At 44.5% G+C, this 129,581-nt stretch overlaps 9 protein-coding genes and 5 pseudogenes across 9 annotated transcripts; 6 read left to right on the forward strand and 8 right to left on the reverse strand.

The window, feature by feature from the left end:
* Positions 1 to 11,223: 11,223 nt before the first annotated feature.
* On the reverse strand, positions 11,224 to 11,803 carry LOC138093107 (RNA polymerase II subunit A C-terminal domain phosphatase SSU72 like protein 6-like; annotated as a pseudogene).
* A 4,629-nt stretch (positions 11,804 to 16,432) lies between these two features.
* LOC138092967 (RNA polymerase II subunit A C-terminal domain phosphatase SSU72 like protein 3-like) lies at positions 16,433 to 17,018 on the reverse strand (annotated as a pseudogene).
* Positions 17,019 to 23,076: 6,058 nt separating this feature from the next.
* Positions 23,077 to 23,661, forward strand: LOC138093022 (RNA polymerase II subunit A C-terminal domain phosphatase SSU72 like protein 3-like). Its single transcript, XM_068989108.1, has one exon. The coding sequence runs from the start codon at positions 23,077 to 23,079 to the stop codon at positions 23,659 to 23,661; it is 585 nt and encodes a 194-aa protein (XP_068845209.1).
* A 2,056-nt stretch (positions 23,662 to 25,717) lies between these two features.
* LOC138092992 (RNA polymerase II subunit A C-terminal domain phosphatase SSU72 like protein 3-like) lies at positions 25,718 to 26,296 on the forward strand. The gene has a single exon (XM_068989076.1). It carries the CDS (start codon positions 25,718 to 25,720, stop codon positions 26,294 to 26,296), a length of 579 nt encoding a protein of 192 aa, XP_068845177.1.
* Positions 26,297 to 33,381: 7,085 nt separating this feature from the next.
* On the reverse strand, positions 33,382 to 35,165 carry LOC138092202 (RNA polymerase II subunit A C-terminal domain phosphatase SSU72 like protein 5-like; annotated as a pseudogene).
* A 3,600-nt stretch (positions 35,166 to 38,765) lies between these two features.
* On the forward strand, positions 38,766 to 39,710 carry LOC138093161 (olfactory receptor 52B4-like). Its single transcript, XM_068989274.1, has one exon. The coding sequence runs from the start codon at positions 38,766 to 38,768 to the stop codon at positions 39,708 to 39,710; it is 945 nt and encodes a 314-aa protein (XP_068845375.1).
* Positions 39,711 to 59,396: 19,686 nt separating this feature from the next.
* Positions 59,397 to 60,470, forward strand: LOC138092203 (olfactory receptor 52B4-like; annotated as a pseudogene).
* A 4,386-nt stretch (positions 60,471 to 64,856) lies between these two features.
* LOC138092976 (RNA polymerase II subunit A C-terminal domain phosphatase SSU72 like protein 3-like) lies at positions 64,857 to 65,441 on the reverse strand. The gene has a single exon (XM_068989059.1). It carries the CDS (start codon positions 65,439 to 65,441, stop codon positions 64,857 to 64,859), a length of 585 nt encoding a protein of 194 aa, XP_068845160.1.
* A 5,184-nt stretch (positions 65,442 to 70,625) lies between these two features.
* On the reverse strand, positions 70,626 to 71,210 carry LOC138093043 (RNA polymerase II subunit A C-terminal domain phosphatase SSU72 like protein 3-like). The gene has a single exon (XM_068989131.1). The coding sequence runs from the start codon at positions 71,208 to 71,210 to the stop codon at positions 70,626 to 70,628; it is 585 nt and encodes a 194-aa protein (XP_068845232.1).
* A 2,058-nt stretch (positions 71,211 to 73,268) lies between these two features.
* On the reverse strand, positions 73,269 to 73,853 carry LOC138093042 (RNA polymerase II subunit A C-terminal domain phosphatase SSU72 like protein 3-like). The gene has a single exon (XM_068989129.1). It carries the CDS (start codon positions 73,851 to 73,853, stop codon positions 73,269 to 73,271), a length of 585 nt encoding a protein of 194 aa, XP_068845230.1.
* Positions 73,854 to 75,911: 2,058 nt separating this feature from the next.
* Positions 75,912 to 76,496, reverse strand: LOC138093041 (RNA polymerase II subunit A C-terminal domain phosphatase SSU72 like protein 3-like). The gene has a single exon (XM_068989128.1). The coding sequence runs from the start codon at positions 76,494 to 76,496 to the stop codon at positions 75,912 to 75,914; it is 585 nt and encodes a 194-aa protein (XP_068845229.1).
* Positions 76,497 to 78,554: 2,058 nt separating this feature from the next.
* LOC138093040 (RNA polymerase II subunit A C-terminal domain phosphatase SSU72 like protein 3-like) lies at positions 78,555 to 79,139 on the reverse strand. The gene has a single exon (XM_068989127.1). The coding sequence runs from the start codon at positions 79,137 to 79,139 to the stop codon at positions 78,555 to 78,557; it is 585 nt and encodes a 194-aa protein (XP_068845228.1).
* A 32,013-nt stretch (positions 79,140 to 111,152) lies between these two features.
* Positions 111,153 to 112,157, forward strand: LOC138092204 (olfactory receptor 52K1-like; annotated as a pseudogene).
* Positions 112,158 to 126,778: 14,621 nt separating this feature from the next.
* Positions 126,779 to 127,798, forward strand: LOC138092205 (olfactory receptor 52Z1P-like). The gene has a single exon (XM_068988036.1). The coding sequence runs from the start codon at positions 126,779 to 126,781 to the stop codon at positions 127,796 to 127,798; it is 1,020 nt and encodes a 339-aa protein (XP_068844137.1).
* Positions 127,799 to 129,581: the final 1,783 nt, after the last annotated feature.

The following is a 129,581-nucleotide window of genomic DNA, read 5'->3' on the forward strand; positions in this document are numbered from 1 at the left end:
TAGGACATAACACCTGCCCAGTCCTTACCTCGATCCTTAAACCATCTCTACCTGTAGATGTCTAATCACTCCCTAGCCTTAGAATGAGTCCTCAGAAACAGAAGTTCAGTTGGATATATAAGTCAGCTAGTTGCATGGCAGGATTCGGGCTGTTTATTCTCCTTGATGTGAGCCCTTGAGATCAGCACTTATCCCAGGACTCCAGGGACAGAACTGTCTCCACCAGCCTCACCCTCTTCCCAAATGTGCTGTCTCTAAGACACCTTCACATCTTCTTCACTTCCTCCTGCTCCTTTTCTCTCTCTTACTTCTTTCAGATGCTCTGATTTTTAAAAAATGGTTTATCACCTAAGCTAGTTTTTAAAAAAAAAAATCAAGGGCATATAAATTTAATGTAATAAATGCTGTTTTGACGAACTGAAATGAGGCTGTCAGTGTGAGTCTAGTGCTAAACCCTGTAGCTCAGATTCTTTTGAGTTTAGCAAGTCTCATCAACTCTGTCCCCTATGGTAACTCATCACCACTTTTCTATATTCTTATTACTGTAAAAGTAGGATGTCATTTTGTCCTTTATCTTACACTGGACATCATTTACATGTGAATTCTTCCTGTATTCTCTTCTCCTTTGAAAATTTCAAGTAAAATAATAATTGCTACTTGGCTCAACAGTGTTCATAAACACAAATGATAACCCTGAGTTTGCCTACTAATGAAAATTACCCTTAAGCTTATCTTTATTTGGTGCATTTTTTAAAAACAATATAAAGTTTTTATTTTGTATTGGGGTATAGTGGATTAACAGTTTTGTGATAGTTTCAGGTGAACAGTGAAGGGATTGTGTTCAATCTATTTTCAGTAAAAATATGAAGCTTATAATTAATATGTACCAACAATTTTTGACATTTCTTCTTCACTAAATAGCTTGAAATTGAAAATGTTAGTTGCTCAGTCATGTTGGGCTCTTTCCAACCCCATCAACTATAGCTCGCCAGGCTCCACTGTCCGTGGAATTCTCCAGGCAAGAATACTGGAGAAGCTAGCCCTTCCCCTCTCTAGGGGGTCTTCCCAACTCAGGAATTGAACCTAGGTCTCCTGAATGCAGGCAGACTTGGTATTTACCACTTGAGCCACCAGGGAAGCCCAAGAAATAGTTTACACTAAAGTTATACCCATCCTCAGTTTTTCCATGAGTTTCAAATTTCAGAAACATGAATAATGATGATTTTGCCTAATTATATGCACTTAGTGCTTAACAGACCACATGTAAATCAAAATAATTTTGACATGCTCATATTTGCCTGCCTCCTTTGGCTACACTCAAGATTTTCCTCTCTATCTTGCTTTTTTTTTTAATTTAAATTTGTTTATTTTAATTGGAGGCTAATTGCATGCTGCAATTCATGGGGTCGCAAAGAGTCGGACATGACTGAGCAACTGAACTGAACTGAATTACGTTAAAATATTGTACTGATTTTGCCATACATCAACATGAATCCACCACGGGTGTACACGTGTTCCCCATCCTGAACCCCCCTCCCACCACCCTCCTCATATCATCTCTCTGGGTCATCCCAGTGCACCAGCCCCAAGCATCCTGTATCCTGTATCGAACATAGACTGGCGATTCGTTTCTTACATGATAGTATACATGTTTTAATGCCATTCTCCCAAATCATCCCAACCTCTCCCTCTCCCACAGAGTCCAAAAGTCTGTTCTATACATCTGTGTCTCCTTTGCTGTCTTGCATACAGGGTTATCATTACCATCTTTCTATATTCCATATATATATATATGTTAGTATACTGTATTGGTGTTTTTCTTTCTGGCTTACTTCACTCTGTATAATCGGCTCCAGTTTCATCCACCTCACTAGAGCTGATTCAAATGTATTCTTTTTAATGGCTGAGTAATACTCCATTGTGTTTATGTACCACAGCTTTCTTATCCATTCGTCTGCTGATGGACATCTAGGTTGCTTCCATGTCCTGGCTATTATAAACAGTGCTGTGATGAACATTGTGGTACATGTGTCTCTTTCAATTCTGTGTGTATGCCCAGCAGTGGGATTGCTGGGTCATAAGGCAGTTCTATTTCCAGTTTTTTAAGGAATCTCCACACTGTTCTCCATAGTGCCTCACTGTTCTCCATAGTGGCTGTACTAGTTTGCATTCCCACCAACAGTGGAAGAGGGTTCCCTTTTCTCTGCACCCTCTCCAGCATTTATTGCTTGTAGACTTTTGGATAGCAGCCATTCTGACTGGCATGAAATGGTACCTCATTGTAGTTTTGATTTGCATTTCTCTGATAATGAATGATGTTGAGCATCTTTTCATGTGCTTGTTAGCCATCTGTATGTCTTCTTTGGAGAAATGTCTATTTAGTTCTTTGGCCCACTTTTTGATTGGGTCGTTCATTTTTCTGGAATTGAGCTGCAGGTGTTGCTTGTATATTTTTGAGATTAGTTGTTTGTCAGTTGCTTCATTTGCTATTATTTTCTCACATTCTGAAGGCTGTCTTTTCACCTTGCTTTTCACCTATGTTGTGCAGAAGCTTTTAAGTTTAATTAGGTCCCATTTGTTTATTTTTGCTTTTATTTCCAGTATTCTGGGAGATGGGTTTTTCCAGTAGTCATGTATGGATGTGAGAGTTGGACTGTGAAGAAGGCTGAGCACCGAAGAATTGATGCTTTTGAACTGTGGTGTTGGAGAAGACTCTTGAGAGTCCCTTGGACTGCAAGGAGATCCAACCAGTCCATTCTGAAGGAGATCAACCCTGGGATTTCTTTGGAGGAAATAATGCTAAAGCTGAAACTCCAGTACTTTGGCCACCTCATGTGAAGAGTTGACTCATTGGAAAAGACTCTGATGCTGGGAGGGATTGGGGGCAGGAGGAGAAGGGGACGACAGAGGATGAGATGGCTGGATGGCATCACTGACTCGATGGACGTGAGTCTGAGTGAACTCTGGGAGTTGGTGATGGACAGGGAGGCCTGGCGTGCTGTGATTCATGGGGTCGCAAAGAGTCGAACACAACTGAGTGACTGAACTCAACTGAACTGAAATGGGAGGTGGGTCATAGAGGACCCTGCTGTGATTTATGTTGGAGAGTGTTTTGCCTATGTTCTCCTCTAGGAGTTTTATAGTTTCTGGTCTTACGTTTAGATCTTTAATCTATTTTGAGTTTATTTTTGTGTGTGGTGTTAGAAACTGTTCTAGTTTCATTCTTTTACAAGTGGTTGACCAGTTTTCCCATCACCACTTGTTAAAGAGATTGTCTTTAATCCATTGTATATTTGTGCCTCCTTTGTCAAAGATATGGTGTCCATAGGTGCGTGGATTTATCTCTGGGCTTTCTATTTTGTTTCATTGATCTATATTTCGTCTGTGTGCCAGTACCATACTCTCTTGATGACTGTGGCTTTGTAGTAAAGCCTGAAGTCAGGCAGGTTGATTTCTCCAGTTCCATTCTTCTTTCTCAAGATTGCTTTTGCTATTTGAGGTTTTTTTGTATTTCCATACAAATTGTGAAATTATTTGTTCTAGCTCTGTGGAAAATTCCTGTGGTAGCTTGATAAGGATTGCACTGAATCTATAAATTGCTTTGGGTAGTATACACATTTTCACTATATTGATTCTTCTGATCCATGAACATGGTCTATTTCTCCATCTATTAGTGTCCTCTTTGATTTCTTTCACCAGTGTTTTATAGTTTTCTATATATAGGTCTTTAGTTTCTTTAGGTAGATATATTCCTAAGTATTTTATTCTTTTTGTTACAATGGTGAATGGAATTGTTTCCTTAATTTCTCTTTCTATTTTCTCATTATTAGCATATAAGAATGCAAGGGGTTCTGTGTGTTGATTTTATATCCTGCAACTTTATGATATTCATTAATTAGCTCTAGTAATTTTCTGGTGGAGTCTTTAGGGTTTTCTATGTAGAGGATCATGTCATCTGCAAACAGTGAGAGTTTTACTTCTTCTTTTCCAACTTGGATTCCTTTTATTTCTTTTTCTGCTCTGATTGCTGTGGCCAAAACTTCCAGAACTATGTTGAATAGTAGTTGTGAAAGTGGGCACCCTTGTCTTATTCCTGACTTTAGGGGAAATGCTTTCAATTTTTCACCATTGAGGATAATGTTTGCTGTGGGTTTGTCATATATAGCTTTTATTATGTTGAGGTATGTTCCTTCTACTCCTGCTTTCTGGAGAGTTTTTATCATAAATGGATGTTGAATTTTGTCAAAGGCTTTCTCTGCATCTATTGAGATAATCATATGGCTTTTATTTTTCAATTTGTTAATGTGGTGTATTACATTGATTGATTTGTGGATATTGAAGAATCCTTGCATCCCTGGGATAAAGCCCACTTGGTCATGATGTATGATCTTTGTAATATATTGTTGTATTCTGTTTGCTAGAATTTTGTTAAGGATTTTTGCATCTATGTTCATCAGTGATATTGGCCTGTAGTTTTCTTTTTTTGTGGCATCTTTGTCAGGTTTTGGTATTAGGGTGATGGTGGCCTCATAGAATGAATTTGGAAGTTTATCTTCCTCTGCAATTTTCTGGAAGAGTTTGAGTAGGATAGGTGTTAGCTCTTCTCTAAATTTTTGGTAGAATTCAGCTGTGAAGCCATCTGGACCTGGGCTTTTGTTTGCTGGAAGATTTCTGATTACAGTTTCAATTTCCATGCTTGTGATGGGTCTGTTAAGATTTTCTATTTCTTTCTGGTTCAGTTTTGGAAAGTTGTACTTTTCTAAGAATTTGTCCATTTCTTCCAAGTTGTCCATTTTATTGGCATATAATTGCTGATAGTAGTCTCTTATGATCCTTTGTATTTCTGTATTGTCTGTTGCGATCTCTCCATTTTCATCTCTAATTTTGTTGATTTGATTTTTCTCCCTTTGTTTCTTGATGAGTCTGGCTAATGGTTTGTCAATTTTATTGATCCTTTCAAAGAACCAGCTTTTGGCTTTCTTGATTTTTGCTATGGTCTCTTTTGTTTCTTTTGCATTTATTTCTGCCCTAATTTTTAAGATTTCTTTCCTTCTACTAACCCTGGGATTCTTCATTTCTTCCTTTTCTAGTTGCTTGAGGTGTAGAGTTAGGTTATTTATTTGACTTTTTTCTTGTTTCTTGAGGTATGCCTGTATTGCTATGAACTTTCTCCTTAGCACTGCTTTGACAGTGTCCCACGGTTTTGGGTTGTTGTGTTTTCATTTTCATTCATTTCTATGGATATTTTGATTTCTTTTTTTATTTCTTCTGTGATTTATTGGTTATTCAGCACCATATTGTTCAGCCTCCTTATGTTGGAATTTTTAATACGTTTTCTCCTGTAATTGACATCTAATCTTAATGCATTGTGGTCAGAAAAGATGCTTGGAATATTTTAATTTTTTTTGAATTTTCCAAGGCTAGACTGATGGCCCAGGATGTGATGTATCCTGGAGAAGGTTCCGTGTGCACTTGAGAAAATGGTGAAATTCATTGTTTTGGGGTAAATTGTCCTATAGATATCAATTAGGTCTAACTGATCTATTGTATCATTTAAAGTCTGTGTTTCCTTGTTAATTTTCTGTTTGGTTGATCTATCCATAGATGTGAATGGAGTATTAAATTCTCCCACTATTGTTGTGTTATTGTTAATTTCCCCTTTCATACTTGTTAGGATTTGTCTTACATATTGTGGTGCTCCTATGTTGGGTGCATATATATTTTAATTGTTATATCTTCTTCTTGGATTGAGCCTTTGATCATTATGTAGTGGCCTTCTTTGTCTCTTTTTTGCAGCCTTTGTTTTAAAGTCTATGTTATCTGATATGAGTATTACTACCCCTGCTTTCTTTTGGTCTCTATTTGCATGGAATATCTTTTTCCAGCCCTTCACTTTCAGTCTGTATGTGTCCCCTGTTCTGAGGTGGATCTCTTGTAGACAACATATATACGGGTCTTGTTTTTGTATCCATTCAGCCAGGCTTTGTCTTTTGGTTGGGGCATTCAACTCATTTACGTTTAAGGTAATTATTGATAAGTATGATCCCGTTGCCATTTACTTTATTGTTTTGGGTTCGGGTTTATACACCCTTTTTGTGTTTCCTGTCTAGAGCATATCCTTTAGCATTTGTTGGAGAGCTGAATTGGTGGTGCTGAATTCTCTCAGCTTTTGCTTGTCTATAAAGCTTTGGATTTCTCCTTCACATTTGAATGAGATCCTTGCTGGGTACAGGAATCTGGGCTGTAGGTTATTTTCTTTCATCATTTTAAGTATGTCTTGCCATTCCCTCCTGGCCTGAAGAGTTTCTATTGAAAGATCAGCTGTTATCCTTATGGGAATCCCCATGTGTGTTATTTGTTGTTTTTCCCTTGCTGCTTTTAATATTTGTTCTTTGTGTTTGATCTTTGTTAATTTGATTAATATGTATCTTGGGGTGTTTCGCCTTGGGGTTATCCTGTTTGGGACTCTCTGGGTTTCTTGGACTTGGGTGATTATTTCCTTCCCCATTTTAGGGAATTTTTCAACTATTATCTCCTCAAGTATTTTCTTGTGGTCTTTCTTTTTGTCTTCTTCTTCTGGGACTCCTATGATTCGAATGTTGGGGGTTTTAATATTGTCCTGGAGGTCTCTGAGATTGTCCTCATTTCTTTTAATTCATTTTTCTTTTTTCCTCTCTGATTCATTTATTTCTACCATTTTATCTTCTACTTCACTAATCCTATATTCTGCCTCCATTATTCTACTATTTGTTCCCTCCAGAGTGTTTTTTAACTCATCTATTGCATTATTCATTATATATTGACTCTTTTTTATTTCTTCTAGGTCCTTGTTAAACTTTTCTTACATCTTCTCAATCCTTGTCTGCAGGCTATTTATCTGATTCCATTTTGATTTCAAGATTTTGGATCATTTTCACTATCATTATTTGGAATTCTTTATCAGGTAGATTCCCTGTCTCTTCCTCTTTTGTTTGGTTTGGTGGGCATTTATCCTGTTCCTTTACCTGCTGGATATTCCTCTGTCTCTTCATTTTGTTTATATTGCTGAGTTTTGGGGTGGCCTTTCTGTATTCTGGCAGTTTGTGGAGTTCTCTTTATTGTGGAGTTTCCTCACTGCGGGTCGGGTTGTATGGGTGGCTTGTCAAGGTTTCTTGGTTAGGGAAGCTTGTGTCAGTGTTCTGGTGGGTGGAGCTGGATTTCTTCTCTCTGGAGTCCAGTGAAATGTCCAATAATGAGTTATGAGATGTCAGTGGGTTTGGAGTGACTTTGGGCAGCCTGTATATTGAAGCTCAGGGCTGTCTTCCTGTGTTGCTGGAGAATTTGCATGGTATATCTTGCTCTGGAATTTGTTGGCCCTTGGGTGGTGCTTGGTTTCAGTGTAGGTATGGAGGCATTTGATGAGCTCCTGTCAGATTAATGTTCCATGGAGTCAGGAGTTCCCTGGTATTCTCAGGATTTGGACTTAAGCCTCCTGCTTCTGGTTTTCAGTCTTATTTTTACAGTAGCCTCAAGACTTCTCCTTCTATACAGCACCATTGATAAAACATCTAGGTTAAAGATGAAAAGTTTCTCCACAGTGAGGGACATCCAGAGAGGTTCACAGAGTTACATGGAGAAGAGAAGAAGGAAGAGGGAGTAACAGGTGACCCGAGTGAGATGAAGTGGAATCAAAAGAGGAGAGAGCAAGTTAGCCAGTAATCACTTCCTTATGTGTGCTCCACAGTCTGGACCACTCAGAGATTTTCTCAGAGTTATACAGAGAAGAGAAGAGGAAAGAAGGAGACAGAGGTGGCCAGGAGGATAAAAGGGGGGAATCAAATGGAGAGACAGAGATCCAGCCAGTAATCAGTTCCCTAAGTGTTCTCCACAGCCTGGAACACACAAAGAGATTCACAGAGTTGGGTAGAGAGAGAAGGGGAGGGAGGAGACAGAGGCACCTGGTGGAGAAAAAGGAGAGTCCAAAAGGGAAGAGAGCAGTCAAGCCAGTAATCTCGCTTGCAAGTAAAAATGGATACTGAATATTGGGTTCTTCAAGACACAAAATTGATAACAAATACCAAAAAGCAAAGATTAAAAATCTAGAGTAGAGGTTGGGTTTTCAAAAATACAATATTAAAGAAAAGAAGGGAAAAAAAAAACAAAGTCACAAAAAATATAATTTGTACATATGAAATTTGCTTTAAAAAAATAGGGTCTTTTTTTGCAAACTAGGTTATAAAAATGAAAATTAAAGGAGTAATAGAGGACTTAACATTTTTAAAAAAAATTTTTTAAAGAATGATCATAAAAATAGTAAAAATATATCTAGGACTTTCTCTGGTGTTGTGGGCAGTGTGGGATCAGTTCATTTTCAGATAGTTCCTTGGTCCAGCTTATATTTCTCAAGATCTATAGGCCCCTTCCTATGTAGTCGGTACTTACTACAGGGTTTTAATCTATTGCACCTGTCACTTTTAAGGCGGTTCCCCCTGTTTTAGCTTCTTCTGTTTGCTGGTCTCTTCAGTGTCTGATTTCCACCCTGACACGAGGTGGGCGGTGGTGGACACCTTTTTTAGGCTCACTTGTTCAGTCACGCTGTGGGGAGGGAGGGACCCTACAAACAAATAACACTGGCGTGTGCTCACAGTGTCTCAGCCACACTGGGCCTACCCCTGCTTACGGAGAGTGTGCCCTCCCTGCCCACACTGCTCAGGCTCTAGGTTGCTCCGCTGGGAACCGTCCAAGGCCTGCCCTGGGCTGCATGCACCTCCCAGGTCTAAGCAGCTCAGGTTCAGGCACTTGGGTAGTTCTCAGAGGCACAGACTCAGTTGGCCTGTTTTGTGCCCTTCCCAGGTCTGAGGAGCTCAGGTGGTGAGGTGTTTGGCGAATGTGGTCACTGCAACTTATCGCCTCCCCCATCCCTGCTGCTAGGTTTTCTGAGTGTACAACCGGCACACTCAAGTGAATGTTGGCCGTCCAGAACCTCAAGAGGTCTTAGTTAGCAAAGAAGCCTGCTTGCAGTTTAGTAGATAATGTCTCTCTGGGGCTGTGATTGCCCCCTTCCAGCTCTGGCTGCCTGTCACCAGAGGGGGATGGTCTGCAGCTGGCTAGTTCTGTTCAGTCCTTTGTTCTGTGAGCAGGCCTGGTGGTGTCTTAGGTTAGGGTTTTCGCGTGGTAGCTATCCCACAGTCTGGTTTGCTAGCCCAAGCTAGTTCACTCAGATTGCCCTCGGAGAATTCAGGCCCGGTCCTTACACTAAGCAATGTAGCCCGTGCCTCCCTGCCCAGCCCCCACTTGCTAGTGGCGGGTGGAGGCATCTGCGCTGCTTCTCCCCTGAGGTTGTATTGTTGGGCTTGTAATCTGTGGGGTTTAATTATTTATTTATTTTTCCTCCCTGTTGTGTTGCCCTCTGTGCTTCCAAGGCTCGCCACAGACTCAGCAGTGAGAGTGTTTCCTGGTGATTGGAAACTTCTCTCTTTTTAAGACTCCCTTCCTGGGATGGAGCTTCGTTCCTACCTCTTTTGTCTCTTTTTTTGTCTTTTATACTTTTTCCTAGCTCCTTTCAAAGACAATGGGCTGCTTTTCTGGGTGCCTGATGTCCTCTGCTGGCATTCAGAAGTTGTTTTGTGGAATTTACTCCGCGTTTAAATGTTCTTTTGATGAATTTGTGGGGGAGAAAGTGGTCTCCCCATCCTATTCCTCCACCATCTTAGGACCGCCCCACTCAATCTTGCTTTTTAGATTGATATTCATGGGCCTAAGCATAGCTTCTTGTTTTTATGCTCCTTGAGGTTGGCTGAATCTTCGGATCTGTAAATATTTTTTAATGAGTTTGGAAATGTTCACAATTGTTTCTCCAGAAATTATTTTCAGTCCCATTCTTTCTCTTATTTTATTTGAAACCCCAGCTCCACATTAGATATTTTGACATTTTTCCCTCAGTAGAAGGGGAAGAGGGTGACAGAGGATGAGATGGTTGTGTGGCATCACCAATTCAATGAACATGAACTTGGGCAAACTCTGGGAGATGGTGAGGGACAGGGAGGCCCGGTGTGTTGCAGTTCCTGGAGTCACAAAGGGTTGGACATGACTCAGTGACTGAACAACAACAACAGCAAAGTCACCCAGGACTTGGTGCCATTGTTCATCAGAACCAAGAATATTTCACTACACAGTAGTAAGGAACTACTTTTTACAGAAGCACAGTACTCAACAAATGAATGTTTTTAGCATGAAGAAAGTTCTCATTAGGGAAAAATGCTTTTCTCCATGGAAGTAATTTGTATTCAACAATAAGAAGCCAAGGCACTCACTTTCTAATAGATTTCCCTGGTGGCTCAGACAGTAAAGAATCTGCCTGCAATGCAGGAAACCCATATTCGATCCCTGGGTCTGTAAGATTCCCTGGAGGAGGAAATGGCAGCCCACTCCAGTATTCTAGCCTGGGGAATTCCATGGACAGAGGAGCCTGACAAGCCAACTTCCATGGGGTAGCAAAGAGCCAGACACGACCTAGCAACTTTCACTTTCACTTTGTAATATGCATTCCTTACCACGAATGAGATGACACTTTTCTTTAAATTTGAAGGTTTATTTCATTTCATTACATTTAATGAGCTATTTGATTGAACAAATCATGCCAGAATTTTAGTAATAAATACAATTCATTATGCACCCTGAGTTTCTATTAAAGTTCGCACTAGGAAAGGACATCTGATCTAAAAATAAAAATATTTTGAAGTTCAAACATTCGATACAAACCTAGTTCACTTAAAAAAAAAAAAATCACATTTATACACATGCCAGAAAAGCAAAGGATTGTTAACACTATAAATGGATAAAATAGACATTATTTTTCATCTTCTGAAATATCTTTCAACACTTCACTTGTCCAGCAACCCATTATGAGCCTTGGTTTGTTGATCATTAAAATGGAGTCATTGAGGTTGACTTCTTTGCAAAGACGTGTGAACACTGAATTATTCCTTTGAAGGCAAGTCTCCACACTATTCAAACTCAAATTGAAAGGACTTTGATGCCTACTTACAGTTTGTGTTCTGTTTGCCATGAAACCTTTTTATCCTCCACTTCTTGCCTGAGTGGGATGCACCTGGAAAAAAAAATCATACAGACAGCTTTTAATATAAAAGAACCTTGAAGACCCTTCTCAGAGAAAATTCCACTAGCCCAAAAGTCTATACTAAAATTCTTACTGACAAGGGAGCTGAAAACCACCTAAGATCTTCAATAGAAGCAGACTGTATGCAGAAAGCTCATTCTGTTTTCTGCTTTGCTGCCTGGAGCAGCTCAGCCAGACTGCTTTGCAAGTCATCAGCCTGCTGGAGACCCTGGCAGAGCTCACAGATGATTGAAGCACCAAGGCTGGCTGCCTTCAGTGTGTCCTTTATATCCAAGTTGATCACATGCACAGGCTGCCAGGTCTTCTGTTCTCTAGCACACAGATCTTTCACCACCATTTTATACACTCTCTCAGCACAGGTGAAGATGACATCAAAGGGATCTGTGCACTCTTGAAATCGTTCTGGACAAGGCTTAATTATCTCATTTGTCCCCAGTGTGTGAAACACCTCACTGCTGCTATAGCATACCTGGTCTTTGAGGAGAAGGTCTTTGCACATCTACTCATATGTGGTGGAGAAATCATAGACTACAGGGAGGGTGCCAGTCCTGGGAGAGTCATACAGGATCCCACTCCAAAAGACCTGACATTGAATCCTTTCTTCTTGAGGATATTGTGGGCTTTCATGCTTCTGTTCATGTTGCTCATATAGACTATAGCCATGCTGATTGGGGAAGAGGGCATGATGGTGGCCATTTGAGACTCCAGCTGCATGGGCGGGCTTCAGGGTCCAAGGGAACTCTGAAACCAGGGAGATGAGCACCTGGGTCTAGCTCTCGTAACTAGTATAGTGTCAAAGAACAGAGATCAGGTTTATATGCAGTCATCACTCTGAAATGGGTAGAGAACTCTTGATTTATGAGTGCGTTAACTCTTGAATGATTGGGTTTGGATAGTGGATTTGGACTAGAGAACTAGATTCAGTCATCTGAACAATCTGGTATTAAATTATCTTTAACAACTAATTCTGGGCAAAGGTGTCACTATCCTGTGGCTGTTCTGAAATATCCACTTATGATAGAAATGAAAAGGCAAAATGGTTGTCTGAGGAGGCCTTACAAATAGCTGTGAAAAGAAGAGAAGCAAAAGGCAAAGGAGAAAAGGAAAGATATACCCATTTGAGTGCAGAGTTCCAAAGAATAGCAAGGAGAGATAAGAAAGCCTTCCTCAGTGACCAATGCAAAGAAATAGAGGAAAACAATAGAATGAGAAAGACTAGAGATCTCTTCAAGAAAACTAGAGATACCAAAGGAACATTTCATGCAAAGATGGGCACAATAAAGGACAGAAATGGTATGGACCTAACAGAAGCAGAAGATATTCAGAAGAGGTGGCAAGAATACACAGAAGAGCTATACAAATAAAGATCTTCATGACCCAGATAATCACAATGGTGTGATCACTCACCTAGAGCCAGACATCCTGGAATGTGAAGTCATCCTGGAATGTGGGCCTTAGGAAGCATCACTACAAACAGAGCTAGTGGAGGTGATGGAATTTCAGTTGCGCTATTTCAAATCCTAAAAGATGATGCTGTGAAAGTGCTACACTCACTATGCCAACAAATTTGGAAAACTCAGCAGTGGCCACAGGACTGGAAAATGTCCATTTTCATTCCAATCCCAAAGAAAGGCAATGCCAAACAATGCTCAAACTACCACACAATTGCACTCATTTCACACACTAGCAAAGTAATGCTCAAAATTCTCCAAGCCAGGCTTCAGCAATACATGAACTGTGAACTTGCAGATGTTCAAGCTGGATTTAGAAAAGGCAGAGGAACCAGAGATCAGATTGCCAACATCTGTTGGATCATGGAAAAAGCAAGAGAGTTCCAGGAAAACATCTACTTCTGCTTTATTGACTATGCCAAAGCCTTTGACTGTGTGGATCACAATAAACTGTGGAAAATTCTGAAAGAGAAGGGAATACCAGACCACCTGACCTGCCTCTTGAGAAATCTGTATGCAGGTCAGGAAGCAACAGTTAGAACTGGACATGGAACAACAGACTGGTTCCAAATAGGAAAAGGAGTACGTCAAGGCTGTATACTGTCACCCTGCTTATTTAACTTCTATGCAGAGTACATCATGAGAAACGCTGGACTGGAAGAAACACAAGCTGGAATCAAGATTGCTGGGAGAAATATCAATAACCTCAGATATGCAGATGACACCACCCTTCTGGCAGAAAGTGAAGAGGTGCTAAAAAGCCTCTTGATGAAAGTGAAAGAGGAGAGGGATAAAGTTGGCTTAAAGCTCAACATTCAAAAAACTAAGATCAGAGCATCTGGTCCCATCACTTCATGGCAAGCAGATGGGGAAACAATGGAAACAATGAATACTTTATTTTGGGGGGCTCCAAAATCACTGCAGATGGTGACTGCAGTCATGAAATTAAGACACTTGCTCCTTGTAAGAAAAGTTATTACCAATCTAGACAGCATATTTTAAAATATAGACATTAATTTGCCAACAAAGGTCTAGTCAAAGCTATGGTTTATCCAGTATTCATGTATGGATGTGAGAGTGGGACTATAAAGAAAGCTGAGCACCAAAGAATTGATGCTTTTGAATTGTAGTATTGGAGAAGACTCTTGAGAATCCCTTGGACAGCAAGGAGATCCAACCAGTCCATCCTAAAGGAAATCAGTCCTGAATATTCATTGGAAGGACTGAGGCTGAAGCTGAAACTCCAATATTTTGACCACCTGATGTGAAGAACTGACCCATTGGAAAAGACCCTGATGCTGGGAAAGATTGAAGGTGGGTGGAGAAAGGGATGACAGAGGTTGAGATGGTTGGATGGCATCACCAACTCAATGGACATGAGTTTGAGTAAACTCCAGGAGTTGGTGATGGACAGGGAGGCCTGGGGTGCTGCAGTCCATGGGATTGCAAAGAGTTAGACATGACTGAGTGACTGAACTGAACTGAACTTATGATATTAGGCAAAATGCCCAGACTATTCCCAAGCTTGTCATCAGCCCTTCCAGTGACCTGAGAACATGCATATGAAGAACATGTTTGAAATTTCCAAGCTTACACTTCATTCAATTACAAGAATTGTTCCATTTTTGTCCTACAATTGTTGATTTAGAATTGTAATTGTGTTAAATCACAGGAAGATACACATAGTTTTGCCCATAAAGTAATAAAATTATTCACCTGTGTAAAAAGGGAACTCCTGGAAAACACCCTGCAGATAATATTTCAGGAGTTCCAAGAATACCACCTACCCTCCATTTGATTTTCTTGAATTCATGATGATTCTCCAGGGACAGGAGCAGCCACCACTAACTTTCTCATGTCTTCAAGGAGACAGCTGTCTGACCATTCTATACTAAAATATAGTCATTTTTAGTTCCATTCCTTTGTTAGTTTGCAGAATTAACAGAGCAAAGGATATTGATCTAAAAATTATGAACAAGACATCAAATAAGGACAGTCCTGTTCCTTCAAAATGGTGCAAGAGAAACATTTTACTTAGTACATCACAGATTTTATGTCCCTGTGCCTCCAACAGTTAGAGTGATTGTCATATTCATAGTCCTACCTTAGAAAACACACTTGGTCTTCTCAAAGTGTGAATCTCAGACCCAGGGGATTAACATCAACCTGGAATGTGTGAGAAAGGCAAGTTTGGATCCCAGACCACCAAATCAGAAACTCGGAGTGGAGACCAGAGGTCTGTCATGTACAAAGCCCTTCAGATGATTGCGATGTACACCATGACTTGAGAGCAACTGCCTCAAAGCAGGAGTTTCTGAGCCTTGACTGGAACTTGGAAGTCCCTGGGAATTTGTACAAAGAATGGCTTCAAGAACACAAGGGAAGCAGAACATTTGTAAGAGAAAAGTCTTACAAACACCAGGCATAAATGGAAAAGTAGTCACAACTTAAATATAGTGTGAAATGTTATTACAGTCAGTGACCCAGACTTGAAGGGATCCTATAAGTCATGAAGAACTAGATATTGGGTGTGAACTGAATAGACCGAATGGAAATGGATCAGGGCCTTATGGGCCTTCCCCGCCAGGTTCTCAGTCAGCCTTTGTGAAAACAACTTTAGTTAAAAAATAACCTCGGGAACTTCCCTGGTAGTTCAGTGGTTAAGAGTCTCTCTGCCTGTGCATGGGGCACAGGTTTGATCCCTGGTCCAGGAAGATTCAACATGCCACAGGACAATATAACCCATTGGCCACAACTACTAAGCTGGCCCACTGCAACTACTGAAGCCTGCCCACCTAGAGCTGGTGCCTCAAACCAAGAGAAACCTGCACACTGCAATGAAGAAAATCCACACAGAGCATGGAAGACCCAGCACATTCAAAAATAAAGAAAAAGAATAAGCTTATTCACAGAAGTGAGAAAAGGCAGAAACAAAGGAAAAACAGTCTCACAAAACTAAATAATAGTTTAGTCATTAAGGATAGTTAAGTATCTTTAGTTCTCCCTTAAGTGCTGTAGATAATATTTTGAGACATAGCCTGTGAGCTATCTTGTAGATACTGAAACACCTGCCCTGTGGGTTAACTACACAATGACTATGCATTTGCCATGACATTTGCTGTTTTCGTTGTTTAGTCGCTAAGTCACTAAGACTCTTTTGCGACTTTGTGGACAGTAGCTGCCAGGCTTCTCTGTCCATGAGATTTTTCAGGCAAGAGTACTGGAATGGGTTGCCATTTCTTTCTCCAGGGTATCTGCCTGACCCAGGGAATGAACCTGTGTCTCTTGCATTGCAGGCAGATTCTTTACCACTGAGCCACCAGACTGGCCCCATCCATGAGATAAGCTTCCACAATTTTGAAATTGCTCGTAAGGAAAGAGGAACAAACCAACCATAGAACTGAAGATTAACTGGACTTAAAAAATCAAGATGACACAGATCAAATCAGCTCATGACCAATATCAAGATGACTATCATAGCTGTTTCTGCATGTAGCCCCCTCCCTCTGTCTATAAAAATGCTTGCCCACTGATTGTCAGAGGGGCAGAGTCAGTCTTTGAAGAGGAGTCTGTCCTTCTCCCTGAACTACCACTCCCCTGCCCTCTCCACCTGATTGCCAGGATGCAAAATAAACTTTCCTTTCCACTAAACTTGCCTCTTTATTGGCTTTTGAGCAGTGAGAATCCAGAACCCACTTACAGTTAGAAAACTCTAATCAAAATCAGAGGGGAGGAGTATGTTTCTAAAGGAGTTAGGAAATACTTTAAACCAACCTTGAAGACTAGCGCACAAACTGGTGCCATATAATGTGACCAAAGTAAAGGAAGGAGTCCGAGAGTCGGCCATGGCTTGCTCTCTTCTTCAGTAGAAGCAGACCGTGTGCAGAAAGCTCCTTCCTGTTTTCCTCTCCACTGCCAGGAGCAGCTCAGCCAGACTGCCTTCCATGTCTTCTGCCTGCTGGAGGCGTTTGCAGAGCTCACAGATGATAAAAGACCCAAGCGTGGCGTCCTCCGTGTTGTCGTCCATGTCCACGTTGATCACGTGCACAGGCTGGCAGGTCTCCTGCTCTCGGACCCACAGCTCTTCTATCACCCGGTCATAGACGCTCTCCTCGCAGGTGAAGATGACATCAAAGCGATCTCTGCACTCTTGAAATCTTTCCGGGCGAGGCTTGATTCTCTCGTTTCTTCCCAAGATGTGCAAGATGCCGTTGCTGGTATAGCGTTCTCGGTCTATGCACACAAGGTCCTTGCGCATCTGTTCATACGTGGTGGAGAAATCATAAACCACAGGGAGGTTGCACGCAGTTCCTGGGAGCCTGACTCGGGATCCAGCTCCAAAAGACCCTGACACTGAAACCTTTCTTCCTGAGAATGCTGTGGGCCTCCATGCTCCTGTTCATGTTGCTCATGCAGACCACAGCCACCTTGAGGGAGAACAAGCACATGGCGGGAGCCACCTGGGACTCCAAGCAGATAAGTGGAATTCAGAGGCTGAGGGGACTCTGAAACTTGGGAGAGGATGGCCTGGGCCCAGCTCTTCCAGAGTATTCCTGTCAAAAAACAGAGAACGTTTTTATAGGGAGGCGCTAGCCCTAGATGAGTGGAGATCTCTTCATTGGTGATTGGGTTAAATCTTGAGTGACTGGGGTTTTGTTTTCTTTTTCTGGTATAAAGTTTATTGAATTGTGCTTACATATGTACACATATCCATAAGGAACATATGCACAGAAACTCAAGAGCCCCCTCAGGCCACCTTTTAGCTTGAGTGATTGGGTTTGGATAGTGGATGCTGAACAGAGAACGCAATCCAATCACCAGAACAATCCAGTGATTAAATCACCCAACTTCTACCTCAAACTTGTGCCTACCCCCAACAGCCTACCCCCAACTGCAATCTCCAGTTAACCCCTTCATTGCTTATGCATATAGTGCTAGTTTTGTACTTAGGCAAAGTCAATACGCTACTCACAGACTCGAAATTTTCAAGCCTATACCTAATTTAATGACACAAAACATCACTATGGCTATTCTATATCTTTTTCTCATATTGTTGATAACTTCGGAAGTGTAACTGTGTTAAGTTGTAGGAGGATATCCATATTTCTGCTCCTAAATTTATAAGATTATTCACCAGAGTCAAATCAACCTCTGGAAACATTTCTACCGATAGTTTTTCACAAGTTCAGCTCAGGTCAGTTCAGTTGCTCAGTCATGTCCAACTCTTTGTGACCCCATGAATCGCAGCACGCCAGGCCTCCCTGTCCATCACCAACTCCCGGAGTTCACTCAAACTCACGTCCATTGAGTTGGTGTTGCCATCCAACCACCTCATCCTCTGTCATCCCCTTCTCCCCCTGCCCTCAATCTTTCCCAGAATCAGGGTCTTTTCAAATGAGTCAGTTTTTTGCATCAGGTTTTACTCAGGTACTATTTTCATTCTTAGCAACTCCAGCAACCAACACATTTCCCACTCAGTGTCCACAATGTTCAGGGTTTGATGTTTTCCTAAGATTTTTTTGATGTGGAACATTTTTTTAAGTCTACTGAATTTGTTTCAATATTGCTTCTTCTTCTTTTTTTTTTTTTTTTTTTTTGGCTTTTTGGCTTTGAGGGATGTGGGATCTTAGCTCCTTAGGCAGGGCTGAAACCTGTACCCCTTACATTAGGAGGTGAAGTCCCAACCACTGGACAACCAGAGAAGTCCCTCAATTGCTTTTTTCTAACTCTACAATAGACATCAACTTCTACAGTTCCATTAAGAAATATGCCACTAGATCAAAATATAAACAATAAATTCACCACCATTAAAGTTCTAACTTTCCAATCTTTTTTTTAATTTAAATTTATTCATGTTGATGTATGCCAATCTTTTTTATATTTTTATAACCTATAGGGCTTCCGTGGTGGCTCAGCAGTAAAATACCCACCTGCCAATGCAGGAAATGTGGGTTTGACACCTGGATTGGGAAGATTCCCTGGAGAAGGAATGGCAACCCACTCCAGTATTCTTGCCTGGGAAATCCCATGGAGAGAGGAACCTGGCCAACTGCAGTACACAGGGTTGCAAAAGAGTAACAAACAACTTAGCGACTAAACAACAGAGAGGACTCTTAAACGATGTTCCAAAACCTTTTTAATTCAGTACCATTCTTTTTAATTTATTCAAGTACATTTTATATTTTTAAGTAAATAAATTCTATTTTTAATTTATTTTACACTACAAAAGAATACAATGTTGTATTAGCTTCTACTGTACAACAAACTAAATCAGTTATACATATATATGTGTGTGTATATATATATATATATATATATATATATATATATATATATACGTTTTTAGGATTCTTTTCCCATATAGGTCATTAGAGACTTTCAGAGAGTTCCTTGTGCTAGAGTAAGTCCTTATTAGTTAACTATTTTATGCACTTTATATTTTGTAATTCATCACTATAATCTCTCCATCTAAGTACCTGCAGCATTTTAATCCTCTGTCACATTTGCCCTGCCTGTCTGAACAAAGAGGAACTCAGAAACATATTACATTTTCCTCAAAATGGTGAAAATAATATCAGCTGGATAACACATTTCTATCTTCAGAAGAACATCCTGCTGCTGCTGCTGCTAAGTCAATTCAGTCGTGTCTGACTCTGTGCAACCCCAGAGACAGCAGCCCACCAGGCTCCTCTGTCCCTGGGACTCTCCTTGCAAGAACACTGGAGTGGGTTGCCATTTCCTTCTCCAATGCAGGAAAGTGAAAAGTGAAAGTGAAGTCACTCAGTCATGTCCGACTCTTCGAGACCCCATGGACTGCAGCCTACCAGGCTCCTCTGCCCATGGGGTTTTCCAGGCAAGAGTACTGGAGTGGGTTGCCACTGCCTTCTCCAAAGAACATTCAACACTACCTAAAAACCTAGCTCAGTTTGGTGTTCCCATCACATGAAATGATAGCCTCAACAGATTATCCCCTCCAGTCACCAATCCTGACACTGAGTACCCACCAGCAGCAGAAAGACTAATGATAAAGCCCAAGGAATCTACCAGGGAAGAAACCCTCATGTTCCTACCACCAGCACTGCCACATGCAGATATATACACATAATCACCTGTGGTGAAAGAAAATTGAGTGTTTCTAAATTACTACCCTCTCTCCTCTTCAGCAAGTCCTCTTATTTCACTTCAACATCTCTCTTGATTCCACATCTACTCCACCTGTCCAGAGCCACAACCCTACTCCTGGGTCCACTCTTTACCTCAGGAATTACTGTACTAGCTGGTATATCTCCAGGTCCACCCTTCACTCCAATATGCCTACAATGTGTAGAGAAAGTCATCTACTTGGTGACACAGCAAATAACCTAATTCAACCATGCCAACTCCCTCTCCTTTATTTTCTCCTTTAAGATACACAGGTCTTGGTGTTACTGCTGATCACAACCAAGAATAAATCATTTCCCAATAGTGAGGATGCACTTTTAGAGGAGCATAATACTCAAAACAATGAATGTTAAGCATGAACAAAATTCTCTTGAGGAAAGAATGCTTTTCTCCCTGGAATTTATATCAGTTCAGTTTAGTTCAGTAACACAGTCATATCCGACTTTTTGCAACCCCATGGTGTGCAACACACCTTGTGCAGGACTTCCTTGTCCATCACCAACTCCCAGAGCTTACTCAAAATCATGTCCATTGACTTGGTGATGCCATCCAACCATCTCAATCTTCTGTCGTCCCCATCTCCTCCCACCTTCAATCTTTCCCAGCTTCAGGATCTTTTCAAATGATTCAGTTCTTTGCATCAGAAGGCCAAAGAATTGGAGTTTCATCTTTAGCATCACTCCTTCCAATGAATATCCAGGACTTATTTCCTTCAGAATTGGCTGGTTGTATCTCCTTGCAGTCCAAGGGACTCTCAAGAGTCTTCAACACCACAGTTAAAAAGAATCAATTCTTCAGCACTCAGCCATCTTTATGGTCCAACTCTCACATCCATACATGACTACTGGCAAAACCATAGCTTTGAGTAGATGGACCTTTGTTGGCAAAGTAATGTCTCTGCTTTTTTGATATGCTGTCTAAGTTTTTCAATTTTTTTTCCCAAGGAGCAAGCATCTTTTAATTTCATGGCTGCAGTCACCATCTGCAGTGATTTTGGAGACCAAGAAAATAAAGGCTCTCACTGTTTCCATTGTTTCCCCATCTGTTTGCCATGGAGTGATCGAACCAGATGCCATAATCATAGTTTTTGGAATGCTGAATAGTAAGCCAGCTTTCTCACTCTCCTCTTTCACCTTCATCAAGAGGCTCTTCAATTCCTCTTTGCTTTCTGCCATAAGGATGCTGTAATCAGCCTATCTGAGGGTATTGATATTTCTCAATGCAATCTTGATTCCAGTTTGTGTTTCATCCAGGTTGGCATTTCGCATGATGTACTCTTCATAGAAGCTAAATAAGCAGGGTGACAATATACAGTCTTGACATACTCCTTTCCCAATTTGGAACCAGTCTGCTGTCCCACGTCTGGTTCTAGCTGTTGCTTCTTGACCTGCACACAGGTTTCTCTGGAGGCAGTAATGGTGCCTGATATTCCCATCTCCTGAAGAATTTTCCAGAGTTTGTTGTGATCCACACAGTCAAAGGCTTTACTGTACTGTAGTCAATGAAGCAGAAGTAGATGTTTGATACTTAATTATTAAACTATTATTATTTAGTCTTGTTAGATGGACTGCTCTCCTTTATTTCTGCATTCTCTCACTTCACTGATTAAGCTTATCCTTTAGCTAATTTTTTTCACAGACAAAAGCAGGCAGAGGACATAGTTGAGAAAGACCATAGGGTCCTGTTCTGTTTCACTTTGAGCCCAAGATCTTGCTGTACAATGTTTGTTAGACCCCTTCAGGTTTGGGTCACTACTCTAATAAAATTTCATGCTGTATGTAGCTTCTGACTACCTTTTCATTTATGCCTGGTGTTTCTTTTACAAGATCTTTATCTTTTGAATATCCTGCTTCCCTTGTATTCTTGATGTCTCGTTTTGAACAAACTCTCACAGCTTCCAAGAATCGATCGAGGCTCAGAAACTCCTGCTTTGAGTCAGTTGCTCTCAAACCTTGCTGTACATTGCAATTATCTGAAGAACTTTGTACATCCCAGATCTCTGGGCTCCACTCCCAGATTTCCCAATTTGGTGGCCTGGGATCCAAAGTTACCTTACCCCACATTCTGGGTCAATGTTAATGTCCTAGCTTTGGGACTCATATTTGGAGAAGATCAAATATGTTCACTGAGGTAGGATTCCTTCAATGTGACAATCACTACAATTGACAGAGGCACAGAGCCATAAAATCTGTGAGTTTCTAAATGGATGCTTCTTCTGAACGATTTTGAAGAGACAAGACTGTGTCTCCTTTCTGTTTGGTGTACAGTTCATAATTTTTAGTCTATAACCTTGGTAGCTCACCTCTGCAAACTGACAAAAGAAACGGAATTTAAAACTACTATATTTCAGTATAGACTGTTCAGAGAGAGCTGTACTTGAAAGCATGGGGAAGCCATGGAGGTGGCTCCAGTCCCTGGAGAAACATCATGAAATCAAGAAAATCAAATGGAGGATGTGCGTGTTTTTAAACTCTGGCAATATTAACAGGAGGGATGTTTTCCAAACAATTGCTTGTACACTGGTGAATCGTGCTATTATTTATGGGCAAAATTATGTGCTTCTCCGATAATGTAACAAAATTATAATTCTAGATTATCAATTGGAGGAAATAAATATGAAACAACTATTTTGCAGTTATACATATAATGAATTAATTATAACTTTGAAAACTTCAAACACACTTTTCACATGCATGTTCTCCAGTCAGTAGAGAGAATGATGACAAGCTTGGAAGTAGCCTGGACACATTGTCTTATATGTACAGTAGAATCTTCTAAATGTGGCCCAGAGGATGAAGTGGAGACTAGAAAACACTCCCACCAGGGAGCCAGACGAGGGTAGAGACTAGACGTGCAGATAATTGAATTAACAAACTTAGCTTCACTTCAGTATTCTTCCCTGGAGAATCCCGTGGACAGAGGAGCCAGGTGGGCTGCTGTCCATGGGGTCGCACAGAGTTGGACAGCACTGAAGTGACTTGGCAATCTTAGCCTCACACACACAGGCACGTACAGGGTTAACTGTACCTGGCAAAGGACTCTGGGATGGCAAGGGAACTGGATGGGCACCTCCTGGCAGTCGAACTGGGTGATTGGATCACCGGGTTGTTCTGGTCACCCCATTGGGTCCACTGTCTACATCCAATCACTCAAGAGTTAAGCCAATATCCAATCAAGAGGTCTCCTCCCACCTTGGGCCCATGCCTCCACGTGAAGGCTTTCTTTCCTCTCTGATTCAAATGCTCATTACAAAAGTGGACACAGCCGGTCATCTCCCTGGCCTTCAGAGTCCCCCTCGGACCCTGAAGCCCTCCTGTCCAGCTGGAGTCCCAAGAGGCTGCCGCCATGCCCTCCTCCCCGCTCAGGGTGGCCGTGGTCTGCATGAGCAATGTCAACAGGAGCATGGAAGCCCACCGCGTCCTCAGGAAGAACGGGTTCCATGTCAGGTCTTTTGGAGCCGGATCCCACGTGAGGCTCCCAGGAGGGCCACGCAAGCCACCCGTGCTCTACGACTTCTCCACGCCCTATAAGAAGATGCACAGCGACCTCTCCTCTAAAGACCAAAAGCACTACCAAAGGAATGGAGTCTTATGCATCCTGAGAAGAAATGAGAGAATCAAGCCTGGCCCAGAAAGGTTTCAAGAGTGCCCAGATCCCTTTGACGTCATCTTCACCTGTGGGCAGAGGGCCTATAACCGGGTGGTGGCCGACCTGTGCGCCAGGGACCAGGAGACCTGGCAGCCTGTGCTGGTCGTCAACGTGGACATAGATGACACCCTGGAGGCAGCCAGCCTTGGAGCCTCGATCATCTGTGAGCTGTGCCAGGGTCTCCAGCAGGCAGACGACATGCAAAGTCGTCTGACCGAACTGCTCCAGGCAGCCAAGGAGAAAACAGGAAGGAGCTTTCTGCACACGGTCTGCTTCTACTGAGGAAACATCTTGGCTGGTTTCAGCTCCTTGGTCGGTAAGAACTCGTGCCCAGACCCTTGAGCTGCTGGGTATTTTCTGAGGGAGGCTTCTTCACAGCCGTTTCTGCTAAAGGCTGTCTGTATATGATTTGTTGTATGGTACACCGCAGCCAGTGAAGGAGGTGGAGGAGGAGAGCAAGGCATCGCACCACTCGAGGAATGCGGAACACCAGTGGACATGCCAGCCCTTCCGATGCGGGGAACGATGGTGCGGAAATGGACCTGGAAGGAAGAACTCAGTGCTCACAGGGTTCTGCAAGGAGGTTAATCTCGAGGACTCTCTTTTCTGGATGGACATTCAAGGCTGATCACAGAGCCCGGGACAAGCAATGCATTGAAGGATATGCTGAGAAAAAGGAACAGTGTCTCTTTGACTGATCTATATGGATACTAATTTCCTTTTGTCCTTTTGGCGTGGTGTGTTGATACGACAGCTTGCTTTTTCTTAAGTGGGATGAGAATACATTGAGTGGAAATGACATGGAATTGGAAATATTTTTGCTTTTAGATCATATGCCTTTGATGAATGCCTGCTTTATTAGAAACTCAGGGTAGGTCATGTGTGGCTAAAATGCCAGCATGATCTATTCCATCAAATAGCCTATGTATTTGAAATAAAGCAAAATTATTTAATTTAAAGAATGGATGTGTTCTCATTTGTGGTAGGGGAGGCATCAAAGCAACTGAGCCCTAGGTGTCTTATTGTTCGAGACAAAGGAATGCCAGGGACAAGAGCATTCCAGAAGTCTGCGCTGCACTCCCAGGGATTCGGTAGTTGGAAGCCCACTCCTCGAGTTAAAGAAGCTGACATTCTGTCCATGCCCATGCTTGGGGAGCTGGGCGGGTTATGCTTTGAGTACACTTCGGGTGTTTACTAATTTAAACTCTTTGCAATGTTAGAGTCACCACACTCCAATGTATAGATTGATTGGAACATTCAGTCCATGGCTCTATGAAGAGATCTTTGCCCCCATGTCCCCTGACATTTTGAAGTGACAGCATGTAGTCTCGTTAGCAGTCAGTGTCCCAATCCCAGTTTTGAACCGTGTATCAGTTGCTTTGGCAATGAGGTAAGTGGAGATAGGTAGTGAGAAACCTTCTGTTCTGACTCTGGAGTGCTCAGACCCAGCCGCTTTTGGAGACAAGGGAGGCAGAGTCGGCCTGGATCCCTGGAGATTCCTGATGAAATGAAGAAAAGGCAATGGAGAAAATGTGGTGTTCCTTCAACTTGTGAAACCTGATGGGAGCAGGCAGGCATTATTTCCAGAGGTTGTTTTTGCCACAGGTGAATCCTTTTACCCATTGATTGGGAGAATCATGAATGTCTTCCTAGGATTTGACAGAAGTGCATTCCTGGAGTATCAGTGCTAATGTGAAAATCTTTGGAGCAACCAGTGTGATTGATTGTACCATTGGATCAGAAGACCTGGGAATTTCACAGACCTTTTCCCTTTGCATGTCTTCAGGACACTGGAGGGGCAAGTGAGAAGCTGAAGAGTCATCTAGTTGTTTTGTCTAATACCAATCTCAGCTTCTGGAGAAGGAAATGGCAACCCAGTTCAGTATCGTCGCCTGGAGAATCCCGTAGACAGAGGAGCCAGGTGGGCTGCTGTCCATGGGGTTGCACAGAGTTGGACAGGACTGAAGTGACTTGGCAATCTTAGCCTCACACACACAGGCATGTACAGGGTTAACTGTACCTGGCAAAGGACTCTGGGGTGGCAAGGAAACTGGATGGGCACCTTCTGGCAGTCGAACTGGGTGATTGGATCACCGGGTTGTTCTGGTCACCCCATTGGGTCCACTGTCTACATCCAATCACTCAAGAGTTAAGCCAATATCCAATCAAGAGGTCTCCGCCCACCTTGGGCCCATGCCTCCACGTGAAGGCTTTCTCTCCTCTCTGATTCAAATGCTCATTACAAAAGTGGACACAGCCGGTCATCTCCCTGGCCTTCAGAGTCCCCCTCGGACCCTGAAGCCCTCCTGTCCAGCTGGAGTCCCGAGAGGCTGCCGCCATGCCCTCCTCCCCGCTCAGGGTGGCCGTGGTCTGCATGAGCAATGTCAACAGGAGCATGGAAGCCCACCGCGTCCTCAGGAAGAACGGGTTCCATGTCAGGTCTTTTGGAGCCGGATCCCACGTGAGGCTCCCAGGAGGGCCATGCAAGCCACCCGTGCTCTACGACTTCACGCCCTATAAGAAGATGCACAGCGACCTCTCCTCTAAAGACCAAAAGCACTACCAAAGGAATGGAGTCTTACGCATCCTGAGAAGAAATGAGAGAATCAAGCCTGGCCCAGAAAGATTTCAAGAGTGTCCAGATCCCTTTGACGTCATCTTCACCTGTGGGCAGAGGGCCTATAACCGGGTGGTGGCCGACCTGTGCGCCAGGGACCAGGAGACCTGGCAGCCTGTGCCGGTCGTCAACATGGACATAGACGACACCCTGGAGGCAGCCAGCCTTGGAGCCTCGAACATCTGTGAGCTCTGCCAGGGTCTTCAGCAGGCAGACGACATGCAAAGTCTGACTGAACTGCTCCAGGCAGCCAAGGAGAAAACAGGAAGGAGCTTTCTGCACACGGTCTGCTTCTACTGAGGAAGCATCTTGGCTGGTTTCAGCTCCTTGGCGCTAAGAACTCATGCCTGGACTCTTGAGCTGCTGGGTATTTTCTGAGGGAGGCTTCTTCACAGCCGTTTCTGCTAAAGGAAGAGTTAATTCACAACAGTGTTCTCAGAGTGATGGGTGCCAGGAACTGAGCTTTTATGCATTTGCCTGAAAGCCTCAGAGGCAGCTATCACCCTAGGGAGACCAGATTTCGAGTTGCCTTTGCAACAACATCTCTCTATCCCACATATGTGGATCATGTCTTTAGGTCTCTTTAAGTCTTCGTTTTCCACTATTTTTCTCTATACATCCCTTGATCAGATGTGCTCACATACTTATTTCTAATAAATCAATTGTTAGTATTACTACTCCAAATATTTCTGTTTCTATATGGAAATTAATAAATATCAATTCTGTTTTCAAACAGCACAATTTAAAGATTTACATGTTAATTATTTTAAAAACACATTACACAAAAACATTTCTTTGTAATTTAAACAGACTCAAATTAAATTTGTACTGTTTTTCGTGGCCAAGATGATGGAATAGGAAGATCCATAGCTCACCACCTGATGGACATGGGTTTGGGTGGACTCGGAAGTTGGTGATAGACAGGGAGGCCTGGTGTGCTGCAGTTCATGGGGTTGCAAAGGGTCGGACACAACTGACCGACTGAACTGAACTGAAAAACGGAAGTAATTGGTGAACTGGAAGACACAGTAATGGAAAGCACTTAAGATGAAATTTAAAAAAGCATTAACTAAAATGAAGTTTTAAGTGACCTCTAGGACAATCTCAAGTACACTTTTGCATTATAGGAGAATGCAAAATTATATCAGAATCAGGAGAGAGATAATGATGGGAAATAACTTATCTGAAGATATAAAAGCTGAAAATTTTCCTAACCTAGGGAAGGAAACAAACATCCACGTCCCTGAAGCAGAGAGTCCCAAACAAGATGCACCCAAAGATGTCCACATCCACACACACTTTAATTAAAATGGAAAAAATTAAAGATAAACAGAGAGTCTTAAAAGCAGCAAGATAAAGACAGCTATTCATAGCTACATACAAGGGAACTCCCATGACACCATCAGGTGACTCTTCAGCAGAACCTTTGCAGGTCAGAAGAGAGTGTGGCATAAGAATATTCAAAGTAATGAATGCAAAAAAACAAAATACTGTACCTGGAAGGCTATTTTCAGATTTGAAGATGAGATAAAGAGTTTTACAAACAAGCAAATACTAAAGAGGTTCAGCTCCAGCAAATCAGCTTTATAATAAAAGTTAAAAGGACTTCCTTAAGTAGAAAAGAAAATATTGCAATTAGAAATGTGAAAATTACAAAAGGAAAAATCTCAATGGGACATCAAATACAAAGGTAAGGTAGTATATCAACAATTTATAAAGCTAACAGGTACACCCATGGTGGATTCATGTTGATGTATGGCAAAACCAATACAATATTGTAAAGTAATTAGCCTGCAATTAAAATAAATAAATTTATATTTAAAACAAACAAACAGAAAAGCTAACAGGAAGGTTACAAAGAGAAAAGGAGAGACTTCCCTGCTGGTCCAGTGGTTGTGAATCTGCCCACCAATGCAGGGACAGAGAGTGGATCCTTGGTCTGGGAAAATACCTCATGTTGCAGGGCAATTAAACCTGTGAGCCACTAACTACTGGAGCCACCATGCCCTAGAGCGCATGCTCTATAGCAAGAGAAGCCACAGCAATGAGAAGTCCTAATACTAAAATGAAGAGTAGCCCCTGATCTCCACAACTAGGGAAAGTCCATGAGCAGCAACTAAGACCCAGTGCAACCAAGGAAAATAAAAGACTAGAGGAGTAAAATTTTGTATATCCAAATAACTTGTTAGGGAATAAATAAAACAAAAAGATGTAACATATGATGTCATATAGTAAATGAATATGTGTGTGGCGGGGGGTGGGGGGGATGCAGAGTTATTAAAATAGACTGGAATTTAAGATTGCTGTTGTTATTCAATCGCTAAGTCATGTCCAACACTTTGCGGTCCATGGACCACACCATTGCAGGCTTCCCTATCCTTCACTATTTCCTGGAGTTTGCTTAAATCATGTCCATTGTGTCGGTGATGCCATCCAACCATCTCATCCTCTGTGGTCCCCTTCTCCTCCTGTCCTCCATTCTCCCCAGCATCAGAGTCTTTGCCAATGAGTCAGCTCTTCAGATCAAGTGGCCAAAGTATTGGAGCTTCAGCTTCAACATCAGTCCTTCCACGAATATTCAGGGTTGATTTCTTTTAGGATTGACTGATTTCCTTGCTGTTCAAGGGACACTAAAGTGTCTTCTCGGCACCACAGTTCAAAAGCATCACTTCTTTGAAGCTCAGCCTTCTTTATGGTCCCACTCTGCCATCCGTACATGACTACCGGAAAAACCATACAACTCAGTAGGTTTTGTAAATATTCTGTTAGGAATCCCTGAGACTCATTGACAGGCTGCAGAAGTACCCCACATCTATTAACACTTCCCAGTGCTTTTAGGGTCATTAGAATTTTTGCTCTTTCAAACCTGCTCTGCTCAGTTGACCACCCTTCCAACTGGACCATGCCCCTTTTCTTGACCACATACAGCTATTAACTTGTATAAGTTTTGGGGTAATTTATCATGTCTACCTTTTAAAATGACTTTACTAGAATATATTTGTTTTTAAAATTTTTTATTTTTTTAAATTATGAAAGTATGATAACACAATTACAGGAGACTTGGGAAATACATGTAGTTCCTCTATATACTGTAATTATTTCTTTAAGTAGGTAAATTAAGATTTTAGTTGGTGTTTCAATATCAAACTCTTAAAAATTAATAGAATGAATATACAGAGAAGGAGAAGGATATAGTAGACCTGAAAGGCACTGTGAACCAATTCAACATATTTGAAATTTATACAATTTTCACACATCAGTAGCATACAAATTCTATTCAAGTCCCTATAGACTGTAAATTAGGAGGTCCTGGAATATATCTAGGGACATAAAGCAAGGTGCAAAACTTTTATGTTCTAAAGGTATTGAAATCATACAGAATCTGTTCTTTTATCACTGTGAAATTATTTTAGAAGTCAATATTAAAATATATTTGAAAATAACCCACACATTTTCAAGTGCAATGTGACATTTACCAAGAGAAATTTTGAACTTAGCCTTCAAAAGCCTCAATAAGTTAGACTGAGAAAAGCACCAAGGGTGATTGCAAGGAAGCATTTAAATGAGAAATTATAATCAAAATGAGAAATTAATATTAAAGATACCTTAAATAAAATCCTTTGTATTTAGAAATTAAATGTCCACTTTTAAATGATGGGTGTATCTAAGAGGGCCATAACTAGGAAAATTAGAAATTATCTGTAATAGAATAAAAGTGAAAACAGAATTTGACAGAATTTGTTTCATGAGGCTGAAGCTTCTCAGTGCAATTCAATACAATATGGGGTCTTGAATAAGGTATGAAAACAAATAATGGACAGTATCATAAAATTTTGTGAAATTTGAACCAAATCTGTGGTGGTGGTGGTGGTTTAGTCGCTAAGTCATGTCCGACTCTTGCGACCCCGTGGACTGTAGCCTGCCAGGCTCCTCTGTCAATGGAATTTTCCAGGCAAGAACACTGGAGTGGGTTGCCATTTCCTTCTCCAGAGGATCTTCTCAATCCAGAAATTGAACCCAGGTCTCCTACATTGCAGGCAGAATCTTTACCGACCAAGCTGTGAGGGAAGAGGTACAAAATTTGATGAACAAAATCTGTACTTCAGTTAATAATACTGTATCACTTGTGAATTTCCTGTTTTTTTTTAATAGCAAAGTATTTCTTTATATTCTCAAAATTGGATTAGAAGTTTGAAGCCTCATTCAAGTTTTTTTTTTAATCGCTAACATAATAAATTTCCTAGAATGTTAACAGTAATGCTACTGTTGTTGCTGCTGCTAAGTCGCTTCAGTCGTGTCCGACCCTGTGCGACCCCATAGACAGCAGCCCACCAGGCTCCCTCATCCCTGGGATTCTCCAGGCAAGAATACTGAAGTGGGTTGTCATTTCTTTCTCCAATGCAAGAAAGTGAAAAGTGAAAGTGAAGTCGCTCAGTGGTATCCAACTTCTAGCGACCCCACGGACTGCAGCCAACCAGGCTCCTCCGTTCATGGGATTTTCCAGGCAAGAGTACTGGAGTGGGTTGCCATTGCCCTCTCTGGTTAACAGTAATACTAGACCAAAATACATGGAACTATAAAGGTTTGAACGAACATAAATCACAAATCTAATATTCTATTCATACTAAGTGGAACAAGTAGAATCGAAATGTCATACACTTTTTAGCTAGGCAAAATTCATAAATTTTCTAAAATATGTATATTGTATATGCTATATGAATCGCAGCTTGCCAGGCCTCCCTGTCCATCACGATCTTCTGGAGTTCACTCAGACTCACGTCCATCAAGTCCGTGATGCCATGCAGCTATCTCATCCTCGGTCGTCCCCTTCTCCTCCTGCCCCCAATCCCTCCCAGCATCAGAGTCTTTTCCAATGAGTCAACTCTTCACATGAGGTGGCCAAAGTACTGGAGTTTCAACTTTAGAATCATTCCTTCCAAAGAAATCCCAGGGCTGATCTTTAGAATGGACTGGTTGGAACTCCTTGCAGTCCAAGGAACTGTCAAGAGTCTTCTCCAACACCACAGTTCAAAAGCATCAATTCTTCGGCGCTCAGCCTTCTTCACAGTCCAACTCTCATATCCATACATGACCACAGGAAAAACCATAGCGTTGCTTGACAGACCTTAGTCTGCAAAGTAATGTCTCTGCTTTTGAATATACTATCTAAGTTGGTCATAACTTTTCTTCCAAGGAATAAGCGTCTTTTAATTTCATGGCTGCAGTCACCATCTGCAGTGATTTTCGAGCCCAAAAAAATAAAGTCTGACACTCTTTCTACTTTTTCCCCATCTATTTCCCATGAAGTGATGGGACCAGATGCCATGATCTTCGTTTTCTGAATGTTGAGCTTGAAGCCAACTTTTTCACTCTCTTCTTTCACTTTCATCAAGAGGCTTTTTAGCTCCTCTTCACTTTCTGCCAGAAGGGTGGTGTCATCTGCATATATGAGCTTATTGATAGTTCTCCCAGCAATCTTGATTCCAGCTTGTGTTTCTTCCACTCCAGCGGTTCTCATGATATACTCTGCATAGAAGTTAAATAAGCAGTGTGACAATATACAGCCTTGACGTACTCCGTTTCCTATTTGGAACCAGTCTGTAGTTCCATGTCCAGTTCTAACTGTTGCTTCCTGACCTGCATACAGATTTCTCAAGAGGCAGGTCAGGTGGTCTGGTATTCCCATCTCTTTCAGAATTTTCCACAGTTTATTGTGATCCACACAGTCAAAGGCTTTGCCATACTCAATAAAGCAGAAATGAATGTTTTCTGGAACTCTCTTGCTTTTTCCATGAACCAGCAGATGTTGGCAATTTGATCTCTGGTTCCTCTGCCTTTTCTAAAACCAGCTTGAACATCAGGAAGTTCACGGTTCACGTATTGCTGAAGCCTGGCTTGGAGAATTTTGAGCACTACTTTACTAGCATGTGAGATAAGTGCAATTGTGCAGTAGTTTGAGCATTCTTTGGCATTGCCTTTCTTTGGAATTGGAATGAAAACTGACCTTTTCCAGTCCTGTGGCCACTGCTGAGTTTTCCAAATTTGCTGGCATATTGAGTGCAGCACTTTCCCAGCATCATCTTTCAGGTTTTGAAACAGCTCAACTGGAATTCCATCACCTCCACTAGCCTTGTTCATAGTGATGCTTTCTAAGGCTAACTTGACTTCACATTCCAAAATGTCTGGCTCTAGATTAGTGATCACATCATCATGATTATCTGGGTCGTGAAGATCTTTTTTGTACAGTTCTTCCGTGTATTCTTGCTACCTCTTCTTAATATCTTCTGCTTCTGTTAGGTCCATACCATTTCTGTCCTTTATCGAGCCCATCTTTGCATGAAATGTTCCCTTGGTATCTCTAATTTTCTTGAGGAGATCTCTAGTCTTTCCCATTCTGTTATGTTCCTCTATTTCTTTGGATTGATCGCTGAAGAAGGCTTTCTTATCTCTTCTTGCTATTCTCTGGAACTCTGCATTCAGATGCTTATATCTTTCCTTTTCTCCTTTGCTTTTCTCCTCTCTTCTTTTCACAGCTATTTGTAAGGCCTCCCCAGACAGCCATTTTGCTTTTTTGCATTTCTTTTCCATGGGGATGGTCTTGATCCCTGTCTCCTGTACAATGTCACCAACCTCAGTCCATAGTTCATCAGGCACTCTATCTATCAGATCTGGACCCTTAAATCTATTTCTCACTTCCACTGTATAATCATAAGGGATTTAATTTAGGTCGTACCTGAATGGTCTATCAGTTTTCCCTATTTTCTTCGATTTAAGTCTGAATTTGGCAAGAAGGAGTTCATAATCTGAGCTACAGTCAGCTCCCGGTCTTGTTTTTGGGGACTGTATAGAGCTTCTTCATCTTTGTCTGCAAAGAATATAATCAATCTGATTTCAGTGTTGACCATCTGGTGATGTCCATGTGTAGAGTCTTCTCTTGTGTTGTTGGAAGAGGGTGTTTGCTATAACCAGTGCATTTTCTTGGCAAAACACTATTAGTCTTTGCCCTGCTTCATTTCGCATCCAAGGCCAAATTTGCCTGTTACTCCAGGTATTTCTTGACTTCCTACTTTTGCATTCCAGTCCCCTATAATGAAAAGGACATCTTATTTGGGTGTTAGTTCTAAAAGGTCTTGTAGGTCTTCATAAAACCGTTCAATTTCAGTTTCTTCAGCGTTACTGGTTGGGGCATAGACTTGGATAACTGTGATATTGAATGGTTTGCCTTGGAGACGAACAGAGATCATTCTGTCGTTTTTGAGATTGAATCCAAATACTGCATTTCAGACTCTTTTGTTGACCATGATGGCTACTTCAAAAATACTAGCTAGCCCAAAAGTCCAGGCACAAGTTCTTACCAACAAAGGAACTGAATCCAGCCAAGATCCTCAGTAGAAGCAGATAGTGTGCAGAAAGCTCTTGCCTGTTTCCTTCTTCACTGCCTGGAGCAGCTTAGGCAGACTGCTTTGCATATTGTCCTCCTGCTGGAGACCCTGGCAGAGCTCACAGATGATCAGAGCTCCAAGTGCAGCTGCCTCCAGGGTGTCCTCTATTTCCACGTTGATCACATGCAGGCTGCCAGGTCTTCTGTTCTCTAGCACACAGATCTTTCACCACCACTTTATACACTCTCTCGGCACAGGTGAAGATGACATCGAAGGGATCTATGCACTCTTGAAATCTTTCAGGGCCAGGTTTGATTCTCTCATTTCTTCCCAAGATCTGTAACAACCCATTGCTCCTGTAGTGCATTCTGTTTTTGCAGAGAAGGCCCTTGTGCATCTGCTCATATGTGGCAGAGAAATCATATACCACAGGGAGGTTGGGTGCCAGTCCTGGCAGTGTCACACAAGATCCTGCTCCAAAAGACCTGACGTTGCATCTTTTCTTCTTGAGGATTCTGTGGGCTTCCATGCTCCTGTTCATGTTGCTCATACAGACCACAGCCACCCTGAGTGTGGAAGATGATATTATGATGGCCACTTCGAACTCCAGGCTGATGGATGTGGGCTTAGAGTCTCTTAAGGGCAGAAGCCAGGGAGAAGTCAGCCTAGGTCAAGTTCTTCAGACTAATCTAGTGTCAAAGAACAGATTGTCACCTATCCCAGGTGGGAGGGGAATTTTTGATTGATAATTGGGTTAACTCTTGAGTAATTGGATTTGAATAATTGGTCAGTAGTTGGACTGACCAGAGGATCAGTCCAGGCATCAGAACAATCTGGTGATTATCACCTAAAAATCTAATTTTCCAAAAGGGTGTGGCTACCCCATGGGTGTGTTTTGAAATCTCCACTTAGCCCTTGGGTTCAATTGTGGGTGGGGCTACTATTGATATTAGGCAAAATACATAGACTACTCCCAAGCTTGTCACCAGCCCCCTCCAATGACCTGAGAACATGCATGTGAAAAACATGTTTGAAATGTCCAAGCTTACACTTAATTCAATTATACATAAAATTACAAGTGTTGTTTTCTATTTCTTTCTTATAATTGATACTCTAGAATTGTAGCTGTCGATCATGACAGGATACAGATAGTTTTACCAGTTAGTAATAAAATGATTCACCAGTGTAAAAAGTGATTCCTAGAAAACATCCCTCCTGATAGTGTTTGCAGGAGTTACAACATTACACATCCTTCATTTGATTTTCTTGAATTCATGATGATTCTCCAAGAACTGGAGTAGCCTCCGCTGCCTTTCCCATGTCTTCAGGGAGAGCTCTGTCTGACCACTCTATACTGAAATGTAGCAATTTTTTGTTCCATTTATTTTGTTACTTTGCACCGTTGATGTAGCAAAGAATATAGACTTTAAAATTATAAATGGGACACAAAATAGTAAGGAGAGAAGGTCCCGTCCCTTCAAAATGGTGCAGGAAAAACATCCACTTAGAAAGCCAAAGATTTTATATCCCTGTGTCTCCATCAACATAGTGATTGTCACACTGCAACCTCAGTAAACACACTCAGTCTTTTCAAAGTGTGAATCCCAGGCCCAGACCATTAACATCAACCTGGAATATGTGAAAAAGGCAACTTTGGACTCCACACCACAAAATGAGAAAATCTGGGAGTGGAGCCCAAAGATCTGTGACATACAAAGCCCTTTGGATGGTGTGATGTCCATCAAAGACTTACTCATGGCAGAGGTTTCTGAAACTTGACTGGACATTGACAGTCCCTGGGATGTCACTTGACTGGACTCTCCTTCTTTGGGAAGGAAAGTAAGTTTGTGACTATTTGATATGATATGTAAATCTGATAAAAAAAAAACAATAATTATCACTCTGAAGAAGAATTTGTGGACAATTGGTAAATTTTGACTATGTTCTATATTTCGGATTATAGTGTTGTATCAGTGTGAAATATTGTGATTTGGTCATTGCACTGCTATATATGTAAGAGATTACCCTTAAGAAGTTACAGCTAAATATAGAGTCACGACACTGCATATTTTGCTAAATGGCACAACAAAAAAATCAGACTAAGAATGAGAGAGAGACGGGGCCAGGAGCGGGGCGGGGGGGGGGGGGGGGGGGAGGGATATGGGGAGGAGGCAAAGAGGTAGGGAAATGTGGCCAAATACTAATAGTGGCTGAATCTAAATGAAAGTTTTACTGGAATTTATAATTTATTAATGTAGCTTTTATGTGTCTTAATAATTTTGACCATAAATAAGGCTGATCACTGAAGGACTGATGCTTTCGAACTGTGGTGCTAGAGAAGACTCTAGAGAGTCCCTTGGAAAGCAAGGAGGTCAAAGCAGTCAATCCTGAAGGAAATCAGCCCTGAATATTCATTGGAAAGACTGGTGCTGAACCTGAAGCTTCAATACTTTGGCCACCTGATGCGAAGATCCAACACACTGTGATGCTGGGAAAGATTGAGGGCAGGAGAAGGGGGCAACAGAGGACAAGATGGTTGGATGGTGTCATCAACTCAATGGACATGAGTTTGAGCAAATTCCAGGAGATAGTGAAGGACAGGAAAGCCTGGCATGCTGCAGGGACTGGCAGCATGGGACTGCAGAATCACACAAGATTGAGCAACTGAACAACAAAAATAATTAATTAATGTAGCTTTTCTGTGTTTTAATAATATCTAAAAAACACCATAAATACTTATATTTTATCAAATATTCCTGTAAGTTAAGTAGGCATGGAGTCTTCCTGTTTAAGCTCAATCCACCATGTTAAGTTGAAATCTACGAATTTATAATCCTATACATGCACATACACAGTAGTCTCTTCTTTACAAATATAAACATAACTACTTACTTGGGATAATTTAATAAAGATAAAACAGAGAATATTTTGAAGGTTGAGATATACTACCAGAAAAAAAAGATACAGGAAAATGTGGTAACTGAGTCTTCATTATAGATTTGAAGGCAGCCAAAAAAGAGGAGGTGGAAGATAATTTCTTCATTATAGCCTAAGACTTAAGGACATAAAGGGCTTCCCTGGTGGCTCAGAGGTTAAAGCGTCTTCCTGCAACACGGAAGACCTGGGTTTGATCCCTGGGTCAGGAAGATCCCCTGGAGAAGGAAATGGCAACCCACTCCAGTATTCTTGCCTGGAGAATCCCATGGATGGAGGAGCCTGGTGGGCTATAGTCCACGGGGTTGAAAGAGTTGGACACGACTGAGCAACTTCACTTACTCACACACTAAGTACATAAAAGACATGAAAATTTTAATAAGGCCATTAAATTATCTCACATTAACAATTAAAATTCATTATTTCAGTTTCTAGAATAGTAGATAATATGAAAGTAAGGTACATGTTTCATATTAATTTTGTCAAAATTACAAAGAAAAACTCTTAGGAATAAACGATCTTAAGGTAATCTGAATATTTGATAGTCTTTTTGTGATGATTAAGATAGGATTAATATTTACTAATTCTCATTAAAAAACAGGAATAGTTAAAGTTAATTGTTACCAAAAGGAGTGTATGGTGTGTGGAGTCTGGCTGCTCACTGGTCAAAAGCCAGTAAACAGGCCAGGTTGATGGAAAGGAAAGTTGCTTTATTTCAGATGCCTGCAACAGGGGGAGAGGGTTGGCAGATATCTGTCCAAAGGCCAACTCCCCCCACTGACAAGCAAGGGGTGAGAGAATTTATAGACAGGCAGGTGCAGGGGATGTGGGTGTGGGGGTGTGGTGCTACATTCAAAAACAACATAGTCACAGTGGTCTGACCAGCATCATCTTGAATGTTTTAGGTACAGTTAATCTTCAGTTCCAGGGTCCATTTGTTCCAATTTCTTTGTGGTCGATTCTCAGAATTGTGGAAGCTCATGTCCTGGGTACAGTCTGCTCATTTATGTGTAATTTCTCCACCTCGGGTTTTAGTATCTATAAGACAGCTCACAGGATATGGCTCAGATTATCTACAGCCCTTGAGAAAGAACTGAAGGTCCTTGACTATGCTTGATGACTACATTATTACTAGTCTCCTTAGACAGTTTTCCTTTGTTTTAGCATTTCTCTGATTAAATTTATTCTTTGATCAAGGTTTCCCTCAGGCAAAAGGCAGGCAGAGGACATGGGAGGGGGCAAGGACCATATGATCTTGCTCCATTTCATAATGACATAAATATCTCACTTACTGAAAATAATGTATGTACACACCCAATTCAATGGTGAAAAGTTGTGGAGAAGGTGATGGTTTTGACAGATACGGAGAACCATAATAACTTTACTCATGTGGAAACAATGGAAAGGGTGTTGTTAGAAATGCAGCTCTAAATCTGGGTTCCTTGGGGGCAACAGCCTTCCCCGGAGTCTATAGGCAAATGCATAAAAATCTCTGCTCCCTGATGCCCAACTCTCAGAGTCCTCCTTGATTCATCACATTGTATTCTATGAAGACTGCATTTGCAGCACATAAGTAAGTTATTTACTGATATGGTATAAACCTTGGGGAAGGGAAGAAAATTACAGCATCAAGACTAAACTGTTTAGGGGAACCAAACCAGACATTTGAAAATATTAAGACTTTTGTCTGGTGTTAAGTAAGCAGAATGATATCTAATGTTCTCCAATTTAAAAACTCATAATAATTAACTCCTCCCAGGATGGCATCCAAGAACCTTAACTTGTAATCACAGCCAAAATACTTTTGCTTCTATCTTTTTACCATTGCATATAGATGTGATCACACAATCATAAAGGGTGGCGAACTGTTTAAAATATTTAATACTTTAAAAAATGTTTAAATGCATTAAATATTTCTATGACAGAAGCTTATCCTTAAACTCCCAAGAGACTTCATGTCATTCCCCACCTAACTGACCTGCATCCAATGACATCCCATAGCCAAATAGACTGAATTATTCATTCCATCTGGTTCCCATAGTATTTTTTTCTTGACACTACTATTATCTTTCTTTTTTTGAATTTTTTTTTAATTTTTATTTTTACTTTATTTTGCTTTACAATACTGTATTGGTTTTGCCATACATTGACATGAATCAGCCATGGGTGTACAGGAGTTCCCAAGCCTGAACCCCCCTCCCACCTCCCACCCCATATCATCTCTCTGGATTTCTTTACCATATAATTTTCTTTAACTATATAAACATTCGTTTTCTCTGTGAGATTATTACCTCCTTTTACAGATAATATCTTGTTCATCTTCCCATCCTATATTGTTCCTGGCTCACTCACTGTGGAAAAGAATCAGACAGATGCCGTGAACTCTGAGCACAGTCTGAAATTTTGATTGTGTCTGTTAACAGGGGGTGAGGTCCCAGGCATCTGCTCCAGGTATGACTGTCTTTAACCATACTGGTGTTAGCCACACAGTCTTCTACCTTGTGGGCATCCCTGGCCTTGAGGACCAGCATGTGTGGATCTCCATCCCCTTCTTCATTTCCTATGTCATCGCCCTGCTTGGGAACAGCCTGCTCATCTTCATTATCCTCACCAAGCGCAGCCTCCATGAACCCATGTACCTCTTCCTCTGCATGCTGTCCGGAGCAGACCTTGTCCTCTCCACGTGCACAGTCCCTCAGGCTTTGGCCATCTTCTGGTTCAATGCGAGGGAGATCTCCCTGGATCGCTGCATCACTCAACTCTCCTTCATCCATTCCACCTTCATCTCTGAGTCAGGGGTCTTGCTGGTGATGGCATGTGACCGCTACATAGCCATATGCTACCCACTGAGATACACCACTATTCTTACACATACACTGATAGGGAAAATCGGTGTGACTATCTTTTTGAGAAGTTATGGTACAATTTTCCCAATAATATTTCTTCTGAAAAGGCTAACTTTTTGTAAAAGTAACATTTTTCCAACCACTGTTTGTGAGCACATCGCCGTGGCCAAATTTTCCTGTGATGACATACGAGTAAACTTCTGGTATGGATTTTTTGTCCTATTGTCAACAGTGACCTTAGATGTTGTGCTAATATTTGTGTCATATATGCTTATTCTCCGTGCTGTCTTCCGCATCCCTTCTCAAGATGCTCGCCACAAGACTCTCAATACATGTGGCTCTCATGTCTGTGTCATCATACTCTTTTATGGACCTGGGATCTTCTCAGCTTTCACTCCTCGCTTTGCACATCATATCTTACCCCATGTCCATATTTTACTGGCCAGTGTTTGCATTCTGGCTCCTACTATGCTGAATCCCATCATCTATGGGATCAAAACTAAACAGATCCGGGACCAGGTATCTCAGGTTTTGTGTCAAAAAAAGATATGACTTTGGAAATGGAAGCAAAACTGCTGTTTTCTCAACATTTCTCACTCACAGTCTGAAAAATAAACCAGCTCACCTTCTTCATTCATTCTTATTCTAGATAGGTATTTGGACAAAGACAAATTATGGATAATCGCTAGATTACACTTTCCTGATTTGTTGCATGCCTTGACATAATGATGCAGTTCTTATTCCTCTTATCTACTTTGGGGCATGGCTGTGTATATTCTTCCCTTTGTCTGCTCTATCACAAAGTTTTAATTTTCACAGGCTCACCTCTACCCACAGTCATTCTGTTACTTGTTCTATCAGAAGGAAGGGAGGGAGGAAGCGAGGTTCAGAGGAGGGAGGGAGAAAGGACAGAGAAGGAAGGGAGGAAGGAAAGGGAAGTTTCAGAGGGAGGCAGGGAGGGAAACAAGCGCGCAAAAGCCTCTGGCATCCGTATATTTCCCCACTGCTCCTCCTCTGTATCCCTTCTCTTCCTCCTCTTGCACCCCCTCCTCTTTCTTGTCTCCTTTTCCTCCTCCTCTGTTCCTTCTCCTTCTTCTTTCTCCGTTTCCATCACAGAAAAACACCTGAAAGAGCTCTCTATATATTCAGCTTTCGATACTTTTGTATTTTTTTAATCTCATACCAATCATTTTCCCTTCATGTTGCACACATGTTACAGTGACCTCTACCCTGCCGAATTCAATGGTCAATATTCATTCTACATGACACATGAGAAATATCTCACACAGCCAAACAGCTCTCATTCTTGAAAATTCTCCCTCATCCGACATCAGACAATATATTAGAAATAAATGCCGTATAAAATTACTTATTTGTTATAAAATGGAGATAGTAACTGCTAATATCTTACAATAAATTGCTATATGTTTTCTATGGTGTACTTGTGTGCAGGTAAATAATTTTCTTTAATTTGGACTACATTCCACCTACTATTCCAGAATGTACCTTTCTCACTTAGCAAAGTAATGTAGACATATGCCCGTGCTAAAATTGTACACCTCTAGTCATTACCAATTGCAGCCACCAAGGATGGTGAGCTGATGAGCCCTGAGAAAACTCAGGATATGAAAACACAGGATAGTGGCTGCAGATAACAGAGCTGCATATCAAAGGAATGATTTCAGTGAGCCCAGACTCTTGCATCTTCCCATACATAGACAAGCACTGAATTCCTTAACTTGGTATATATGGGTTTTTTCTAATTAACAATAATCTTTTGTCATTCAGACCACCTGCCCTTGGTTGCAAAACTTCTATATAACCTGGCTTCCTCCTACCTTGCCTCCTCAGAGCAGTTCTCTCAGGGTTATTTGAGACACTCCCTCCTCAGGCTTGAAGTCCTAAAAATTCCTGCCAAATAAATATGACTCTCAAGAAAATTCTTTAAAAACCAACTGTACACTTCTGCAGGCATTTTTATCATCTTTCCATTGTTTTTATGCAAAGATGTACTATAATTTAGCCAGTAGTCTTGTCAAAAAGCATTTTAAAAAGCCATACTCTTTTCAAAAAGCATTTCTCATATATGATTTTTTTATTTACTGTTCATTTCCCAATCAAGAGCAGGCTCAGCATTCTCTAAATATTACTTCCTAAGTGTCCATTATATCGTCTGCGATAGATAAATGGTCATAGATAATGAAATGCATAAAGTTACACATATTGCATTTGCCACTGTGGTTCACCTTTTTGTCTTTGATTTTTACATGTATTTTTACACGTCTAACTCAATGAAACTAAGAGCCATGCCGTGTATGGCCACCCAAGCTGGACAGGTCATGGTGGAGAATTGTGATGAAATACTGGAGAAGGGAATGGCAAACAACTTCAGTACTATTGCCTTGAGAACCCCAGGAACAGCATGAAAAAGCAAAAAGATATGATGGATAGGGAAGCCTGGTGTGCTGTAGTCCATGGGATCACAAAGAATCAGACACGACTGAATGACTGAACTGAACTTACATATCTGAAACTATATTTCATACAGACTACAAACATAATCTATGTGAAATCTATTTATATTTTACATACATTTTACATACATATATTTATAATTATTTATAATAGTGTTTTAACATAATTTTAGCTGGCTATAAAATAAACCAGTTTATGGAAGAACCATAATTCACCTAGCCATTTAACTATTATTAACATGAAGTATATTTCAAATTTTTTAGTTATCTGAGAAAGTAATGGTTATTAAAAACTTTTCCTCATTTTTCCTATCCATTATTTTTAGTTTACACATGCTTCCTTAACTGGTTGAAATATGACTCTTTTCCTTTGATTTTTCTTATCCCGCTGTTTTCCTAGTGTGCCTCAGAAGTGTTTAAAAATCGAACAAAACTAACATATTTTAATGTTTGGTTTCTACTTAATTTAGCATTTGAATAATTATGGTCAGTGTTTTTAAAATGTCTGCTGATTTTAAAAGACAAAATAACAAAGAACTACTTTCAGTTCAGTTCAGTTCATTTCAGTTGCTCAGTCATGTCTGACTCTTTGTGACCCCATGAACCACAGAATGCTAGGCCTCCCTCTCCATCACCAACTCCTGGAGTCCATTCAAACCCATATCCGTTGAGATGCCATCCAACCATCTCATCCTCTGTCGTCCCCTTCTCCTGGCCTCAATCTTTCCCAGCATCAGGGTCTTTTCAGATGAGTCAGCTCTTTGCATCAGGTGGCCAAAGTATTGGAGTTTCAGCTTCAACATCAGTCCTTCCAATGAACACCCAGGACTGATCTCCTTTAGGTTGGACTGGTTGAATCTTCTTGCAGTCCAAGGGACTCTCAACAGTCTTCTCCAACACCACAGTTCAAAAGCATCAATTCTTAGGCGATCACCTTTCTTTATAGTCCAACTCTCACATCCATACATGACTACTGGAAAAACCATAGTCTCGACTGGATGGACCTTTGTTGACAAAGTAATGTCTCTGCTTTTTAATATGCTGTCTAGTTTGGTCATAACTTTCCTTCCAAGGAGTAAGCATCTTTTAATTTCATAGCTGCAATCATCATCTGCAGTGATTTTAGAGACCAGAAAAATAAAGTCAGACACTGTTTCCACTGTTTCCCCATCTATTTCCCATGAAGTGATGGGACCAGATGCCATGATCTTCGTTTTCTGAATGTTGTGCTTTAAGCCAACTTTTTCACTCTTCTTTTTCACTTTCATCAAGAGGCTTTTGAGTTCCTCTTCACTTTCTGCCTAAGCGCGGTGTCATCAAAGTATCTGAGGTTATGATATTTCTCCCGGCAATCTTGACTCCAGCTTGTGCTTCTTCCAGCCCAGTGTTTCTCATGATATACTCTGCATATAGGTTAAATAAACAGGGTGACAATATAGAGCCTAGACGTACTCCTTTTCTTATTTGGAACCAGTCTGTTGTTCCATGCCCAGTTCTAACGGTTGCTCCCTGACCTGCATATAGGTTTCTCAAGAGGCAGGTCAGGTGGTCTGGTATTCCCATCTCTTTCAGAATTTTCCACAGTTTATTGTGATCCACACAGTCAAAGGCTTTGGCATAGTTAATAAAGCAGAAATCCAGCGGATGCTGGCAATTTGTTCTCTGGTTCCTCTGCCTATTCTAAAACGAGCTGGAACATCTGGAAGTTCATGGTTCACATATTGCTGAAGCCTGGCTTGGAGAATTTTGAGCATTACTTTACTAGCATGTGAGATGAGTGCAATTGTGTGGTAGTTTGAGAATTCTTTGGCATTGCCTTTCTTTGGGATTGGAATGAAAACCGACCTTTTCCAGTCCTGTGGCCACTGCTGAGTTTTCCAAATTTGCTGGCATATTGAGTGCAGCACTTTCTCAGCATCATCTTTTAGGATTTGAAACAGCTCAACTGGAATTCCATCACCTCCACAAGCTCTGTTCGTACTGATGCTTCCTAAGGCCCACTTGACTTCACATTTCAGGATGTCTGGCTCTAGGTGAGTGATCACAGCATCGTGATTATCTTGGTGTGAAGATCTTTTTTGTATAGTTCTTCTGTGTATTCTTGCTATCTCTTCTTAATGTCTTCTGCTTCTGTTAGGTCCCTACCATTTCTGTCCTTTATTGAGCCCATCTTTACATTAAATATTCCCGTTGTATCTATAATTTTCTTGAAGAGATCTCTAGTCTTTCCCATTCTATTTTTCCCCTCTATTTCTTTGCATTGATCACTGAGGAAGGCTTTCTTATCTCTCCTTGCTCCTCTTTGAAACTCTGCATTTAAATGGGTATATCTTTCCTTTTTTCCTTTGCTTTTCAATTCCCTTCTTTTCACAGCTACTTGTAAGGCCTCCTCAGACAGCCATTTTGCTTGTTTGCATTTCTTTTTCTTGGAGATGGTCTTGATACCTGTCCCCTGTACAATGTCATGAACCTCCATCCATAGTTCATCAGGCTCCCTGTCTGTGATCACTAATTATACCCACTAAACAACATAGTTAACAACTACAGAATATTTTGTCATTTAAGCATATTTTCACATGATTTTTGTGAATACTCTATGCCTTACTTTTTTATTCAATGTTATGTAACAAGTGTGTTCCTTTGACATCAAGGACATTATATACCTGTTAGTTCTTCCAATGAGCAAGCATCTTTTAATTTCATGACTGCCGTCACCATCTGCAGTGATTTTGGAGCCCAAAAAATTTTTGAATGTTTTGAATGTTGAATGTTAAGGTTTATATGAATCTTTGTATAATATACTGCTACATGGCATACTGTGTTCTAGTAAACTAGTGGATTCTTTTTGAATATTTACAGCTGTGTAACTGACAGTATAAATAAAATTGTTATGAAATTAAGCATTAATAAACATCTGCTATATTTTGTGTCCTTAATGTACACTGTAAAAACAGATTCTGAAATTTTTTTACTGCATATATGAGCAACTGGATCGCAGTCAGGTTGAATATGTTTTTTATGCACAAAAAATTTTAAATATACGTTATAAATTTTAAGATAATCCATCATTTCCAAAAATTGAACAAAATACAATAGCAATATGCAAAGGTAAGATACCATTTTCAATTAAATTATATTTTTATTGGCTTTAAATGTTGAAAACTATTTGTATGACATTTGAAGTTAAGCTTTATTTGAGACAAAATGAGGACTGCAACCCAGGAGGCAGGTTTCCAGATAGTTCTGAGAAACTCCTCCATGGAAGCCCGTGGAGGAGCCAGGGTATATAGAAGTTTTGCAACTAAAGGTAGGTAGTCAGGAACCTCATAGATAAATGTTGATTAAAAAACAAAACAAAACAGGTACCTTGAGGCAAGGAATTTAGTTCTTTTCTATGTAAGGGAAGATGCAAAAGTCTGGGCTCACTGAAATCATTCCTTTGATATGCACCTCGGCTGTGTGAGGGGCTTCCCAGGTGGCGCTAGTGGTCAGGAACCTGCCTGCCAATGCAGGAGATGTAAGAGACCAGGTTTGATTCCTGGGTCGGGAAGATCTCCTGGAGGATGGCACAGCAGCCTACTACAGTATTCTTGCCTGGAGAATCCCATGGACAGAGGAGCCTGGTGGGCTATGGCCCATAGGATCACAGAGTCACACACAACTGAAGTGACTTAGCAGTTAAGATATTCAGTTCCATCATCCTACCAAAACACACCCAGGTTCCCCTTCCTAATCAACTATTCCCACTAACCCTGGGAGCCTTTTGTCTGTTTTCTGTGCTTACATTTTGCCTTTTCCAAAATGCCCCACAAATGGAATCATATAGTTTTTAACTGAGCTATTTGTTTTAGTTGTTGAATCATAATGGTTATTAATATATTCTAGATACTAGACCTTTAGCAGATAGGTAATTTGGAAATATTTTCTCCTATTCAAGGGACTGTCTCTTCACTTTCTTGATAATGTGCTTTTAAGTAGAAAAGTTTTCACTTTTAATAAAGTCGAATTTATCTAATTTTATGTTGTGTTCTTTGTGCTTTAGTATCATACCTAATTTTTTTACTTTGCTTCCCATTGCTTTTGTTCACTAAAAGGATACTGTCTACACATAATGGCCTGCCTCAAGGAACCCTGCCCCTCTGCCTGAACACCATCCCTTCCTGGAGGCTGATCATTCCAGGAGACAGTTGCAAGGAAAGTGGCCTTTTTTCTTTACTTCCACAGCTCCTCCCGTTTTATAAAAGAACCTGGCATCCAGACCCCAAATAAAATGTTTATTTTGAGATATTAGTCTGCCATCTTCTCAGTCTTCTGGCTTTTTGAATAAAGTTGTTATTCCTCGCCTCAACAAATTTCTTAGATTATTGGCTTGTCGTGCAGCAAGCAGAATGAGCTAGGACTCGATAACAGATTTATAACTGCTTTCTTGTAAGATTTTTATAGGTTTAACTCTTACATTTATATTTTTGATCCATTGTGACCAAACTTTTATATATAGCGAAAAGTAGGGGTTTCTCTTCTTTTGTCTGTGGCTATCTAGTTTTCCCAGCACGGTTCTGAAAAGGGGCTATTGTTTCCTCCGTTGAATTGACTTGCCACAATTATTTTCTTTTTTTTCCCCTCAGGAGTGCTATGGGTAGTCAGCATCCTTTTTTTCCTGATATTATCTTTCTCTAAACTTATTTTTTAAATTGGTTAATAACTGTTTCACAAAGTTGTGTCTTTTGTTGTTTACTTGTTTGATACAAATTCGAGGGCTCTTTTCTGTTTCCATGGAAAATGTGACTGGAATATTTCAATGCATTGAAAAGAAACTGTGGATGGCATTACGTAGTATGGACATTTTAACTATATCAGTTCTTCTGGTCCATGAACAAGGATAGCTTTCCATTTGTTTGTCTCCTTCAATTAATTTTAGCACAGTTTTGGAATTTTCAGTGTAGAAATATTCACATCCTTGGAGAGATCTATTCCTAATTATTTTACTGTTTTTCTACTGCAAGCATAATTGTTTTATTTCTTTTTCAAATAGTTCATTGTTAGTGTATAAAACTGAAACTGTCTTTTATAAGTTGGCTTTGTATCCTGCAACTTTACTAAATTCATTGATCAGTTCTAATAGTTTTTTAGTGGAGCCTTTAGGATTTTCTATATAAAAACTACATAGAAAATGCAAACTTCTAAAATTCCTAAAGGCCAACAGAAGAGAAAATCCAGATGACGTTGGATTTGGGTGGCTCAGATGATAAAGTATCTGCCTACAATGCGGGAGACCCAGGTTTGATCCCTGGGTTGGGAAGATCCTCTGGAGAAGGAAATGGTAACCCACAACAGTACTCTTGCCTGGAAAATCCCATGGACGAAGGAGCATTGTAGGCTACAGTCCATGGGGTCACAAAGAGTTGGACATGACTGAACGACTTCACTTCCACTTTCTTTTGGGATAAAATGATATCATAGTCACTGCAGAACTGAAAATTAAAACAAAAGTGAGATGTCATTGCACACCTAACGAGATGGAGAAAATCCAAAACACTGACTGCAGCAAATGTTGGCATGGATGTATAGTAACAGGAATTCTCATTCATTGATGGTGGGAATTCAAAATGGTACAGCCACTTAGGAAGACAAGCAGCTTCTTACAAAACTAAGCATATTCTTACCATACAGGTGTTTACCCACACGAACTAAAAATGTATATCCACAAAAAACTGGTGCATGGTCATTTAAAGCAGCTTTAGTTATAACTGCCAAAAGTTTGAAGCAATCAAGGTGTCGTTCACTGAGCGAATGGAAAATGCACTATTAAAAATGAAATAAACAAAAGATATTTGGGTTGGCAAGGGACAATTAAACCACTATTTCAGTTCAGTCGCTCAGTCATGTCCAACTCATTGCGACCCCAATGACTGCAGCATGCCAGGCCTCCCTGTCCATCACCAACTCCCAGAGTTTACTCAAACTCATGTCCATTGAGTCAGTGATGCCATTCAACCATCTCATCCTCTATCGTCCCCTTCTCCTCCTGCCTTCAGTCTTTCCCATCATCAGGGTCTTTTCCAATGAGTCAGTTCTTCGTGTCAGGTGGCCAAAGTATTGGAGTTTCAGCTTCAGCATCAGTCTTTCCAATGAATATTCAGGATTGACTTCTTTTAGGATGGATTGGTTGGATGTCCTTGTAGTCCAAGGGACTCTCAAGAGTCTTTTCCAACACCACAGTTCAAAAGCATCACTTCTTTGGTGCTCACTATTAATAAGCCACTATTTATTAATAGATTATTAACAGATAAAATGATTGAGTATATAGAAAATGCTAACAATCCATACAACACTGAAACAGATTTAGCAAAGTTTTAGGATAAAAGTTTAAAAAACAAACTATATTTTTAAATACTAGTAGCAAATAGTTTAAAGCAAAATTATAAACCATTTCATTTATTATAGCATGAAAAGTAAATATGATTTCCAACAGAAACTCTACAAGCCAGAAGAAAATGGCACGATATATTTAAAATGAAGACAGGGAAGAACTACAACCAAGACTACTCTACCCGGCAAGACTCATGTTTAGGTTTGGTGGAGAAATTAAAATCTTTCCAGACAAACAAAACTTAAGAGAATTCAGCACCACCCAACAAGCTTTACAACAAGTACTAAAGGAACTTCTCTAGCCATGAAACACAAGAGAAGGAAAAGACCTACACAAAATAAATCCAAAGCAATTAAGAAGATGGTAGTGGGATTATACATATTGATAATCACCTTAATTGTAAATGGATTAAATGTACCAACTAAAAGACAGATTGGCTGGGCAGATGAAAACATGTGCATGTATGCACTTCCACATACCACATCACTCTATTTCACTCCCTAAACTGTATGTAATTATTTTATATTGTTAGATTAATCATGTCTCCATTATGCCTTGCAATTGTAATTATCTTCTATGTTTTTGTTTTGGTCTGGCTATTGATTGTGAAAACTGATTAAAATCTTTACTATTGTGATTAGGCAACTATTATTCACTTAATATCATCGTATCATGATTGGTCAACAGAAAATAATGCAATTCTATTTCACTAAAACTACCATTTAATAGAAAAACTTGCAATCACTTTTTGAAGTCTAGATGCATATCAGGATTACCTTGAAATATTTTGAAAAATACAAATGTCCAGGCACTGCTACTCTTCTACAAAACACCAGATGTGTTTCCCATAAGCAAGCATGTTTAAAAACAAGTGGACTGTATGATGATTTTATACTTTTATCTAGTTTGTTTCACTATTTCTATTTCATATTCAGTGCTCCCATTTCATTTAGGTTTTTTTCCAATTTCTCTGTCTCTTTTTGATGTTGTTGTTCTTTCTCAAGCCTTTATCAAGTGTAGTAGGAAAGCTTTTATATACATGCATATATCCATATGTATAGCATGTATAATATATGTATTTTAGAAAATTTATTAATTTTGCCTAGCTAAAAAAATTTATGACATTTTGATTTCACTTGTTCGACTTAGTATGTATACAATGTTAGATTTCTAATTTATATTCTTTCAAAGATTTATAGTTCCATGTATTTTAACATCTGTCATTACTGTCAACATTCTAGAAAATTTATTATCTTAGTGATTAAAAAAACTTAAATGAGGCTTGAAAATTCTAATTTTGAGAATATAAAGAAATACTTTGCTGTTTAAAAAAATGGGAAATTAACAAATGATACAGTATTATTAACTGAAGTAGAGATTTTGTTCAAATTTCACAAAATTTTATGATACTGTCCATTATTTGTTTTCATACCTTATTCAAGACCCCATATTGTATTGAATTGCACGGAGCAGCTTCAGCCTCATGAAACAAATTCTGTCAAATTCCATTTTCACTTTTATTCTTTTACAAATAATTTTTAATTTTCCTTGTTATGGCCTCCTAGATACACCTGTCATTTAAGAGCAGACATTCAATTTCTAAATACAAGGGATTTTATTTAAAGTATCTTTACATTAATTTCTCATTTGGATTATAATTTCTCATTTAAATGCTTTCTTCGTTGCAATCACCCTGGGTGCTTTTTTCACTCTAAATTATTGAGGCTTTCGATGGCTAAGTAGAATATCTCTCCTGGTAAATGTCACATTGTACCTGAAAATATGTGGGTTATTTTCAAATATCTTTTAATATTGATTTCTAACATAATTTCCCAGTGATAAGAGAACAGACTCTGTATGATTTCAATACCTTTAGACCATGAAAATTTTCACCTTGCTTTATGTCCCTAGAAATATTCCAGGGTCTCCTAGTTTACAGTCTATAGGGACTTGAATAGAATCTGTATGCTACTGTGAAAATTGTGGGTGAAAATTGTATAAATTTCAACTATGTTGAATTGGTTCACAGTGCCTTTCAGGTCTACTATATCCTTTTCCTTCTCTGTATATTCATTCTATTAATTTTTTTGAGAGTTTGATATTGAAACTCCAACTAAAATCTTAATTTACCTATTTAAAAAGTAATTAAAATATAGGAATATATTCTTTGCAGCCAGAGATGGAGAAGCTCTACACAGTCAGCAAAAACAAGACCAGGAGCTGACTGTGGCTCAGATCATGAACTCCTTCTTGCTAAATTCAGAGTTAAATTGAAGAAAGTAGGGAAAACCACTAGACCATTCAGGTATGACCTAAATCAAACCCCTTATGATTATACAATGGAAGTGAGAAATAGATTTCAGGGACTAGATCTGTAGATAGAGTGCCTGATGAACTATGGACGGAGGTTTGTGACATTGTACAGGAGACAGGGATCAAGACCATCGCCATGGACAAGAAATGCAAAAAAGCAAAACGGCTGTCTGGGGAGGCCTTCAAATAGCTGTGAAAAGAAGAGAAGCAAAAAGCAAAGGAGAAAAAGAAAGATATAAGCATCTGAATGCAGAATTCCAAAGAATAGCAAGGAGAGATAAGAAAGCCTTCCTCAGTGATCAATGCAAAGAAATAAAAGACTAGAGATTTCTTCAAGAAAATTAGAGATACCAAGGGAACACTTCATGCAAAGATGGGCTCGATAAAGGACAGAAATGGTCTGTACCTAACAGAAGCAGAAGATATAAAGAAGAGGTGGCAAGAATACACAGAAGAACTATACAAAAAAGATCTTCACGACCAAGATAATCACGATGGTGTGATCACTCACCTAGAGCCAGACTTCCTGAAATGTGAAGTCAAGTGGGCCTTAGGAAGCATCACTACGAACAGAGCTAGTGGACGTGATGGAATTTCAGTGGAGCTATTTCAAATCCTGAAAGATGATGCTGTGAAAGTGCTGCACTCAATATGCCAGCAAATTTGGAAAACTCAGTGGTGGCCACAGGATGGGAAAAGGTCGGTTTTCATTCCAATCCCAAAGAAAGGCAATGCCAAACAATGCTCAAACTACCGCACAATTGCATTCATCTCACATGCTAGTAAAGTAATGCTCAAAATTCTCCAAGCCAGGCTTCAGCAATACGTGAACCGTGAACTTCCAGATGTTCAAGCTGGTTTTAGAAAAGGCAGAGGAACCAGAGATCAAATTGCCAGCATCTGCTGGATCATGGAAAAAGCAAGTGAGTTCCAGAAAAACATCCATTTCTGCTTTATTGAGTATAGCAAAGCCTTTGACTGTGTGGATCACAATAAAGTGTGGAAAATTCCGAAAGAGATGGGAATACCAGACCATCTGACCTGCCTCTTGAGAAACCTATATGCAGGTCAGGGAGCAGCAGTTAGAACTGGACATGGAACAACAGACTGGTTCCAAATAGGAAACGGAGTATGTCAAGGCTGTATATTGTCACCCTGCTTATTTAACTTATATGCAGAGTACATCATGAGAAACACTGGGCTGGAAGAAGCACAAGCTGGAATCAAGATTGCTGGGAGAAATATCAATAACTTCAGAAATGCAGATGACATCACCCTTATGGCAGAAAGTGAAGAGGAACTAAAAAGCCTCTTGATGAAAGTGAAAGTGGAGAGGGAAAAAGCTGGCTTAAAGCTCAACATTCAGAAAACGAAGATCATGGCATCCGGTCCCATCACTTCATGGGAAATAGATGGGGAAACAGTGGAAACAGTGTCAGACTTTATTTTGGGGGGCACCAAAATCACTGTAGATGGTGATTGGAGCCATGAAATTAAAAGATGCTTACTCCTTGGAAGGAAAGTTATGACAAACCTAGATAGCATATTGAAAAGCAGAGACATTACTTTGCCAACAAAGGTCTGTCTAGTCAAGGCTATGGCTTTTCCAGTGGTCATGTATAGATGTAAGAGTTGGACTGTGAAGAAGGTTGAGCACTGAAGAATTGATGCTTTTGAACTGTGGTGTTGGAGAAGACTCTTGAAAAGAGTCCCTTGGACTGCAAGGATATCCAACTAGTCCATTCTGAAGGAGATCAGTCCTGGGTGTTCTTTGGAAGGACTGATGCTGAAGCTGAAACTCCAGTACTTTGGCCACCTCATGCGAAGAGTTGACTCATTGGAAAGGATTCTGATGTTGGGAAAGATTGAGGGCAGGAGGAGAAAGGGGCGACAGAGGATGAGATCGTTAAATGGCTTCACCGACACAAGGGACACGAGTTTGAGCAAACTCCAGGAAACACTGAAGGATAGGGAAGCCCGTAATGCTGCAGTCCATGAGGCCACAAAGAGTTGGACATGACTTAGTCACTGAACATCAACAACAATCTTAAATTCAAGTCCATTTTAATAACTCTGCATCCCTCTCTCCCACACACACACATTCATATTATTTGACATCATATTTTGCATCTTTTGTTTTATTTATTCCCTAACAACTTATTCGGATACACATAATTTTACTCCTTTTTCCTCCCCCTCCCCACCTTTGGTTGCACTGGGTCTTTGTTGCTGCTCATGGACTTTCCCTAATTGTGGAGAGCAGGGGCTACTCTTCATGTTAGTATTAGGGTTTCAGGTTGCCGTGGCTTCTCTTGTAGAGCATGCACTGTAGGGCATGGGGGCTTCAGTAGTGGCTCACAGGCTTAGTTGCCCTGCGATGTGTGGTATCTTCCCAGACCAGAGATCCACTCTGTGTTCCTGCTTGGTGGGCAGATTCACAACCGCTGGACCACCAGGCAAGTCTCTCCTTTTCTCTTTTTAACCTTCCTGTTAGCTTTATAAATTGCTGATAAATTACCTTACCTCTGTGTTTGAGGTACCGTTGAGATTTTCCTTTGTAATTTTCACATTTATAATTGCAATATTTTCTTTTCTACTTAAAGAATTCCTTTTACTTTTTATTATAAAGCTGGTTTCATGGTGCTGAACTCCTTTAGTTTTTGCTTGTTTGTAAAACTCTTTATTTCATCTTCAAATCTGAAAGTAGCCTTGCCAGGTAGAGTATTTTAGTTTTTTCCATTCATTATTTTGAATATTCTTATGCCACACTCTCTTCTAACTTGCAAAGGTTCTGCTGAAGAGTCACCTGATGGTTTCATGGGAGTTCCTTTGTATGTAGTTATGAATAGTTGCCTTTATCTTGCTGCTTTTAAGACACTCTCTCTTTAATTTTTTTCCATTTTAATTGAAATGTGCCTGGATGTGGATGTCTTTGGGTACATCTTGTTTGGGACTCTCTGCTTCAGGGACCTGGATGTTTGTTTCCTTCCCCAGGTTAGGAAAGTTTTCAGCTATTATATCTTCAGATAAGTTCTTTCCCCTCATTATCCCTCTTCTGCTCCTGAGACTCCTATAATGCAAATGTTAGTGTACTTGAGATTGTCCTACAAGTCATTTAAAACTTTTTCATTTTATTTAATGCATTATTTTCTTCATCTGAAGTGCTTTCCACTACTGTCTTCCAGTTCACTGATTACTTTCTATGTATCATCTAATTTACTGTTTAGTCTTCTAGCAAATTTTTAATTTCAGTTATTATATTCTTCAGCTCTCCTTGCTTCTTCTTTATATGTTCTCTTTGTTAAACTTCTCACTGTGTTCATCCATTCTTCCTTTGAACATCTTTAGATCATTACTTTGAACTCTTGATTGTGTAAATGTCTTATCTCCACTTGACTTATTCTTCTTCCAGAGCTTTTCTTGTTCCTTTGTCAGTAACATTCTTCTCTCTTCTCCTTTTGCTTAATTCGTTTTGTTTATTTCTATATAGTAGGTAGGTCAGCTGTGTTTCCTGATATTGGAGAAGTAACATTATGAAGATGTTCCTAATGGACCTAGCAGCACACCATCCTCCAATCACCAGAGCTATTACTATGTGTTCTGTGGGTGTCCCGCATGTGAACGGCTTGGGCCCTTTGATTGTGGCAGGGTTAAATATTGTGGGTGTGTTCATAGGCAGGTCTGGCCCCCAGCATGATTGGCTTCTAGGCCCTGCCTCATGTGATGGCTGGCAGTCCATTGGAATGTGGAACAAAGTTCTGTTGCTGCTGGCTGCAGGGCCTGAGGGGTCCTGGGGTTGGAGCTGGCTCACCGGTGGGCAAGGTCATATTTCAGGGCTGTTGGCTGTATGGCCTGGCTGTGGGGAGTTGAAAGGGGTGCCATCCTGCTGGTGCATGGGTCTGGGTCCCAGGATTGCTGGTATGGGGACCAGGGAGGCCCAAACCTTGTGCCAGATCACTGGTGGGCAGGTATGCCCTCGATGATAATAGACTAGAGTGAGGACTCTAAAATTATATTTTCCAGAAGCAGTGTCCTCATGGTAGAATGAGCTCCCCAAAATGACTGCCATTAGCATCTATGTCTCCAGGGAAATTCCCAGGTGCCTTCTGCTTCTCTAGGAGGTTTCCCAAGATCAGCAAATGGGACTGATTAAGGCTTCTTTCCAGAGAAGGCAATGGCAACCCATTCCAGTACTCTTGCCTGGAAAATCCCATGGACAGAGGAGCCTGGTGGGCTGCAGTCCATGGGTTCACTAAGAGTCAGACACGACTGAGTGACTTCTCTTTCACTTTTCACTTTCATGCATTGGAGAAGGAAATGGCAACCCACTCCAGTGTTCTTGCCTGGAGAATCCCAGGGACAGGGGAGCCCAGTGGGCTGCTGTCTATGGGGTCGCACAGAGTCGAACACGACTGAAGCGACTTAGCAGCAGCAGCAGCAAAGCTTCTTTCACATTACTGCCTTTGTGCTTGAGATTTTACACACAAGCTTTAAGAGTAAAGTTTCTGTCTTTTACAGCCCTCTGGCTTTCCTGTGTGTGAGCCCTGCTGGCCTTCAGGCCAGACAGTCTAAGGACTTATCTTCCCAGTGCAGGACCCCCAGGCTAGGAAGCCCAATGCCGGATTCAAACAACTTTCTCCTTGGGGAGAACTTCTGCAATTGTTATTATCTTCTCAATTTAAGGCACCTACCTGGTGTTGTGATCTTGACTATGCATTTCTACCACTCCTCTTGGTCATTTTACAATTAGTTGTGGAAAAACCTTTTCTACTAGTCTTCGGGTCTTTCTCATTGATATTTTCTCAGTAAATAGTTGTAATTTTGATGTGGTCATGGAGGAGGTGGTGAGCTCAGGGTCTTCCTATTCCATCATCATGGCCACCAAACACAGTACAAATTTAATTCAAGTCTGTTTAAAATGCAAAGAAATGCTTTTGTGTAATGTGTTTAGATAGCATATTCAAAAGCAGGGACATTACTTTGCCAACAAAGGTCCATCTAGTCAAGGCTATGGTTTTTCCAGTGGTCATGTATGGATGTGAGAGTTGGACTGTGAAGAAAGCAGAGCACTGAAGAATTGATGCTTTTGAACTGTGGTGTTGGAGAAGACTGTTGAGAGTCCCTTGGACTGCAAGGAGATCCAACCAGTCCATTCTGAAGGAGATCAGCGCTGGGTGTTCTTTGGAAGGACTGATGCTAAAGCTGAAACTCCAATACTTGGGCCACCTCACTCGAAGAGCTGACTCATTGGAAAAGACTCTGATGCTGGGAGGGATTGGAGGTAGGAGGAAAAGGGGACGACAGAGGATGAGATGGCTGGATGGCATCATCGGCTCGACGGACGTGAGTTTGAGTGAACTCCGGGAGTTGGTGACGGACAGGGAGGCCTGCCTGGCATGCTGCAATTCATGGGGTTGCAAAGAGTCGGACACGACTGAGCGACTGAACTGAATTGAACTGAATGTGTTTTAAAAATAATTAATATGCAAATCTTTAAATTGTTCTGATTGAAAACAGGATTGATAGTTATTAATTGCCATAAAAATAGAAACAGGAATATTTGGAGTAGTAATACTAACAATTGATTTATTAGAAACAAGAATGTGAGCACATCAGATCAAGGGATGTATAGAGAAAAATAGTGGAAAACGAAGGCTTAAAGAGGCCTAAAGACATGATCCATATATATGGATAAGGAGATGTTATTGAAATATAAGGTGATAGCTACCCCTGAGGCTTTCAGGCAAATGCATAAAAGCTGGTACCCATCATTCTGAGAACCCTATTGTGACTTAACCCATTCTAACCCGTATGAATTCCACCAAAGCAGGGGACATTTACTATTGCTGTGGAGTGATATTTCAGGCAATAAGACCATTACAAGACGAGATGTTATGCAGCCTAAAGAAAGTGGTTGAAAATATTAGGACCATTGTGTAGAGTAAAGGAAACAGATTCAAAGAGACAAAAGCAGCTGTGTGCCAGATCCACTTGTACCTGCCCCTTTGCCCATTCCATGCAAACTCCACACTCAGTGATATCACCTTGTAGCATGAAATACACCTTGGAGGAGTGCATACACAGAATTTGGCAAGCACTGCAAATCAGGACTATTTATTTATTTACTTATATATCTACATATTAGGTATATATATGTGCATTTGAGCTGGGTTACCAGCACACCACTCAACCACTGTCATACATATGAGCTGTCCCAGTAGGATGGAAAGTGCTGTCTGGGAAAGGAAAGTGTAAAGAAGTGGGACCCATCATTAGCTCTCACTGTGCCAAGGATCCCTAAGACCTTCCAGAGGAGGTTCTATGATGGCCCCAGATCCTCACTGGTGCAAATATCTGAGGCATTAAAGAGGATTATTCACGGCTACCCCGAACTGATCCTTCAGCACACCTACCTGATATTTGTCATTTGTTTGCTTTGTTAAACATTTTGAGAAGTTGCACTTTGCCTTGATATGCTGAGGTCTAGAACTGCACAAAGGAAAAAGACAATTCCCAGACCACAGAAAGTTTAAAATCAACAGGAGAATCACGGTCAGGGAATCAAATTTTCTCCTATTCTTGAGATATGTGTTTTGATGATTAGATTCCGTGTGAAATCAGAGGAAATAAATGGCATACAGGGAGAAGACTTTCACAAGCACATGGCTGACATAGTGGGCAGATGGTGAACAGTATCCTGAACAGGGTCAGCTCTCTCGGGAACACAGCAGGAAGAAGCAAGTAAATTCTCCATGGTACTGAAGCTCTCTGGACCCAGCCTGGGGGAACCGGCATGAGGCCAGCTTGGAGAAGTTGCTTTAGATTTGATTCAGTAAACAAATAGCTATCAAGCACTCACAATGTACCCATAGACCACACCACAAACATTGAGCTCCTCAGCATCTCTCCTCTGGCTCCTAGAAGAAAAATTCCTCTTTACTCCCAAATATCCGGTGTCCGTAATCATCTCTAAGCTGGTCCTCATCAGCCTCCTCTTTATAATCACTTAACATTTATGTTGCTTCATTTTTATAACCTTGTCTCGCTACAAGCTTCTCAGCATACAGCACAGACATTATCCCCCCACCCCCCAATGGCATTTTCATGTCTATTTTGGTGTCTTCCATCTCCTTCAGGAGGATGGCCTTCCTCAGGGCTCTATCGGTCCTCAAAATGGCTGCCTGGTCACAGACTGACCTGGCTTTAGTAGCTGCCCACAGCAGGAACATCTTCACTCACACAGCTCTACTGGGTTTCTCTTGCACGATTATATTTTTAGGACAATTTTAATCATTACTTAGAAGGTACAGGAATAAAAATAGGAGAGGATTTTCCCACTCTGTTAAATAAATTCAGAGGTGAGAAGTATCCATTCGGGAAGGGCAGAGAACACTCATTGTGACTTACTTTGTGCTGGATCTTCAATTATGCCCTGTTAAAAATGCAGATCTTGAAAGTTGTGGATCAGCATACTTCATTATTTCATGGATTCCTGAATTTGCAACTACCTGAGTTTTGCACCAAGCTCCTCTCTTGACAATGCAGATGGACGTGGGAGTCAACTTCAGTCATAGTCAGAGAGGGCATGGAAAGGGTAAGCCCTTGAGTTTGGCCTTCATAGTATAAAAACACTCCTTTTACAAATAGCAATTTTGGATATTGATTCAGGGGGAAAAGAGACCTCTATCCACTAAACCACCTGTGTTTCTTCTAGAAACTGAAACAATTGAACCTTTCTTTTTTTTTTTTTAAATTTTAAAATCTTTAATTCTTACATGTGTTCCCAAACATGAACCCCCCTCCCCTCCCTCCCCATAACATCTCAGTGGGTCATCCCCATGCACCAACCCAAGTAAGCTGTATCCTGCGTCAGACATGGACTGGCGATTCAATTCTTACATGATAGTATACATGATAGAATGCCATTCTCCAAAATCATCCCACCCTCTCCCTCTCCCTCTGAGTCCAAAAGTCCGTTATACACAGCTGTGTCTTTTTTCCTGTCTTGCATACAGGGTCGTCATTGCCATCTTTCTAAATTCCATATATATGTGTTAGTATACTGTATTGGTGTTTTTCTTTCTGGCTTACTTCACTCTGTATAATCGGCTCCAGTTTCATCCATCTCATCAGAACTGATTCAAATGAATTCTTTTTAACGGCTGAGTAATACTCCATTGTGTATATGTACCACAGCTTTCTTATCCATTCATCTGCTGATGGACATCTAGGTTGTTTCCATGTCCTGGCTATTATAAACAGTGCTGCGATGAACATTGGGATACATGTGTCTCTTTCAATTCTGGTTTCCTCGGTGTGTATGCCCAGCAGTGGGATTGCTGGGTCATCTCCAAGAGGTGAAGAATTTGGGCCCACTGCTCCTCCTTCCATGTGACCTGCCAACTCCTCTTTCTTATGTGGTACAATAGATAACAGGACTATATGATGAACTTCTCAGCCTTCAGCTGGCCTGGATACATGGTGCACAAGTGTTTTAGGTCTTTACCAGAATTTTATCACTGTTGCCTAGAAAGAAATGGACAAGGGACACATTAAATACTGATGAAGTTTCAAAAACGACTTCAAAACTCATGTTATACTATCCTACTCTTTATTCTGTAGGCAAAACAATAGGACATAGCTACCTGCTCAGGGAAAGCCTTTGTTCTGCTCCTCCCCTAATTCCCTACCCATAGTCACAAAACCATTTTCTAAGGTGAGTTCAAAAAGAACTCATTCTTAAAACCAACACAAATACAGAGTAAATTATTTTTTCCATGCTGTTTGTGTATTTGCTTAATTTTGGACAACAAGATGTTAATTATTACCGTACTCATTTAATTTTCTCTACTGCGCTATGGGTCCGTCTTGCTTGTGAAATTAAGGCTTCATTCAGAAAGCAAGTCATACCTTACTTATCTTTATTTATATATATATCCAAAATTCCTGACATCATCAGAATGGAGTGGGATGAAGTAGGAACCAAAATCAAATGATAATTCGAAAGAAATGTTTGCATATATTTTGGGGTTTCCTCTGTCTCCGTGAAAAGTCACGAGATTCTGGAAGAACTTCCCAAGTATGAGGACCTTACACCACACTGGTGCTAGCCACACGGTCTTCTGCTTGCTGGGCATCCCTGGCCTTGAAGACCACTACATGTGGATTTCCATCCCCTTTGTTATTTCCTATGCCACTGCCTTGCTTGGGAACACCCTGCTCCTCTTCAATATCCTCACCAAGCGCAGCCTCCGTGAACCCACGGACCCCTTCCTCTGCATGCTGTCCGGAGCAGACCTTGTCCTCTCCAAGTGCATAGTGCCTCAGGCCTTGGTGATCCTCTGGTTCCATGCTGGAGAGCTCTCCCTGGATCGCTGCATTTCTCAGGTATTTTTCCTCTCTTCCACTTTCATTTACGAGTCTAGGATCTTGCTGGGGATGGCATTTGACTGCTACATTGCCATATGCTACCCGCTGTGATACACCACTGTTCTGACACATACACTGATAGGGAAAATTCGTATATCCATCTTCCTAAGAAGTTATTGTACAGTTTTTCCTGTAATATTTCTTCTGAAAAGACTGACTTTTTATAAGAGTAATGTCCTCCCAAACACTGCTTGTAAACACGTTGTCCTGGCAAAAATTTCCTGCAATGATATCCAACGAAACACTGGAAAAGGAAATGCCTATCCACTCCAGTATCCTGGCCTGGAGAATTCCATGGACTGTATGTATAGTCCATGGGGTCACAAAGAGTTGGACACAACTGAGCGACTTTCACACTGAACATCTGGTTTGATTTGTTTTGTCCTAATGTCGACCTTGGTCTTAGATATTGTGCTAATCTTTGTTTCATATACGCCTGTTCTCCATGCTGTCTTCCACATCCCTTCCCAAGATGCTCCTCACAAAACTCTCAACACATGTGGCTCCCATATCTGTGTCATTATCCTCTTTCATGGACCTGGGATCTTCTCAGTTCTCACTCAGTGGTTTGGATACCACATTCCACTCCATATTTACATTCTTCTGGCCAATGTCTATATTCTCATTCTACCTACATTAAATCCCATGGTTTATGGCATTAAGACCAAGCAGATTCAGGACCTGGTAGTTCATTTGCTGTTTCCAAAGCAGGTACGACTATCATAATGGAAACTACCCTTGTGCTCTCCTCAGTAATGCTCATCACACTTTAGGTTAGCTTTTGCATCAAGACGTGGACGGGTACAGTGGAAATACTAATCAAATAACTATGTATCTTGTTGTCATAGAGCATTTTTATCAGGAATGGGTTTGTAAATGTTTCTTGCAAAGTCTTTAATAACTCATAAGATATCAGTGCCTTTGAGGTCTTAGTTCACTTTCTTATACATAGAATTCATAACTAGATTAGCTCACCTCCCTACTCCTAGGCTGGAGGTTAGAATGTAATGACTTGGAAACTTTCCAGGGTAATTGTTAAACTCTTATTTACTAGGGTATGCTATGCTTTGAATGGCTACACTTGTTTTATTCCTCTCATTCAGACATTTTCCTGCCATTTGCCCCATGTGATTGCTTTCATCATACTTTTGTTTTTTAGAGAATTATAAAATTCACATATATCTTAAAATTCATATGTATTCACCATTAACATAATGTTACCATAAATAATGAGCATATGTATCAGTAAATCTTTATTGTTTTAAAACATTACACATAGCAAATGTTTACTAATTCTTTCCTTTTATTTATATTATCAGCTGTTTGGAAGGAAATATTCAACATGAGAGCAAATACAGTACAAACATGTAAGAGTACACTGAGCAAGCATACGTAAAAAACACACTGATATATGTAGAGGCGTAGCCAACGTGGCAGAGTCGGAAGACCCTAAGCTCACCTGCTTCCATGGGCAGTCCAAAATTGCTACCATTTACAGAACAGCTGTCAGTGAAAATGACCCTAAGAATAGCAGAAAAGCATCTCCACAACTAAAGACGTAATGAAAGAACCACAACAACATGCGTAGTGGCGTCCTGTGTCTCCTGCTTGGCAGGCGGATTCTTTACCACTGAGCAACCAGAAAAGCTCAGGAGAAGGAGAGGGCAGGACAAATTGAGAGAGTAGCGTTGACATAAATGCACCTCCATTTATAAAATAGATAGCCTGTGGAATGCTGCTGTATAACACAAGGAGTTCAGTGTGCTGCTCTGTGATAACCTAGAGGAGTGGAACGGAGAGGCGGTGGGAGGGAGGATTAAGAGGGAAGAGATATATGTATACTTATGGCTGATTCACATCATATAGCAGAAACCAACAAAACACTGTAAAGCAATTATCCTTCAATTAAAAATATATTTTTTTATAAAAGGTCTCTCTATTTTTCTATATTTTCTCTCTCTTCTCCAGTTGGATAACTCTATTGAAAGATCTATGGTCTATTTCTGCAAGTGGAGGTACCTTGGTCCAGGGGTAAATGCATTTGTAGTTTTGTCCTGTGTGCAAAGATTCCCTTTGTACAGGCTATACTATTTTTCATGACTCCCAGCAATATTTGAGAGTAACTTAGTCCTCACACGATGCCTTCAGACTATATTGTCAAGCTTTCAGACATTTCCAATGGGATAGTGTTTCCAATAAGGCTGACTATCTGCACAAATGCATGCCAATAAGTGTTCCCTACCCAACCCCTCCACTGTCCACACAAGTCAATTTCTCCTCCATGAGGTCAGTCTGTTCCCCACTCCCTTGCATCTGTGATGGCCTCGTGACTTGCTTGGGCCAGTGGAATAATGTGGAAGTATTATATCCTCTGCCCTGTGGATTTACAGTGAAGTGAACCAGGAACAACAGTCAGAAGGGGGATATAAAATCAAGAAACAACTGAAATGAGGGATTTTAAATAATTATGAATGAAGCTACTGACACATATATTGTTTGGCTGCTGTCTCTTGGACTATAAAGTCCAATATCACCCAGGTCACAAACTACAGCTTGCTCTGACATACCCACAGCCATGTCCACATGCTCCGTCAAAGAGTCCCAGAGCTATCACTGGCATACTTAACATATCTAATTACATGTACATGCATGTCTTTCAACAATTTGCACTCAAATGCTGCCATTTCACCTACAACAACCGTCTGAATATTTCATTTTCCTCTGTGTCTTAACTGGAATTATGTTTGTCTAGTCAAGAAACCACTGTATGTCCAGGAGCACATCTAAATCTTTATTTTTCCATTCTTCACACGTAGAAACACATTATCATTAGTTATCATTAAAAATAACAAATTTCCCCTCCCTTTAGCAGAACCACCAACACCAGTGGTGTTAATACGGCCTGGAAATGATTCTCTCACCGTGTTTAACAACACCTGTTCTAGTCCCATCCACCCAATTCCAGGTTGTTTTTTTCTTTCTTTCTTTTTTTTTTTTTTAACGGAGTGCCAGAAGTCCTGCAGAGAATTTAGCAGCACTCTGGTCGAAACTGTGGCTGATTTTGGTGGATCTAAAGCTGAAAAGACCTTGCCACAGTGAGGAGCATCCTAAGAGGCTTGTAAAAGGACCATCCAATGACAAACAACAGGACTCTGCATCCTGGGACTGCAATCACCTTGAGGAAGTGTGGAAAATACCTTTGGAATGCTGCCGGCAGTTCACGAGTGTGTGCATGCTATGTCACTTCAGTCACATCTGACTCTGTGCGACACTATGGACTGTAGCCTTCCAGGCTCCTCTGTCCATGGGATTCTCCAGGCAAGAACAGTGGAGAGGGTTGCTATGCCCTTATCCAGCCAGCAGTTCATAGTTTTGGACAAATTCTGTAGGTAACATCCACCGCTCCATATAAATGATTTTTTCAGGTCTAAGGACTCTTAGACAAACCATGTCCCACTGTCCATTTCATCCAACCCATTCCCTTTAACTTTTCCATGGACACTTTCTATGTTGCGTTGCATCACTGGAGTCACTCCTTTGGAAGACCAGCCGCACTTTTACATGCTTTATCATATTTGCCTCCTCCATGCCTCTACAGACAGGAAACCAACCAAAAATATTTTCTCAATTCCTTCCAGTGAATGTTCTGACAAAAGTAAGATCTCCTGGACAGATCGTTTCTCTCTCTTATAAAGGGTCCCCAACATTCCCTATTTTGTGTTCCCATCATTGGAGATGATCATCTCAACACACTATCTGCTCCCTTTCCCATTCCGGCCCTGACTGCCTCAACATCAGATGAAAGACTGACCTTGAAGCTCATTGAAGCTACCCGGAAAGAAACCCTCACCTCCCTACCGCCAACATTGCCCCATTTGGATAAGTACACCCCGTCACCAGTGTGGAAAGACAGAAAATTGACATTGCTTCTAAATTCTTCCCTCTCTCTCCTCTTCAGCATGTTCTGTCCTTTCAACTCCACCATCTTCTTACGATCCCACAGCTTCTCCCCCTGTCCAGAGCTTCCACCTTACTGCTCAATCCACACTTCTCCTCGGGAAATCCTCTACTAGCTCATCCCATGCCCCCAGGTCCACCGTTGCTCCATCCTGCCTTTGCTCTGTCAATAAAGTCCACATCAACCTTCTGACATAGCAAGATACCTCATTCGACCAGGCCAACTCCCCCTTCCTTTATTTTCTCCTGTAAGTTACACAAGCCTCAGTGTCATTGCTGGTCAGACCCAAGATGATTCACTTCCCTATAGATAGAATGCACTTTTAGAGGAGTTCAGTACTCAGTGAACCTTTTATGCATGAAGAAATTCCGCTTGAGGAAAGAGCACTTTACCCTGAGGAATTCATTCAGATTGAACGGTAGGAAACCAAGGTGTTCCTTTTGCAAGATCCAACCCCTACCAAAAATTAGGAGATCCATTTTCTATAAACTAGAAGCTTTTATTTCATTTCATGAATATTGAATTGAACAGATCATGCTCAAATTTTAGCAATCAATGCCTACTATTATCGAACCTGAGTTTCTATGAAAGCTGCAGTTACCAAAATACGTACAATCTAAAATTGGATTTCTAAAGTTGAAACATTAAATATAATCCTAGCTCACTAGAAAGAAAAACTCACTTATACTGATGCACAATACAAAAATGACAAAGGAAATTGTATTAAAATGCTGAAGTAAAAACCAATGAAGGAATGGAAATGGTGTGGGGGTTGTTCGTTCTTCTTCCCTGAATGTCCTTCAGCGCACCACTTGTCCATTGCAAATCTTGGTCTCTTAACCAAGCAAAATGGAGTCCCCGAGGTTAACTTCCTGGCAGAGCCCTGTGAGCCCTGAAGGGTTCCTTCCAGGTCAAGAATCCATACCATCATGTCCCACTGTGGAAGGGTTTGGATGCCTCCGGGGCGTTCATGTTACTTTGGCAGAAAAAGATTTCTTCTCCACTTCCTTCCCAGACTGGAGTGTACCTGGAAAAAGACATGTAAGTGGCTTTTAGCAGAAAGGCTTTGGAAGCCGCTTCTGAGAGAAAATACAACCTAGCCCAATGTCGAGATACAGGTGCTGACCAAGAGGAGATGAAACCAGACAAGATCCTCAGTAGAAGCAGACCGTGTGCAGAAAGCTCTTGCCCGTTTTCTGCTCGGCTGCCAGGAGCACCTCGACCAGAGAGTCCTCCAGGTTGTCTGCCTGCTGGAGGCGTTCACAGAGCTCACAGATGATAAAAGACCCAAGCGTGGCGTCCTCCGCGTTGTCGGCCATGTCCACGTTGATCACGTGCACAGGCTGGCAGGTCTCCTGCTCTCGGACCCACAGCTCCTCCACCACCCTGTCGTAGACGCTCTCCTCACAGGTGAAAATGAGGTCAAAGCGATCTCTGCACTCCTGAAATCGTTCCGGGCGAGGCTTGATTCTCTCGTTTCTTCCCAAGATGTGTAAGATGCCGTTGCTGTTATAGCGTTGTCGGTCTTGGCGCACAAGGTCCTTGCGCATCTCCTCATAGGTGGTGGAGAAATCGTAAACCACGGGGAGGCTGCGTGCGCTTCCTGGGAGCATGACTCGAGATCCAGCTCCGAAGGACCTGACTCGGAATCCTTTCCTCCTGAGGATGCGGTGGGCCTCCATGCTCCTGTTCATGTTGCTCATGCACACCACAGCCACACTGAGCGGATACGAGGGCATGGTGGCGGCCACTTGGGACTCCAGCCAAACTCGTGGACTGCAGGGGCTGAGGAAATTCTGAAGGCCAGGGGATGACCGACTGGGTCCAGCTCTTCCAAGGACTGTTAGAGTCAAAGAAGAAAGAAGGCGTTTATATGGAGGCACTTGTCCTCAGTGGGAGGAGAAATCTTGATTGATGATTGGCTTAACTCTTGACTGATTGGATTTGAATGGTGGCCTGGGAGCAGAGAACCCAGTGCTGTTTTTGGAACAATCCCACTGATGCAATCACCCAACCTCAATGCCACGATGTGCCCACCCTATCCCCACCCTCCTCCTGAGCATTTTGCCATCTCCAGTTAACTCCATCTGTGCCGGTGTGCATGGGGCTAGAACTGGTATCAGGCAACACAACTAGACTACTCACTGGCTTCTCACCAGCCTTCCAAAGAGCTGAAGACATACATGCGGAAAAGGTCTTTGAAATTCCCGAGCCTCCTAAGCCAATGATGCAAGAATCACAGTGGTTGTTCCCCAGATTTTCATGTTAGAGTTGATACTCCAGCAGAGCAGTTGAGAACCGTGAACTTCCAGATGTTCAAGCTGATTTTAGAAAAGAAAGGCAGAGGAACCAGAGATCAAGTTGCCAACATCTGCTGGATCATCAAAAAAGCAAGAGAGTTCCAGAAAAACATCTATTTTGCTTTATTGACTACGCCAAAGCCTTTGGCTGTGTGGATCACAATAAACTGCGGAAATTTCTGAAAGAGATGAGAATACCAGACCACCTGACCTGCCTCTTGAGAAACCTATATGCAGGTCAGGGAGCAACAGTTAGAACTGGACATGGAACAACAGACTGGTTCCAAATAGGAAAAGGAGTACGTCAAGGCTGTATATCGTCACCCTGCTGATTTAACTTCTATGCAGAGTACATCATGAGAAATGCTGGGCTGGAAGAAGCACAAGCTGGAATCAAGATTGCTGGGAGAAATATCAATAACCTCAGATATGCAGATGACATCACCCTTTTGGCAGAAAGTGAAGAGGAACTAAAAACTTCTTGCTGAAAGTGAAAAAGGAGAGTGAAAAAGTTGGCTTAAAGCTCAACATTCAGAAAACGAAGATCATGGCATCTGGTCCCATCACTTCATGGAAAATAGATGGGGAAACAGTGGAAACAGTGTCAGACTTTATCTTTTTGGGCTCCAAAATCACTGCAGATGGTGACTGCAGCCTTGAAATTAAAAGACACTTACTCCTTGGAAGGAAAGTTATGACAAACCTAGATAGCATATTCAAAAGCAGAGACTTTACTTTGCCAACAAAGGTCTGTCTAGTCAAGGCTATGGTTTTTCCAGTGGTCATGCATGGATGTGAGAGTTGGACTGTGAAGAAAGCTGAGCGCTGAAGAATTGATGCGTTTGAACTGTGGTGTTGGAGAAGACTCTTGTGAGTCCCCTGGACTGCAAGGAGATCCAGCCAGTCCATTCTACAGATCAGTCCTGGGTGTTCTTTGGAAGGCATGATGCTGAAGGTGAAACTCCAGTACTTTGGCCACCTCACGCGAAGAGTTGACTCATTGGAAAAGACTCTGATGCTGGGAGGGATTGGGGGCAGGAGGAGAAGGGGATGACAGAGAATGAGATGGCTGGATGGCCTCACTGACTCGATGGACATGAGTTTGAGTGAACTCCAGGAGTTGGTGATGGACAGGGAGGCCTGGCGTGCTGCAATTCATGGGGTCACAAAGAGTTGGACACGACTGAGCGACTGAACTGAACTGAACTGAACTGAGAGCGGTTGTCTTAAATCCTAGGCAGGCATTCATGGTTCTTCCTATCAGTCAAGAAAAGCATGCACCAGTGTCCAAAGCAATCTCTGGAAAATATGACTGCCATTTGATAGGGTTTCACAAGTTGCAAGAACACGACATTTTCTCCTTTCTCTTTTCTTCAATTCATCAGAATTCTGGAGCGAACCGGGCAGATCCTCCTCTCTTATCTTGTCTCCAAAAGCAGCTCAGTCTGAGCACTCCATACTCAAAAATAGAAGCCTTTCATTGCTTTTCTCCATTTGCATAGTTGATGAAGCAATTGTACAGATATTATTGGAGTCGGGACATTGACCAGTAAGGAGACTTAATGCTGTCACTTCAAAATGGTGAGGGCAAAGATCTCTTCATGGAGCCACAGACTGAATGTTCTGTCCATTGCAGTGATTCTCCGAGTGCAAAGAGTCCTATGTCAGTAAACAGCCCAAGTCTACTCAAAGTGTGACCCCCAGAGCATCGGCATGAACTGAAGGGGGGCTTGTTTAACCTGGGAATTGGACTCCCAGACCACTGAATTGGATCGTAGGGATGTGCACTAAAGATTGAGAGCAAGTTGAGTAATAGCAGGGATTTCAGAAACTTGACTGGACCTCGGAAGTCCCTGAGAAGCACTGCCTCTAGATGGGAGGTTGAATATTCTGAAGAGAAAAGCCAGATTAGAGAAAAGGACAGGCATACCTGAAAAGGTAGTCAGCTCTCAAATATGATGTGAAAATGTTTTTTAATAGTCACTGCCTGAGACCTAACTCATCCTGCCTGGAAAAACAGAGAGAGAGAGAAGAAAGATCTCAGAGCCCAAACTACAATCATGATACTACAGGAGGAAGTGATTTCATCATGGTTCTTTGTCTTCCTAGGATGGCTCTAGGGTCACACAGTGGCGAAAAGCTCTACTTCTGATCTGCTTTGTGTGCTCCTGAATTTATCTCTGAGACTCAGGGTGGGGACAGGGGGTTCTCGCTCAGCATACCAGCACTATGGCAGCGACCGTTGAGCTCTTAGTGCTAGAGCAGGGCTTCTGTGTCACTCCATAAGCCTTCCTGATGTCTGCAGTGCTGGTAGAGGAGACCTTACAGGGCAGGGTTTCCTCCACTTTCTGCCAATTCTGAGCCCTATTTAACTGGACACTGTCCCTGTTTTTTCACCTTGAGATAACCTTGAACATGTTTTCATTTATATGAATGTTGATTTCTTTTAGAGTCGGTCCTCTTTTGGATGATGTCAACATCTTTTTTATGATTACTACCTCTTTTCCTTTTGAAAAAAGAAAATCAATCCTGTAGACACAATCTCTTCTCCTCAAAGTTATCTTCTGTCTTTCTGGACTTACCACTCTGAGGAAGCCCATATTCTGTCAATTCTGGATGTAAAATCACTAGATACAGGTCAAATACTTAACAAACCCTACAAGTGCACATATCACCCATTCAACACCCACAAAATCTGGTATGGTCACTTCTTCCCCAACTTCCTTTGTTTGCACACTCCCCTGTGACAGCAGCTTCCACACTTCCACCCAGATCTCTGCCACTACATCAACATCTGAAGCAGAATACTCACCAACCTTCAACCACCCACCTTCCAATCTTTTATTTTTTTCAACTCTGATAGCTCTTAGACAAACTATGCTTCAGCATCCATTTCATCCAGTTCCATTCCTTTATTTTTCCATGGATACCTACTATGTTAAGTGGCATTACTATAGTCTCTCCTGTGTAACATCTACAGCACTTTGAACCAGTTGCACTCTCTTATATTTGCCTCCTGAATATCCCCACGGACAGGAATTCAACCAACAGCTTTTTCTGCATGTGAATTTTCTGGCAAAATAAGTTCACCTGGACAAATCATTCCTCTTTCTTTCAAAGGGCTCCTAAATCTCCCGACTTCAGTTTTGTGGTCCCAACATTGGAAAAGATCATCTCAACCTACTCTCCTACTCCCTCTCCATTCCTGACCGTGACTGTCCACCCTCAGGTGAGAGACTGATCTTGAATACCACTAACTCTACCAGGAAAGAAAACCGTCATCTTCCTACCACTGCCCCCTTCCGATATAGATGCACCCGCTCACATGTACAGAAAGACAGAAATTGAGAGTGCTTCTATACCCATCCCTCTCTCTTCTCTTCATCAAGTCTTGTCTTTTCAATTCGAACACCTCCCTCAGTTCCCACAGCTTCTCCCCCTATGCAGAGCCACCTCCCTACTCCTCAGTGCACTCCTGTCCTCAGGATGTCCTATACTCCCTGATCCCTCCAGATCCATGGCACTCCATCCCACCTGCACGGATAACAAACTCCATACTTACTTTCTGATAGTGAGTAAACTACTTCACCATCTCAACTACCACTCCTTTATTTTCTCCCGTGAGTCACACAGGACTTGGTGGCACAGATGGTCAGGCCCAAGAATGTTTCACTGCCGTGCAATGAGGATACATATTCGGAGGAGCACAAAACAAAAACACAACGAATGTTTAAAGCCCAAGTAAATTCTCAAGAGAAAAAAATGCTTTTCTACATGGGCTTTGTGGGCTTTGAAAAAAGGAAAGCAAGACGCCAAGCTGGATAGAACCATCTCCAACAAAAAATGAGAAGACATCTTTTTAAATTCAAATTTTTTTTATTTAAATAAGCTACATAGTTCAACAGATAGGGCTTGGATTTAGTAATAAATGTGACCACGGACTGCACTGAATTATAATTTTATTTCATAAATAAGCTATTCGATGAAGCAAATCATGCTTGGATTTTCCCTACAAAAAGCTACACATGATCTACTCTGAGTTTCAAATAAAGCAGGAATTCGTCAAAGGCATACAAACTCAAAGCAAAACTATTTCCAATTCCATATCGTTTTCACTCAACGTATTCCCATCCCACTTAAGAAAAATCGAGCCGTCGTATCGACACGCCACGCCAAAAGGACCAAAGGAAATTAGTATCCATATAGATCAGTCAAAGAGACACTGTTCCTTTTTCTCAGCATATCCTTCAATGCATTGCTTGTCCCGGGCTCTGTGATCAGCCTTGAATGTCCATCCAGAAAAGAGAGTCCTCGAGATTAACCTCCTTGCAGAACCCTGTGAGCACCGAGTTCTTCCTTCCAGGTCCAGTTCCGCACCATCGTCCCCCGCATCAGAAGGGCTGGCACGTCCACCGGTGTTCCACGTTCCCCGAGCGGTGCGATGCCTTGCTCTCCTCCTCCACCTCCTTCACTGGGTGCGGTGTACCTGACAACAAATCATACGGAGACGGCCTTTAGCAGAAACGGCTCTGAAGAAGCCTCTCCCAGAAAATGCCCAGCAGCTCAAGGGTCCGGGCACGAGTTCTTACCGACCAAGGAGCTGAAACCAGCCAAGATGCTTCCTCAGTAGAAGCAGACCGTGTGCAGAAAGCTCCTTCCTGTTTTCTCCTCGGCCGCCTGGAGCAGTTCGGCCAGACGACTTTGCGTGTCGTCTGCCTGCTGGAGACCCTGGCAGAGCTCACAGATGATCGAGGCTCCAAGGCTGGCTGCCTCCAGGGTGTCGTCTACGTCCACGTTGACGACCGGCACAGGCTGCCAGGTCTCCTGGTCCCTGGCGCACAGGTCGGCCACCACCCGGTTATAGGCCCTCTGCCCACAGGTGAAGATGATGTCAAAGGGATCTGGGCACTCTTGAAACCTTTCTGGGCCAGGCTTGATTCTCTCATTTCTTCTCAGGATGCGTAAGACTCCATTCCTTTGGTAGTGCTTTTGGTCTTTAGAGGAGAGGTCGCTGTGCATCTTCTTATAGGGCGTGGAGAAGTCGTAGAGCACGGGTGGCTTGCGTGGCCCTCCTGGGAGCCTCACGTGGGATCCGGCTCCAAAAGACCTGACATGGAACCCGTTCTTCCTGAGGACGCGGTGGGCTTCCATGCTCCTGTTGACATTGCTCATGCAGACCACGGCCACCCTGAGCGGGGAGGAGGGCATGGCGGCAGCCTCTTGGGACTCCAGCTGGACAGGAGGGCTTCAGGGTCCGAGGGGGACTCTGAAGGCCAGGGAGATGACCGGCTGTGTCCACTTTTCTAGTGAGCATTTGAATCAGAGAAGAGAGAAGGCCTTCACATGGAGGCGTGGGCCCAAGGTGGGCGGAGACCTCTTGATTGGATAGTGGCTTAACTCTTGAGAGACTGGATGTAGACAGTGGACCCAATGGGGTGACCAGAACAACCCGGTGACCCAGTCGCCCAACTCGACTGCCAGGAGGTGCCCATCCGGCTCCCTTGCCACCCCAGAGTCCTTTGCCAGGGACAGTTATCCCTGTGCGTGCCTGTGTGTTTGAGGCTGAGATTGCTAAGTTGCTTCAGTCCTGCCCGACTCTGTGTGACCCCATGGACAGCAGCCCACCTGGCTCCTCTGTCCACGGGATTCTCCAGGCGGGAATACTGAGGTGGGTTGCCGTTTCCTTCCCCAGAGGCTAAGACTGGTACTAGACCAAACAACCTGACGACTCTCCAGCTTCTCACTTTCCCCTCCAGTGTCCTGAAGACATGCAAAGGGAAAAGGCCTGTGAAATTCCCAGGCCTTCTAATCCTATGGTACAATCAATCACACTGGTTGCTCCAAAGATTTTCACATTAGAACTGATACTCCAGGAGTGCACTTCTGTCAAATCCTAGGGAGACATTCATGATTCTCCCAGTCAATGGGCAAAAGGATTCACCAGTGGCAAAAGCAACCTCTGGAAATAATGCCTGCTGCTTCCATCGGGTTTCACAAGTTGAAGGAACACCACATTTTCTCCACTGCCTTTTCTTCACTTCATCAGGAATCTCCAGGGATCCAGGCCGAGTCTGCCTCCCTTGTCTCCAAAAGCGACTGGGTCTGAGCATCCCACCGTCAGAACAGAAGGCTTCTCGCTACCTTTCTCCACTTGCCTCATTGCCAAAGCAACTGATACACAGCTCAAAGCTGGGATCGGGACACTGACCGCTAACGAGACTGAATGCTGTCACTTCAAAATGTCAGGGCACGTGGGGGCAACGGTCTCTTCATAGGGCCATGGACTGAATGCTCCAATCAATCTATCCATTGGAGTGTAGATTCTAACATTGCAAAGAGTCCTACGTCAGTAAACACCCGAAGTGTACTCGGAGTGTAACCCGCCCACCCCCCCAAGCATGAGCATGGACAGAATGTCAGCTTCTTTAACTCGAGAAGTGGGCCTCCGACCACCGAATCCCTCAGAGTGGAGTGCAGACTTCTGGAATGCTCTTGTCCATGGCATTCCTTTGTCTCGAACGACAAGACACCTAGGGCTCAGTTGCTTCGATGCCTCCCCTACCACAGATGAGAAGACACCCTTTCTTTAAATTAAATAATTTTACTTTATTTCAAATACACAGGCTATTTGATTGAACAGATAGATCATGCTGGCATTTTAGCCACACATGATCCACCCTGAGGTTCCAATAAAGCAGGCGTTCGTCAAAGGCAAGCAATCGAAAAGCAAAACTATTTCCAATTCCATATCGTTTTCACTCAACGTATTCCCATCCCACTTAAGAAAAATCGAGCCGTCGTATCGACACGCCACGCCAAAAGGACCAAAGGAAATTAGTATCCATATAGATCAGTCAAAGAGACACTGTTCCTTTTTCTCAGCATATCCTTCAATGCATTGCTTGTCCCGGGCTCTGTGATCAGCCTTGAATGTCCATCCAGAAAAGAGAGTCCTCGAGATTAACCTCCTTGCAGAACCCTGTGAGCACCGAGTTCTTCCTTCCAGGTCCAGTTCCGCACCATCGTCCCCCGCATCAGAAGGGCTGGCACGTCCACCGGTGTTCCACGTTCCCCGAGCGGTGCGATGCCTTGCTCTCCTCCTCCACCTCCTTCACTGGGTGCGGTGTACCTGACAACAAATCATACGGAGACGGCCTTTAGCAGAAACGGCTCTGAAGAAGCCTCTCCCAGAAAATGCCCAGCAGCTCAAGGGTCCGGGCACGAGTTCTTACCGACCAAGGAGCTGAAACCAGCCAAGATGCTTCCTCAGTAGAAGCAGACCGTGTGCAGAAAGCTCCTTCCTGTTTTCTCCTCGGCCGCCTGGAGCAGTTCGGCCAGACGACTTTGCGTGTCGTCTGCCTGCTGGAGACCCTGGCAGAGCTCACAGATGATCGAGGCTCCAAGGCTGGCTGCCTCCAGGGTGTCGTCTACGTCCACGTTGACGACCGGCACAGGCTGCCAGGTCTCCTGGTCCCTGGCGCACAGGTCGGCCACCACCCGGTTATAGGCCCTCTGCCCACAGGTGAAGATGATGTCAAAGGGATCTGGGCACTCTTGAAACCTTTCTGGGCCAGGCTTGATTCTCTCATTTCTTCTCAGGATGCGTAAGACTCCATTCCTTTGGTAGTGCTTTTGGTCTTTAGAGGAGAGGTCGCTGTGCATCTTCTTATAGGGCGTGGAGAAGTCGTAGAGCACGGGTGGCTTGCGTGGCCCTCCTGGGAGCCTCACGTGGGATCCGGCTCCAAAAGACCTGACATGGAACCCGTTCTTCCTGAGGACGCGGTGGGCTTCCATGCTCCTGTTGACATTGCTCATGCAGACCACGGCCACCCTGAGCGGGGAGGAGGGCATGGCGGCAGCCTCTTGGGACTCCAGCTGGACAGGAGGGCTTCAGGGTCCGAGGGGGACTCTGAAGGCCAGGGAGATGACCGGCTGTGTCCACTTTTCTAGTGAGCATTTGAATCAGAGAAGAGAGAAGGCCTTCACATGGAGGCGTGGGCCCAAGGTGGGCGGAGACCTCTTGATTGGATAGTGGCTTAACTCTTGAGAGACTGGATGTAGACAGTGGACCCAATGGGGTGACCAGAACAACCCGGTGACCCAGTCGCCCAACTCGACTGCCAGGAGGTGCCCATCCGGCTCCCTTGCCACCCCAGAGTCCTTTGCCAGGGACAGTTATCCCTGTGCGTGCCTGTGTGTTTGAGGCTGAGATTGCTAAGTTGCTTCAGTCCTGCCCGACTCTGTGTGACCCCATGGACAGCAGCCCACCTGGCTCCTCTGTCCACGGGATTCTCCAGGCGGGAATACTGAGGTGGGTTGCCGTTTCCTTCCCCAGAGGCTAAGACTGGTACTAGACCAAACAACCTGACGACTCTCCAGCTTCTCACTTTCCCCTCCAGTGTCCTGAAGACATGCAAAGGGAAAAGGCCTGTGAAATTCCCAGGCCTTCTAATCCTATGGTACAATCAATCACACTGGTTGCTCCAAAGATTTTCACATTAGAACTGATACTCCAGGAGTGCACTTCTGTCAAATCCTAGGGAGACATTCATGATTCTCCCAGTCAATGGGCAAAAGGATTCACCAGTGGCAAAAGCAACCTCTGGAAATAATGCCTGCTGCTTCCATCGGGTTTCACAAGTTGAAGGAACACCACATTTTCTCCACTGCCTTTTCTTCACTTCATCAGGAATCTCCAGGGATCCAGGCCGAGTCTGCCTCCCTTGTCTCCAAAAGCGACTGGGTCTGAGCATCCCACCGTCAGAACAGAAGGCTTCTCGCTACCTTTCTCCACTTGCCTCATTGCCAAAGCAACTGATACACAGCTCAAAGCTGGGATCGGGACACTGACCGCTAACGAGACTGAATGCTGTCACTTCAAAATGTCAGGGCACGTGGGGGCAACGGTCTCTTCATAGGGCCATGGACTGAATGCTCCAATCAATCTATCCATTGGAGTGTAGATTCTAACATTGCAAAGAGTCCTACGTCAGTAAACACCCGAAGTGTACTCGGAGTGTAACCCGCCCACCCCCCCAAGCATGAGCATGGACAGAATGTCAGCTTCTTTAACTCGAGAAGTGGGCCTCCGACCACCGAATCCCTCAGAGTGGAGTGCAGACTTCTGGAATGCTCTTGTCCATGGCATTCCTTTGTCTCGAACGACAAGACACCTAGGGCTCAGTTGCTTCGATGCCTCCCCTACCACAGATGAGAAGACACCCTTTCTTTAAATTAAATAATTTTACTTTATTTCAAATACACAGGCTATTTGATTGAACAGATAGATCATGCTGGCATTTTAGCCACACATGATCCACCCTGAGGTTCCAATAAAGCAGGCGTTCGTCAAAGGCAAGCAATCGAAAAGCAAAACTATTTCCAATTCCATATCGTTTTCACTCAACGTATTCCCATCCCACTTAAGAAAAATCGAGCCGTCGTATCGACACGCCACGCCAAAAGGACCAAAGGAAATTAGTATCCATATAGATCAGTCAAAGAGACACTGTTCCTTTTTCTCAGCATATCCTTCAATGCATTGCTTGTCCCGGGCTCTGTGATCAGCCTTGAATGTCCATCCAGAAAAGAGAGTCCTCGAGATTAACCTCCTTGCAGAACCCTGTGAGCACCGAGTTCTTCCTTCCAGGTCCAGTTCCGCACCATCGTCCCCCGCATCAGAAGGGCTGGCACGTCCACCGGTGTTCCACGTTCCCCGAGCGGTGCGATGCCTTGCTCTCCTCCTCCACCTCCTTCACTGGGTGCGGTGTACCTGACAACAAATCATACGGAGACGGCCTTTAGCAGAAACGGCTCTGAAGAAGCCTCTCCCAGAAAATGCCCAGCAGCTCAAGGGTCCGGGCACGAGTTCTTACCGACCAAGGAGCTGAAACCAGCCAAGATGCTTCCTCAGTAGAAGCAGACCGTGTGCAGAAAGCTCCTTCCTGTTTTCTCCTCGGCCGCCTGGAGCAGTTCGGCCAGACGACTTTGCGTGTCGTCTGCCTGCTGGAGACCCTGGCAGAGCTCACAGATGATCGAGGCTCCAAGGCTGGCTGCCTCCAGGGTGTCGTCTACGTCCACGTTGACGACCGGCACAGGCTGCCAGGTCTCCTGGTCCCTGGCGCACAGGTCGGCCACCACCCGGTTATAGGCCCTCTGCCCACAGGTGAAGATGATGTCAAAGGGATCTGAGCACTCTTGAAACCTTTCTGGGCCAGGCTTGATTCTCTCATTTCTTCTCAGGATGCGTAAGACTCCATTCCTTTGGTAGTGCTTTTGGTCTTTAGAGGAGAGGTCGCTGTGCATCTTCTTATAGGGCGTGGAGAAGTCGTAGAGCACGGGTGGCTTGCGTGGCCCTCCTGGGAGCCTCACGTGGGATCCGGCTCCAAAAGACCTGACATGGAACCCGTTCTTCCTGAGGACGCGGTGGGCTTCCATGCTCCTGTTGACATTGCTCATGCAGACCACGGCCACCCTGAGCGGGGAGGAGGGCATGGCGGCAGCCTCTTGGGACTCCAGCTGGACAGGAGGGCTTCAGGGTCCGAGGGGGACTCTGAAGGCCAGGGAGATGACCGGCTGTGTCCACTTTTCTAGTGAGCATTTGAATCAGAGAAGAGAGAAGGCCTTCACATGGAGGCGTGGGCCCAAGGTGGGCGGAGACCTCTTGATTGGATAGTGGCTTAACTCTTGAGAGACTGGATGTAGACAGTGGACCCAATGGGGTGACCAGAACAACCCGGTGACCCAGTCGCCCAACTCGACTGCCAGGAGGTGCCCATCCGGCTCCCTTGCCACCCCAGAGTCCTTTGCCAGGGACAGTTATCCCTGTGCGTGCCTGTGTGTTTGAGGCTGAGATTGCTAAGTTGCTTCAGTCCTGCCCGACTCTGTGTGACCCCATGGACAGCAGCCCACCTGGCTCCTCTGTCCACGGGATTCTCCAGGCGGGAATACTGAGGTGGGTTGCCGTTTCCTTCCCCAGAGGCTAAGACTGGTACTAGACCAAACAACCTGACGACTCTCCAGCTTCTCACTTTCCCCTCCAGTGTCCTGAAGACATGCAAAGGGAAAAGGCCTGTGAAATTCCCAGGCCTTCTAATCCTATGGTACAATCAATCACACTGGTTGCTCCAAAGATTTTCACATTAGAACTGATACTCCAGGAGTGCACTTCTGTCAAATCCTAGGGAGACATTCATGATTCTCCCAGTCAATGGGCAAAAGGATTCACCAGTGGCAAAAGCAACCTCTGGAAATAATGCCTGCTGCTTCCATCGGGTTTCACAAGTTGAAGGAACACCACATTTTCTCCACTGCCTTTTCTTCACTTCATCAGGAATCTCCAGGGATCCAGGCCGAGTCTGCCTCCCTTGTCTCCAAAAGCGACTGGGTCTGAGCATCCCACCGTCAGAACAGAAGGCTTCTCGCTACCTTTCTCCACTTGCCTCATTGCCAAAGCAACTGATACACAGCTCAAAGCTGGGATCGGGACACTGACCGCTAACGAGACTGAATGCTGTCACTTCAAAATGTCAGGGCACGTGGGGGCAACGGTCTCTTCATAGGGCCATGGACTGAATGCTCCAATCAATCTATCCATTGGAGTGTAGATTCTAACATTGCAAAGAGTCCTACGTCAGTAAACACCCGAAGTGTACTCGGAGTGTAACCCGCCCACCCCCCCAAGCATGAGCATGGACAGAATGTCAGCTTCTTTAACTCGAGAAGTGGGCCTCCGACCACCGAATCCCTCAGAGTGGAGTGCAGACTTCTGGAATGCTCTTGTCCATGGCATTCCTTTGTCTCGAACGACAAGACACCTAGGGCTCAGTTGCTTCGATGCCTCCCCTACCACAGATGAGAAGACACCCTTTCTTTAAATTAAATAATTTTACTTTATTTCAAATACACAGGCTATTTGATTGAACAGATAGATCATGCTGGCATTTTAGCCACACATGATCCACCCTGAGGTTCCAATAAAGCAGGCGTTCGTCAAAGGCAAGCAATCGAAAAGCAAAACTATTTCCAATTCCATATCGTTTTCACTCAACGTATTCCCATCCCACTTAAGAAAAATCGAGCCGTCGTATCGACACGCCACGCCAAAAGGACCAAAGGAAATTAGTATCCATATAGATCAGTCAAAGAGACACTGTTCCTTTTTCTCAGCATATCCTTCAATGCATTGCTTGTCCCGGGCTCTGTGATCAGCCTTGAATGTCCATCCAGAAAAGAGAGTCCTCGAGATTAACCTCCTTGCAGAACCCTGTGAGCACCGAGTTCTTCCTTCCAGGTCCAGTTCCGCACCATCGTCCCCCGCATCAGAAGGGCTGGCACGTCCACCGGTGTTCCACGTTCCCCGAGCGGTGCGATGCCTTGCTCTCCTCCTCCACCTCCTTCACTGGGTGCGGTGTACCTGACAACAAATCATACGGAGACGGCCTTTAGCAGAAACGGCTCTGAAGAAGCCTCTCCCAGAAAATGCCCAGCAGCTCAAGGGTCCGGGCACGAGTTCTTACCGACCAAGGAGCTGAAACCAGCCAAGATGCTTCCTCAGTAGAAGCAGACCGTGTGCAGAAAGCTCCTTCCTGTTTTCTCCTCGGCCGCCTGGAGCAGTTCGGCCAGACGACTTTGCGTGTCGTCTGCCTGCTGGAGACCCTGGCAGAGCTCACAGATGATCGAGGCTCCAAGGCTGGCTGCCTCCAGGGTGTCGTCTACGTCCACGTTGACGACCGGCACAGGCTGCCAGGTCTCCTGGTCCCTGGCGCACAGGTCGGCCACCACCCGGTTATAGGCCCTCTGCCCACAGGTGAAGATGATGTCAAAGGGATCTGGGCACTCTTGAAACCTTTCTGGGCCAGGCTTGATTCTCTCATTTCTTCTCAGGATGCGTAAGACTCCATTCCTTTGGTAGTGCTTTTGGTCTTTAGAGGAGAGGTCGCTGTGCATCTTCTTATAGGGCGTGGAGAAGTCGTAGAGCACGGGTGGCTTGCGTGGCCCTCCTGGGAGCCTCACGTGGGATCCGGCTCCAAAAGACCTGACATGGAACCCGTTCTTCCTGAGGACGCGGTGGGCTTCCATGCTCCTGTTGACATTGCTCATGCAGACCACGGCCACCCTGAGCGGGGAGGAGGGCATGGCGGCAGCCTCTTGGGACTCCAGCTGGACAGGAGGGCTTCAGGGTCCGAGGGGGACTCTGAAGGCCAGGGAGATGACCGGCTGTGTCCACTTTTCTAGTGAGCATTTGAATCAGAGAAGAGAGAAGGCCTTCACATGGAGGCGTGGGCCCAAGGTGGGCGGAGACCTCTTGATTGGATAGTGGCTTAACTCTTGAGAGACTGGATGTAGACAGTGGACCCAATGGGGTGACCAGAACAACCCGGTGACCCAGTCGCCCAACTCGACTGCCAGGAGGTGCCCATCCGGCTCCCTTGCCACCCCAGAGTCCTTTGCCAGGGACAGTTATCCCTGTGCGTGCCTGTGTGTTTGAGGCTGAGATTGCTAAGTTGCTTCAGTCCTGCCCGACTCTGTGTGACCCCATGGACAGCAGCCCACCTGGCTCCTCTGTCCACGGGATTCTCCAGGCGGGAATACTGAGGTGGGTTGCCGTTTCCTTCCCCAGAGGCTAAGACTGGTACTAGACCAAACAACCTGACGACTCTCCAGCTTCTCACTTTCCCCTCCAGTGTCCTGAAGACATGCAAAGGGAAAAGGCCTGTGAAATTCCCAGGCCTTCTAATCCTATGGTACAATCAATCACACTGGTTGCTCCAAAGATTTTCACATTAGAACTGATACTCCAGGAGTGCACTTCTGTCAAATCCTAGGGAGACATTCATGATTCTCCCAGTCAATGGGCAAAAGGATTCACCAGTGGCAAAAGCAACCTCTGGAAATAATGCCTGCTGCTTCCATCGGGTTTCACAAGTTGAAGGAACACCACATTTTCTCCACTGCCTTTTCTTCACTTCATCAGGAATCTCCAGGGATCCAGGCCGAGTCTGCCTCCCTTGTCTCCAAAAGCGACTGGGTCTGAGCATCCCACCGTCAGAACAGAAGGCTTCTCGCTACCTTTCTCCACTTGCCTCATTGCCAAAGCAACTGATACACAGCTCAAAGCTGGGATCGGGACACTGACCGCTAACGAGACTGAATGCTGTCACTTCAAAATGTCAGGGCACGTGGGGGCAACGGTCTCTTCATAGGGCCATGGACTGAATGCTCCAATCAATCTATCCATTGGAGTGTAGATTCTAACATTGCAAAGAGTCCTACGTCAGTAAACACCCGAAGTGTACTCGGAGTGTAACCCGCCCACCCCCCCAAGCATGAGCATGGACAGAATGTCAGCTTCTTTAACTCGAGAAGTGGGCCTCCGACCACCGAATCCCTCAGAGTGGAGTGCAGACTTCTGGAATGCTCTTGTCCATGGCATTCCTTTGTCTCGAACGACAAGACACCTAGGGCTCAGTTGCTTCGATGCCTCCCCTACCACAGATGAGAAGACACCCTTTCTTTAAATTAAATAATTTTACTTTATTTCAAATACACAGGCTATTTGATTGAACAGATAGATCATGCTGGCATTTTAGCCACACATGATCCACCCTGAGTTTCCAATAAAGCAGGCGTTCGTCAAAGGCAAGCAATCGAAAAGCAAAACTATTTCCAATTCCATATCGTTTTCACTCAACGTATTCCCATCCCACTTAAGAAAAATCGAGCCGTCGTATCGACACGCCACGCCAAAAGGACCAAAGGAAATTAGTATCCATATAGATCAGTCAAAGAGACACTGGAGGAGCCTGGGAGGCTGCAGTCCATGGGGTCGCTAAGAGTCAGACACGACTGAGCGACTTCACTTTCACTTTCACTTTAGGAACACAGGCCAGGGCAGTGCACAGACTTCAGGACTGTGGAAGGCAGAGAGTTTTAATTACTTTCCTCTTTGCAGCTCCAATGGGCTTCCCTGGTGGCTCAGATGCTGAGGAGTCTGCCGGCAATGTGGGAGACCCGGGTTCGATCCTTGGGTCGGGAAGATCCACTGGAGAAGGGAATGGCCACCCACTCCAGTATTCTGGCCTGGAGGATCCCATGGACAGAGGAGCCTAGTGGTCTACAGTCCATGAGGTCACAAAGAGTCAGACACAACTGAGCAACTAACACACACACACACTTGCAGTGTCAATAGGCACACAGCTGGTATCAGAGGAATCATCAGCTTTTCTCAGGTTTCACCTTTCTGTAAGTGAGAACTTAAAGCCAGAATCAGCCAAGATTCTACTGTGCCAGGACCACTGCAGGGTGGCCTCATCCCCAGGTGGGTCCCAAACCTCCCTGTCATCTCACTGACCCACCAAACAAGTCTTACTTAAGGATCTAACCATTTGCTAGAGGTTTTGGGTTTCAGTATAAACAAACTGCCTTCTGGCTCCCATAGCAATGGGATAGGGACCCACCCCAAACCTGAGCAAGCACACACACACACACACACACACACACACACACACACGAACACCTACATGGGTACGGGGAGAGAGGAGTAGAGATGAGGGGAACAGGACAAGTAGGAGCTGAGGGCTGCCTGCAGTGGCTGCAGGACTGCACGTGGACTGTGGCTTTTCAGGGTGACCTCAGTGAGGGCTGGGGCCTGAGTTCTGCCCAAGAAGAGCACCAAGGGTCCCCCTTGGGCCCACTATCCCCAAGGAAAGGAAGCCTCTCCCAGTGAACAGTTGCATCCTGAGAGTCCCAGCTCCCTCCCTGAGTTGTCAACTCCATACTGCCCCCCACCACCTTCATAAGGGTCCTCTGGACCTTGGCATCTTCCTCTCAGCCTGGACAGCAGCACCTGCCTGGGCCACATCCATTGGCCTCTCAGCAGCTAACCTCAGGCCACAAAGCACCAGTCTCCTCTTCTGATGTAGGAGAAGTTCTTCTCAGGTCCTGATGCAGTGGCGGAGCAGGGTGGATGGGAGGAAGTAAGCCCCGGAGTCCACAAATTTATCTACTGGAACCAGTCCCACTGTGGGAGGCCTGGTAGAAGTGTTAGTGTTAGTCACTCAGTCATGTCCAACTCTTTGTGACCCCATGGACTGTAGCCCACTAGGCTTCTCTGTCCATGGGATCCTCCAGGCAAGAATACTGGAATGGCTAGCCATTCCCTTCTCCAGGACATCTTCCCAGCCCAAGAGTTGAACCCAGGTTTCCTGCATTGCAGGCAGATTCTTTACCTTCTGACCCACTAGGGCAGCCCTGATGGAACTCAGTCCCACTGTGGGAGGCCTGGTATAGGATGACTCAAATCCACAGGGCACACCAGAGGAAGAACCCCCACACCACAAAGCCCCCATCAGCCCTGGGGCCAGCCAGACCCACTGAAGGATGGGCAGGTCAGGTCAGGGAGCCAAGGTCATCACTGAATCATCACAGAGTCTGGTTGAAACGGCCTTGGTGGCAGCCTGCTACAAACCACCCAAGAAAGATTAGCTAGTTCACCAAGTCTTGCAAACTACAGTTTGCCTCCTTCAGTTTGGAGAAACAGCATTTCCCCAAATTTGGCACTGAGGATGTGGCGCAGAACCAACCAACGGGTCAGCTCGCCCACCCCGGCACCACCTTCACCTCTGTGTCTAGTGAGTGCCCCTCATCCGGCAACTTCCCAGCCACTCCCAGCCCTGAATGTCCCATGAGGCCTAAGATCCAGGAGGCCAGCCTGACTGCACTTTCTCACGGCCCCTATAGATCAACCACCAAGCTGCTGCTCTTGTAAGAGAACTTCCCTGTCAGTTTCAGATCTGCCGAGTGGGCCCCACAGCAGCTGCAGCTTCTTCTCACCCCTCGGATGCCTTCCCCGGAAGAAGAGGCCCCATGGACACCCCTAATAGACAGCCACACATGTGCCCCAGCAAGACCCTCAGGACACGGGCTCCCACAAAGCCCTGGCCGAGCGCCTAAAGGCAGAGTCAGAACAAATCGGTCAGGAAACCTGGGCCCTCGATCTCAGAGCATCACTTCCTCTTTGAGGGGCTTCTGAGCATCTGAGAAGTGAAAAGGCAAAGAAGAAGAGGAAAGACATACCCATTTGAATGCAGAGTTCCGAAGAATAGCAAGGAGAGATAAGAAAACCTTCCTCACAGATCAGTGTAAAGAAATAGAGGAAAACAATAGAATGGGAAAGACTACAGATCTCTTCAAGAAAACTAAAGATACTAAAGGAACATTTCATGCAAAGATGGGCACAATAAAGGACAGAAATGGTATGGACCTAACAGAACCAGAAGATAGTAAGAAGAGGTCGCAAGAATACACGGAAGAACTGTACAAAAAAGATTCATGACCCAGATAATCATGATGGTGTGAACACTCAACTAGAGCCAGACTTCCTGGAATATGAAGTCAAGTGGGCCTTAGGAAGCATCACCATGAACAAAGCTAGTGGAGGTGATGGAATTCCAGTTGAGCTATTTCAAATCCTAAAAGATGATGCTGTGAAATTGCTGCACTCAATATGCCAGCAAATTTGGAAAACTCAGTGGTGGCCACAGGACTGGAAAAGTTCCGTTTTCATTCCAATCCCAAAGAAAGGCAATGCCAAAGAATGATCAAACTCCTGCACAATTGCATTCATCTCACTTGCTAGCAATATAATGTCCAAAATTCCCAAGCCAGTCTTCAACAGTATGTGAACTGTGAACTTCCAGATGTTCAAGCTGGATTTAGAAAAGGCAGAGGAACCAGAGATCAAATGGCCAACATTCGTTGGATCATCGAAAAAACAAGAGAGTTCCATAAAAAACATCTGTTTCTGCTTTACTGACAATGCCACAGCCTTTGACACACAGTCCACACAGGAGCACAACAAACTGTGGAAAATTCTTCAAGAGATAGGAATAGCAGATCACCTCACCTGCCTCCTGAGAAATCTGTATGCAGGTCAAGAAATCTGTATATAGTTAGAACTGGATATGGAACAACAGACTGGTTCCAAATCAGGAAAGGAGTACATCCAGGCTGTGTACTGTCAGAGTGCTTATTTAACTTATATGCAGAATACATCATGTGAAGTGCTGGGCTGTATGAAGCACAAGCTGGAATCAAGATTGCTGGGAGAAATATCAATAACCTCAGATCTGCAGATGACACCACCTTTATGGCAGAAAGCGAAGAAGAACTAAAGCACCTCTTGATCAAAGTGAAAGAGGAGAGTGAAAAATTTGCTTAAAACTCAGGATTCAGAAAATTAAGATAATCGCATCCAGGCCCATCACTCCAGGGTAAATACGTGGGGAAACAGTGGAAACAGTGACAGACTTTATTTTGGGGGCTCCAAAATCACTGCAGATGGTGACTGCAGCCATGAAATTAAAAGACGCTTGCTCCTTGAAAGAAAAGTTATGACCAACCTAGACAGCATATTAAAAAGCAGAGACATTACTTTGCCAACAAAGATCTGTCTCGTCAAAGCTATGGTTTTTCCAATAGTCATGTATGAATGTGAGAGTTGAACCATAAAGAAAGCTGAGTGCTGAAGAATTGATGCTTTTGAACTGTGGTGTTGGAGAAGACTCTTGAGGGTCCCTTGGACAGCAGGAGATCCCACCAGTCCATCCTAAAGGAAATCAGTCCTGAATATTCATTGGAAAGACTAATGCTGAAGCTGAAACTCCAATACTTTGGCCGGCTGATGCAAAGAACTGATTAATTTAAAAGACCCTGATGCTGGGAAAGATTTAGAGCAGGAGGAGAAGGGGACAACAGAGGATTGAGATGGTAGGATGGCATCACTGACTCAGTGGACATGAGTTTAATTAAACTCCGGGAGTTGGTGATGGACAGGGAAGCCTGGCTTACTGCAGTCCATGGGGTCACAAAGAGTCAGACATGACTGAGCGACTGAAATGAACTGAACTGAACTGAACTGAGCATCTGATGAGATAAACTACAAAAGTGCTTTGTGAAGCACTTCCCTGGTGGCCCGGTGGTTAAGAATCCACCTTGCATGGCAGGGGACTCGGGTTCGATCTCTGGTCTAGGATCTAAGATCCACATGGTGTGGGGCAACTAAACCCAAGCGTGGCAACTACTGAAGCTTATGTTCTCCGGAGCCTACACGACACACCCAGAGAGCCCATGCCCCACAACAAAAGATTCCACATGAAGTGAGGAAGATCCCATATGCCAAAGATACAGATAAATAAATGTTCTTTAAAAAAAAAAATAAAGAAAGAAAGTGCTTTGTGAACAGTTAAAGCACCCTGCCAACACCAGGAGAGTTTAAGGGGAAAAATCCAGAAAAGTGACCGGATGCTGGACTAGCAAGAGAGGTGCTCTGGAGGCTCCCAGGGAAATTCTACAGGGAATGGGACCACCCAGGAAAGATTCCAGAAAAATGGGTCCAGTGCCAGTGGTGGAAGCAGGCTTCTCTCATAAAGATACCCCAAGTGCAGCTCTGCCCTGGAGGGCTCATTGCCAGGAGCAGGCCAAGGGGAGGATATTAGCTGTGGCAGGAACTGGCCAAGAGAAGCAGGGACTCAGCCTACCAACTGCTCCACCCACAGAGAGCAGAGGAAGAAATGGCCCGCGGCCTCCAGGAGGCACCAGCTCCCAGCAGGACTAGGCTCCCAGGACCGCAGCCTAGGGCTTGTGCCAGGGACAGCGAGCAGGGAACCCAGGCAACTGGGGTGTGCTCTGCCAAACAGATGGCCCTGCCCGGGGGAGGAGATGCCAGAGCCTGTGGGAACCCCAGTGGGCTGGACTTGGCACTCACAACCCCTTTACTACAGCTGAGGACCTGCCAGGTTTTGCCACTCTGTCCCCACAGTGGAGAGAACAGACACCCAGAACACAGTTCCTCACCCTGCTGTCCCCACCCTTATCCATCAGTGATTGTTAAAAGACTTAATGGTGCGTGAAAAGATGTGAGACATCACTATTGATCATTCAGATGCAAATCAAACCACAGTGAAGTATCACACGAGTCAGAATGGCCATCACCAAAAAACCTACAAACAATAAATGTTGGAGAGAGTGTGGAGAAAGGGGAACCCTCCTACATTGTTGGCGGGAATGTAAAATTGTACAGCCACTATGCAGAATAGTTTCCTTAAAAAACTAAAAATAGAAATACCATATGATCCTGCAGGGCTTCCCTGCTGGCTCAGACAGTAAAGAATCTGCCTGCAATGAAGGAATCGTGGAAGACTCTGGGTCAGGAAGATCCCCTGGAGGAGGGCATAGCAACCCACTCCAGTACTCTTGCCTGGAGAACTTCATGTAGAGGAGCCTGGGTAGCTACAGTCCATGTGGTTGAAAAGAGTCAGACATGCCTGAAGCGACTTAGCACATACACACACCTGATCCTGCAATCCCACTCATGGGCATATATCCAGAGAAAACCATAAATCAAAAAGACACATGCATTCCAATGCATGTATTGGACACAGCACTATTACAATGGCCAACATGTGGAAGCAACCTAAATGTCCCTCAGCAAAGGAATGGATCAAGATGTGATTGTGCCTATATACAATGGGATATTACTCAGCCATAAAAAAGAATGAAACAGGGACTTCCCTGGTGTTCCAGTGGTTGGGAAACTACACTTCCACTGCAAGGAGTGTGGGTTCCATTTCTGGTTGGGAAAGATCCTGCATGCTTTGCAGTGTGGCCAAAAAATAGGGGGAAAAAAATGAAATAATGACATTTGCAGCAACATGGATCGACCTGAAGATTATCATACTGAGTGAAGTAAGTCAAACAGAGAAAGATAAATCTCATACCAAAGATATCACTCATATGTGGAATCTAAAAAAAAAAAAAAAAACAGGATACAAATGAACTTATCTACAAACATAAATAGAGTCACATGTAGGAAACAAACATGGTTACCAGAGGGTAATCGGGGGAGCGATAACTTGGGAGACTAGGACTGACTCATACACACCCCTACGTATAAAATAGGTAGCTAATAAGGACCCACTACATAGCACAGGGAACTCTACTCAATACTCTTTAATGACCTACGAAAGCCACTTAGTCACGTCCGACTCTTTGCGACCCTATGGACCATACAGTCCATGGAATTTTCCAGGCCAGAAAACTGGAATGGGTAGCCATTCTCCTCCAGGGGATCTTCCCAACCCAGGGATCGAACCCAGGTCTCCCACCTTGCTGACCTATATGAGGAAATAATCCAAAAAAGAGTGGAATGTATATATATATGACAGATTCATTTTGTTATATACCACAACATTGTAAACCAACTATACTCCAATAAAAATTAAAAAAATAAATAAAAGAATGAGTAGGAATTCTCCAAGGATAGAAGATATAGCACCTTTTTCAAAAGCAAAAACAGAAAAACAATGGATACAGTTCACAGCAGAGGCAGGAGCTCCCACAAACTGACAAATGAGAGTGGCTCTGGCACCACCCCCCAGCCACAGCTTCAGGGGCCCATGAGTGCATCTGGGAACTCCAGCACCATCCCTGGGGAAGAGGTCTTCCCATCAAGGTCCAGGTACACACCCCAGTCAGTGGACACACAGAGACAGGGTCAGCCAAGGGACAGCAGTGCTGACCGTGTGTGCGCCAGTGAGCCCCAGGTTGACCAATGATGGGGCCCAGGGTGGCTGGGGGTTCTCTGGGACCTCGGGGCCCCAGCCACTTCCAAACAGTATCTAATAGTAGTAACTGGTACTGCTGTACATGGTACAGAGGCTAAATATTCTGCCTGCCTTTCTTCCCCAGCTCGAGCTCTTCCTGACACCATACTGCCGGTCCCCCCATGTGGAGAGCCCCCTCAGGCAGAGGACTGGAGCATGAACCCTCCACCCACCCTGCAACCTCCTTCTCCAGCTCCTGAATACTAACGACACCCCAGCCTTGCCCATGACAAAGCAAGTCTCTGTCCTTGTATTTCTACCCAGCTTTATACCTTCATGGTCACAATTAGATGTGAGTCTTGTGATAAAGAGTTTGGTGCCAGATAAGAATTGGGGGTGGGGGGGTGGGCGGAACAGAGCTTGCCAACCCCCCAGCTCTCACTTATGTAAAGCCTTGAAAGAACCTGAAGGTTCTCTGTCAGCCAAGATTCACTAACTGTTCTATCCCATACCTGGGTCTTACTCAGCCCTTCTTCTCCGAGCCCTCCTCACGCAGGTTCTGCTGTGAAGTACACTATACAATCTACACCTGAATGCGAAAGGAGACTCATGAGATGAAAGATCCCTGAAGGACTATTCTGCCCAAGATGCTGGTAAGGATGAAGAACTGACTTGTCCAAGGCCCTGGTGAGTGGGAGAACAAGCATATCTGACTCCTGGCTGGTGTGTTTTTCCTCGTAGCACAGGTGGAGGTACAGCCCTGCAGACCCAGGAGAGGGCCCTCTTCCCTCTGAGCAGAAAAGTGACTCTCCTCAGTTCCTGCCCAGATGTGGGTCCTGACCAAGCATTAGGCCCGCCGAAGCCCTTGGGGACCAATACAGGCTAAAGAGAGGATCAAGGTCTTCCCTGGTGGCTCAGTGGTAAAGAATCCAAGTGCCAATGCAGCAGACACAGGTTTGATCCCTGGTCTGGGAAGATCCCACATGCTGCAGAGCAACCAAGCTCACCCACCGCAACTGCTGAGCCTGCACTCCAGAGCCTGGGAGCCGCAGCTACGGAAGCCAGCGTGCCCTAGCGCCCACGCGCCAACAGGAGAAGCCGCCGCAATGGGAAGCGCGTGCACCGCAACCAGGAGTAGCCCCTGCTCACCCAGACTGGAGCAAAGCCCACACAGCAATGAAGACCCAGCCCAGCCAAAAGTGAATGATCATTAACTCACTAAATAAATAAAAATTTGAAAAGAGAGAGAGTGTAATCAGTACGCATAAAACTGATATTAAAAAAATAAAGACAGGATCATTCTGGGCAGAACTAAAAGAACACCAGGCTCCATGCAGGGGTTTTGTTTGCTTGGTTTTGTTTGTGCGGGTAGGGAGGAGTTATCGGAACAGTACCACTGGGGTGGGTCTCCCCGGACTCCAGACAGAACCTGCCTCCAGTGCCACCTTTGTACCCTCAGGAACAGAGTGGCCATAATTGCCACCCAAAGTGGTCAAGTGACTTGCATCACAACTGAGTCGAAAGCTACGATGCCGGTTGTAACCCTACAGGGTAGGCCAGGTGCAGAGGGCAGCAGAGGGCCTAGAGAGCTGCCTCCCCCGCCCCATGCAAGTTCTGCCTGGGAGCCACAACAGCACCGCCATCCATTCTAACATACCGCATCCACTCCCTAATTCCCAAATGGCTAGACAGCCCCCAAAGCCAGGCCTTTCCTGAGAACTCCCTCCTTCAGAGTTACCACCCTCATCATAATCTCAGAAGAGGTCCTCAAGCAGCCAACTTCAATCTTAGATGATGATGTGAGCCCTTAAAAAGGAGGTAAATTTCCTTTGTGATCCATGAACTCACACCTTAATGTTGGCCTGCACACTTGAAAGGAAAATAAAAATCATTTTATAAAATATGAGATGTTAAAGAGTTAGAGCAGTAACTTCTCTATTTTTTTTTAGCATTTATTTACTTATTTATTTGGCTGCACCAGGTCTTAGTTCAGCATGTGGGATCTTTTTTCAATTGTGCATGAAAACTCTTAGTTGCAGTATGTGGGATCTAGTTCCCTGACTAGGGATCAAACCAGGGTCCCCTGCTCTGGGAGCACAGAGTCTTTGCCACTGGACCACCAGGGAAGTCCCCAAAGAGGTAACTTCTTGACCAAATTTCATTGTTAGCCAGGACTGGACTTCTTGACCTCTTCTACATAGCAGCCAAAGCTTCCCTATCCCACCCCAGTCAAACGTGACCCTGACCAAGAGCAGCGGTCTTGGGGTGGGGCTGGGGTGGGAAGGAAGAGTGGCGTAGTGCATGGTATGCAGGCTACTGTTGTTAGGAAGCCATCTGCAAGTAGACACCAGGAGGTGCCAATGCAGACAGCAGGCAGCACAGTCCAGAGGCAGCACAGCATGAAGTGGGTATTAGGAAAGATGAGCTATTTGCAGAGGGTTAGTATTAGCTTTCTGGACCAACAGGATAAGGATGCAGCATAAAGGGAGACAGGCAGCACTAGGCCCCCACTCTGAATGCCTGAGGCCAAACAGAGGATCACAAGCAGAGCCCTGGCCTAGTAAGTGATGGGCACATGTTCCTGCAAGGCCATGCAGGCCTTGTGGCCACAGACTGTGCTCCCCAAGACAGTCAGGCTACTTGAGGAGCTGTGCACATCCTGAGACCCGGGATATTTTCACCGATAAAGGCTGACAAGTGAAAGTACAGACTTCTAGATGAGGCTTAGAAATCCTAGATTGATTTTGTTATTTTCCCTTTGGTAAGAGGTGGAGATTAACTGGGTTTAAGGTTAGAACAGAAAAAAAAATAGCCATTGAGAAAAATTAACTGCTGCCAGGTAATAAGGTGGAAAAATTCAAGTGAGGCATCCACAAATCTTAAAGCCAAGACCTTCTTTAGTGCCACACACCTCAGACAGTGGCCTCAAGCCCTCACATTTGCTCTTAGCTAGTGGAACCCTGCTGTAGGATACTTTGCGATGACCTGGATGGGCGGGATTGTGAGGGAGGGGGGTGTCGGAGAGGGAGAGATATATGTATATATATAGTTAATTCACTTCAGTGTACAGCAGAAACTAACACAACATTGTAAAGAAATATTACAATTATTATTATTTAAAATTTCTTTTTAAAATATTGAGTGAGTGAGTGAAGTCACTCAGTCGTGTCCGACTCTTTGCGACCCCATGGACTGTAGACCACCAGGCTCCTCCATCCATGGAATTTTCTAGGCAAGAGTACTGGAGTGGGTTGCCATTTCCTTCTCCAGGGGATCTTCCCGACCTGGGGATCGAACCCGGGTCTCCCTCATTGCAGGCAGACGTTTTACCGTTTAAAATATTTAAAAAGAAATAATAATAATTTAAAGATTTTTAAATTGCAACTCAAATAGCCGAGAGAGCAAGCATCAGGATTGGTGCTTCATCCGGCAGGCAACCCGGTGCCCCAGGTCCTACCCTCCTGGCTTCTGCCCTCCGCTCAAAGTTGGAAGGTTAGCCCCAAGCCCCCTTGGTGCTCCTGCCAGGGCCCGGCTGGGTCTGGGCGGCAGCGCGGCGCTCCGCTCCTGCCGGCCGCCCCTCCCGAGTCATTCCGTGGACTCAGGCGCCCCTGCGCGGCCGCAGGCGGGCGGCGCACCTGCCTCGAGCGCCCCGGGTCCCCGCGACGGGTCCCCGAGGCCTAAAGCTCACGGGCACGCCGCCGGCCCGGCTGCTCAAGACCCAGCCAGCCTCCCCGGGGCCTCATCAGCGCGCGGCGAGCCCACTGTTTGCGAGGTGACCGGGCTCCCCGGGGCAGGGATGGCGGCGGCCGGACTGGCAGAGCTAACTAGCCCCGCAGGAGCGCGGCGACAGAAAGTCTCGGCGGTGGCAACCTAGCTGCGCAGAGTTGCTGGGCGCCGAGGCCGTCTCCTAGCAACGCAGACGCCGGCGGCAGCGCTTCCCCCCCTTTCCCCACGCGCGTCCAGAGCCCTCCCACACCGCCCAGCGGTGCTGCTGCCACCGAGGACCGGGCTGGGAACCCCAGGACACCCTCCCCCGCCCCACCAAAACCATGACCCTAAAAAGGAAAGTCTATGGCGCCCTCAGCCGGGGCTGTGTAGGCGCTCTAGCCAGACTCACGAAATTGAAGGGTCTCAGGGAGCTACCTGCTAACCTCTGAACTCTGCTTATTTGGATGGGGGTGATAGGATTGCCATATGGATAAGGCGCATATTGCCCACTTATCACTAGCCAGGAGTTAGGCTGTGTGCACTGTTACACCACTTACCTCATTTAGTCTTCATAGCAACGCTGATGGGACCTGTCAGATGTGTACCATTATTTCCATTTCACAGATAGGAACACTGAGGTCTGGGTTACATGACTTGACCCTAAGGCATAGCCAGGGAGCAACTCAAACCCAGGCTCTTTACTCCAGTGTTTTCACGTGTCTTCCAGAATCCACATAGACTCCTCAGAACAGGGACTGGCATGGCTCAATAATCTGGAGAAACCCTGGATATTGTATCTCCCTCCGCTTTAGTGGGAGGCTTTCAATGCATTTTAGTGAGTTAGGATCTCTCAGAGAAGAAAAACTGTTTGCCTTGGTTTAATTCAGTGTTTCCCAAACTAAGTTGAAAGAGAAGCCTTTTTTTTTTTTTTAAGACACTCTTATTAGCATCCTGTGGAAATATGTTCTGTGAAATGCACTGTGGACACACTTGCCTCCTTTGTTTCCAATAGAGACTCTGATAAGTAGATGTGGAAGTTCCTAAAAACTGACGTGCTGCGGAGCTATGAGGGCACAGCATATTCTTATTGTCATTATTGTTATCGTCATGTGCTTCGTTGCTTTTAGAGATCCTGACTGGAGCCTTCTGGCCATGCTGTAATGCTGGATACTAATAATAACTAATATTTACTGAGCACTTCCCATGTGCCAAGCAGTGCTCTAAGTGCTTTGTATGTGTTAACTTATACCTTACAACTACCCAAATGTTATCCCCACCACAGGGAAAAATGGCATAGGATCATGATAATTAAGTAAGTCATAGATGTAAAATACTTAGAGAAAAACAGAATTACTGCAAGCATTTGCTATTATGTTTATTCCTATTTTACAAAGGAGGAAACTGAGGCACAGAAAGATTAAGTAACCTTCTCTAGGTCACACTGATAGTGAGTGGGTTGGAACCCAGGCAGGCTGGGGGCAGGGTCTATGCCAGTAACCACTATACAGGCTGCTTCTAAACCAGAGGTGGATGAGAAGCCCTGGGTCTGAGCCCTCAGCAGCAAAGCCAGGATCGCCTACGACAGCACCTCTTCTCTATCTAGGGCCACCTGCCCCCCCCACCCCCGGCCTGTCACAGCCACCACCACAAGCTCCCTCATGGGAGGGAAAAGGGAACAAGACTTGGAGTTAGACAACACTGGATTGGACCCCAGCATGACCATTTACTGATTGGGATCTTACACAAGTGACTTAACTATCAATTTTCTCTTCAGTAAAAAGAGAGCACCATCCATCATGGCTAATTATTAGAGAAATGCAATCGAAATTACAATGAGGTACCACCTCACACCAGTTAGAATGGCCATCATTTAAAAGTACATAGGGTTTCCCTGGTGGTCCAGTGGTTAAGAATGTGCCTTCCAGTGCAGGGGATGCAAGTTCACACCCTGGTCAGGGAATGAAGACCCCGTGTGCCGTGGGGTGACTAAGCCTACGTGCCCGAGGGCCGGGAAGCCACAACCACGGAGCCCCCTGGAGCCTGTGCTCTGCGACGAGACACCCCCGTGTCGCAGCAAAGTCCACACGCCACAGCGAAGACCCAGCCAAATTTAAAATAAAATAAAAGTTTAAAAAATAAAAAACAGAAACCTACAAATAACAAAAGCTGGAGAGGGTGCAGAGAACAGGAAACCCTCCTACACTGTTGGTGGGAATGTAAGTTGGTACAGCCGCTATGGAGAACAGTATGGAGGTTCCTCAAAAAAACTAAAAATAGAGGTACCCTGTGATCCAGCGATCTCACTCCTGGACATATAGCCAGACAAAACTGTGATTCAAAAAGACACTTGGCCCCAGTGTTCACAGCAGCACTTTTCACAATAGCCAAGACATGGAAGCAACCTAAATGCCCATCAACGGAAGGATGGATGAAGGAGATGTGGTACAATTTATCACTCGGCCATAAAAAGAGAATGAAACAATGCCATTTGCAGCAGCATGGATGGAAGCCTCCCCTGACTGTTGTGCCTGCCTCCACCCCCAGACAGGGTCAGGACCCCTCTGCTGTGTTCCTGGCTTACCCACCCGCCTCAGCCTGCCACACCTCCTGGTCTTGAAATTATGGCTTTATTTCACAGAATTGAGCCCCAAAGGTCAGTCTCCTTCACAGCCATAGGCCTAGCCACAAAGGGCCTAGCCCACCAAGCTCAGTACACAGTAGAAGCCAATGTTTAATGTTTGCTGACTTAATTATTGAATTATAACAAGAAATATAGCTAATATTAATTGAGAACCACTGAGCTCTAGGTCCCATTTCAAACATATTTGCACAGATTCTAGCTCATATAATACAACAGCCATTTGAAGCAAGCACTGTTGGTTTGCTATTTGAGGAAATGGATACAGAGATGTGTCTGGTGGACATGCACACAGGTTTGAACCCAGTATGTCTGGCTTTGGACCCTGTAAGCTAAGCCACCATAAACAAGCGAACAGATGAATGCCTGCCTACATACCCTTGTGGTTGCCGAGAAGGACAAAAATACTAAAAGCCCTACATGTGCACAGAGGTTTATTGTTACAAAGCCCCCAAAAAGGAAGGAATCCCTGGTTCGGGGCCTGCTCCTCTCAGGCCTTGGTTTCACCATCTGTGAAGTAAGGGTCGTACTTTATAATACCAAGGCTCTTACACGCATGATGGTGCATGAAGGCAGGGAGGAGAGCAAGAAAGGGTGGTCGGGCCAAGAGAAACCTAGAATCGGCGCAGGAGTTTGGTGTGCCCAGCCAGGAGCAGAGGCAGGCTGGGGGTCAGCAGAGCAGGGAGGAGCCCCACTGCCGCCTCTGTGAACACTCAGGTCAGAGCTGGCTTAATTCCGCTAGGACTGGGGGTCAGAGTCAGGGTCTCCATCAAATTAAGGGCGATAGCGACCAACAAGTAACCAGCAGTTTAGTTTGCATTATCTCAGCTGTGTCTCACACCAACCCTGTGATTATGACCCCTGAGATCCAAGGGCTAGAGAGGACTGGGTCTTGCCCAGGGTCACCCCGTGGGTGAGCACCTAGACCCCACACGGCCCATCTGTTGATTAATCACTGTGAACTGCAGTAGGCCATGTTCCAGAAATCACTCTGGCTCTTTAAGGAGGAGCTGAGCAGGGCCCAGGTAGCAGGCCCTGGGAGAAGAGCTCAGTGAGACAAGTAGCCATTTCCGCTCATTAAAAGTTTGGCCAAACAAGCAGAGTGTACACCCGGAGGCCAGCAGAGCCCCTTGGTGCTTGGGCCACTGCCAGACCCAGCATCAGGCACAGGCCGCTGTAATTGGGCCCCAGGCGTCCTGCTGAGCCCTGGTCTCCAGGGCAGCCTCACAGGGCACCGAGGTCCAGCTCATTATGGTCTAATTGTGGCAAATCACTGAGTCAGCCTCAGGGACGCGGAGCCATGAGCTCAGAGCAAGAAAAGTTTGAGGCACCGCAACTTTCTCCCACGCGGCCACAACTTTCTCCGCAGTGGCCCAAACTTTCCCAGCCCTGGGGGCCTGAGGTCCCTGTTGGTGCCTGGGTTTCTCCAGGATGCCCAGGGCCAGGTGCGCCACTGATCCAAGGCCATCACGCCAGGGCTGGTGTAACCCTCCCCTCTAGTCTGGTTGCCGGAGGCGCCTACTGGCTTCCTGGTGCCTCAGCCGGGGAAGGGTTGCCCTAGCTCTGTCCTCCACTCCCCCACCTCGCCATCCCAGGACACTTGGTGGGGCAGCAGCCTCGTCCACACCTGAGGACGGGATCTGGGCACCCCCAGAGCTGAGCACCACATCCATGATGGGGGAACACGTCTGGTGGTTAACAGGACTGTGGGCCCCCATCCCCCAAGGCAGTTCCAGAGGCCCTACCCCCATTTGCCCATCATTTCTCACACAGCCTCAGGAGGGAGGCAGGAAGGGTGATGTAAAGGTGATGACAGCAACAAGCAAACATTTACTATTTCTGAGCTAAATGTCTTCTAGGCATCAGTCTCTGCGCCCTTCAGATAAGCCCTTGAGGTGGGAATTATTGATATCATCCCTATTTCATAGATAAGTAAACTGAGACTCAGAGATAGTAAGCTCCCACACCTCAAGTTCTCCCTGTATGAGCATTTCAGCTTTGACGTGAGACTAACTTGAGCTCCAATCTCTGCCACTTAACTAGCTGTGTGAACATACGCATTATTTAATTTCTCTGAGACTTTGTTTCTTCATCTGTAAGTCAGGGATGTCATATCTGTTTCATGATATTGTGAGGTTAAACAGAATGTCTATAAACTGCCCATCAGAGTCTTGGCCCAGGGTAAACATTTGTTAAATGACTGATTACTTGGTGGAATGAAAAAAACACAGGCTTTGGGACTTCCTTGGTGGCTGAGACTCAATACTCCAAATGCAGGGGGCCCCGATTCAGTCCCTGGACAGGGAACTAGATCCTGCATGCTGCAAGTAAAAAAAGAAAGAAGAAAGAAAGAAGGGGTGGGCAAACACAGGATTTGGAGCCAGCAATGCAAAAAAGTTTTTGCCCCCTTGATCCGTGCCAGGTTCTGTCCCACTGGACTTGCAGTGTTAGAGGCTCTCCCTGCCCTCCCCAAGCTGGATGAGACCAGGAAACAAGTGTACTGAGAGGGGAGGAGGTCAGAGGTCGGTCTGAGATGTCACCTGGCCTCTCCAACCCCAGCTTTATCATTTGTTAAATGATATACCTTCTCTGAAGGGTTATCTTGAGAGCTAGGTTCCAGCCCAAGTTCAGGTCCCAGCTCTGCCGCTTACTGGCTTCATGACATTTACCTGTTTCTTTCTCTCTAAACTGTGAGGGCTAACCACATAGGGGTTATGAGGATTACAGAGAAAGTCTTAGCCAATATTTGTAGAGTCCGTGCTCTGTTAGTAAGTGTGCTAAATAAGTTACAGACAATACCTCATTTGATCCTCAGAACATCCATGTGAGACTTTGCTTGTATACAGCTGCACACTGCACCTAGCCTGCGGGGTGCTCAATAAATACATGTTGAATAAATGAGTGGATGGAGATAGGATTTTTGGTATTATTATGCCCGTTTTTCAGGAGAGCACACTGAGGCTGAGAGAGAGAGCAAGCAACTTGTCAGGACCACCCAGGGCCAGGTCTCCTGTCCCCGGGTCTTGACCTCAGTGTGTTCTGACAGTTCAGGCTCACACTCTGGGGTGAGGCGGGTGTGTGCACCAAGAATGTCCAAGGATGAGGCATCTCTAGCCTGACCAGGCACAGAATGTTCCTTCCTCAGATGCAGACCCTGCAGCGCAGGCCTGAAGGCAGGCAGCCTCTGCCTGATGTGGCACTTGGATGCCACCTTGTGGCTGCACTGGGCAGTGCAGGAGGCCTCATGGTGCGGAGGTATATCAGCCCTGCAGGCAGAGAGCTGTCAGTCCGCAGATCATGAGTGAGGCACCCAGCCCAGACATGGAAGGAAGGAAAGTCCGACTGTTCCAGAAGCTTCTCTCGGAGACCAAAGGACCCTCAGCGCAAAATAACTTGTTTATGGGCAGGCCAGTTGGCTCAGATGGTAATGAATCTGCCAGCAATGTAGGAGATCCGGGTTCGATCCCTGGGTCGGGAAGATTGCCTGGAGTAGGAAATGGCTACCCATGCCAGTATTCTTGCCTGGAGAATCCCATGGACAGAGGAGCCAGGACTACTGTAGGCCGTAGGGTTGCAAAAGAGTCGGACACGACTGAGCAGCCAACACTTATATAAGGGCAGGGGGTGCCCATGTGTCCAACAGGGTCCTGTGGCCTCTGACCTTCTGGACCACCAACGCCAGGTGGCCTCTTATCTGCCCTCACACATACCACACTCACAGGTGCCATATCAGGCCACTTGCCAGATTTCCCACTGCCATAGCCTGAGGTCTTAGAGTCTGCAGCCTGGTGTCTTAGGACTGGGGAGTTTGGCCCAAAGGACCCTCAGAGTGGAGAGTTCCTACTCTTTCCTTGGGTATATGATGCCCATTGTGGGTAGGTCCTGGCCAAGTGGGCCCAGCACACAGGCCTCCAGGCTGTCTGGCTAGTGGATTCTCAGTAAGGACCCCTTTCTCCTACAAATCAAACAGCAGAGCAAGTACTGAGATTCAGGCATGTTGTTGTTGCTGCTGAGTCAGTCCCTAAGTTGTGTGCAACTCTTTGCAACCCCATGAACTGTAGCCCACTAGGCTCCTCAGTCCATGGGATTTCCCAGGCAAGAATACTGGAGTGGGTTGCCATTTCCTTCTCCAGGGGGTCTTCCCAACCCAGGGATCAAACCCAAGTCTCCTGCATTAGCAGGTGGATTCTTTACCACTGAGCCATCAGGGAAGCCCCAGAGATTCGGGCATGCATTTATTCAATCTGAGGACTGACAGCCTACTGAGTACCCCCTTCCCATTTCCCTTTCCTGCAAGAGGTGTGGGCTATCAGCAGCCTAGACCCAGGAAATGTTTCTCATGGGGCTGGGGACCAGAACCAGACTTGACTTCAAGCCTCAACTCTGCCACTTACTAATGCTGAGACTTCATCAATAGCAAGCTCCCTGAGACTCAGATTCTTCATCTGTAAAACGGGTTTAATGATTACCTTCTGACAGGGAATTATTTTAAATGCGATATAACATGTAATACCCCAGATGTGGGGCCTGGCCAGGGCAGATATGAGTTGAATGAGCTCCTTTCCTTCAGCCCCACCAGCCAGAGAGAACCTAGAGGAGGCTGAAGCCCTCCAGCCACAACTGATAACAGAAGCCAAAGCCAGAGCCCATTCTTAGACAAATCATCTCACCCTTCAGAATCAGACAGCTGGTGCCCTGTCCCCCTCAGGCCCAGACATTCTTCCTTTAGGCTCAAAGATGGACCCACGGGTAGGTCTGCTGACAAGAGTGTGCCTGGTACAGGTAACCACCCTGGCTAGGACTGCCCCTACCCCTTTCTCTGCCCCTACCCTGTGCTTCAAGACTGCTATTCAAGCCCTTCTCTTTAGCCAAGGCAGGGTGGACCCCAGAGTGCAGAGACCAGCCTACTTCCTTCAGAGGAGAAGACTTGAAAGTTGCCCCATTGGGAAAGGAAGGCCTCTGTCCTGGGCCAAGGCCCACTGTGGAAGGTTTCCCCAGCCCCTTCCCAAGAGGAAGAGCTAAGGGTGAACAGGCCAGGGGTCTTCCTGAACAGACAGAGAGCCATCTTCAAGACTGGACACAGCAAGACTGGAAGGCCCATCAGGCCAAAAGAACAAGAGGAGGGAAACTGGTCTAGTCCTGGTGCTCATCCACCACATGTGAAGAGAAGAACCTACCCCAGCATCCCCAGTACAAAGGGACCCTCCAGCTCCCCAGGAACCAGAGAGGGCTCAGGAGCCAGGAGGAGCCAAGAGACCAGCTCCAGGCCCTGTTCTGTTGCCAAGCAGCTTCAAGACTGCTGGCTCCAAGCCACAGCTCCTCGGGCTGTAAAGTGGTGCCCCCTGCCTCCCAGGTGTGATGGGGAAATCAAATCAATTGAGGAACATGAAAGAGGGTAGCTCTTATGTTAGGTGTCAGCTTACTTCACAAAAGTAATAATAATCGATAATAGGAGGAAACTTTTGGAGCAAATGATGTTTATGACATAGACTAAGATGATGGTGTCATAGGTATATATTATACAATCAACTCTTGAACAACACAGGGCTTAGAGACACACACCGTCTACACAGTTGAAAATCCACATAAAACTTTGAGAGTCGGCCCTCTGTACCCATGAATTCAACCAACTGTGAAGCACTGTTGTATTTACTATTGAAGAAAATCCACATATAAGCAGACCTGTGCAGTTCAAACCTGTGTGATCCATGGGTCAGATGTACTTAGCTGCAGATTCATCTGGTTGAACACATTAAATATGTACAGCTTTTGGTATGTCAATCATACCTCAATAAAGTTTTTTAAAAAAAGCTTTCCCAATTCTGAGAAATAAGAACAAAGCAGGAGGCATAATCCTCCCAGATTTCAGGAAATATTACAAAGCTACACTAATCAAAGCAGCACAATAGTATTGGCACAACGTCAGATATATAGCTCCATGAGAGAGAATGGAGAGTACAGAAATAAAGCCGCATTCCTATGGTCAATTCTTCTACAAAGGACATGACAGTGCATCAGTAAAATGGAGAAAGGACAATCTCTTCAGCAAGTGTTGGGAAGGCTGGACAGCCACATCTAAATCAATGAAATTAGAACACATCCTCTCACCATACGCAAAAATAAATTCAAAATGGCTTAAAGCTTTAAAGATAAGACATGATACCATAAAACTCTAGAAGAGAACATAGGCAAAACATTCTATGACATAGATTATACCAATGTTTTCTTAGGTCAGTCTCCCAGGCAAGAGAAATAAAAACATAAGTGAACAAATGGGACCTAATCAAACTTACAAACTTCTGTACAGAAAAAGAAACCGTAAACCAGACAAAAAGACAATCTTGAACTGGGAGAAAATATTTATAAATGATGCCATCAACAAGGGCTTAATTCCAAAATATACAAACAGCTCATACAACTTGATAACAAAAAGACAGCCCAATCGAAAAATGAGCAGAAAACCTAAATAAACATCTCTCCAAAGGCATACAGACATTTCTCCAACAGGTACACAAAAAGATGCTCAATATCGCTAATTATTCAGTTCAGTTCAGTCGCTCAGTCGTGTCCGACTTTGCGACCCCATGAATCGCAGCACGCCAGGTCTCCCTGTCCATCAACATCTCCCGGAGTTCACTCAGACTCACGTCCATCGATCAGTGATGCCATCCAGCCATCTCACCCTCGGTCGTCCCCTTCTCCTCCTGCCCCCAATCCCTCCCAGCATTAGAGTCTTTTCCAATGAGTCAACTCCTCGCATGAGGTGGCCAATGCAAATCAGAACTACAGTGAAGTACCAGCTCATACGGGTCAGAATGGCCATCACTTAAAAGTCCACAAATAACAAATGCTGGAGAGGGTGTGGAGAAAGGAGAACCCTCCTATATCGTTATTGAGAATGTAAATTGGTGCAGCCATTACAGAAAAAGCTGTGGAGGTTCTTCAAAAAACTAAAAATAGAGAGAGCTACCACCCACTCCTGGGCATCTCTGGAGAAAAACATTGCTCAAAAGGATACATGTACCCAATGTTCACGGCAGCACTGTTTACAATAGCCAAGACGTGGAAGCAACCTAAATGCCCATTGACAGAGGAATGGGTAAAGATGTGGTACATATATAGAATGGAATATTATTCAGCCATTAATTTAAAAGAATTAAACAATGCAATTCACAGCAACATGGATTAACTTGGAGATTATCGTACTATCATACTAAGTGAAGTAAGTCAGACACAGGTTTGATCCCTGATCCAGGAAGATCCTGAATGCTGCAGAGCAACTAAGCCCCTGAGCCACAACTTAGCCCACATGCCTCAGCTACTGAGCCCAGCTGCCCTAGAACCCATGCCCTGCAACAAGAGAGGCCACCGCGGCAAGAAGCCTGTGCACCACACCAGAGCGCAGCCCCCACTCTCCACAAGTAGAGAAAAGCCGGCACAGCAGTGAAGACCCAGTACAGCCGAAAATAAATAAACAAATACAAAAAAGTTTAATAAAATGGATAGCCAATAAGGACCTGCTTACAGCACAGGAGAAAGCTGCTCAATATTCCGTAATAACTGAAATGGGTAAAGAACTCAAAAAAGTTGTTATCGTTCAGCCGCTAAGCCGTGTCCGACTCTTTGCAGCCCCATGGACTGCAGCATGCCAGGCTTCCCTGTCCTTCACTGTCTCCTGGAGTTTGCTCAAACTCATGTCCTTTGAGTCAGTGAACAAGAGTAGATACATGTATATGTATAACTGAATCACTTTGGTGCACATCTGAAATTAACACAACATTGTTAATCAACTATGCTCCAATATAAAACAGATTTCAACAAAATAAACTAAAAATTTTCAATTAGAAAATAAATGAATATATATATGTGTGTATGCATATACCTGAATCACTTTAGCGTAATCAGGAATTAGCACAACACTGTAAATCAACTATACTTCAATATAATAATTTTTTTTAAAGCTTTCTAAACTATAATCACTTGAAGCTTATTAGGAACATCAGAAGTTCGATCTAGGAGGAAAAAGGCCATGAGAGGTCACCCAGTCCAGCGCCCACCTTCCATGGACTGGGAGACAAGCTCAAGGGCATGCTGGCACCTGTGTCTAATCTCAAGCTTCTGGACTTGCTTCTCCATGCTGCCTCCATCTCCCATCGGTGCCCGCACGCCAAGGCCCCAGGCACCAGCACCCATGTGCTGGTGTCACAGTTGGGGTGGGGGAGAAAGACACAGGTTAGAAGTTTCGAGGAGCCCTGCCCAGAGTGGGCAATGCAGCCTAGACAGACTTCTCCCCAAATGTCCCATGTGTGGGATGCTCCCACCATTCAAAGGGAGCCCACTGGAGCCACCAGCAGGCTTTCACAGGCCAGGGTAATGGGGCTCCAAGTCTCATGGGAGAGGTATGGGGAACACTGACCCCCCTCCACTAGAAGAGAAATCTGGAGAGGAGAGTTTAAGGCTTGGGTGCTGTGGGGGGCCCCAAGAAGGTGGGAGGGAGGAGAGACAGTGGACACGTGCTGCAGAGTCCTGGGTGGGAGCTGGGAGGCTACTGGGGGTCCCAGGTCAGACCGGCCTTCACAGTGGGACTCAGTGTAAGTCCCAAGCTTGTGACTCCTCACACTGCAGAAACTCAAAGTAACTAGGGCAAGACCAGTCAGGGAGGGCTTCCTGCAGTAGGTGGCTCCTGAGGGCCTAGAGCAAGCCCAGACTAGATGGCCGCCCAAGTGATGCTTAGGAAAGGAGGGTCAGGCCCGGCAGAGGGGTGAGCAACAAGGCACCAGCAGGTTGTCCTCGCTGGAGGCCCCAGCCCCTCTGAGACGGTGGGGATGAGTGCTTTGAAAGCCAACAGGAAGCCTGGATTTTACCAGGCTGGCAGTCCCGAGCCTCTGCAGAGAACCTTGGCCAGGCTAACCAGGCCAGGTCCACTTTCTCAAATGAGCCTTCTGGCAGCAGTGCTGGAATGGGACTGGAGGGGATGGTGGAGCTAGGTCAAGCATGAAGCTTAGAGGAGACCTGTGAATAGGCTTCAGGAGTCCGAGCAGAGAGGAGACTGCGAGTGGAATTGGCCAGACTTGGGACGGAACAGATGAAAGGGAGTGAGGGAGCGGGACAAGCAGGCCAATGTCCTGTAACTGACCCAGGCTGTGAGGTGGACTTCCTGAGAAAGGAGATGGAGAGGAGGAACCGGCAGGGCACAGGAGGGTGGGGAGCAGTGGGGTCAGGAGAGGTCACGTTGTGCTGCCCCTGGTGTGGCATCCTGGTGACGATGCGCAGGGCCCCGGAGGTGCCCCCGTTCCCTTGGACCCCACCCCCACCCCGTGCTCTGCAGACACATCGCACCTGTCACTCAGTGCTGTCCCCACAGGAAGGTGTCCCAGGCTGAGGGGGACCCCAAGCCTGCCCCGGAAAGTCCAGACCTAAGAGGAGGTGTGATGGGAGCTCCCCAAGTGGAAAGGACACTTGAGTGGTACAACCTCAGCCTGTACTGCTCACCCTGCTCCCCCCACCGCACCCCAGCTTGTCTCTTTTCTGAGCCAAGGCTGGAAGCTCATCTCCAGGAAGCCTCTGTGGCTTAGCCCTGCTCCACACACAGGGCTGAGTTCTCAGCTTTCTGAGAAGCTGCTCCAGACCGGAAAGGCCTCCCCGATCCTGGGTGTCACACACACCCCGCCCCTGCTGCACCCCTCTGCACCCAGAGCCTGTCCTGGCCAAGGCCACCCTCAATGTTCCTCTCTCGTTCTTTTGAACCCCACATATGGAGGCTGTCATAGGTTGAATGGTGGCCCCCAAAAAGGCCTAAGCCTTAACCCTTGGAACGTATGAACGTGACATTACTTGGGAAAAGGGTCTTTGCAGATGTGATTGGATTAGGGATCTTTGTATGAAATCATCCCAGATTATCCAGGTGGGCCCTGATCCAACAGCCAAAGTCCTTATGAAACCAGACTAGAAGACCTTGTGAAGACGAAGGCAGAGCTGGGAGAACCAGCCGAGGAAATGCCTGAAGACGGCCCTGCCCACACCTGGGCTTAAGACCTCTGCCCTCCAGAACCAGAGGGAACGGGTTTCCGCTGTTTTAAGGCAGTTTCCAGTTAGCGGCAGTTTGTATGGCAGCCCTCGGACACTAACACGAAGGCTCAAAAACAGCGAGCAAACACCTCAGACAGGGCCGCGCTGGCCACAGTGTGTGCTGGCCCAGCTCTGCGCCCTGCAGGAGCTGCCAGTCCTGGGGGAGACAGACTTGCCTGGGCTCCTGCCTCAGGCCTGGGCCCTGCCCCTCAGGAGAGTCATGGACAAATGGGGGAGCCCAGTCAGGGGACAGGAGAGCCCAAGTCGGGGGGCACAGGAGGTCCACTCCTGTGAGGAACCCCTCCTCTTGGCAAACCTCCCACCTGGGCCTGGGGGTGAGCAGGATTTAGAGGGCCCCCACTGCTCTGAGAGGCCCCCAGCCCTGACTGCCCCCCACCCTGTGGCCACCTCTGACTGCCCTGCTGCCAGCTCCACCCTACAGTGGTGAAACAAGCCCAGGTCAGGGGAGATGCTCTTGGGCTCCAGACCACACCTCCTTGATTGGCTCCGGCCCTCACCCCCATGTCTGAGGCTTTGGGATCAACCATGCCCACCGTCATCACCATTCCCTCCTCCTCTCTGCCTCTGTGGCTGCTTTCAGACCTTCCAGATCTGGTTCAAATGTCCCCTCCCGTATGAAGCCTTCCCTGACTGGGCCAGAGCCGTGACCAGAGATGAGGTGAGGTGGAAAGAGCCATATCTGGGTCAGATGACCCAGCCCAGCATTGCCACAGGTCTGCCGAGTAACTTGGATAGGTGCCCTCAAGTCTCTGCCTCTACATGGTCCCCTTCTAAATGCCGTATAATCTTATTTTAGCAGGCCCTCTTACAACCTCTTCTCCCTTTCTCCCAGAAACATCATCTAAGTACCACCTATCCTTTAAAAAGCCTACGGACTCTTGACTCCCCATCACTGACATGTGGAGCCTGCTTGCCGGACTAACCAGCATCCTGCATACACTCCCTGACCTGCTTTGGCAGAGCCACCCTGGGGCGGGCTGCAGCCTGAGTTTGGGGTGTGAGGACAGAATTCCCCCTGTTTCTGGGGAGTTACACCTGTTAGCTCCAAAGCAGGGACCATGGGCAGCCCAGATCAATAGGAAGGGCCTTGCCTGGATGTCAGGAGACCGGGCTCCAAGCTGGCCCCGTGGAGGCCCTCAGACACCAGGGAGTAGTCAGAGGGTACTGCCCATTGGCTGAGCCGGAGCCTGGGCTCCCGGGGAGACGAGTAGGGGTGCATAGAGTTGCACTGTGGGAGCCGCACTGCTTCTCTCTGCTTCTGCCCGACCGTGCCGGGTGAGTATCACCTCTGGGGGTGGCCCAGGGGGACTGTGGGGTCTTCACTAGAGGCTCTGACCGGGGAGAGGGTAGCAGGAGTGGAGACAAGCAGGGCTGGCAACAAAGAAGGAGGACAGCTGGGCCTCACACCCCTGGCTGTCATCGCCTGTCTCTGGACAATCACACGACTAGCCCCAGTCCACACCAACATCCCCCGTCCCCAGCTCCAGGTCTTCTCAGAAGGAAATCCTTTTCTTTTCCTTATTCCCCCAGGAAATCAGTTGTTTTCTTTTTAATTTATTAATCTATTTTGGGCTGCGTGGGGTCTTCGTTGCAGCAGGCGGGATCTTCATTGCGGCATGCAGGTTTCCCTCCAGATACGGCATGTGGGCTCCAGAGCTCATGGGCTCTGTAGTTCTGGCCTGGGGGATCAGTAGCTGCAGTGCACGCGGGCTTAGTTGCCCCGCAGCATATCCCCCCGGCCCCTCCCCCCCCCTCCCCCCACACAAAGATCAAACCCGCGTCTTTTGCATTGGAAGGCAGATTCTTAACCACTGGACCATCAGGGAAGTCCCCAAAGGGAACCTTTTTCTAAACCTAATCTGGAGACCTCCTTTTTGAAACTGAGTCTCAATAGTGGAAAATCAGCCAGAGTTTAATTAATCCTCTCATTGCTACTCTGCCATCTTCTTTTTTCTTATCATTTCCTTCCACAGGACTCTCACCAAGCCCAGGTGTCTCCCTTGAGGTGTAGTGACTGTAAGAGGCACCTGGGCTTTGGCATTCTAATCCCACCCCCACCAATTCTGGGCTTGATGTCATTAGGCTATTTGCACCCCACTGCCCGCCTCCCCACCAAATTCCAGCTCTCAGGTTAGATGGTCTCTCTTCTGGGGAGTTTTCCCTGCCCCAGAGGCTGTTAGACATTTCCCTGGGCTCCACAGCTCTCTGCTTCTCCCCCTATTGGACTCCAAACTTCTTGGGCACTGAAACCACATCTAATACATCCATGAACCCCCGTGCCTAAAAGAGTGCCTGGTACATGATAAACATCACAAAATATGTTGAATGAAAAAAGAAAGGATGGCTTCATACATCTGCCAATTGTAAAAACTGCCTACCAGACACTGTGGCTACTAAATGAGATGGAAATATATGTGAGTACAAAACAGAAAACAGACCATGGTAGGGCCTCAGAAATGTGTTCATTTTTCTTCTGCTCCTTCCTATCAATGCAACCTCAAGAAGAAAACTGTCCCTCAGAGTTAACAGAGGACGCAGCTGGGACCAAAGGGGTGACACTGCGCAAAGAGAGCTTTCGAGCCTGACGACCGGGTGAACCACCCACTCATGGCCCCACGGCCTGAGATACAGTAGGAAGCATCTTGATGAGCAGCTGCGCAGGCTGAGGGTGCTCGCAGCAGGGAAGGAGGCGAACAATAGGCAAGATGAGCCCTACAGGCTTCCGCTGTGTGTGGCTGGGAATTCATGATTCTCGATGGTTTTTTTTTTAGGTTACAGAGGCCCAGAAAGGGGATGGGAGGAGGGGCCCATCTACCCAGGACTGGATAGTTAGAGCTTGCTGCCCCCAAGGTGCTGGGGGGTTGGCAGTTCCCATCTTCCTTTTAAGTCCCTTGGATGCAAATAGAAAATCTTCCCTCTCTGATGGCCTTCATTTCTGAGGCTCTAATCCCCACCTTCTGTGTTTTGATGTTAACAAGGCATTTGCCCAGCAGTGAGTGCAATCAGCAGTGAGAATAGGAGCCTCTGTTGTGAGATTCAGTCTATGTGGAGCCATATCTCCAGAAGAGGGTAGGTTCATGCATCCCAGTGTGTGTCACTGAGTATCTCAGTGAGTCTGTATTTGTTTTCACAGACATCCCAAAGGATGACAGTTCCTAATCCGTAGTGTGATTTGAGATGAGCTACAAGAGCTTTGGAGATGGTGATGGACAGGGGAGCCTGGCGTGCTGCAGTCCATGGGTTCGCAGAGTCGGACATGACTGAGTGACTGAATGGCAACAACAGGAGCTGCATGAGTGTGACTCAAAATATCACCGGTTTACATGTTCATTCTTTGGGTTAGGGTATTTAATCACCCTCCTGAAATGCAAATCACCCTGTAGGAGTCTATGCTAATGAATTACAAATTCTTTGTGAAATGGGCAAGTCACCAGAAGAATGTAATTTTCCAAGTTTACTCAAGAAGAGATTAAAAACCTGAGTAGATTGATTGCCATAAAAGAAATCACATGTTACTAAATAGCTATCATCCAAAAAAGTCCGTGCCCAAATTGCTTTATTCGTGAGATTTTCACCCCAAATTCAAGAAATGAAAAATTACTGTGTTATGCCATTCTAGAAATAGAATTTTAAAAAGAAAGTGAATCAATTCATCATGAAGCTGGCATAACTGTGATACCAAAACCTCATAAAAAGATAAAGATAGCTCAAAAAAAACCCTATAGATCTATTCTAAATAAAATACTAGCAAAAATTTCAGTAGTATTTAAAAATATAATCACTATGTATTTTATCTATTTGTCAATGGGTCAAATTTTAAAAGCATTGGCCCGTTATTATTGATGCCAAAAAAGCATTTGAAAACATTAAATACAGACTCAATTTTTTTCATTATTAAAAACTAGCAGCAGGAAGATACTTCTTTAACATGAAAATAATACCTATCTCAAACCAACAAGCAACATCTTAACATAGAAACAGAAACTGTAATAAAACTGAAGGAAAATAAATGCACCTTTTCTTATCATTACTTTTTAACATTATTCTAGAAGTTCTGGTTTCTGAAATGAGATGTAAAACCAGAAATGAAAGTCCAATTATTTTTTTTTTAAGAAAAAAATAATTCTCCCTTGTGTGTGTGTGTCCAGTTCAATTGTGCCTGACTCTTTGTGACCCCATGGACTGTTGCTCACGAGGCTCTGTCCAAGAGCCCATGAGGCTCCTCTGTCCCAGGCAAAAATACTGGAGTGGGTTGCCATTTCTTCTCCAGGGGATCTTCCTGACCCAGAGATGGAACCCACGTCTCTTGTGTCTCCTGAAATGGCAGGCCGATTCCTTACCACTAGCACCACCTGGGAAGCCCAATTCTCCCTTAAATACCCAATAAAATCAACTGAAATATTTTTAGCTAATAAGGGAATTTTTTAAATAGCAGTATATAAGATAAATGGACAAAATCAGTAAACTTCTATATAAGCTTGTTGCCAATTCAAAAAATACAATAGAAAAGTATTATATTCTCAATGATAACAAATTGTAAAATACCTAGGATTTTAACAATAAACTATGGGAGACCCATTCATTATTCAACCAATACTTACTGTCTCCTATATGTCAGGTTTGGTATTAGGTTCCTGGAATAAAAATGTGAGTGAAGTGAACAGAATTCCTGCTGTCACAGACCTATACAAATAACAGAAAACTGCTGAGACACATAAATCAAGACTTGAAGACTTAGAACACCATACTTGATACTAGATGGAAAGACTGAATATCATTAAGATTATCAGTCCTCTGCAGATTAATTCATGGATTTAATGAAATTCCAATTTTTAAAATGCACAATGAGATTATTTTTAGAAATTAGCAAAATGATTATAAAGGTTGGGAGAATGAAACGAGAATAACAAAAAAATTTAACAAAAGTACTTGTAAAGATAAATTTTATTAGAAATTAAGATAAATGATGAAGTTATAGTAATCAATAAAATACAGTACTCTTACAACTTAGTAATAAAAGACAACTAAATTAAAAATGGGCAAAGAATTTGAATAGACACTTCTTTAAAAAATACAAATGGCCAATATGCACATGAAAAGATTCTCAACACCGTCAACCCTCAGAAAAACACAAATCAGGGATTTTCCTTGGTCCAGTGATAAAGACTCTGTGTTTTAAAAGCAAGAGGGGCTGGTTGGATCCCTGGTCAGGCAACTAAGGTCTCACATGCTGCACCACAAAGCCAAAACAAAAGTAAAAGAAAAACACAAATCAAAACCACTAGGATAGCTAGAATAATAAAGAGAGGTAATAAGTATTAGCGAGGATATGGAGAAAATGGAACACTCATCCATTGCTGGTGTGAATTTAAAATGGTGCAGCTGCCTTGGAAAACAAGCTGGTAGTTCCTCAAATGCGGTGGTTCCACAATTCCACTCCTAGGTATTTCCAAGAGAAATGAAAACATATGTTTACACAAAAGCTTGTACATGAGTATTTTATTCATAATACCCCAAATGTAGAAACAGCCCAAATGTCTATCAGCTGATGAGTGGATCAATAAAATGTGATATAGCCATACTATGGAATATTATTCAGCCATTACAAAAAGAATGGCATACTGATATATGCTAATAGCATGGATGAACCTTAAAAACATTATGCTAAGCAAGAAAAACAGCCATAAAAGAGCACATATTGTATAATTCCATTAATATCAATTGTTCAAAGTAGGCACATTCACTGACTCAGAAAGTAGATTAGTGATTGGCTCCTGGGGTTGGGGAAAAATAGGGGTACCAGGTTTCTATTTGGGGTTATGACAATGTTGATTGTGGTAATAGTTGCACAACTCTGTGAATTTACTAAAAACCATTGATGTGTACATGTCAATGTGCATATGTGAATTATATCTCAATAGAGCTTTATTTTTTAAATAGCATGGTACAATTTTTTAATTAATAAATAAATTTTAAAAATAAAAAATAGCATGGCATTGGCACAAGAACAAACAGACTATCACTACCTATAAAACAACCGCTTCACATGTAAGAACTTAATCCAGGACAAAGATTGTAACACAAAGCAGTGTAGGAAATGACACAAGAACAATTATTTAGCTACCTGGGAGAAAAATATCAAGTTAGATCATGACTTAATGTCACATAGCAAAGTGAATTTCATGTATATCAAAACTTAATTTAAAAAATTAAGCCGTGCTTTAAAGAACAAAAGACGGTATACTATCTTTTTGATCTTTGAATGAGAATCATTATAATAAACCAAGAAAAGAACTCACAAAGAGGTGTCTAGAGATTTAATTTTATAAATTTAAAACTCTTAGTCTTAATATCATAAAAAAGATAAAAATACTAACAAGGGACTTCCCTCGTGGTCCAGGGCTAAGACTCTACACTCCCAATGCAGTGGTCTCAGGTTCAATCCCTGGTCAGGGAACTAAATCCCACATGCCACAACTAAAGACACCATGTGCAGCAACTAAGACCCAGCACAACCTAAATAAATAAACAAATAACTATTTTTAAAACAATACTAATGAGATTTGGAAAATCTGTTTCAATATCTGGATATCTGGATAAAAGGGGAAACAATGGTTTTAATATTTAAACTGTTAAGAGAAACAATCCCTGGTAGTACATGGGCAAAAGATAGGAGTAAAAATTCACATGTGGGAGCTAAATCCCACATGCCACAACTAAAAGACAGCATGCAAGTTAAAATGAGATAGTATCTTTCAACCATCAAAGTATTAAGATAATTTTTTTTACTCAAGGCAATTTGGTACTAGCATCAATGACAAGACTGACAACTTTCTTGGAAATCTACTTGCACCTTCATAAATGTTCTTATTATATGATACAGTAATTCTACATCTAATATCTATCCTGAAGAATTTATTTGAAATGCAAAGATTTATCCACAGATGCATATCTCATTAAATAATGAGATTTAGTCTGTCATTTTTTTCTCTAGGGATATTGGAGATTCATGAAAATCAAAACCTAGGGAAGCTGGGGCAAGCCCTAGTGGGTGCAGAAACCAGGCCTCCTGCCCCTCTTTTCTCCCTAGAGCCATCCCACTCCCCAGGGAAGATGTCATCATGGACCAACGGCAGCTCCAACCTGTCCTATACCAGCTTCGTCCTGCTGGGCTTCCCGGGGCTGCAGGAGTCCCGAGCCCTCCTGGTGCTGCCCTTCCTCAGCATCTACCTGGTGATCGTCTCTGCCAACGCCCTGGTCATCCACACGGTGGTGGCCCAGAGGAGCCTGCACCAGCCCATGTACCTGCTCATAGCGCTGCTCCTGGCTGTCAACATCTGTGCCGCCAGCACCGTGGTGCCTGCCATGCTGCTCAGCTTCTCCTCCCGATTCAGCCACATCTCCCTGGCTCGCTGTCTGGTCCAGATGTTCTGCATCTGCTTCCTCATCGTCTTTGACTGCAACATCCTCCTGGTCATGGCCTTGGACCGCTATGTCGCCATCTGCTACCCTCTCCGCTACCCAGAGATAGTGACAGGTCAGTTGCTGGCTGGCCTGGTGGGGGCGGCAGCTGCCAGGAGCACTTGAATCGTTGCTCCAGTGGTGGGGCTGGCCTCCAGGGTTCGTTTCTGCCACTCAGACGTGATCCACCACTTTGCCTGTGAGCACATGGCCCTGATGAAGCTCTCCTGCGGGGATATCTCCCTAAACAAGACTGTGGGGCTTACTGTCCGCATCTTCAACAGAGTCCTGGACATGCTGCTGCTAGGAGCCTCCTACTCCCGCATCATCCATGCTGCCTTCCGAATTTCATCAGGCAGAGCACGTTCAAAGGCCCTGAACACCTGTGGCTCCCACCTGCTGGTCATCTTCACTGTCTACTCATCCACCATGTCCTCATCCATCGTCTACCGTGTGGCCCACACTGCCTCCCAGGATGTGCACAACCTGCTCAGTGCCTTCTACCTGCTGCTTCCATGTCTGGTCAATCCCATCATCTACGGGGCCAGGACCAAGGAAATCAGGCAGCAGCTGGCAACTGTCTTCCAACGGGCACAACACCAAGTCTCCAGTGAGAAGCTCCAGCCCCCGCCCTCACATAGGGAGCTTCCTGCCTGACTCTCCATGACTTGTAGGCCCCAGTCACTCTTACTATCACGTAGGTAAATGTGCAAGTGGTCCATCCCTGCTGTATGTTGGCTTTGGCTGTCTACAGTCATCTTTGAGAATCTTCTAGGCATATCCTGAAAACTGGCTATTCATCCAGAGTTCCACAGTAACCAACTTCAAGATAAGCTTCTGTCACTGATTTCTCAGTTTTCTCCCCCTCTTTCTGCATGTAGCTTTCATTCGTTCATTCATTCATTCACCAGACATCTAGTATACATACGTCATGTTAGCCACACACTTGAAAAGAAAGAAAAAAATTGGTTTCTCCCCTGAAAGAGGTCCCAATCTAGCACGCTGTAAAGGCATGTAACGGTCAATAATAGCTTTATGAACAAAATTCTGTGGAAACATATAGGAAGGGCAATCACTGACATGGAACTCTTCACAGAGAAGGTGAATCTGGCTTGTGTTTGAAGGATAAGGTAAGGTGTTTGCTGGAGAGGAAGGAGATGGAAAGAAAAAAGGCACTCTAGACCAGCATGGTGAGCCACAGAGGCATGTATAGAGATCAGAAACTCCACAGCAGCCCCCAGTTCGGTCTGGTGGGAAGTGAGGTTGGGTCGGTGGGCGGATAAGTGGAGGCCAGATGATAAAAGGCTTTATCTGTCATGATAAGGAGTTTGAGTTTTTACTCCAGGCAGCCACTGAAGACTCTGAAGCAGGGAAGTGGCAAAACCACACTTGTGATTCACAGCGGTCACTCTGCCGTCACAGGAGAGTGTGGATTAGAGGGAGACAAGCCTGGAGGCTGTGACACTAGAGACAACGGTAGCCTGGCCCTGAGTAGAGACACAGGGATGAAGAGAGGTGGAGAGTTGAAGGTTCTTCTAAAGGTTGAGTTTGTGTGTAGGAATCAGGGAGGCGGGAGGAAAACAAGGACAGAAGGCCTCACCAAAGCCAAGGGAGGAGACTGTTTTAAGAAGGTTGGAGTGGTTGGCAGGTTTCAGTCCTCTAATGGGTCAAGAAGAATGAGGATTTGACTAAGTAATATTGTGGAAGTTGATGAGCACTTCAACAAGGGCAGTTCCCTTCCTCGGGTCCTGGGGATACTACTGATGAGCATAATGTGGTTCTCGCTCTCATGGACTTTATCTTTTAGAGGAGGCATAGGCATTAGTCAACTGATGTTAATGCCTCGGAATGGTGGGGGCTGAAACGAACTGCCATGATTCTGAGTGCATCAAGACAGAAGTTTATGGAGGGGAATAGACAGCAGTGGGTGGAAGGGAAGGTGGGCAAGAGGATGTGGGTAAACTTTGAAGAGTAGAAAAAAAATGTAACGCTGAGAGAGGAAAAGACCTGGGTTTGATTCTTGGCTTAGCCACTTCCAGGTTGGGAGGACCATGGGACAATCTTGGAATTCTCTCTGAATTTGTTTCCTCGTCTGCAAAATGGAGAGAATAATATTACCTGCCTCACTGGGAGAGGAGAACTAGTTGAGAGAAAATTAAAGGATGATCCTTTAAAAGAGGGACATATGGGGACAAGAGCAAAGCAGAAAAGTTGGGTCTTGAGATAAGGAACCCTCTTCTTTGGATACAGAGAGAAGGAGTACAGATGTGTACAGAAGTGCACAGCTGTGCTGTTTCTCTAGAAACACTTAGCAGTCTGGGAACAGCTTTCACCCAGCTGTCATCAGGGTACATCAGGACAGGAGTACTGGAGAGAGAGCCATTGAGCTGCCTGCCATCCAACGTGTGAAGGGCAGGGGAGACAGGAGGATTCTGAACAATGGAAGAAAGATGACAGGCCTAGAGGTCATCTTGAGATATAAAAGTAGGGACTGTTATGTTATGGGGAAGGAATAAGGCAGTTTGAAAGAGCTACTGAAGCAGAAGCCTTCAGAGGTGGTGCGTTTATGGTTGGTGATCTAGGGTATGATCACGTATTTGCAGCCTGGACTGGATAGAGAATATGTCACTGATGTTGAAGAAGGCAACAACCCTTAAACAAAGATGCTGGACAGATCATTTTCATAAATGATCCATACCATAGTCCAGGCAAATGGCCAGGGTTGAGGAGGAAATGTCCTCTATGAAAATGGGGAAAGGATCTTGAAGTTATGGATAACAGTGATGAAGGAAGCGGATGCAAAATTAGGAAAACAATCATTTTAAGCAACATTAGGGAGCTACTTTTTTTAAATTATGTCAAGATATGGCTACCCATATCATCAGCCTTAGAAAGACTGGGCACTTCAGGGCAAGAGACAGGTGTTTCCCAGCACATAGCAAGAGGCCACTGACAGAGCCCGATGCCTCCAGAAAAGGCCAGCGAAAGACAGGCAGACAGGAAGAAGATGGAAGCCCCTAGGTAGCAAGAGTGAAAGGAGACCTAACCTGCTCTCATCTTCGCCAGTCCAACCTATATCCCAAGTTTTCCACCAGTTCTGTTTCAGAGTAACAACGTGTCATGAGTATAGCAGTCATAAGGAGGGTGGGGAGTGGCATATTTCTTGATTTTTCTTAGGAAGAACTTGGAGTGGCGAACACATGATAAGAATAGGCAAGCGTGTTGGTGTATTCACAGTGTCCTTGGAAACAGGAGAGTACAGCAGCACAGAAGTCATCCTTCCCAAGCCTGAGTGTGCAAAGAAAGAAGCATAAAGAGGGCAGCACCCGGGTTGGTGGGGGAGCTGTGGTCTTTTGACATAGACAAGGAACTGAGCTCTTCATCCTGCAGGAGGAAATAGCCTCACCCTCAGGGCACTTTTGGTCTAAGGATATACCAGCTACTAGCACTGTCCTGCTCCACCACTCTCCTTCTCTGCCAGAAACGTTCAGGCTTGCAAAGAAGCCCAATAAATGTTTCTTGATTAAATTCAGTGACCTTAATCATAGCCCTAGGGAATATATAAGGGAGGCTGCTGCTGCTGCTGCTGCTGCTAAGTCACTTCAGTCGTGTCTGACTCTGTGCGACCACATAGACAGCAGCCCACCAGGCTCCCCCGTCCCTGGGATTCTCCAGGCAAGAACACTGGAGTGGGTTGCCATTTCCTTCTCCAATGCATGAAAGTGAAAGCGAAATTGAAGCCACTCAGTCGTGTCCGACCCTCAGCGACCCCATGGACTGCAGCCTTCCAGGCTCCTCCGTCTGTGGGATTTTCTGGGCAAGAGTACTGGAGTGGGGTGCCATTGCCTTCTCCGATATAAGGGAGGCAGAGGGTCACAATTCTCTCTGGTCCGAGGAGGCTACTCCTTTCTGGGTCAGATACTGCTCTGTCCCATGACTGTCCAAACCTTCCAGGATGATCTCAAAATATGACAGACCATGTCCTAATCCTCTCCATCGAGTCCCTCAAGGCCTTGCCTTCACGTTCACTGGTAGCACCTCAAGACATTGTTCAACATGGCAAAGAGCAAGAGTTAGAGTCCATGAGACGGCAGTTTGAAACCTAGCTATGCCTGAAGGTTGAGCTGCTGGTCAGCGTGATGAACAAAGAACAAAAGCAGACATACAAAAGAAAATATTAGCACGGAAAGCCCTCTCTGAGCTCTGCTTGCAGCTTCGCTCTTCTAAAGGCAAGAGGAAGGTTTCGCAGAATTAGAAGACACATACCAAAGCAGTCACTTGGCATTTTATCTCTCTCTCAGTTCCATCTTATGGTATCAAATTGCCTAACATCTTCCTGTGTGTTAGTCACTCAGTCATGTCCTACTCCTTGTGACCTCATGGACTGTAGCCCACCAAGCTCCTCTGTCCATGGAATTCTCCAGGCAAGAATGCATTGGAAGGACTGATGCTGAAGCTGAAGTTTCAATACTTTGGCCACCTGATGTGAAGAGCCAACTCATTGGAAAAGACCCTGGTGCTGGGACAGATTGAGGGCAGGAGGAGATAAGGGTGACAGAGGATGAGATGGTTGGATGACATCACTGACTCAATGGACATGAGTTTGAGCAAATTTCAGGAGATAGTGAAGAACAGGGAAGCTTGGCGTGCTTCAATCTATCAGGTCGCAAAGAGTCGGACACAACTTAGCGACTCTCCGTGGGATTTCTCAGGCAAGAATACTAGAGCAGGTTGCCATTTCCTACATTACACTTAATTATTTATCGGAAACATTAAAGAAAGGTACATCTAAATGTTAAAAATCCAAACCATAAAGTTTTATAAGATAAAGAAATATATCATCACAACATTGGAGTAATGGAAGTCTTTCTAAGTAGGACACAAGTACTAACTTTTTATAAAAGAAAGAAAAAAGTGATACAAACTTGACTACATAAAGGAAAGAAATGATAAATTTGACTACATTAAAATCTAGAATTTTGGATAATCAAAAGCAGAGCTGCCACTGTTGTGTAATATATTATATAGGTTGTCTGCACAAAGACATCTGACAGAAGCAAGTGAAAGTTGAAATTCAGCCCGCATTACACTTACCAAGCCATCAGAAAGGGAGCATTTTTATAAACTGTACAAAGGTATCCGATGTACTAGACACAGTCTCAATCAAAAGATGGATGCCATAAGCAAGTGAAAAAGCAAGCCACAGATTTGGGGAAGATACTTATAATACTTTATCCAACAAAGAACTAGTATCCAGAAAGTATAAAGAATAACTACAAATCTGTAAGAAAAAGACAGATAGCTTAGTTTATCAGAAGGTAACATAGGTAGATAAAAGACTTGACTGTCACTTCAGAAAATAAGCATATGAAAAGGTATTTGTCCACACTATTTCAGAATTCAAATGTTAGTCGTTAATGATTTAAGGCAGAATGAAATGCCTCACTCTAGCGCATGAATTTAAAACAGAAACTAAATGTATGTTGGGCTTCCCTCGTGGCTCAGTCCGTAACGAATTTGTTTGCAATGCTGGAATCTGCTTGAGATGCAGGAGACTGGGGTTCAGGCCCTGAGTCTGGAAGATCCCCTGGAGAAGGAAATGGCAACCCACTCCAGTATTCTTCCCTGGAAAATCCCATGGACAGAGGAGACTGGCGGGCTTCGGTCCATCAGGTGACAAGAGTCAGACATGACTTAGCGACTAAACCACCACGAATGTATTTTACAGACTTTTTTAAATGCAAAAAGTAACAATATTTCAGTTAAAGAAACTTGATTTCTTAAGCTAAATTAGAGTTTCCACAGAGATATTGCGAAAGGACAGTGAACGCGGCATGGTAGTTGTATACCGTGTGTGTCATCATTTTCAAAGGCACTGAAGTCACGCCCGGCTGCATTAGATTGGGAGCAAGATCATTGTTGTAGATTGAGAACTATTTCACATCCACAGCTAGACTTGGAATCTTCCAGAGAAGAAGGATAAAAGTAAGCCATGTGTCTATGTCCTAGAAAATGAAGTACCTCTACAGCCTCCATCTAAAACACTAATCATTTGCTATTATATATTCCAGCTATTTCCAGTGCATTTAGTCCCTTCTCCTAACGGAAAAGAACAGCACAAAGCAGGGCTAGCCAGTTAGGTGCAGCACAGCAGAGCTGGTATGAATACAGGCTTCTGAAGTCAGAGTGAGTACGGGGTTTTTATTTGTTTTTTAATTTTAAAAAAATTAGTATAGAGAAATAAATCAACAAAGCAATATACCACGAGAAAAATAATGGACTGAAAAATTTAAATATAAGCTACTTATCTGTCATTCAAAAGCAGGCAAGAGGTCAAGTGTTCAGGGTACAAACAGCACAATTTGGAGAGGTCAAGAGTTACTATGAAGAGTGGCATGATTTTCATGGGTCCCAGTTGCTTTTGTGTGAATACTGATAACTTCCTAAGTATGATTATAAGACTTAGTGATGTGATCTACTACCCAGTTCTCTCTAGTCTCACCCATAGTGAGACTCCCACATAAACCATCAATTATAAGGTAATTCTTTAAGCATCCAGAATACATTCATTATCTTTCTTTGTGTCTCTGGGAATCCTCATGTTCTGTTTCCTCTTTATAATTTTCAGATTAGAAAAATCTTCCCTAATCTAAATCTTTTCTAAATTTCAGACTTTCTCCAACCTGAATCACTACTGTTTATTTTTTTCTTTTCTTTTATCTTAATTTTATTTTTGTCTTCACTGGGTCCTGTTGCTGCGTGTGGGCTTTCTCTAGTTGCAGCTGGCATGGGCCACTCTCTAGTTGCTGTGTGCAGCCTTCTCATAGCAGTGATCTTTCTTGTTGCATATCATGTGCTCTAGAGTGTGGACTCGGTAGTTATAGCTCATGGGCTTAGTTGCCCCATGGTTTGTGGAATCTTCCCAGAGCAGGGATCGAACCTCTGTCCCCTGCATTGGCAGGTAGATTCCTAACCACTGGACCACCAGAGAAGTCCCACTACTGTTTATTTTTATGACATTCTTCAACATTTAGCCCAATGCCACATCAGTGAAGCCCTTACTGATCAGCTTAGACTTTAAAGAAGTTAATTGTTTTATCTTAGAGTTCATTGAATCTTTTTTTTTCTTATTCCTGTTGTAATCTAACAAGAACCTCCTCCCCCTGTAATAAGGGACAATTCTATGAGACTTGTGTTAATGTTTATTTTTGTTGCTCTTCAAGTCAACAGCTACTTATTGAGAGAGTTCTAGGTGCAAAATTATTTTAAAGGCTAAAAAGCATAGTAGTGGACAAAACCAACAAAACTTGCTGCCCTTCTGGATTTCACACTTAAGTTGTTGCAAAAGCGTACATAGCAAGGCAAACCAGTACTGACACAAATCAGGGAATTCTAAAGAGAAAGTATGATCTCTAATCTAAGCCAGAAATCCTGGAATGAGAAGTCAAGTGGGCCTTAGAAACCATCACTACAAACAAAGCTAGTGGAGGTGATGGAATTCCAGTGCAGCTATTTCAAATCCTGAAAGATGATGCTGTGAAAGGGCTGCACTCAATATGCCAGCAAATTTGGAAAGCTCAGCAATGGCCACAGGACTGGAAAAGGTCAATTTTCATTCCAATTCCAAAGAAAGGCAATGCCAAAGAATGCTCAAACTACCACACAATTGCACTCATCTCACATGCTAGTAAAGTAATGCTCAAAATTCTCCAAGCCAGGCTTCAGCAATACGTGAACCGTGAACTTCCAGATGTTCAAGCTGGTTTTAGAAAAGGCAGAGGAACCAGAGATCAAATTGTCAACATCCGCTGGATCATGGAAAAAGCAAGAGAGTTCCAGAAAAACATCTATTTCTGCTTTATTGACTATGCCAAAGCCTTTGACTCTGTGGATCACGATAAACTGTGGAAAATTCTGAAAGAGATGGGAATACCAGAACACCCGACCTGCCTCTTGAGAAATCTGTATGCAGGTCAGGAAGCAACAGTTAGAACTGGACATGGAACAACAGACTGGTTCCAAATAGAAAAAGGAGTACGTCAAGGCTGTATATTGTGACCCTGCTTATTTAACTTCTATGCAGAGCACATCATGAGAAACGCTGGGCTGAAGAAGCACAAGCTGGAATCAAGATTGCCAGGAGAAATATCAATAACCTCAGATATGCAATGACACCACCCTTAAGCAGAAAGTGAAGAGGAACTAAAAAGCCTCTTGATGAAAGTGAAAGTGGAGAGTGAAAAAGATGGCTTGAAGCTCAACATTCAGAAAACGAAGATCATGGCATCTGGTCCCATCACCTCATGGCAAATAGATGGGGAAACAGTGGAAACAGTGTCAGATTTTATATTTTTGGGCTCCAAAATCACTGCAGATGGTGATTGTAGCCATGAAATAAAAGACGCTTATTCCTTGGAAGAAAAGTTATGAGCAACCTAGACACCATATTCAAAAGCAGAGACATTACTTTGCCAACAAAGGTCCATCTAGTCAAGGCTATGGTTTTCCAGTGGTCAAGTACGGATGTGAGAGTTGGACTATAAGGAAAGCTAAGTACCAAAGAATTTATGCTTTTGAACTGTCGTGTTAGAGAAGACTTTTGAGAGTCCCTTGGACTGCAAGGAGATCCAACCAGCCCATCCTAAAGGAGATCAGTCCTGAGTGTTCATTGGAATGACTGACGTTGAAGCTGAAACTCCAATACTTTGGCCACCCGATGTGAAGAGCTGTCTCATTTGAAAAGACCCTGATGCTGGGAAAGATTGAATGCAGGAGGAGAAGGGGACGACGGAGGGGATGGCATCACCAACTCAATGGACATGGGTTTGGGTGGACTCTGGGAGTTTGTGATGGACAGGGAGGCCTGGCGTGCTGCGGTTCATGGGGTCGCAAAGAGTCAAACACGACTGAGCGACTGAACTGAACTGAACTGAGTAAAATCAAAGATATTTATGCATACCATTTGACCCAGGAAACCTCCTCAGGCACATGAGCATCAAAATACATACAAAGCTATTTATACTGGCCTTGACTTCCCTGGTGGCTCAGATGGTAAAGCATCTGTCTACAATGTGGGAGACCCGGGTTCGATCCCTGGGTCGGGAAGATCCCCTGGAAAAGGAAATGGCAATACACTCCAGTACTCTTGCCTGGAAAATCCCATGAACAGAGGAGCCTTGTAGACTACAGTCCATGGGGTCGCAACGAGTCGGACACGACTGAGCGACTTCACTTTCACTTTATCCCTAATTAGGAAAAACCAGAAACAACATAAATGTCCCTCAGCGATGGAGTATGTAAATAGGTTACGGTACATTTATACACTGGATGCTAGCAATAAACTACAGTCTCATACAACATTAATTAATTTTTCAAACAAATATTAATTTTTTCTTATTTTTCTAAATCTCTTTAGAACACAATGAACTGTATAAACCCCAAATATATACAGATGTATTGTGAGGTTTATAAGTTATGCATAAATAAAGCAATTGACAACAATAACACAAACAGTGGAAGAGGGGCAGTGGAAGAATCTTGCTGCAAGGATCTCATACTCTTCAATGAAGTGGCACAATACTATTTAAAAGTAGGCTATGGTAAGTTAAAGGTGTGTACTACAAAACCTGAGGCAAACTAAGAGGCACAGCTGGTAAGCCAACAACGAAGATAAAGTGAAATCATGAAAGACTCCAAAGAAGGTAGAAAAAGAGTTTTCCAGTGCTACCACTTTCAAATTCCAGAGAGCAAACTGGTGATGCCTCCCTGGAGGAGCTACCCCTGCCTCTGTGAGTCCTGGCCGCTCACAGTACAACCCACACCAAAGTCATGTCCCACTCAAGCCCCTCGGTCACCCATTCTGGGAAAGTTAATGCCTCATCAATCTCAGTGTGCGCATACATGCTCAGGCACTCATGCACAAGGACATGTGTACATGCACACACACCACACTTTTTACTGTCACCCAAATGCTCCTTCCTGCCTTTGGCTGACCCCAAAATTGCAGGAGCTCCTTCCCCTCAGTGGAGCCCCAGGTCATCCCAGTCAGTCATCCCCAGTCTGTTAGTCCCCTGGGATGGAAGCCTCCCTCAACCCTGACTTGCTCTCTCTGAGTCTCTAATGGATCATCTGTAAAGTGGGGGAACTCCTCTGCAGACGTGACCACTCTGAGAAAAAGCTAGAGCCATAGAAATAAGAATGTTAGTACACCATCATCTCCACACAGCCTCTCTCCCTGGGGTCCTCCTTCAATTTCCTGGGTTTCTCACTGCTTTCTCCTTTGAGTCCCTGGAAACACCTGCCCACTGGGAATCTCATCCTCCACTGGGAATCCCCTGGAGACACAGGTCTACTTGTCCACCCCTCCCCTCAGCCTCATAGAGCAGTGCCTTGGAGTTGGGCACAGACCTCAGGCCTTACCTTTTCAGAGATGGTACCAAAGCCATAGCAGGCCACCACCCAACAGGAGTGTTCTAGAGGCTGCCACAGTAAGGTTGGGCGTGAGAAGACCGGGGACTTATGGGGAGTTTGAGGCAGGTAAGCCTGAGATTGGCATTAAACTTCACCACTGGCAAACCTACATCACATCCCAGCTATCATTTAACATCTATGATACTTTAAGAAAATTATTGTCTTTGAGCCTCAGTATTAATGTCTGTAAACTGGGTTAATAAATAGTATTCATCTCTTAAGGTTGCTTTGAATATTACAGATACCAAATGGAAAAGCATTTGGAACCATGCCCAGTGTGCAGGAAGTACTGAATAAATTTTAACTCACAGTATTGTTGCTGAGGCTAAAACTGCCTGGAGCCTGTCCAGTGCTATCTCATGTGTGGATGAGAAGGAAGAACTGTGGTACAGACAGAAGAGTCCACGACCTAGATTTGAGGCCTGGCTCTTCTTGCTAGGTGAGACTAAGCAAATCACTTGGAATCTCTGAGCCTTGATGGGGTTTGATTGTCCATTCATTCACTCATTTATTCGTTCAACCTCAAAGGGCTACTCTAAGTTAGTCGTACACAAGAATGTTTATTAAAATTCCTCGGTGCATTGTGTATTCTTGCAACACAACACTTACTGAGCAGGTACTCTGCAGTGGGCTCTATGCCGGGCACTGGGACAGAGAGGAGAGAGGAGTAAGACATGGTTGCCCCACCAGCAACCTTCAGTCTAGTGGGGAGCCTGATCAGCAATTCAGCGATTATTGCATGATAAAGGCATATCCAGGGCCTTGGCTTCAGGGGTGAGGAGAAAGATTGGAAGCTTGAGGGCTGAATGAAGTTATGGAAGAGTTTATTTTCACCAGACAGACTTGAACTCCATATTCAAGGGATACGAACGGAAGAAGTGGAAGATACCCTGAGGACAAAAGAGAGGAGAGGGACTTCCCTGGAGGGTCAGTGGTTAAGACTCCGAACTAAGATCCCACAAGCTGCATGGTGCAGGGAAAAAAAAGAGGCAGTGGGGAGAGAAAAGAGAGACTTTTCTTTTACTGGGAATCTTACTGGGAACAGAGGAAGAGAGAAAGATGAGCGCAGTGGGGAGGGGGGAGTTCAAGGAGCTCTTGTCCACAGTGTTGACTCTCACAGTGGAGGAGCCATGCTTCTTTCTGCAGAAAGCACATGATGTCTGGCCTCTTCATCTCAGCCCTCTTACCTGGTGCCTCCCCTGCTACTCAGAACAATAAGCTTTACAGGGTGACTTAGCTGTGTTGGTCTTTTGCCTCTGTGTGGTGGTTTAGTCCCTAAGTCATGTCTGACTCTTGCAGCCCCGTGGACTATAGCCTGCCAGGCTCCTCTGGCCATGGGATTTTCCAGGCAAGAATAGTGGAGTGGGTTGCCATTTCCTTCTCCAGGGGATCTTCTGGACCCAGGAATTGAACCCCAGTCTCCTGCATCTTAAGCAAATTCCTACATTGCAAACAGATTCTTTACCAACTGAGCTATGAGGGAAGCCCACAGTTGTGTCCGACTGTTTGCAACCCCATGGACTATACAGTCCATGGAATTCTCCAAGCCTGAATACTGGAGTGGGTAGCCTTTCCCTTCTCCAGGGGATCTTCCCAACCCAGGGATCAAAGCCAGGTCTCCCGCATTGCAGGCAGATTCTTTATTGACTGAGCTATTCTTTACCATGAAGCCTCCAAAGCAGCAGAACCTTTCCTCCTCTGGTTTCCAGAATCCCGTTTGCTCCTGGCTCTCACTCCATCCCTCTAGTCTTTATGTCTCCTTCACTGACACCAGTTATTCTGTCTGCCCCTCAGGATTCTATCTCATGCCCTGAATAAAATTATCATCTCCATCTCTAGTTTCAATCCTTCATCTGAGCACTCCACACTCATTTCCAGTTGTTGACGACTGGGCATCTCTTCATTTATGAGTTTTCACAACATCCAAATGTGTGTATTGACTGTACCTCCCAACACTCCAACCCTGTTGCTCTTTCCTCACGTTTTAGCAGCTTCAATGTAGTCATCATAGCCGAAAAAACAAAAAGAAACCTTATAATTATTGTTGATGCCTCTGTCTCTCTCCACTTCCAGTTGGTTCTTAAGTCTGATTGATCTGTCTCTAGAAACATCTCTTTATCTCCTTTAAGACCTTCATTAGACAGCAAACTGATCTCCTCATCTTTCAGTCTTTTTCATCCCTTCTGCCGCTCCTTGAGGAGGTTGTTATTCTATCTTTCCCCTCCTGGATGCTCTGGGGCCCAGTGTCAAAGAGGCTCTTTTATTAGTTTACTTAAGTAATCTTAAGATACAAAACAGAAGGGCAAAGTACAGTTCACATGATGGAGATAGGCCACCCTTGTAAAAGGGTTGTGGGCAGCCCGTGCCAGCTTTTTCTCCCCCTCAAGGGACCACCCTGGGGCATTTGGGAAGAAGGAGCACAGGTCCCTGAATGTCTTCTTAGCCACTGCTCCTCCAGGTTGCATTTTCCCCCTCACCCTTTATTCTATCACAGGTCACCTCTCACCTCCTTCGCTCTCAGATTCTCAATTCCACCCCACTGGACCATCTTCAACAGAACTCCCCTAAGGATTTTTACCGCCTCCTCACAAGGGTTGTCTGGCCCAACCACAACAAAAGTCCACTTCCCAAAATCTGAATTATTCTGTCTAAAACAATGCTCTAAGAGTTCCAGAAACACATTCCAGGGTGGGCCCTGGAATTCCAAATCCAGTTCCTATATAGAGGGCTCCCTGTGAACTTCGGGATGTTTCTCTGTACTCTTCTGAGTATTCAGAGGGTGGCTATAGTAACACCAGTATAAATGCTGATTTTCAGAGACACTACATTCAAACCTCTAAGAAGGAAGACTGTTTCTTCCTGGCTGCTCTACAAGTCATGGTGTTATTGTTGTTTAGTCACTAAGCCATGTCTGACTCGTGATGCCATGGACTGTACCTGCCAGGCTCGTCTGGCCATGGGATTTCCCAGGGGAGAATCCTGGAGTGGGTTGTCATTTCCTACTCCAGGGGATCTTCCTGACACTGGGATCAAACCTTCCTCTTGTGTCTCCTGCATTGGTAGATGGGTTCTTTACCACTGAGCCACCAGGGAAGCCCTACAATTTATGAGGCTTCCCTAATCTTCAAGGTTACCAGTGATAATAGTAAAATGGTCAACTGCCTGGTTTGCCTGAAAACCTTCCTGGGACCCCACATGTTCAGCTCTAATACCAGGAACACCTAGGCACAGCAGGACAAGTTGATCATCCTGACGTTGTTAAGAGCCTGCACTCCGGAGTCTGACTTCAAATCCAGGTCTGCCACTTAACAGCTGTAGAACTAGACCTAATCTCTCTGTGCCTCACTTTCTTTTCCAGTAAAATTAAGAAGATTGAAAAATTAATAAGTGAAAGCATTTGGAACGCTACCTGAAATAAGGTAAACAATTACCTCAGTGTTAATTCCTCTTATCACATCTACCACCACCAAATGGTGCTCCCTAAGATTCCCTAAGAATCTGGGTAAGATGTGGGCCCAGTACTGAAATGCACATCTTTTAATATCCTAATTATACAAAAACCAGGCCAAAGCTTTGAAACTGCTGCTCTTCAGAGCCCAGCTGACTAGCTTCTTACCACCTTCTCCCTTTTCCTCATTCACCTACTCAACAAGCCATGTTCCAGCACCTCCTCTGTGCCTCTGTGCTGGAGCTCCAGAGAATGCAACAGAAGTGTGCTGTTACTCCTGCCCCCCCAGAACTCACATTCTGAAAGGAAAGCAAGCATTATCCACTGGGGGCAAGCCCAGGCAAGAGGCCCCTCAGCCAGCTGAGAGGGTCTTAGGTAGAGACAAGTCTCTGTGGCCTGTGCTTTGTGTCCAAGAAGACAGAAGCTCTGCTCAGCAGCTTCCTCTATCCTTGACACAGAGTGTACCCCAGGCACAAAAGTGAGACCATCATTCCTCACTGGTGCTTCACTCCAATAAACCCCTACATGGTCCTTCCCAGGTTTCTTAGACCCAATGTGGGGGCTTCCCAGGTGATGCTAGTGGTAAAGAACCCGCTTGCCAATGCAGGAGACGTTAAGAGATGTGGGTTCAATCCCTGGGTTGGGAAGGTCCTCTGGAGAAGGGCATGGCAACCCACTCCAGCATTCTTGCTTAGAGAATCCCGTGGACAGATGAGCCTGGTATTTTCCTCACTCCCCAAAACCCCTACTTGGTCCTTCCCAGGTTTCTTAGACCAAAGATTCCTCATATACTTCTCTTCCTCCTAATCAAGGATCTTCTTCATCCTTTTTAGTGCCTCTGTGCCATCACTCCTTTTTCTTCTCTCCTACACCATACCTACTTTCCTCCAAACCTTTTTACTCAGCAATCAAATATCAGAAATATCACAGAAAGAGTATCTTTTTAAAAAATTTATTTGGCTGTACTAAGTCTTAGTTGTGGTATATGGGATCTAGTTCCCAGACCAGGGATCAAACCTGGGCCCCCTGCATTGGAAGCTCAGAGTCGTAGCCACTGGACCACCAGGGAGGTCCTGATAAACAGTATCTTGTAAGTTTACACCTCACGTACATAAGCTAAGAGCTCCCTGAAGACAAAGAATGTCTTGTTCATCTTTGTAGCTCCCATTACACCTGACACAATACCTGTCTATTCCCCCAGAGTGGCCATAGATATGGCCATAGATACATGAAGAGGTGGATCTTCATCACAAACCCCTCAGGCCCCAAAATAGCAATAGAAATTGGCTTTCTTCCACTGACCGTTTTGTTCTAACAGTCTCTGATCCCCACTTCTGGGGCCAGCCCAGGGCCAAAGCCAATGGGTGAGGATCAAAATACCAGCACCTTCAACATTTCCTACACCAACTTCTTCCTGGTGGGCTTTCCTGGATTGTCAGAGTGGAGGCCCTTCCTGGTCCTGCCTCTTACTTTCCTCTATGTGAGCATCATCTCTGCCAACGCCCTGGTCATCCACACAGTGGCAGCCCAGCGGAGCCTGCACCAGCCCATGTACGTGCTCATTGCCCTGCTCCTGGCTGTTAACATCTGTGCTGCTACAGCGGTGATGCCCAAAATGCTGGAAGGCTTTGTGCATTATGCTAACCCCATATCACTGCATGGCTGCCTGGCCCAGATGTTCTTCATCTACTTCACGCTCCTTCTGGACTACAACCTCCTGCTGGCCATGGCCCTAGACCGCTATGTGGCCATCTGCCACCCACTCCGCTACAGTGACCTGATGACCTCCCGTTTGCTGGGTGTGCTGGCCTTTTTCGCCCTGACACGGAGCCTGGGAGTGGCAGCGCCCTTGGTGGTGCTAACCTCACGAGCTCAATTTTGCCGGACAGCGGTGATCCGACATTTCACCTGCGAGTACATTGCACTACTGAGTATAGCTTGTGGAGACTTGACCATCAACAACCATTTGGGGCTGGCCATGCGGTTGGCCACTGTGAGCTTTGATCTAGCCCTGCTGGGGACCTCCTACACCCGCATCATCTATGCTGCCTTTCAGATATCTTCCGGGGGAGCCCGAGCCAAGGCCTTGCACACATGCGGCTCCCACTTACTGGTCATCCTCACCATCTACCTCTCTGGTCTCTCCACTTCCATCGTGTTCCGAGTAGCCAAGACTGTGTCTCAGGATGTCCAGAACCTCCTCAGTGCCATCTATTTGCTGCTCCCAGGAACCTTGAATCCAGTCATTTATGGGGTGAGGACCAGAGAGGTCCGGCAACATATAGAAAAGATGCTCTGTGGAAAGGAACTAGCCCGGGAAGTTAGGGAGAAGCCAGAGAGGCTGCAAAATATGAGAGTGAAAGGGAAACTGTCAGGGTGAACTTCCTCAATATGGGATATTGGGGCTGCAATCTCTGGGAACAAGAGATAAACAGGCAGTACTGAGGGACGGGCTGGAATTTCCTGAGATTACAGGCTCAACAGTGGGTTCACTGTTGGTAAACTGTTCCTTTTAGAATGCTGTTTTCAATCCAATAATAAAATTGTTTCCCCCTATTTATCCCTGTTAGTTTCATTTCTCTGTCCTCTTCTCCCTGACTCCTGAGAAAGTCCCCAATTAATACCTGGATATATGGAGCTCCACTGGAAGTTATATAAAGTCATGCAGATGATCATTTGCCCTGAACACACAGTTTGAAACAAGTAATACAGGACAGACCCTTCCCTGGTGCCCAATCTGTCCCAAATATGGTGTAAGACTTGACATGAACCCCAGTCTGACCAAATATCCAGGTCAGTCTTGAGGCCTAGGTCCAATCTAATGCAAGCACACAGGCTGGATTCCAGAGTTCAGGCAGTTCCAAACGCAGGTGAGGCTCTGCCTGATATCCCTATCTGATACAGGCACACAGGCCAGGCCTATCCCAGGTGTCCAGTCTAGCCCAAACAGTTCCAGTCCAGCCAGGGGTCCCAGCAGTCTGAGAGTCACCCAAACCAGGTCTTCTCTGGGGACCCAATCTCATCCAAAGGCCAGATTAGGCCTTTATCTGCACTTGAGCTTGATCCAAACCCATTGGTCAGGACACTCTTCCCATAGTAGCCACTGTGATTTATCTAAGTCACCCGTACTTGAAAGATCTCCTTAACTGTCATCTATGGAATGGGGTGTCCTTCAGGGATATCCTCAAAAGAGGTGTCCTGTACTGTGCAGAACCAGCTGTAAACCACCCAAATTTTCTCTTCCTCTGTCAATTGATTATATAGAATGTCCCATGAGGCCATGGGTGCAGGCTGGCAGAGAAGCAGGAGTGAGAACCATGGGCATTTGGGCCACTTCTTCAGTAGATTACTTGTGCATCCAGGGCCTGCTTGAGGCCAGGCTTGTATATACAACTTCCATTTGATGTTGCCACTATGGAATGCTACTATGCACGCCAACTTTAGGTTTAGTGGGCAGATAATACCCAGTTCATGACAGCAGTTCAGGATGCATAGGAACTTGATGGTCTTCAGTTAAGAAGGCTTGAGGCACAGAAAGTAGCAGCCAAAAAGCTGTCTCTCTCAAGGGATCGAAAGATACTTGTGGGTTGCATGACAGGCTGGACATGTTGTAGAGCCTTCTTTGCTCTGGGCCCCACTCAAAACTAGCAGCTTTTAGGGTCATATGGTAAATGGGTCAAAATAACACACCCAAATGAGGAGTATGTTACCATTTTGCCTCCAAAATCCATAGAGGACCACTAGGCTTTACGCCTGTCTTTTGGTTGTAAGAGGAGTCAGAACAATTTATCCTTCACTATGGAAGGAATACCTCAACATGCCTCATACCACTGATCCCTGAAAACGTCGTACTGGTAAGTCTATAGTAGCTGCTTCTTTTCGCTCACTAGGTCCAACCTGTACCTCAATGTAATGGAGCAGTGTGATGTACCACGGAGGAAAAATGATCAAGATGAACTATAAATTACAATACTGGGCTGGAGAGCTGATATATCCCTGAGGCAGAACACATACATGGTAAGCCATACCTTTGCCTCTTGTATTTGATTAGGAATATCCAGTGATGGTATTCTGCATATCTCTATTGCCACATCACCCCATGGGCTATTAGAGCTCTCTTCACTACTGCAAAGTCATGCTTAAATCTCATCAAATTAGAGAAC

This window comes from Capricornis sumatraensis, chromosome 16, assembly GCF_032405125.1.
Source record: "Capricornis sumatraensis isolate serow.1 chromosome 16, serow.2, whole genome shotgun sequence".
Classification (NCBI taxonomy): domain Eukaryota; kingdom Metazoa; phylum Chordata; class Mammalia; order Artiodactyla; family Bovidae; genus Capricornis; species Capricornis sumatraensis.

Coding starts and splice junctions, on each gene's coding strand:
- LOC138093161 (XM_068989274.1), top strand. CDS start 38,766: ATGACTGTCTTTAACCATACTGGTGTTAGCCACACAGTCTTCTACCTT.
- LOC138092205 (XM_068988036.1), top strand. CDS start 126,779: ATGGGTGAGGATCAAAATACCAGCACCTTCAACATTTCCTACACCAAC.
- LOC138092992 (XM_068989076.1), top strand. CDS start 25,718: ATGCCCTCCTCCCCGCTCAGGGTGGCCGTGGTCTGCATGAGCAATGTC.
- LOC138093041 (XM_068989128.1), bottom strand. CDS start 76,496: ATGCCCTCCTCCCCGCTCAGGGTGGCCGTGGTCTGCATGAGCAATGTC.
- LOC138092976 (XM_068989059.1), bottom strand. CDS start 65,441: ATGCCCTCGTATCCGCTCAGTGTGGCTGTGGTGTGCATGAGCAACATG.
- LOC138093040 (XM_068989127.1), bottom strand. CDS start 79,139: ATGCCCTCCTCCCCGCTCAGGGTGGCCGTGGTCTGCATGAGCAATGTC.
- LOC138093042 (XM_068989129.1), bottom strand. CDS start 73,853: ATGCCCTCCTCCCCGCTCAGGGTGGCCGTGGTCTGCATGAGCAATGTC.
- LOC138093043 (XM_068989131.1), bottom strand. CDS start 71,210: ATGCCCTCCTCCCCGCTCAGGGTGGCCGTGGTCTGCATGAGCAATGTC.
- LOC138093022 (XM_068989108.1), top strand. CDS start 23,077: ATGCCCTCCTCCCCGCTCAGGGTGGCCGTGGTCTGCATGAGCAATGTC.